At 42.6% G+C, this 144,179-nt stretch overlaps 1 protein-coding gene across 2 annotated transcripts; it reads right to left on the reverse strand.

Moving 5' to 3' along the window:
- Positions 1-29,975: 29,975 nt before the first annotated feature.
- On the reverse strand, positions 29,976-118,028 carry LOC117711937 (heparan sulfate glucosamine 3-O-sulfotransferase 3A1). Of its 2 annotated transcripts, none has more exons than XM_034507887.2 (2): positions 116,627-118,028; positions 29,976-32,685 (listed from the first exon to the last, which is right to left on the reverse strand). In XM_034507887.2, exons 1-2 carry the CDS (start codon positions 117,184-117,186, stop codon positions 32,064-32,066), a joined length of 1,182 nt encoding a protein of 393 aa, XP_034363778.1. In that variant the 5' UTR covers positions 117,187-118,028; the 3' UTR covers positions 29,976-32,063. The 2 variants fall into 2 exon arrangements, with proteins under 2 accessions (XP_034363778.1, XP_076792729.1); XM_076936614.1 differs by lacking the exon at positions 116,627-118,028 and adding an exon at positions 41,750-41,839.
- Positions 118,029-144,179: the final 26,151 nt, after the last annotated feature.

The following is a 144,179-nucleotide window of genomic DNA, read 5'->3' on the forward strand; positions in this document are numbered from 1 at the left end:
TGTGACAAAGATGGGCTGTGACAAAGATGGGCAGCGCACACCTTGTATGGGACTGCTGAGTTGTGCTTATGTGCTGCCTCGGCCTGATTCTTCTCATGTTTAAGCCTAAATTGATGTTTGTAGCCTGGAGATAATCCTGGGGTCACTGGACCCCTTGAGTTGTCTGTCTTCCCAGCACTCCGATTAAATATCCTTTCTTCGTTTTTCATTTTTAACCACTGTGCGGGGGGTTCCGTGACTGACCCAAGCTTGTGGGAGCCCTGGAGTTGAGACTTTCCTCAACAGAGGCTGAAGGACTCTGTCCAGCCAGGAATCCTTCAAAGCCCTTCAGAGGGCCAGGAAACGAGAATGCGGATCTTTCAAGGAGCCTTTCATCTTCTTTTGCTGTTTTCTGAGATGCAAACTGACCTCCAGGGATAATTTTAATCACTACATGGGGTTTCTAATGGATGTTTCTAACAAAGAAATTCTGATTGCTAAGACTCAACTGTTCACTCAGGTGAAAATCACATAACACAATTCCCCATTTGAAGCAAGTGGTCCAGGGACATTGACTGCATTTACAATATCGCCCAGCTGTTGCTTCTCCTTCCTGCCAAATAACTTTCACCACTCAAAGGTTACTCCATATCCTGTACACAGTCATCCTCATGTCCTATAATTCAAGAAAATTTTATATAATTGCAACCATATGATGCTGAAACTTTTACGTCTCACATCTTTCGCTTAATACTTGTAAGGACCGCTTAGACATTGTAGTGCATAGCAATTCTTTTTTGTAGCATTTAAGGGCTGTGTAATATTCCACTGTAGGGACACATTTCATTGTGTTATGTAGGCACCCAGCTCTCAATGGCCCTTTGGGTCACTGTCACCTTTGACTCTTGTGAGCTGTGGTGCTATGAGTATTCACATGCAGAATGTACATGCATATCTGCCTTCAATTCTTTGGAGGATAAATTTAAAAGTGAAATTGGCAGATTGCATAGAGATCAGATATTCATTTTAGGAATTCCCAAGCTTCCCCATAGCAGAAAGGTTTACATTTCCAGAAGCCATGTAAATAAGTTTTACATTTCCCCACTTTTAAAGCCAAGGTATAGTTTAGTCATATTTTCTTGATTTCTTAAAAGGCATACAACTTCCCTAGTGGGAATAAATAGCCTTTATGCTTGTTTTCATATTTCTAATAACTAATGAAATGAAACACCTTTTTATGTACATGATTTATGTATATTGATAGTTTATATGCTACTATTGTAGAAATATCTTTCTAAGTCATTGGCCATTTTTATGCATGTTGGTTTCATGTGGATTGAAGAAACTCTGAGTGCTGTATATATTAGACTCTTACTTGAGGTAGAATTTGAAATATTTTAGTAATGCCGTCTGATGCATGGTCCCTAATTTTGATTAATTGTCTCTCATTTATTTTTTGTTTCCTTACTGTATGATTTGTGGCTACTATAAGAATCGTTGCTACACCCAAGGTTGTGACGATTTAAACTGGGTTTTTTCCCTATGGTTTTGTGATTTCAGCTTTTACATCTGGAGCTGTGTGCCTCTGTCAAAGGCCTTTGTCAACTGTGTGAGGTTATCTAATGGGTCAACACTGTGTATTGACTAGACTGCTCTTCCCCCCTTTGAGACTCCACTCTGCTTCTGAAAACCAGTGCAGAGACTTCACCCCCACACTTCACCCACAGCCCTTCCTTCTGGGTGTGATCTTTAGACCCACGTCATGTTGTTTTAATCCCTGTAGCTTTGAGTAAGTTTCTAAACGAGGAAACGTAAGTCTTGCCATTTTATTTTTCTCCAGGACTATCTTGACTTTTCAGATTCTTTAAAAGTCCATATGAAGCTACTGTTGTTCTGTTTTACATTTCAGGAGGAAAAGCCAATGGGATTTCTATAGGTATTGCATGGAGTCTGTAGATTCTTTGAGCTGCACTAGCATCTGAACAACAACGATGCTCACAACCTATACAAAGGGAAGTTGTGTCCAAAGTTTACATTGTCTTTTATTTCAATCTTTGGGCTTTTACTCTAATGTTAACATAGTCTTGTTTTGTTCTGATATCACAACTAGAATGGTCTTCATTACCTTCTGGACTACGCATTATCAGCGTATGGAAACAGATATGGCTTGTGCATATTCACGCTGTATCTTTACACGTCGTGATGTTCTCAGTCATTCTAACTGCCTGTTCAACTGACCACCTCTGGGTTTTCTGATTATACCATCATGCCATCTCGTGAACAGGGACAGCTTTACTTTCGCCTCCCAAAGGGCATGCCTTTATTTTCATTCCCATGCATAATTTCCCTCAATGAATTTTCAGAATCTTGAAGAGCAATGTTAAGAGTCAGCTTCCTTCTCTTGTTCCCAACTCAAAGCTTTTAGCCTCTCGTGGCTGAGTGTATGATGGGTTTTTTCTCAACATCCTTTATTAGATAGAAGTGTTCTTCCTTTCCTTTAACTGTTTTTCTTTTTCAATATGAACAGACAATAGGTTTTATTAACTGCCTTTTGGAAAACAAAATAAAACCACCTCAGTTAGGATGGCCATCTTGTTCTTTTCTACCCTCTATCCCAGTGGTAATTTACAATTGGTTGGCTTCTTAAACTGGAACATTTTGCATCTATGCGATTGATCTCAGTTGGCCATGATGTACAATAGTTTGACTATCCTGTATAATTTAAATAGTGGAATCAAGTCAGCACACAATACATCCACTAGTTAAGCTCATGGAGTCAGGGTAACAATCTGTTGAGAAAGATTTCAAGCTCTTCTAAAATCTTTAGCAATAAATAATAGAAAATAATGTTTCATTTTTGTCTCCTGTGGTGTAGGAAGGACCAATGTCAGGAAAGGAAATAAAGAGGTCATCTTTATTGCATTGAAGAAATCTCAAAAAATACTATATATTGTCTTAACTGCCAAAAAAGAAAGGATGTTTGTTGACATCCCAAGTGATGAGCCTTCAAACCTCCAGCTGAGTGACCTAGTTCACACCCTCAGGAACAGGCATCAGGAACAAGTCAGGTGCTAAAAAATCACAATTAAGCCAAATAAATTGCCAAGTGGGTCTGTGTTTATAATTCTCTGCATTATGGTGGTTAATTTGTTTTTCTAATATCTGTCACTGACTGGCCAGCTATGCAAACCCTTTGTATGTACAGCAATAAGATTACAACCTCTGACAACTCCATTGGACAGCAATCTGGAAAAGACTCATCCCAGTCAGCCATCACCTTTGGCCTCTCTCTCTCTCTCTCTCTCTCTCTCTCTCTCTCTCTCTCTCTCTCTGCCTTTCCCTCTCTCTGTGTGTTTGTGTGTATGTGTGTGTGTGCATATATGTTTGTGTGTCTCTCTCCTTCCCTATTCCCTATTCCCTCTCCCTCTCCCTTTCCTTATCTCCCCTTCGTTCTTTTATTCATTAGCACAGAAAACATCACATGGAGAAAGGAATGAGCTTCTTTTCAGAAATGTTTAACAGAGTCTTACAAGGGATTAAGTCACTGGCTCCAACCAAATCCAAATGACCCCCCACCCCCAAAAAAACAGTGTTATAAACATCATTGTTTATCAAGCAATAACCAAATGTGTTCAACATTATCCATAACTGTGTTAAACATTTATGGTTGATATTCATTTTAGAAGATTGCTTTTAGCCTCTGTATTTGATTGCTTTCAGCAAATGATACACCTGCATTGTTCTGGATGCAGGACATGGAAGAGTACATAACTTAAAATTACAGCTATGCATTACCTTAGGTTGTGAAGGTTGATTATATGGGAAACCTAAGGTGAGTGAGATTGATTGTCACATTGTTCTCTTGAAGGCAGGCTAAACAAACAGGCTGGCTACTCAGTAGGATAGCACTCTTAAGTGACCTCAGGATGTATTATTAACTCTGGCTGTGAGGTCCAGCAAATGTTCCAGTCTCTTGGAATAGAAGAGATATTTTTATCATCATACTGCCCCACCACCAAATGTCAACACCATCAATACAAATCTATAAAGCCTGTCTTCTGGAAAATAACGTTCCATTTTTGTTTATGTGAGTCTTTGGGGGGGGAACTATCAGAAGCAATCATAAAATTGAAGCCCTCTCTGTACCTGTGGCTGACACCTCTCGTCTCTTTTGCTTTTGCAGGGACTATCACTCCTGCCTGCGCAGCACAGAGCAAACAGCTGCTTAGCCCTTAGATGAACACAAAGATACAAGAGTGGTGTTCCGGCTGTGCTCAGGGATGTCTCCCTGGATAAATAAAAGGTTGCTCATTTATTTATGATGCAAAAAAAAAATCCATTGCTTGTTCTGTGGAGAGAATCATCCATTATTGATTCAGAACTCTGTGCTCCTAGCAAAGCTTTTTGTGTGCATGAGGGCATGTCTGTTCTTATTACTTTAAAACATGTAATTTTCTTTTTGATTGTTGTGGATGCTCGGTCTCAAAATGTGCAGTGTTACAGTAACCTGCACATTTGAGAAAAGATTTTACTTTATTATAGCATTTCATCCAAACTCTGTCACCCTGTGAATAAATGCCTGGGCACCATGACGGATGGATATCAGGACTTCATTCATCCCCCTCCCCCAATAAAATTATTTCACCACAAGCTCATTAATTATATTTTAAGAATAAATATCCCTGGCATCTCTGACTCATTCTGCTTCTAATGGGGGGTGTGACTGGATTGATGCCACTTCTCAAATGGTCGTCACAGCCTGTAGACTCTGATTTTTATTCTCATTAGCTCTGGCTTCATGACATCCATCACTGGGAGATCAGATATTGGTGTGCTGGTTTCTGTGGTCCATGTGGAAAACATAAGCAGTTGCAATGGTGATGTCTGTTGTGCTGGTTTCCTAGTGCTGCTTCTGGGTCCAGCACAGATTCCGTGGGCATTTGCCACAGTGCACAGATAAGTGAAGCAGTGCATTCCAGCCAGAAACTGTTCCATGAAACTGAGTGTCTTTCTTGCTAAAGAAAATGCAAAGTTCTCTCTTGTTGAAGGCTTCAAAGACTCTAACCTAGCACAGATGGAGGGATTTGAACAGCCACTAAGAAAGAACAAACTCTTTGATTCCCTTCCCAGCATCTACCTTTGGGCTCCTCCCTTGACCTTGGCAAGGCCAGCTTGTGCATGGCTCAATTTGCCTTTGGGTGAACCCAGTGAAAGCAACTGTCTAGGCATTCACCCTAAGAGTATGCTCTTTCAGGCAGCTCCTGGCTGGTGACTGGGTAGGAGGGAGAAGATCCAGGCTATGCTTACCACAGCTAAGACTCTGGGAGCAGCCATCTTCCCTCTGGAGAGAAAGATTTCTCTATGTTGCCCTGTTCTCTGAAGTTCTTTCTCCCTACACCCTGTTCTAAAATTTTGCCTTCTCTTCTTTTGTTCCATCTGTCCTTTATTACAAGGTGAACAGCACTCTCCCTCAGTGTTCCCTTGCAGGAGAACCTGGACTGGACACTTCACTTTCTTTCTTATTCTTCCTCCATTCTTGCCCCATCTTCAAGGTCTCCACCTCCCACCCAAATAGATAGTGGGAGATCTATTTTTTCCTTTTCCTCTCATGAGGCAAAGCAGAAGGGACAAAAAGCTACAGATCCCATCTGTGTGAGCCTAAACCCTGAGCAGACCTGCAGCTCCCTCTGTGCCCTAGTTCTGTTCTGCAAAATGGATGCTGGTGCTTCATCTAGAAGGTGGTTAGGCCTAGTTCCTTTTGCTCACCAGACAGGTAAACTCTCCCAGAGAAACAAAAGCTAACCTTGAGTTTACAAGAAAGCATGATTCCCTTTGATTCAGTCTTTGACTTTACATGACTATCTTCTCATTTTCACATTGCCTCACACAGAGCCACAGTGGTGTCCTCACTGGGAATAAGTATTTCATAAACTGCTCCTCTGCCATCTGTGTGCTCAACCCCCTCTGTGTCTTCCTCCTCGAACCTAGGATCTTGAAGTTTCAAACTGATAAAGGCATATACCAATAAGAGTTCTCACCACACAAACTTGGTCTTCTTTCTCCTGTAAAAGCTCTGTTAGAACATTTGTGCTAGTCTACCATGCTGGCTGCACTTGAGGTGGAAGCTCAGGACCTGAGTTTAATCCCCAGAACCCAGTTAAAGGGGGAGAGAACTGAGAGCTGGCTCAACAAAGTTAACCTTTGATACCCATAGATGCACTGTATTATGCATGCACATGTATGTGAAAATATACACAAACACACACATACACACATACACTTAGAAATGAAAACACTTGCTGAGCTGGGAACACTCCCTTAAATTGGGCCTGATAGCCCTGCTGCCGGAAATTTGGTTAAACTCATGAGATGGAAAAAGTGATTTCCATGGAAGTCAGAATGGTGCCTTAACTAGTTGTAAATTTTGGGTAAGTAGCTCTGTGGCTTCAGTATTATCTCTCGTGTTGATTGGTTTGTAACAATTGAAGGAGTTTTATTGGACTTAATTTATGTAACAATATTGATGTGTTCTGAGAAAAAAAGGCAATCTGGCACCAGCACCCTCATTTCCAACCCCTCCCCCAAGTGTGATGTCCTGAAATCCATACCATTTGGGAGAGTGGAAGGTGTTTCTAGGGTGGAAGCTGGCTCCCAGTCAGCTCCACATAGCTACATGCTGAGGAGAGCCTTTGTGGTTACTCCTGCAAAGAACGTGACTTTGTGGATGTTCTCCTGTCTTGAGAGAACATGGAAATGAAGAGCCTGTTTGCTTCCTGTTCAAACTTTTTGGCGGGATCCTGCTCTTCCAGGTTCTATTTACTATCTGAGAACAACTTCTACAAGTCAGGAGGCCTCCCCAGACAGTCAAGACCTTGTTGGAGTGATATTCTTAGGACAGTCAGCAGATGTGGAAAACTTTGTTGTCTCATCTGAACAAAAGCACCCAGTGAGCAAAATCACACTCAGAAGGACTTTCAAGTACAAGCCAAAGATTTCCTCCTCACTTTACTTTAGCCCGTTTTGATGGTTCCCTTGACCCAAGCAGTTAGAACATTCTATTCTCATATCTTAGAACAGGAAAACATTTCAATAACCATAAAGAGGAGGAGGAAGAGGAGGAGGAAGAGGAGGAGGAAGAGAAGGAGGAGGAAGAGGAGAAGGAGGAGGGAAAGAAGGAGGAGGAGAAGGAGGAGGAGGAGGAGGAAGAGGAGGAGGAGGAGGAGGAGGAGGAGGAGGAGGAGGAGGAGGAGGAGGAGGAGGAGAAGGAGGAGGAGGAAGAAGATAAATGGGTCAGCTTTGCATCAAAATTGAATTTTCTTTAAGCGAGGCCTTTCTATGTAGCCCTGACTGGCCTGGCACTCACTGTGTAGCCCTGGCTGACCTCAAACTCATGGCAGCCCGTCTTCCTCAACTTCCTGAGTGCTGGAATTACAGTATGTTCACAGCTAAGCTCACCCTTAAAAATGGGGTTTGAAGTCCCGGCTAGAACAAAGGCTTGTGGGAATAAAATTTCAAAATCATGAAGGCTTTAGACTTATAACTTTCAGGGCATATCAGGCTAAGAAAATATTTTCATAAACATGGGAATGAGAGGAAGAATAAGAGCTAGTTTCTCCTACAACACTGAATTTCAGAGTCTGAGAGGAGAAAAAGGATTACAGACAGAGAGAAGCTATAGACTCATACTGCCCATTCCCTTATCCCTGGTTCTTAGATCGGATAACATAATAGCAGCAGTTGGACAGTAATGAGCAGAAGACAAAACCCTGCTCATTGATGGTGAGCACAATGAGGAAGGGGTAGAGTACAAATGGCTACTATTCAAATTCTAAGGCCTCAGAATCAAGGGCTTATGGGTTACACAGGATGGCTGAGCCTTTACTCCATACTCTTACTCACACCAACACAAGAGGGCTAGGAGCTGTATTTGAAGAGGCCGTTGTCTGGGATAAGTAAATTGAAGCAATAAGCAAGGTGGTCAAGGAACTGAAGAAAGGATTGAAACAGGAGTTCAATTAGTGCCAGTATTAACCAACATAATCTAGGACCAGACATTCTGCCCCAGTGCACACTCATACACAAGCCCCCAGGTATACACATGTGTCAAGAAACCAAGGCACCAAGTTTAATGAACTGAGAGAAATCTAAGATTTGTATGCTCAATTATATTAGGCTGAATTCTTTTTGTCGTTATTTAGGCTTATGAGCACACAGATGTATATATGGACTTCATTTTTTTACCATCCAGGAGCTTGGCATTGCAACAGAGGAAGTAAGATCAGTCATGGGAAACAGATTCTCATTTCCTGCAGAAATGTATAGACAGCTGAGTTTAGTATTTGTTTCTGGGGAATCTAAGAGGTGTGTGTGTGTGTGTGTGTGTGTGTGTGTGTGTGTGTGTGTGTAGGGCATCCAAAAGCTCAGATGGGAGCTTGACCTTTAGCTTAGTTGTCCTTGATTCAGGGGCCATATTTGTCCAACATGATATAGAACGGGTTTCACCTCTTTTCCTGAGTGTCTACAGGTACATTTCCAGTATGTCAGTGTCAGGAGCAGAGGGAAAGCATACAGACCTTGAGGTAGTAAGACACTACAATCAGGGTTCTCAAACTGTGGGTTATGACCCTCTGGATGTCACATTAGCAGATAGCCTGCATATTAGGTATTTACATTAAAATTTGTAGTAGTAGCAAAATTACAGTTATGAAGTACCATGGAAATAATTTCATGGTTGGAGATCATCACAACACGAGGGAACGTATGAAAGGGTGGCAGCATTAGGAAGCTTGAGAACCACTATTTAGGGTCTAAGTAGAGGCAGGATCCATCAGAAAAAGACTTAGATTTTCTTTAGTCTCAGATTCTTCTCTTGTCCCTCTGCCCAGTGCCCACCCTCATGCAGTTTGTGTTGGCTCTTTCAGAGGTGGTTGTGCCAAGTGAGCTACTGGCTACCCAAGTGACTAAGCCCATAACTCCGAGGCTGATGACAAACCACCAGCTTTGTTCCGATGGAAGCCATATGTCTGTGACATGATGTCGGTGTCAGATGAGAAGAAATAGAAAAGCTTTGGCGTCTCATTCCACAGCGTTTGCCCCCAGCTCGTGAAGATCAGTTACACAACCTGCCAGGACTGCCTGTTTCTGAACTCAGTACAAATGTCCCTTTTGCTAAGACTCACAATCACTCGTGTTTCTTCTAGATGAAGAGAGAGAGAGAGCGATCATTGCAAACCTGCAGCCGTCCGTGCGTCATGCTGCCCACCCAACATTATACCTACAAGGGAACAGTTCACCTACAAGGCATGAGAATAAATCTAGGCTTTGTCCATTATAGTAGAAAATAGTAGTCATGAAACCTCAAAGTCACCCCCAGTGCCTGTGGCTGATTATAAACAAAGGGGAGGGTCTTAGCTGGACAGAGTCTGGGGCCAGGACCACCATCTCAGGCCCAAGCATAGGAGGGGTATAAAGACCCCCATTGTTTACACTGAGTCTCTTTGATGCCCCTGCAGGAAGCCCCCTTCACAAACAAAGTCGCCTCTGCCAGCCCTTGGGGATCTGGGGAATTGCTTTGCCCAGTCTCTGGTCTGTGTGTTTAGACTCATGCCACACCGAATTTCATCTGGGAGGAAAAGCTGTTTCAGATGACCATGAATAGCAGCTTTCATCAGCTGTCACTTCCCATTATAGCCAGCACGACGTGGAAATGAACTAGAAGCTGCCGAGCCCTGGGACAGGAGCAGCGCTATTTTCAATATCTATTGACTTCCTTTGTCCTTAAAAAAGAAAGTTAATCGGGCCATTGACTTTTCCACCTCTTTTCCAGACTCATCTGCTTCTTGGGGCAGAAGAAAACATGGTTCTGAAGGCCAGCAGTGAGTTTGAAGGAGATGATCATCCAGGTCCTTTTTGGGCTCTACCTGAGTGGCCTTTCCCTGAGAGCAAGCACTTAGGAGCCTCAGCTTTTTCATATGGACTCAAAGAAACAGCTACATTTTCTCTACCAGAAGAAACAGACCAATGTCATTTTGTGTGCTGTCACCAAGAGGCTGAGTCAGGATGAGCGCGGGATCAAGGCTGTAGTTCTCAACTCCCAACCTGTGCATCACAACCCCTTGGGAGGCTCAAGTATCAGATATCCTGCATGTCAAATATTTTCATTATGGTTCATAACAGTAGCTAAAATACAGTCACGAAGTAGCAACAAAAGGAAAAAAATTAGCTAACAATTCATTTCAGTGACACTTTGTAAATGCTGTTTTTTAAAACATAGAGAAATTTCCACATACATATACACACACACACACACACACACACACACACACACACACACACACACGCAAAACCAGGCTATGTGTGTACAGTGTTTGCCAATATTCAAGATGTAATTGTTCTCACTCAGGCAGCTCCTGGGCTGTTGGGTCCTCGATGGATATGACACATACAAAGCTCAGGAGACATGAAACTCTGGCCCTAACTTACCAGTGGAGAAACTCCACCACAACGCTGACACACAGGCTGCTGTGGACACTAGAAATCCGAATGGTGGGTAGTTCCAGGTATTCTTGGAGTTAGCATGAAGGTAAATAAAAGGTAATTATACAAATGGTGAGAGCAGATGGGAAGGAGGCGCATGAAAGGGCCGGTGCCTTAGTGGGAGAAAATAGCACACATCTGAGCACCAACCTAAAACCAAACAAGTAAGAAGAAACTTTCACTGGCCATAGTGCAGTCACGGAACGGAGAAAAACAGCACTGAGGAGGGGTTTGTCTGTCTGACCTCCATTAAAAATTACCGGATCTGATTGGTCTGGCTGGGCAAGAGAAGACATTCTGAAACCTTTAAAGAAAAAGATTTTTTTTTCCATATGGTGGCACTCCCAGTTTGGTTTCTGTTCTTGTGATAGAAACATTTTAACAAAAGCAACTTTGTGAGCAAGAGTTTATTTGGCTTGTAGGTTATAGTCTATCACCAAGGGAAGCCAAAGCAGGAATGCAAGGTTAAAACCCAGAGGCAGGAGCATAAGCAGGGCTCATGGAAGGCTTACCAGCTTACTGAGCTACTCATAGCACTCAGGCTATTCCTGCCGGGCTAGGAATAGCACTGTCCACAATGGCTTAGGCCATTTTACATTAATTAGCCATCAATAAAATGCCCTACAGACAAGTCCGCATGCCAATCTGATGGAGACAATTCTTCAGTTGAGGTCTCCTCTTCCAAGGTAGGTCAAGTAACAAGCTGTGGGTAACCATGATGCTGTTGTGGCTAAAGTAGATTCCTGGAAAGAAAACATACCCTCTAGCTTGCTACCAGGCAGGATTTGTATGAGAACTGTTTAATGATTGATGCTTGATTAAAATACGATTGCATAAGGCCTACAGATGATGGCTTCAGTGGCCTTTGAGATAACCTGGGACAAACATTTCCCATGAGGATAGTCTACAATAAAGAACAAACAAACAAACAAACAAACAAAAACCCAAGTGGTTCATTTTTAGGAAAACATAAGTACAAGATAGACACCAAAGAGTAGAGTCATCTGTCCTCTCTCAGCCCTCCTTGCAGTGTGAGACTCTGAGCGTGAGGAACATTCTGCACTGTGACAAGCAGGTCCCCATGTTCCTACTCTGAAGTCCTTCACCACAGAATATACGCTTGCCTCTATTTCTATGCCTTATGCTCAAACAAATTACAACTGAGGAATACATAAAACATCAAGCATGTTTGTCATAAGGACAGAGTTTGAAGTGTAAAGAAAACTCCGAGAAAGCTGTGAGAGGAAGCAGACGTAACTCGGAGTTGCGGAGCAGTGGGGTGAGGCACAATGACAGCCCTGGAAGTTGGCAATGACTACAGTATGACCAGTGGAAGAACGAGGAGGTGAGGGACACATCCCATGGAGCACACAGAACAGAACTTGGAGTCAAGGAGGCATGAGTGGGGAGTAGGAGAGAGCAGAGGAAGTCACTGAAAACAATGATCCAGATAAAGGCATAAGGAGACTTTGAAGAGAAAGACTGAGTGAATAGAACTCACTCTGCAAACAAAGGCATAATGAAAGTTCTGGGAAATCATCAAGACCTTCTGGAAGATCCTTACAGTGACAGCATGCAGCCAGTAACACAAAAGTAGGAAGATCATACCTCAGTAGCCATTGTGATAAACACTGAAATGTGATCTGCTTAGGGCACCATTTATACTAAATGATGACAACTGATACACTGCATTGATGAAAAGGACACATGAGATCTCGAGAGCCAGCCATGCAGACAGGTTACTTTTGGCTAGACATGCTGCCAGGGCTGGGAGACGAGCCCTAAGCAACTGCATTCAGCAGTATGAAAGAGTTGGGCTGACCAGAGAAAGCAAAGATAACATCTTCCACCAGGTGCAATCTGAGAAACCAGCTATCTCATATATCCTCACTAAAATGCCTTGTATCCACCTGCAAATGCCCAGCCCTTCTAGAAATCCTGCTACTTGCTTCATATGCCTTCTCTGCTAATAATTAGGATAGAAAGAAATGGAATGTCTTTATAGTGGCCATTGCAGAAGAGAACAACAAAGCCACCCTGCACTGCCTCACATGTGGTAGCTGCTCAGAAGGGCCTTGTGAATGGAGTGCACTTGGCTTTGAAAGTCTCAAATTTGAAGTGCCTTGTGACCGTGTGCCTGTCACATATCAGAAATGCTAGGGTAGACACTGAAGGCTCTGGGGCCAAAATAGGCAGGTTGAGGTCAGATCCCATCCCCCACCTCTTGGTAGCCTTATAGTAACATGTGGCTATTCTGTATCTTGATTTTCTCTTTCATAAACTGATGCTTCTAAGGAGCTGTCCACAAAAGATTATTAGGAACCTACGGAAAACAATATGTAAGCTTAGGTTAGCATCTATCCCAGAAAAGGCAGCTGGCAACGCTTGGCTAGAAATGCATTTCAATGTCTCCTTACTGAGCATTTACCTCTATCCTCATCAAATGAAAGTTCAAAGTTCTTTGACATCCAAAATGGACCAGGACTTTTGAAGTTCCTGAAACCAACCGACAGAAGTGTGTCCCCTACTGCTTGTCATGAATACAATCTTCATTACATTTCTAGTTTGTGAACTCTGGATCAGAATCATTCTGCAGCAGTTTACCGGAACTCCTAAATTATTCTAAATTTCTCCAGGTTCCCCAATTTGCCCTTTTCTTCCCCATCTCTGCCAAGGCTAAACCATCTCCTCCATGGTGTGAGGCTGGGATGCTTCTGCTCAACTCTACCTGCCCTTGGGGGTTAGAAGTGAGATGGTATCAGGAGTAGGTGGGAAATGCTGCAGCAAGCTCAGCAAGCTCCTCTGAACTCTGCTGCGAGCTCCTTTAATACCCCAACCCCTGTGCCCCATTGGTCCCAAGAAAGCATCTCTTCTAAACAGCAGTTTCAGATTGGCTGGCATTGTCAGGCAGTCTTCAATTAGGTCCTCCTGCAGGAGATGCCTGTGCAGCTGTGCAGTCCCCCACGTTTACTTAGAGGGGGCTGCTGCCTTTCCTCCTACAGGATGAGATGCATTTGACCAGGCACTTCTTAACAAGAGCACACAGAGTTCCCCCCTCCCTGGATTGGAGAGCTTCCATTCTCTTTCTTAACCCATTGGCTGCCATGGAAACGGAACCCCAGAACCACTTAGTTGTGTTACCTCCACCTTCTGATCAGGTGATATCCCAGAGCTATCAAGGGCCCAGATGGCCCAGAAAAATATTTACAGAAAAATCCTAGAACTAATTCTAGGCTTTCAAAGAGCCATTTGCAGTTGCATGATGAACTCTTATACTTCCCTGCCCACATCACCCTGAATGCGACTTATTTTCCTTTTCTAATGTATCCACACAGTGTATGCTAGCTGTCCAGAGCAGCCAAGAGGGGGCAAAATCTATATTCACAGACAATTTATTATATTTGTTAGTAAAATTTTTCTATCTTAATTGTATTTGTTTTTAATCTCTTGTGTCTAATCCATTAAGCTTTGTTATAAATGTACAGGTAAAGCAAGACACATAGTATATCTAGTGTTTGCAATGATCTGTGGTTCCAAGAATCCCTTTGGTTCCAAGAATCCCCTGAGGGTAAAATGGGACTTGTAAAATTGTAACTGGCTTGGGCTGACCCTGGAGCCTGGCCCAATGTGCCACACAATACTAGCATATTTACTTCCTCCTTCCAAACACAGTTGGGAAGCACCAGTGAAGGCACTGACATATCTGGTGCTGTCTGTTCTGAGTGACAGTCAAGTCAGAAAGAGGTAAACAGAGCTGAAGATAGTCAAGGCCCAAAATTGATTTGAATTCCCAGATTGGACTCAATTGAAAAGTAGAGAATTAGCAAAGATTTCGTGCATAGTATTTGGCATTTAATTGCCAGTCCTGATCCTTTGTTTATGCCCCTGGCTATTCATATTGAATTCGGGGATCTGAGCTCAGGGGATGAGAAGGGATCAAATTGCTTTTGCTTTCTTTAAAATCCTAAGTTGTGAGAAACTTCAAAAATTAAAAAAAAAAGAATGTATATCTTCCTTTTTATATAAAAGAGAGATAATATATGTTATCGATGTAATCAATATTTAGACAAGACAATTTTAGTGAAGGTATCTGAGATAGCTGATTTCTCCTCAGATTATGCCTCGATCCTTTCCAAACATTTTCCATGAGGAGCATAGGGATTGGCCCATCCCACTTCCCTCTTCCAGGTCTGTGGAGAGCTACAGCGCATGTCTGAAGGCATGAGGGAGAGGGACCCACAGCTGTCTGCTGAGTCCAGAGTAGGAGGCAAACAAATGTCAGCACACTTTATAAATCCAAGTCTGCCCATACTACTTGCTGGCAAATCTGCTCTCTGTCCCTGGAGTTAAAGTGGAATCCCACCGTTCTGCTGGGACTTTCCAACCAAAAGCACAAGTCACTGCATGTCAGGAAGGCCCCCGAGTGAGTCAGCTGCCCAACTCCTCTTCTCTACTTGAGCAGCTGTATGTGCTCATCCACTCCTTCCCTTGCTAGAATATAGGCCAGAGAATCACACAGGCAAAAGGGTTGTGTTGGTGGCTAGCATCGGCTCCAAATTAGTCATGCCTTAGAAAGTCACCGTCTCTGCTTCCAAACTACAGCTCAGCCCAACATTTATTGCCAAACTGCCAAAATTCTTAATGAAAAAGACCTCACCGTCTCCATCGCTCTTGGGTATAAGGGAGACAGAAAGAGAAGGAGGTTCCTAGTCTCCTCCTCAGGAGTAGCTGGATCAAGCATTGCATCCCTGGTCAGCATCACGGTCAGCTGGCAACAGGTACCTGAGTTATTGGGTAGACGGCTGTGATGAAGGACACTCATGGATGCAAGCTTCCCTGGAGGTGGAGAGTTGTGTACCCACCAGGCCAGCCCAGGGCTATGGAGCACACATATTTCCTGTCTTGCTTATATCACTCAAGTTCTGTAACCAAAGAGGTCCCTGGTGACGAATTCCTCCAACACTCTCTTAACCACAGTTCCCAGGAAAGCCTTTCTGAGGTGAAGTAAATGTTAACATGAAACACAGTGAGGGGCCAGGTCAGGTTGTGCTGGAAAAGGTTCTAACAATTCACACCACAGTGCAGCACACCCTGTAGACAGGCCGCTGCCTCTCTGCCTCCACGTGGGAAGTGTGGGGCTAAATGAGACTGCCAATTTCTTTATGCAGCATGTCCAGAGCAGAGGCAGAGGCATGTCCAGACTTCATAGGAAAGGCCACAGCGGTGGTCAGAGATAGCTCTCAAGCCTCTCCAGGAGGCTTGTCCTAAGTGGTTAATTACTAGCGATCTTTAAGATGCATCATGGCTGTCACACACCAGGTCTGATCGTGAGAGACTGGCATAGACTTTTGCTGAATCTTTTCAGTTATCTGGATAGGGTGTCCCTATTGTTTCCACTTTCCAGATGGCAATGAAATCACTTTGAAGTGACATCATTTGCTTTTTAGCCTTTGGAGAATCCAGGTGAAACCCTTGTATCTGACTGTGCATGACAGGTACCAGAAGCTGAAATACAGTGAAGATAAACTCCCAAGGTGAAAGGTACAGCTCTTGTTTGGGATCCAGAAATTGTGTCCATTTCCCTCTTCTTTTCCCTCACCCGTTTTATTCTTTTTCAGTTTCTGACCTCTGGGTGTAGTCTTGCAGGGGGAGAACAACAAAGGTCCCAGGAATAGACCAGCTTCAGTAACCTAGAGCATGGGAGAGTGGGGAACAGAGGCCTGGTGTGTCAGCACACTATGAGATGAAACATAAAGGCAGGTGAGCCTGACGCCTTGCACCCTTCAGTGACATAATTGCTTTCTGCTGGTGCCACCCAAGTTTCCAAATGGTTCTTCGTGTGAGCCAGTGCACACATGCAAATGCACGAGTCACCATTGCATCAGGGCTGGGGTTGGATGTGCACTGAGCAGAGTGAAGTAGATGGAGGGCAAGGATGAAGAGGGAAGGAACCCCGTGGTGAGAAGAAAATTCTAGGAAGTAGTCTTCCAAGCAAGGCTGAATGAAGATCCAAGCAATGCGGCCACAGCAGTTCAACGGCTTTGTCCTTACAGAAGAGGAAGTTAGCCTTAAGTCGGAGATCACAATCCACTGGCTCGGAAGCAAAGCAAACGATAAGAACTTCAGATGAGCAAGGCCAGATGAACAAAATATGTGCTAAGAAAAGCCTTGGAGGAGCAGAAGTTTCAGCCCCTTCACTCAGAGGGATGGGAGCGACTTGTGTTTTGTGTAGAATTTCCAGGTACCTTGAATTGGTTAAACAAACCTGTCTTCAACCGTCACCAAGCTCAGCAAAGGCCGCTGATGTTTTTTTGTTTGTCTGTTCTTGATAAATGTATGGGTAGAGTTAATGAATGGCTCCAAACTTGCCTTATAGAAAAGGGGCACTAAAATTCTACACTTGATTGCCTTAGATGCAGGATGCTATTAACTCAGGTGCACTTAAGCCAAAAGGGCATAGACTTCAGTCTCTCATCTCCCAAGGGATAAAAGAGCAGCCACACAAGCCCTAAAGTGATGTCATTAATCCACACCTCTTACTGTTTATTGTACAGGCCTCTGGGTAATTCCTTTCTCTGGGCAAGAGCTCAGCCTTCTTCTAGGCGACAGACTATGGCAATAGTCACAGCACATAGCATCTGAGAGTAATCTGTGTGTTATATGACTCTGCCTATCTATCGGAATTTTTCTGAAGATATTGACTTGTAACCAACAAGTGTGTTGAGGAAGTCTACTTGTTAAGGGGCTAAGGATGCAGTTTGGGGACTGCCTGAAGCCTGTGGTTGCTAAGAGCAACTTCTAACAGCTGAGCTAAACCCAAAGTGACAGCAAGAATTGTGTCCTCAATGCCAAAATTCTCAAAAAGAAGAATTCCGCATTTACCTGAATGAGCTCAAGATCAGCTTCTTCCACAGAGGAGCCTCCAGGAGAAGATGCAGCTTGGCTAACTGCAGGTTGGTAGACTCTAATCAGAAGACAGAGGAAAGCTATCCTTGGACGACTGGCCTGTAAGAGACTGTGAGGTAATAAATCTGTGGGAAGTTTATCTGCAGTAATACTTGAGACAAACACAAACTTCAAATGACAGCAATAACTATCTGTGGCCAGTCAGTGTAGCTCAGTCAATACTCCAGTACTGCTGTGGATTGAATCACATCGTCTGTGAGATGAGTCACAATCCAAATTCCAGAAATGGAAATTTCAGTTTATTTGGAAACAGGCCTTTGCAAATGAAATCAAGTTAAGATGCTATGTTGACTGACTGTATACATCCACTTGAAAGAAGCTATAATCATCTGAAGGGAAGAAACCTCAATTTCCACCATAAGAGAAAATGCCACCATAAGATGGAAGTGTAGGACATTTTTTTTTAGTTGGCGATTGTGGGCTGGGCCACTCCTGGGCTGGTGGTCCTGGAGTCTATAAAAAACCAAATTGAGCAAGCAACAGGGAGCAAGCTAGTGAGCTGCAAACATCCTCAGCTCCTGCTTCCAAGTTTTTTCTCTGCTTGAGTTCCTGCCCTGACTTCCTTTGATGATGAACAGCAAAGTAGAAGTGTAAGGAAAATAAATTCTCTCCTCTCCATCACACTTTTGGTTTTATGGTATTTCATTGCAGCAATAGAAAAACTGACTAAGACAGATAAGGTCATCCTGGGTGAGTATGGGTGGGTTCTAAATTCAGTAGCTAGAATTGCTAAGGATGGTAAGACTTGGAGGCTGAAGGAGTGGAGACCCTCAGAGGGAAGATGGTCATATGAAGGCAGAGGCAGCAGAAGAAGATCCACAGCCATAATGATTTGAGTGACCTTGGGTGCCCCTGGGGCTTCCTGATTTAAGTTTCCAGCCTTGTTCACTCTACCTCCTGAATTTCCAGGCTATGAAAGAATAAATTTCTGTTGATTAAAGTAACCCTATTTATAATGCCTTGTTAGAACAACCTTAAGAAATGTAATGTAAGCTTATGGCCTAAATACTCAAGACTTCTAAACTATGTTCATTAAGGTGATGATACTTCAGGACAGAGTTAGATATGTATTGTGCAGAAAGGTACAAGGAAGAGCAGAGAAGACAAAAATTAAGAGCCCCCTGCGCTCCTCACAGACACCACCTCACATGGTCCCTCTCTCCTTCTCCTCTGAGAGAATGGGGAGGACCCTCCCAGGGATCTAACCCACCTAGGCACCTGAAATCACTGCAGGACTAGTTACATTCTCTCCCACTGAGGCCAGGCAATACAACCCAGTTAGGGGAACAGGATCCATAGGCAACAGAGTCTGCATAAGTCCCTGCTCCAGTTGTTGGGGGACCCACATGAAAACCAAGCTGTGTATGCTACTTGGTTGGTAGTTCAGTCTCGGAAAGCCTCCAAGGGTCCAGGTTAGTGGACTCTGCTGTCTTCTTGTGGAGACCCTATGCCTTTTGGGTTCCTTAATCCTTTCCCCAACTGTTCCACAAGACTTCCAAACCTCTGTCTAATGTTTGGCTGTGGGTCTTTGCATCTGCTTGGTTTCTGTCAGCTGCTGGGTGAACCTCTGAGAGGACAGTTATGCTGGGCTCCTGTCTCTCTGCTGGGCTGCGCCACAGGCCCCAACTCTGCTGGCTATCAAACAAAGACGTGTTTAAGGAACAGAACATGTCTAGAGTGAACACCCCTCTCCTACCCCAATCAACTTTCATAAGAAGTATTCAAGAACTGGCATGAGACAGAAGAAGTCCTATCTCCACTGAGGAAGCAGCCAGGAAATTCTCTGAGGAGGGGAACATTTGGGAAACTCAGGACATTAGTATACTTGAAGTGGGTAAAAGCCACTTTTTCCATGAATTTTGTAACATATTAATGATTATCAGACAGGACCAGAGACTTGGAACTTCAGACAGAGGGCCTCTTTTCTGTAGCGCACACCCAAAATATTTCTACTTCAGTAAATAGAGAGTAAGTTGCACCAAATGAACCACCATCACATGTGAGGTCTCTCAGCTCCTGGTCTAATGTGGGAAGAAAGTTCTAAACTAAACCACACACTTGGATTGGCTGAGTCAAACTATTAGTAGAATCTGTTAATTTACTTATTTTTATGAATCTTAATCTGTTTACCAAAAGCCACAGGAATTTCAGACTTACTTTTGGGAAGTCACAACTTTTAACAGCAGCAAAGAGATTAGGAAGCTAAAACTAAAACCAATTGAACTGATATTCAAAAAGATAAAGATACAATCCATAAAGGCAGAAACATTGTAATTTTTCATTCCACAGCATGTCTTATTTTATAGCAAATATCTTCACTGTTAGGGGTTGGTCTTGTGAACCCCCAAATCTGGTGGCCCCCCCCAGATGAGTGAATTTTCATGCACATTAGCCTTTGTTGTATAAAACTTGCTCCCCAACTTAAAGCTACTGGTTAAATAAAAGTGGCTACAGCCAAATACTGGGGTGAATAGAGGTAAGCAGGGCTTTAGCTACTGGGCTGTGTGTTGCAAATAGGGAGAAAGAAAGAAGAAAGAAAGAAAAAGAGAGAGAGAGAGAGAGAGAGAGAGAGAGAGAGAGAGAGAGAGAGAAAGAAAGGCAGAGAGAAATAGAGACAGAGATAGATGGAGAACAGAGACAGGAGGCTGCCATGAAAAGAGATGGACCATGAGCATGTGGCCAAGAAAACTGCACCCTGAGGATAGGCTGATGGAGCAAAAATGCAGTCCTAAAATGCATTTTTAGGACCTAAACAGAGAGACCTAAACAGCAAGTATATTTCTATAATATAGAAAAATCGATTAGGGATACTCACCCACTAATTGTGCTAAAACTGATTAAATAAATTGATAGGACTTGGTCTTGATTATTTGGGGGGTAGATGACCAGGTCATAGTAAGAACGAACAGAATATATATATATATATATATATATATATATATATATATATATATATATATATATATATTGCATTTCACTTTGTGGCAATGCCACTAGAGGTGTTTGTGGTAAGATACGGCAGCTCTAAGTACCTACTGCTCCATGGCTTCAGGACAGACTTCTAGACAGCATCCCAGTTTGACTAACATAGTTTTTAGAGTTATTTGGATGAACTAGCATCCTGGCTAGTGTATGACTCAGCTCTCCTCAGGCTTTCATTAATTAATTGTTTGTTTATTTATTTATATGGTGGTGTTCATGAGTGTTTGCATGTGTGCTCATATATGTCCATGCACTTGTGCTCTGGGTTTGCATGCAAGATTGGCTTTAAGAATCTTCCTCAGCCACTCTTTACATTATTTATGGGGAAGGGTCTTCTCATTGGAGAGCTCACAGAAAGGGCTGGTCTAGCTATCCACTTTTCCCAGGAGTAGTCTGTCTACACCTCCACATGGCTAGAACTTCAGGCAGGACATCAACCCCACCTAGCAGCATTGCCACCACCCTCACCTAGCAACATTCATATGGGTTCTGGTTATCTAAACTCAGATCCTCACACATTTGACACTTGTGTAACAAATACTTTAACTTCCAAGCCATAGCCTCTGTCAAGGGCAGCCTTGCTTATACACTGAAGGCCTAAAATCAGCCATTAGGCCTAAGTCAGCCTGCTAACACAAAGTTTCGGGTCTCTGTGGAAAAACACTGAAACAGATAACTATAACATATTGTAAACAGGCAGCTTTAGTGGAAATTTACCAGCCTGGATAGGAACAAGCAGTCATAGGTCTTGTGGATAGTCATAGACCTTGGGTAGCCTTGGTGGATACTACCAACTTAGATAAGGACAAGTGAATCATAGGCGGAGTCATAGTGAACTGTCCCTTGAACCTTCACCCAGCTGACACTCTGTTCTGGAAGATATCTGTATGCCCCCTGAACACCTACGCTCCTGTGTCATCCCCTTCCCCATATCCTGCCTTTTTGTATATATAACCCCTGTGTGAAAAACTAAAAATTATGGTTTGATCAGCCTATAGACAAGCTGTGGTTCTTTGCGTTCACCCGTTTCTCCCCCATCCTCTTCTCTTAGGTGATCTCCCCATACCCTGTTTAATGCCTGCTGAACAGGACAAGCCTCAGCCTTCATCAAGCCTTGCAGAAGTGTATTGTGGCATAGACTATAAACCTACCAGGTCACTAGCCATATGACAGCAATCTAAGTTCTAGAATTGGCACTTATCATCAACAAGATTCACCTGGGGATTTGTTTGATGAACTTAGCATTCAGACATTTATGCATCATTACAATACTGTGTTAATCATGAATGACTCTTATCTAGAGGCTGTGATGGGAACCTTTCACACCTTTAAAGTGGGGTACTTGCACTTGAAGGTCTCTCCGCCAAGGAACCTTAGTTTGTATTGCCTGTTGGACCACTTACCATGGGAAGCTTATGCTTTGATTCTGAAAAAGAGAGGGACACAAAACCATGAAACCAGCTTCCATCACTGTGTGTTACAGAAGAAACATTTGTGCTCTGCCTTCCCTATAGTCTGTATGTTGAAGTCCTGTCACCCATGTGATATGGTGGGATGTGGGTTATTTTTGATGTGTTTTTTTGATAATAGATTGAGAGGTCTCATATATAAGACCTCACAATGCCTACTTGCCCTCTTTGGACAAAGCAAGGACAGACCTGTTATGAATCTGAACTTGACTTAACATGTTAAGTGGAAAACTCCAGAAATATTCATTCATGAGTCTGTAGTCAGTGAGTACTTGAAACATCAGAGAGCAAATCTGAGAATAAGGAGAATAAGGAGGGAGAATACCCAGTGAGGATTTCTCTTTTAAATCCTGCAAACAGAACATTAAATCAGAAGAAAATGCTTTTGCCCTAAAATGAGTACCAGATATTGAAGCCATTTTTTTATGACTAAGCCCTGTATGTACAGAAAAATGCATTGTGTATGTCAGGTATGGTGCAATCAAGTTGCAGGTGTCAATCTCTACTCTAGGAACATATCAATTACACAAGGGAGACCACTGTTATCAGAATTTGTACAAACTATGGAAGGTGGTGGGGATTCTCTGGGTATGGCTGCTCACTTAAGGACTAGGCCTTTATAGCCCATCCTGGGAAGATTGGTCTCTGACCATGAGGTGCTCCTAAATTAGGTTCTATAGCATCCTTCTCACCTTCATAGCAGCAGGCATCTAAGGATGCCTTTGTGCACAGTGATACTTGTATTCTATGGATGAAAACAATGAAGCACAGCTGCATATACTTACTTTTTTTCATGTGATCATCTCAAGTAAGTGTGGGTTCAGTGTTGAGTGTCCTTTCAGTTAAAGAGAGAATTATGAATGAATAGCAGATAAGAACTGTTTGCATGGGTGACTCGAGACATAAAAAGGGGGTGGGGCATGGAAGAATTGGTCTTCAGAACTCATAGGGTTATGGTTGAAACACAAAAGCCTAGATGGCTCATCACAGCTTTGGAGTAGGTAGGAGGGCTATTTGGGGAAAAAAGTGAGAGCCTTGTAGTCCCTCACCTCAAGGTACCTCATATCAAGGAGGGGAAGGGGCCAAATGTGGTCTCTCCAGAAAGTTGGACACAGCAGCATAGGAGTGTAGTGTGGAGGCATTATGAGAAAGGATGAGTGAGTCAGCCTCCAAGCCTTGAAAGACGGGCAAACCAGAACCCATCCAAGTGAAGCCAAGCTGTGCTTTAAGAATGTAAGATCAGCAGCATCTCAAAGCTTGGAAAGTTTGAGAGAGGGCCAAGGAGACAGCTGGAGGAGAGAACAGGAGAGGAGATGGTTCCTGCTGCTGAAGCCAAGAGTGGCTGAGACACCAAGGACAAAGAGAACCAGGCAAGCAAGAAAGGCCAGGAGAAGAAGGAGCAGGTGCCACTATAAAAGACAAAAGAGAGTTACATAAAGACAAGGATAAAAGTTGGGAAACAAAGGGACTCTTTCTCTTTACAACCTAGTAAGACATCAGCTGGCCAAAGCAAACCCAGAAGATAACCACTGATGAATGTGCAGAAGTGAACTTTCCCTGTGATCCTGGAAGGAATGCAAAACAGTGTCATCATTATAGGAAAACACTTGAAAGTTCTTTTAAAAGTTAAACAGAGTCCCCACATGGTCCAGAAAACTCCATTGCTAGGCGTGCACTCAGAAAACTGAAACCAGACTCTCTGGTAGGTAATTGTGTACCGTGTTCACAGAAGTCTTATTCACAACAGTGAGAATGGAAGCCCATGCACCATGTGCTGAGATCCATGAATACACACATGTGATATGGCATATTTCTCTCTGTGTGTTTGTTTGTGTTATGAAATGTTATTCTCCCTTAAAGAGGAAAGGAATCCTGGGACACAGTACGGTGTGAATAAAGCTTAAAATGGCTATGCTAGGGACACAAGCCAGTTCCAAAGCGAGGACTATCACAATAGTCACGCAAGAGTCTAAAGTTGCTCTTCATAGAGACATAAAATGGGATGGTGGTCACCAGGGACAGGCTGTAGAGAGAGTGGGATGTTAATGTTTAATGAGCAAGGAGAATCTGCCTGGGTAATAGGTTCAGACTGTAAATGAATGGAAATAATTGTTCTAAGACAACATTGTTGATATTCAACAATGTTAGGGCACTGAATTATACACTCAGTGGTTAGGATGGAGATTATGTACATGTATATGTATATTGATGGAGTCCAGAAGATAAATGGGAGTTAAGAAAATGCCCCCAGAATCACTGTGAATTCACTCAAGTCCAGACTGATCCAGCTTCCTACTCAGAAAGCAGCCTTCCCTGCTCTCTCCACCACCTGCTGGATGAACCCTAGAGATTCAGAAGTCACAGGGGTGCCTGATCACTGTCAGGAAGCACAGTCCTCATTCCTAAATGGTTGTAAATACTGAGTTCTCTTTAGAAAGGCCTGAAAAGGTGGCTCCTTCCTGCCCAGTTCTTCAGAAAAATTGGGAAGGGCATGAGAGGCAGAAGACTTGGAGCATGAGAATTTACAGAAAATAGCCCACTAAAGGAAAAGCAGCTGTCTGGATCAAATCAAAGAGATGGGCTCCCCAACAGTTAACAGGGGAATAAGGGAGTTTCCTTATCGTTGTATTTTACTATTCAAGGTGGGGGGCAGTCTGCAGATTAAAGGGGCAAAATGAATGGATCAGAAAAGCCTTCATTTAGAAACTTTTATTAAGAGCATCCTTGCTGAGTCATTCTTACAGAACTATTTTAGAAGCAGGGAAAGATATGACCCTAGAGCTCAGGGACAGGGTAATGTCAGGACATCCTAGAATGAGGGAAGAGATACACAGATACACAGATCATAGGCAATGGATGGTGATCCCTCTTATTCTGGCAAACGTGGTTGCTTTGAGGAGAAAAGAAGGACTCACTGGCCATGTGCCACAGATAATTTGCTGGCTTTGGGGGTAAAAGCATAGATTTATTGTTTCTCCTAAGACAGGTTCTTATTGTGTAGCCTAGGCTGGCTTTGAACTTGTGTTCTGCTCTAGTCTCCCAAGTTCCAAGGTTACAGCTGCACACTATATTGATATCCATGAATAGCAACAAACTTTGGCCATAGTTTTCAGTGTCTATAAGGAACAAAGTGATAGAATAAATAGTATAATTTCTAAAAATGAAATCAAAGTAGTCATAGCTCACAGCCCCCATTCAACAATATACCCAGGGGCTGGAGAGATGGCTCAGCTGTTGAAAGCACTGGCTGCTCTTGTAGTGGATTCTGGTTTGATTTCCAGCATCCACATGACAGTTGTATGTAACTCTCGTTCCAGGGGATCCAATGCCCTCTTTTGGCCTCCTTTGTACACTTACAATGCACATTTATGCATGTAGGCAAAACACCCACAAGCATAAGATTTTTAACAATACTTGAAAACAAACATGCAGTGTCTCCAGACTTGTGCTGTGGATGGAAAAGGCAGGCCCCAATGGGGTTGGTCATCTTTGCTGTTTTGATGCATGAATAAGAAATGGAGGCTCCACAATACTGAGTGATTCAGTTGACTTCACCATTGACAGGTAATCAAATTTATTAATAAGATTGTTCACGATCATCTTCTTATATTGAACTTTCAATTAATGGCCTCATCAAGTGGCAGGGACCAAGGGCTCTGAAAGAGACCAGGATTTATGAGTAGTTGCATAAGGGTTAGCTTTGCTTTTAGCAGACCCTGAAGAGTTGAGGCCAAAGCTGTGTGGTATTCTGCTCTTTCACATTAACAGAGGGGAGAAGAAAGCTTCTTCCACATGCAAGTTTCAAACCAACACAGTTGAATGTTAGCTGGAAGGGACTAGTTTTTCTTATGAGACCTTACCCTGGGATGGAGACTTACATTCTGAGAAAAGTAAGGAAGCCTAGGAAGAAGAAGACAAAAGTTGAACAGCCTGAATAAAAAATGAAGTATGATATTGGAGAGAAATCATTACCTGAAGTGAGGAGTAACAATTAAGCGTCCCACTGAAAAGGAAAGAGAAATACAAAACACACACACACAAACTTTGATGTAAGTTTTGACACAAGTTAAAGCATCTAAGAGAAATGGAATGAAGTCAAGATAGGAAGCTGCTGTGAGAGTGTTGTAAGTCACGTAGCTGTGGGCAGGAGTGGGTCTGTGGGAATGGAAAAGCTATGGTGGATCATAGCATTGTTTTTAAGTCTATAATGGAAAGAAATACATTTGAGTCATATGCCGAGTGTGGTGGCGCTATCTTATTCTATAAGAACCTGTATCACCATTATAGAACATATGGTTAGTCTGTTAGTACCAGAACAACTGATGTAGGATTTAGGGTAAGATCCTATAGTCAGGGATAAGAATGAGGCTTGCAACTAGGGGTATCAATAAATGTTCTTGATGAAAGACTTTGTTCCTATAGAAAAATTACAGTCAAATTGTTAGAAAGCTTTCCTGCTTCCTACGGCTCTCTGTTTGCTCAGCTGTTAAAGACTTTTTTTAAAAAAAAACCCTCAGAATTTTAGTGCTTTCTGGGGAAACAGGTGAAAGAGAAATACCAGCACCTGCAACAGACAGCCTCTCAGAGTGGAAAGCCAAGTTGCTGGCTGGATCCCCACTGGTGGAAAGAGGTAAAGTAGGGTACTGGAAAACAAATAACTGGCCTTCTAGTGAGGTCTGCATCTCCTACAGAGAGGGTGACTTTGACAATGTGCCATTTTTGTCTTTCAGGACATTTTCTCATAGTGAAGACCTATGAAGAACAAAGGCACCTGTACCTACCTAGGTGTTGACGTTGGGCATTCTCATTGCTTTTTGAGAAATGAAGCTGACAGCAGTTGCTTAAGTAGATTGTAAGGCTTTCCCCTGGAGCCTGCAACAGAATGTGAACATTGCTGAGTATGTGCATTTGGGAAGGTCAGTAGAGTCAGGGACCAAAGTTCAATCAAATCAGCAACATATGGTTTGAAAAGATACTGGACAAACATGGAAACATGCAAACATGGAAATGGGAGGTGGGAGGCCAAAGGACCCATCACATCATTTTCAACAAAGACAAGATTCCAAGGGTAATGAACACTCTAGGTGTCATATAAAGTGGCACTGAGAGATCCAGGAGCACAAGGACCAGAGGGTGCTAGCATGTGGAGTAACAAAAGCTGGCCCCAAATGAGAACTATAGCCTACTCATGTTCCATCAAGAGGAACTAACTAGGGGCCGAATCATATCACACTTGATCCCTGAAAGCACCTAGAGGACCACAGCAGGACATGGGGGGAGGAAAACAATTTAACAGGATGTGTTCCCCAGTGACTGCCACTTCTTACTTGACAGTAAAACTAGGGGAGAGTAAATCGTTGAGTCTAGGGCTATTAAAAGAATACCACCAGCCGGCAAAAACTAAACTAAAAAACTTTGAGTATACCGCAAAGCATACTATTATCACCTAATGTCTCACAATGGATCCATATATTAGAAGCTATTTCTGTTTTTAGTTTTATTTCCTCTCTAAGCTAAGCTCAACAATGTTATCACCTTATTCAGGATGCTGTGATGTCTTATACTTTCCCCAGATTCACCTTTCCTCATGTCTTAAAGGGAAGGACTGGCATCCCAGGACTCCATTATCTAACAAACAGGTCCATCATTCCTCTATTCACATTCTCTTCCCACAAGGCTGAGACAGAATACAGATGTGTCTGCATGTTGATGATGATGTTTCAAGGGCTAGGAATGTTACAGTGACACTGATGTTTCCCCAAGGGAGCCCGAGGTTCAGGATGGTGACATCTTTCTGTTCTTTGATGCTGCAGAATTTGAGTGAATTCTTACAGAGATATTTGCATGGGACTGAGTACCAATAACACTTGCCCTGTGTTTAGAGCCATGGGTGCTTTTCCCGGTTCCACAATAAGGAAAACACAATGTTTGGAGTTTGAGGCAGTAGGAATTTTGCTGCACACTTTGCTATTGTTTGGCAGCCAGAAACACTGGTAACTGTATCATATCCATCTGAATTGAGTCATTAAGGAGAAATGGGGACATTTATCCATCTTTAGCCTTCTGTTTTGTCAAATGACAAGAAATATTATCATGGCATTATGTACACACATTAAAACTACAATGTGACCAAATACAGATATGTCTACATGTTTCAAGGGCCACAGATTCTAAGCTTACACTGAAGTTTTCCAAAGGGGCCTGAGGGTGTTTATTGGCTCATTTTTCCCACCTGAAGTTTACTGATTCTGCTTCGTGGGATATAATTATCTATTTGGCAGGAGTTGTTCCTGACACTCCTTCTGGAAGGCCTCATTCTGTTCTCTTTAGTGCTTCTCTTCGCAAAGGGCATCCAATGTGACTCTCCTCACAAGTTCAAACGGAAATACTGGAATGATGACTGATAGGATATTAGCCAAGCATCAGTAGAAACGGACTGATACAAAAGGACTTCACCATCCTGAACCTCGGACCCCCTTGTGAAAACATCAGTGTTACTGAAGCTTTTCCAGCCCTTGAAACATCATCAACAAACAGACACATCTGTATTCGGTCTTAGCCTTGTGGGAGGAGAACATGAATAGGTATTTATGCCTGGTTCATAGCAACACTCTGGCCTTATGACTGGCTTACATCATTTTAAGCCATGGACCTCAGCATGATTGACATCTTGCCTGACACCATGTTTTTGTCTTGAAGGTTCATTTGGGAAGTACAGGATATTTAGTAGCATCTAAGACATCTGCCCTTGAGATATCAATAGCTCTTATCTCTGGAGACAACAAAAGCAGGATAGAAAGTAACCTTGGTTAAGGATCAGACAAACTTCCTCATCTGTAAAGCAATACTAAGGAGAGAGGGGGTTGCTGTTTACAGGAAAATGATATGGTACGTTAATTTTTTTTAAAGACTTTTTCAAATGTGTTGTGTATATGTGTATGTATGTGTTATGAGTATGTGTGTGTGTGTGTGTATGTGCGTGTGCGTGTGCATGTGCGTGTGCATGTGCATGTGTGAGTTTCCAGAGACTAGAAGTAGGCATTGGATCACCTGAACTGAACTTGCAGGTGGTTGTGGTTCTCCAGTGTGAGTACCAGGAGCTGAGCTCAGGTCCTCTGGAAGAGTAGTAATTGCTTTCAACCTCTGAAGCTGTCTCTGCTCTGTGACTGTAAAGCATTGCTATTTTATAGACACATTTGTGGATGACAGGTTTGGTACGGCTCAAATATGACTCATCTGGCATAACGGACAAGGATGTTAGAAGAGACCCATCCCTTTTTCAGCTGTAAAATTAGGGGTTCAGTATTTACTGGTGTAGCTGTGTTTTTAAATCCTATATTTGAATGCAAGATGGAGATTTGAGCCACATTTTCTTAGAGGTTTAAGGTTGAAGATTCTATCAAGAAAGAGAAAGAAGGAAGGAAGAAAGGAAGGAAGGAAGGGAGGAAGGAAGGAAGGAAGGAAGGAAGGAAAGAAAGGGAAAACTTGAAATTTGAGTGTGAGTAATTCTTGTAGAATAATAGATACCTAGGGTTCTAGAAGCTCATTAATGCCCAGATATTGTAATAAAATCCGTAGACCTCAGGTGCTGAGTAATACTCTTATATGCTACACCCATGGTTCAGAAACAAAGAGTTCAGCCTGGTTGCTGTCATGGACAATGTTCCAGTCCAAAGAAAAGCACAGGGGTGGCGGGTATGGCTTTACAGAAGACAGCTTCAAGGAGGGAGCCCCCACCCCCACCCCGTGTTCCACCTGAGATCAAAGCCTATTGTTTGGTGTAGCTAAATGGACAACTTGCATGGGAGGCCAATTCCACTCACAGCATGAGTGAGCTCTCACTGAAGGCGGGAATATTTTTTCCTTGTCCTCAGTGAAACTGAGAGAGAACCCCAGTCTTCTTCATTATACATTTCCGAGATCCAGACCTTTAGACACTTTTCGGGAATCTTACAAGTTTGAATGTTTGCCTAGAGGACTCTTTTCATTCTTTTTTTTTTTTTTCTTAAATAGGATGGACAAAAATCACCTACATGCAAGAAATTCTTTGCACTCAATTTTGTTCTTTTATTGTCTCTTCCATGGGAAAAGAGGGAGGTTGCCGAGTGCAGCTGTTAGATACAATTCTGGTTTTTGTGCAAGCCGCTTTTGCATAAAGGCAGGCAGCAGCGAGGGGAATACAAAAGATTCAGAAGCACAAACAAATCAAAAAATGAGCAGAGCTGAGAATGAGTCTCCGGTGGCTGCTGGTGATGATGCATGGCCGCTAAAAACAGACTGTGGCACTGGACACCAAGGACCTAGAAATGCAGGAGACAAAGTGGAAAGGGCAACCCGAGTTCGGGGCTTAATTCCTATTAATGGGATATCAGCAAATAAATCCAAAGATGACAAAATATTTAGAAACTTGAAATGATGTTTTCACTTCACTTTAACCACATGTTAGTCTTTCTAAGAGACATGTATACACCTGATGGAGCACCGATGACAAACAAACCCATGGCCATCTAGTATATTGTAAAACAAACTTTAGTTCCTTTTGATTGACAGCAGAGAAAACAGCACATTTTTTTAGTATATTAAAGTATCTGGCCCTTTAAATTTCAGTAGATAAAAGGAAATACTGATGGAATAGCAAACATGTTCTTCTTGGCCTTAAACCTGTGGTAAAATGTCGCTGACAGACTAATTATGGATGTTTTATATGATCAGCACATACGTGCTCCTTGCTAAACCAATTTAATTCCCATTAATGCTAATCTCATTAATACCCACTCCGAAAGCAAGGAGTACTCTTAATAAAGTATTGATTCATTGGAGCCATTTAGACAGGGGTGCGAGGTGGGAGCAGAGAAGACGTCACCATTCTATCTACCATCATGTTTCTTTTCTTAGAGTATTTTCCAAACATTAGTGAGCATTAGGTTCTAATTCATACGAGAGGAAAATGAGGAACATGGATAAAGAGAGTGAGTGACAGGCAGCAATCTGTGAGAACAGGTAGAGCTGGGGAAAAGTTGTTAACTGAGGTCAGACCTGAGCTACCACAAAGAAAAGGGGGATTTTGTTTCTAAAACAAGGAAAATGAAATTCGTATTGATAAGTTCTAATTGAATTGAGTTTTTTTTTTTTTTTTTTTTTTTTTTTTGAAAAAAAATAAAGAAGTCAAATCAACAGCCAGTGAGTGCTTCTAGTTCCGTTTGTCCATCTTCCCTCTGGGATTCAGATGACCACCCATCGGTCAGATCTCCTTGTCTTAGCATCCTTTGATCAGCCAAGAGACAAGATGGGCTCCCCAGAGGGCTTGTGTCCCCATCTCTGTGACTTCATTGAATACAGCTATGTAATGAGGCTGTGTGCCATAGGCCAGCCTGGACTCATATTGCATGCAATAACAAGTCCTCCCCGCCCCCGCCCTCTTTCCGGATCACTCCGGAGCTTCTAAAGCTCCGGGTGTATTATACGCTCCAGCGGGGTGGGGTTGGGGGGCAGTGTCATAAAATAGAGAAAAAGCGGCAAACAGAATTTTGTTCAGGACCCACCATCCAGCTTTAAGATAAGTCATTCGACCTCCCTGAGACTCAGTTTCCCTTATCTCTAAAATAGAAATTGATGATCTCTAGAATGGCACTACGTGCTTGCAGTAGTGGTTGTAAGGGTCAAAACTACAATTTAAAAAACTACCCTGTGCATACACAGTATCTTAGCTGAGAAATGACTTAGGAGAAAAAAAAAAACAAAAAACAAAACAAAACAAAACAAAACAAAAAAAAAAAAACCCTGAAAGGCCAGGTCTCAATTCTATCAGGTTTCTGTATGTAAGAAAAGAGAGGTTTACCCTGGGGGCGTGGGGGGGGGAGGTTCTTAACACAGATGAGTGGGTTACTGGTGCTTATCCTTTGTGAATGAATGCTCAGAATACCAACAAACTGAGATAGGAGATGCTTAGATACACGAAATCTCCTTTTCTGCTATGTGCATATTTGGTGCTGGTTAACCACGGGGACCGGAAGGAAAAAAAAATACTGCAACACATACTCTTAATACACAAATATTAAACTGTCTTTTCTCTACCGACTGGTAAAAAAATATATTATATTTTGATATTTTTTTCATTTTAAATTATTTCTGCTACCCATCCCAGCCGAAGTCGCGGCCGGTCATCTGGTAGAATTTGCGATTGAAAGGACGGTAAAAGTCACGCAGCTGCCGCAGCACTTCGCGCGCGATGGTGGGGTGCGCGCGGCCCTTAGTCTTGCCTAGGCAGTGAGGCTTGCCACTGCCCTCCGCCTTCTTGAGGCACGGGAAGCCCTTGGTCTGGTTGAAGTAGAAGTGCTTGTTGGTGATGATGCGCTTGAGGCCCAGGAAGTCCTGCACGCGGCGCAGCTCGCCGGCTGGATCACTGACCAGCCGCTCCCCGCTCACGAAGAGCATCTGGCCGAGCGGGAAGTGGCGCAGCCAGGGCTCCAGGTGCTTGGCATACAGACCGATCTGGATGGCGCTCCAGGACGTGTCTATGAGGCCCGCGCTGCGGTTGCGGAACGTCAGGCTCTCGAAGCTGGGGATGTCCGGCCGCTTGGACAGCGTCTGCGTGTAGTCCGAGATGGCCCTGGTCACCGGGTCGCGCACTACCACGATGAGCTTGGTGTCCTTGGACATGGCGGAGATGCGCGCGGGTGCCTCCCGGGTCACAAAGTAGCTGGGCGTCTTCTCCATGGTGATCTGTCCCTCAAGGGTTCTGGGCATCAGGTCCCTGCGGGAAATCAAGAAGACATGTTAGGATCTGGAGAGTGAGCCAAGTTCCCTTTTGGACCCCAAGAACTGGAAAAGGCCACCCAGTCTGGGTTCAGACTCCCCCTGTGGGTTGCACTTCCAGCTCCCGGACTTCTTGAATGGCTGGTGGCAGAGACTGCTTTGCTTTCCTTGAGTTCTTTTCATCTCAACAGTAGTAGCCAGATGTGAACATATATAAAAACAATAATTTTGTTGTTTTTGTATTGAGGAAAAATACAGACAAGCGTACACTGGGAAGTTTCCAAGTTCATCTATCTGGACATAATGCCTCTGTCCCACAGTTTTTGTGGCAATTGTTGACTACACCTCACGAGCTCTGAAATGCTCCCAACACAGAATAAAGGCTATGTTAGTTACTGTGAGCCAACGACAATAAGCAATGTCTATATGTTCTGAGGGTGAATCACATTGTCACAAACACGATTACAGTGCTATCAAAACACATTAAAATACCCGATGCCATCCTGTCCATGGCTGTCTCGTCTCAGAGTAGTGTTGCCTACCATACAAAAGCTAGTGATTTCTCTCAACAAGGATTTCTTCATTCACAAAGGGATCTTTTTAAAATATTTATTGTATTTGTTTAGTTATGAGATTCTCTGAGAGTTTGTACACATACATGTAGGTGCTTCTGGTGGCCAGAAGTGAGCGTTAAAGACGCTCGAGTTAAAGACGAATGTGAGCCCCCTGAGGACTCTGAAGTCTAGTGCTCTGAAGGAGCAGCACTTAGTCATCTCTCCGGCCCCTCCTCTTCAGCATAATATCAAATCATGCAACTGTCCTCCCTCCCCTAACAATGATTCATTTAGCCCTAATTTCAGTTACCTGCCTCCAACAACAGTCAAAAAAATATTACACAGAAATTCCAAGAATAAGCAATCCATAACGTTGAAATTGCAAGCCATTCCAAATAGCAGGGTGAAATCTCCCAGAGACCCCTCTGCCTATCCAGAATGTGAATTATTCCTTTGCCCAGCACACCCATGCTGTCTGCACTACTTGTCCTTTAGTCCCGTAGTGGCTACCATGGCAGTCAAGTTAGCTGCCACATTATCAACGTTCCTGTGCAATGGAGGCCCCAAAGGGAAACAGCAGGAATGGGGCACCAGAGCACTGCACACCGGAGCACACGTTAATTAACACTGCCGATGCATGAAAAGGTACAGGGTATGTACACAAAATAAAGGTAGCATGAGGGTCTGGTATTAGCCTGGATTTCAGACCCATTCCCAGCTGGGGCTCTTGGGGGACAGGGGAGGGGAGGTTGGTGGTAAGAGAAGGCCTCATGTGTGCAGAGGAAATGGCTTTTATGTCACACAAAATACTTATCTGCACAACTCCTGAGGGTTCCATCTCGTCTGTAATGGTTAGAAAAGCCCTGATTGTCATGCTCTTAACTGTCTTCGTTTCTTTTCTTTTCCTTCGGAGCTTGCTCGGAGTCACTTCCATCTAGGGCTGAGAATGTGTGTGTTGTGGGCAGGAAGGGTAGTGTGCTCCCTGGGTGCTTTCCTCGTTCCCCTGGTTGGCCACTGTGCTGCTCTAACACTGCCTTGTCTTGTGTTGATTTGGAGCGATTATCATTCTTCTTAGAAAATGATGTCGTGAGTGTTCGCAGCCACACCTCCATTCCCAGCTACATTTCCTGCATTCTTCCTTTCCTTATTCCTTGTTGGTTACGCCCCTTTTCTAATTCACTGATTTGCCTTCTAGCTTTTTAAAAATGTTCCCCCTTAAAGCCAGCCACCGTGCTTAGTTGGTCCCTTACAATGGGTTTGATTGATTTTTTTAAACTTCTGATTCATCTTCTCAAGTCATAAAGGCACTTTATTCTCCAAGACTCACTTTTCAAGTGGGACTTGATCAACTTTCTTAAATACCAGCAGTCATTCACCATCAACACCTATCGGTTACACTGAAGAGTTCTGCTTTCTCTTATGATGTAAGTATCAGCCACGGCTGTATTTATTTTTAATTTTAATGGCTATTTTGCTTGCCTAATTTCGTAGTGTCTATTTTGCATTCAGACTAAAAGGATGCACTTTTAGTACACACCCAGCACCCTGTTGGGTCTCTCTCTTTGTTGGTGTCTTAGCACCTGCCCCATCTTCACTGTTTGCTAAGTAGACATTAATTGGGAAATGTCAAACATAAAAGATAAAAAAACATGTTAAGTAAACCTCAGGCACATCCTATCTCCTCCAGGAATGCATAACAATGGCCAGTTTCATTCATGAGCTTCCCCACCTCTACCCTGCCCCATTTACTCCCTAACTATGCCAAATGGATGGCTTTAAAGCCAACTGGCAGACAGCCTCTCAATTACTTTGCAAGTATTTCTTCTCTCATGTGGGTTGTTTCTGGCACACACTCCTCAGCCTCGTGTGTCTAGTGCTAACAATGCTTTGGCTTATACAATGGTGCTTTCCTCCCACATTTGCTACTTTGGAAACGTTAACCAAGGGCCTCTACTCTTCTTGGAGGAGGGAATGTTAGTTGTATATTTGATCTATGGTACTTAACTCCTATTTTTAACTCTGAAATAAGTTTGCGATTTATTTTACAAAATGATGCACCACATTAACCATCTCTTGAATATACCTTGTGATCCAGATGTAGGTGAGCACAGCTCAAAATGGGTGCAACATCACTGAGATGCCCATTGCCCTTCCTCGACTGTACATGCCAAAGACTAAGGAATCAGCTAGACCAAGTGCTTCTGGAACTTAACATGCCCTTATACAACACAAACCAGGAAACCTGGCCAGAAATGGTTGGACTCTCCCAGTAAAAGAAATTTGATCAAATTTATGGGAAAATGTTGAGTTTTAAGCAAACACCAAATACTCAAATACTCCAGAGGGCTAAGGGGTCTGTGTTGACTTAAAAACACAAGGGCAGATTCCTGTCTCCTTGTCTGTAATCTCTAAGTTATAACTAGTTTACTTCACATTTTGCCTGGAATCTGAAAGAGAGAGAGCAGACTGCTCTTGGGAGTTCCTGGCTGGCTTGTCTCTGGGAGCAAATAGACCCCCAGGAGCCTTTTTCAGAGATTGGAGCTTCAGATTGTGCTTGGCCAAAACAAACACTACTGAACCTCAGAAAAAGAATTCATATTTTTCAAAAGCCTATCCCAAATAAGTACTTGAAAAGAGACCGCCCAAACAGGACTTCCTAAGAAAGCCATCCTTATCACCTCCTGTCACTCATGGAATGGGGAAATCCGACTGGTTACTGTGGGAGTAAAGAATTCATTATAACATGGATAACAACTCAAGATTAAGAGTTCTGGAGACTGATTGCACAACGTGTATGTAGTTAATACTCTTGAACCTAAGGACATAGAGACAGTCCACTTTATGCCAAGCACAGTTTACAGCAAGTTTTTAAAGCACTCAAGAAGGAACAAAGGCTTTGAGGGATGGATCTAGCTAGAGTGTGTCATTTGGCTTAAAGATGACTAAGCACCGGAGCTAAGTTCTCAAAGGGGCTGTGGTTTCATTTTCAACTTGCTAGACCAAAGGGAGATAAAATAATTTTTGACTATTTGTAGAACTGATCTGAAATCAGAAAATGGGGTTTGTGGCTTATACCTTCTAACTGCTGACAAGATGGGGCAGGTAGAGACAAGCTGTTACTTGCGTTACTCAGTTTTTTTTATTTCAACAGAAAAGTCAAGGCAAATGTCTCAGGAATCTAGCCTGTCAAAGGACTGCCAGAGTGACTCTGCTCCAGAGTATGTACCGAGCATTGCTCTGAAGGGAGTGGTGACCAGTGACCCGATTCCCAGTGGCAAAAGGACTCAGGAGTCCAGACAATAGAACCCCAGATAAAACCAGAGATGCCTTCTCGGCCATGGCCCTGGGGTATCCAGCACTGGCCCATGGGGTACCGACATTAAGGATGTCTTGCTTGAATATCATGAGCTCGTCACTGTCTTTGGAGAGACACAGACTGACTGGTTGTTTGGGGAGAGGTGAACATAGTCTTTAAGTGGATTCTGTTATCAGAAAGCACTGTTTGTCAAAGTTTGTGTCTGCTTCAGACATCATGCCACCATCACTTTGGAGCTGATCTGTCACTGAGTAAGTAATCTGTATGGGTCTAGGTGTTGTTCTTGTAGCTGTCTACACTATAGAAAATGTCAGAGTCAAACAAGCCAGGGCAGGCAGGCTAAGTTGATTGTTCTTTTCTTCCAAAGCCAATGGTCAAGACCATAGTTTCTGGTGGAACTGCTAGAATGACCTGGAGGGCTTTCTCTCTCCACACAGAGCAGGGTACATACCACACTTGCCGTTGTGTCGGGCATCTAGGATAGTTTAAGAATCAGAATGCCCCCTTTGGATTAGGTGGCCAGTACCTCACTGTTGTCTGTATACAGACAGCTCTGCTACTGGGAGAGTCATCCAGAAAGAGCTGCCCAGGCCACTCAGCAACTACATTTAGTATGCTACTAATCCAAATAAGAAGGTAAAAAAAGGATCTATGTATTCAGGCATTCTTACCAATATGAGCCCATTTCCCCCTGGATTCCCATTGTCCTCATGCTGCCTTCTTGATCCCTGTCTTTCCTGTGTAACTTATACCAACCATTCTCCAGAAGTAGCTTCAAATGAATGGATGGAAGGAAGGATGCGTGGAATGAATGGAAGGGCAGGTGCGTGGGGAGGTGGATGGTTGGGTGGGTAGGTGGGTGGATAGATGGATGGGTGGGTGGGTGGATGGATGAATGGATGGATGGATGGGCAGATGGGCCAAAGGATGGATGGATGGATGGATGGATGGATGGATGGATGGATGGATGGATGGATAGATGGATGGATGGATATGCCATTCCTATTTGTTTTTACTAAATTGTATTTATTCAATCTTGACCAATAACCTTTTCCTATACAGTACATGAGAACAAATCCAATATTACTTATAGATATAAGCAGGCTAAAAATTTACAAGAGTTGCCTGATGATTCTGAAAGAGGAAAAATGTTTAGAATGTATTGAAGAAACAAATTAATGAAATGATAAGTTGGAGTAAATGAAAACTAAAGATGTTCATCAAATGATACCATCAAGTGGGTAAAGAGACAAACCTCAGCGTGAAAGAAAATGTTTTACCAACTGTTAGTCTGTCAAAAGCCATATCTATGATTATATAAAGAACTCCTACAAGTCAATAAGTCAAATAAGTAAACAAACAAACAAAATGAAAGAAAAATGAACAAAAGCCTTGAATAGCCATTTCATTTTTAAAAAAACCATAGTATCCAGATGTTTAATTAATTCTTGAGAAGTTATTAGGATTGATTATTTATCAGGGAAATGGAAACTAAAACCCTGTGTCAATATCACAATCTGACTCATCCACCCATACAACTAGAATAAAAGCAACTGAGGGTTTTCCAGTGTGGGTGAGGATGTGCAACAACTGGAATATTACTGGTGGAGCACAAGCTGACACAGTGACTCCAAAGCTGGTTGGCACCATTTACAAGAGCCAAACATATGTCTCCAGCAACTAGTGACAGTGCACAGCTGTCCATCCATGGTCACATAATCATGAGGGCCCCAAATTCAAGGCACCCAAATACTCATGAAAACCAGAATACACCCAACATATACACCCAACACAGCACAATCAGAATGGATGGCTTCACATCTGCCAGTCATACCTGCTTGTGTATGAGACTCACAAAGAACGCTAGTCAACTCAGCCAGTCCTGGCACTGCATCTACTGTGTGACCGCTGTGGTAGTTTGAAAGAGATAGTCCCCCAGAGTCCCTGGCACTTGAATACTTGGTCCTCAGTTTGTGTCCCTGTTGGTGGGAGTTTAGGAGATATGTCCTTGGTGGTGGAAGTCCGTCACTGAGGTGAGGTTTGAGAGTTTAAAGGCCTGCTCATTTCCAGTTTGCTCTCTTGGTTTCCTGATGGTTTGAGATGTGAGCTCTCAGCTTTCCTGCCGCCATGTGTGCATTGTGCTTGCAGGCCTGCCTCCTCTCTGTGATGGTGAAAGACTCTTAATTATCCCTCTGGATCTGCCAGTCCAAAATAGACCTTTCTTTCTATAAATTGCTCTGGTCATGGTGTTTTATCTCAGCAACAGAAAAATGGCTAATATAGCTTCCTCCACGAAGAGTTAGTGATCAGAACTCGGAAGACCGTTAAGTGCTCACCAGGAAAGTGTGACGACCCGAGTTCAGATCACCAGAAATACATAAAATGTCAGATACAGCACTGTGTGTCTGTAACCCTGGCAGTAGGAAGGCAGAGACAAAAGCATCCTTGGGGCCCAATGGGCAGCGTGTTCATCCAATCAGTGAACTCCATGTTTGGCTGAGTTCAGAGAGAGACCTTGTCTCAAAAAAAAAAAAAAAAAAAAAAAAAAAAAAAAGAGAGGTGGAGAAAAATTTTGGAGAAGATACTGGCTTCTAGCCTCCACATTCTTGTGTGTGACTCCCCTCACGTCTGCATGTGGGCTTGCATGCGAGCTTGCACATGTGTGTGTGCACTCATGTGCATGCACTCACTCACACACATAAAGTGAACAAACAAAAAACTAAACAAATAAACAAGAAAGTCTTGTATCTAACTAGATATCAAAACAGCTGTTGTCTATGGGGAATCAGTTTGGGGAAGGAAGAACAGAAGCTGGAGACAGAGTCCACCTGTTTCGTCGCTTCTTACACAGTGTGTCCACTGTGTGTAAACCTGTGGTGGAGCTGTACACTCCAGTTTGTGTGGTTTTATGTATTTGTTATAGTTGAATAAATATTTTACTACACTTATAAAAAATAAATGGCCAGTTTCCCATAAGGCTACAAGAAAAGCATGTGTTTAATAAAGCCCAAACAAAACAAAAATCACTTTTGCCAAACTCGGCATATCTCTGAATTGTAGAAATGTAGATGACAGAAGAAAAGTAAGGGTTCACTTATTTAGGATTCCTGGATCCCACTCATGACCACTTTCCTCTTACCTCAGATAAACAGTGAGAACAAGAACTGCATAACTTCTATCCTGCACATGGATGCCTATTCCCACATCTGAAGCACAGAGATGGGCATTGCCACAGAGAGGATGCTAAAGAATCGGGCCTGTGGGAAGGGATTATCTAAAGATAGTTTTGTAAGTGGTGCTTGCAAAAATGCTTTACAAATAACATTCTCATTTTATCATTGAAAATTTGAGAGATAAAATGGGCCTATGTCTCCTTGTATATAATTAATTAATACTAATATGTATATTATATAATAATTAATATCAATATAATAAAATGTATACTAATAATAATATCACCTAGATAGTAATAAGTGGTCCTCTCTGTGCCTGGGACTTGTTTCTTCCTATTGCATCAGATAAGAAGCCAGCAGTGAAAGGGGTTTAGAAAAGGAATTCACAAACAAGGACTTAAAATAACAGCTTGGGCAACCACTTGAGAAAATGAGATCTCAAGAGAGTGATCCAGAACACCATGGAAGAATCAGAAAGCCTGGGCTCAGGACTAAAGACAATGAGATGAAGTACTTGTTTGTCTCCATGAACGGGGCAGTCATGTTCTCAACCTGTGTGTCATAAATGACTCACATTGGGGGTTGAAGCACCCTTTCACAGGGGTCACCTGAGACCAGTGGAAAACACAGATATTTACATTATGATTCATAACAGTAGTAAAATTATAGTTATGAAGTAGCAATGAAAGCAATATTATGGTTGGGGGGTCACTGCAGCAGGAAGAAAAGGGTCTCAGCATTAGGAAGGCTTTGAACCACTGGACTAGACTGACAAGATGAGAGCATAATCAATGACATGGAAATGACTGGAACCGGTGTGCAGGTGAGGTTAGGTGGGCGATTGCTTTAGAAAGCTCTTCCAATGTAATCCAAGCATGAAGACCTTAGTGTGAACATGTGAAGAACAGAGGAGGGGAAGAGTAAAAGCCAGGTTCAGAGCAAGGACATGAGGATGCTGTAGATGATTTATGTGGGGGTGATGTGGGTGTTTCCAAAGAAGACAACAAAGGCTTAAAGGCAGAAACAATGGAGACTACAAAACTAGCAAGTTGGGTGTGGTAGGGGTAATCTTTTCCCCACAAGAAAATAGTAAGACACGTGTGGTTTTCTGTTTAGTGGAGTTTGAATTGCTTATAAAAGGAGGTTGTTTCTTCCCAAGAACCTAGAGGGAGACACAGCATTTGTGATGCTCTGAAGTGTAGCTGTTTCACAGGCTCATGAAGAGTCAGTACAGCTTCACAGGAAACTCAGAATGTAGAGAAACAATAGAGATTCCAGTCACTTTCTGTCAGTAGTAGCTGTGTGACATTAGGCAAGTCAGTGTAAGTCTTCAGACCTCTATTCAGCAAAAACACAACTGATTCCATGTATGGCTCAGAACACTAATATGTCTAACTTGATGCTCTGCAGAGTGATAACAGAAAGACCAGGGAATTGAGGGCTGAGTGGATTCTTGCATTTAATAAAAGCAAGTTTGTGATGGAGGAGACCTCCATCTATCTCATGCTTCCTTGCAATCAAATGAAGTTCACATATCGGGCTGGGTTACAAGTAACAGATCCAGGTTAGTCAGGATTCAAGCTCAGGTCCTGAGCTTACAAGAAAGAAAACAATGGATACTTCTGAACCACTTACCACAGACTGAGGTGGAAGAATCATTATTCTGGTCTCACAACCACCAGAGCAGCTAAAAATGTGAATTTTAGAAAACAAAGAGGCAACATGGTTTGCCCAGGGATAGTTATAACTAACAGGATCAGAATAAAATTCTAGGTCTTTCTCATATTAGAATACATGTTCTATCAACCCTTCCAAATACCCAGGCAGCATCAGCCTGATTCCTTCTATCAGAGGCACTGGCCATCTTGGACATTGTGACTAAATGTTTAATTATTACATGTATTTCTTCCCCACCCCCATTCATCTTGGCATGTAAGCTGCCTGTTCCAATCGCTGTCTGCTACAAGGGAAGCACAGCCGCAAGGGGAAGTGCCTGGTTGCAACTCAAGGGCGATTTACCTTGAGGGATCGATAAATCTGGTCAGTTTGCATGTGCATGCTCTCAGTCTGTCTCCTGTGTCTGTTTCTGCAAGCCTCCTCCGGCAGCAAAGTACACCAGCCAGGGCTTTCTCTCTGGATGGCCAATGTCTGCAGGTAGTCCCTGGAGATCCCTAACCGTGTGTCTGGAAGGGAGGAAACCACATTCAATCGGGAGCTGTCAGCTTGCTGTCTCTGGGGCCAAGGCTTGCTCATGTTAATATTTCTTTTCCTGCTGCTATGATGTGAGATCCCTCTCAAACCGGGACTCGTGACTCTGGACAGGAAACTCCTTCTGCTGATGTTTGAGTTGGCTTCTGAGGGAGAGGGAGATGTGACGAACCAGCTCCCACAGTGAACAAACTTGTATGGACCACTCTAATAATCATAGTAAGAGAAGTTAAATGTTCAGTTGGGTGTCTGGGATCCTTCCCAATGCTGTGGACAGTCTGCGCCTTCCAAGACTCCAAATGATCACAGGACACACAGGAATGGAAGCGATTCTGACTGTCCCCAGATTCATGATTCATCAGGCACCAGAGTTTATTTTAAGAACAAAACTCCAGAGGAGTACAGAAAGTCCAGGATTCTTGACTGATCATTTGGAGAAACTTGGTAAAAGCAGAATATACATCTGTGGTCATACACACACACACACACACACACACACACACACACACACACACACACAACCACCTTGAAAGAGGAGGGCAAGAGGTATCTTGGATCCCACGTTTTAAATGCCACCATACCCGTGAACACTGAGGATCTCCCAGTCAACCTCTGTCATCATATCCATCACTGATGCTCTAAAACGGTGGTTCTCAACATGTGGGTCTCGACCCACACAGAGGTCACATATCAGATACCCTGCATGTCAGATATTTACCCTATGACTCAACAATAGCAAGATTACAATTAGGAAGTAGCAATAAAATAATTTTACAGTTGAGGGATCACCACAACATGAACTTTATTAAAGGGTCACAGATATTAGGCAGGTTGAAAACCACTGGAACTAAACCATATACCCACAATTTCACTGTCCCCTGTTGAACTTCACTTTGAACTTCACTAAAGCCTCCTTCGCAGATAAAACATAGCTTCAGATGACATTTCCACCTCTGTCTATTTTGTCACAAATGCTATTCCAAAGTGCTAGTCCTCCTCTGTCTGTCTGCAAGACCATCAATATCTAAGAGGGGTAGGGATATGTCACTTTGCCTCTCCATAAAGGGCTAAAGCCATCTCTGAGACAGAGGTTTCTTATTCTGCTCTACCTTGCCTGCAGCTCTTACTCTGAGTTGCTGCCTCCCACCCTCCCAGGGATCCATCTGGGCAAACACTAGCAAATGTGTTAGAGTTTGGGAATGTAGAAAGGGAAGTAGAAACCCAGTTAGACTACTACCACTGGGGAAGAGTGTTAAGGATGGAGCTTTAGACAACATTTAGTGTAAGTGCCCAATCATCGTAAAAGTTTAAAAGAAAAGAAAATCACTTTTATACTCAGCTAATCTTTACTTCACCTGAAGTAGAATCAAGATGATGTGGTGCTCAGAAGTACAAAGATTCAAGAGAACTTACACCCACCCCGATCCTTAGAAAGGAACTTGCATGTTCATTTTAGCCAAATGACTGAAGAAGTCAAGTCAAAAGTTCTTGAATGAGTCTGTGTATTTGTTGAATGAAGTCTGTGTATTTAAAAAGAAAAAAAGTTAGGAACATCTAAAATCAGAACAGACTACGACTCTTACAAAACCACATTTAATGTAGTTAAAATGGCGACAAGTCTCAGAAATAAACCAGCAGCATATCACATGGTCACCAGAACCGACGCTGGAAATTCACAAGCCCCAAGGGGTTTCCATGTTTATGAGCAACTTAATGACAGACAGAGAGACAATACAAACCAAGAGATTATAGATAGATAGCAGAGATCCAGATACAGGAGAAAAGCAGACAAATCGTCCAAATTCTTCACTGCTGTCTCCCAGAAAGCTCCATGGAATTATAGACTTGGGGTGGGGGACCCTGAGAAATCCCCTAAGTTCCCCAGTGACTTCCTATCACACTCGGGTCTACAGTTTCCATGACACAAAGCTGGCTGAGATCCTGCGTCTCTTAATCCTTAATCCACTCCTCTATCCGACTTCACTTTGTCTTAATTCTAAAATAGAGGTTGCACCCAGAGCATAGCCACTCTGATGTTGGTTCCTAAAGAGTAAAATCTGTCACTATGCGCCATGAGCATATGCCAAGGCAAGACAGCTGTAACTGAAACACAGCCCAACAACAGAGGGGGAAATTCCCTTAATGGCTTGGAACCAGGAAGATTTGTTAAACGTGGGTCCTTGTTAGAGGTAGATTAGATCCCGCTCTCTTCAGCTTACCTGGAGCTTTAACAACTTAAGGCGACTACTTAGAAGATGGAAGAGAAATTTTTAATGAAAGCATGGAGACCGTGAGCCAAAGCAGATGAACACTTGGGTCCTCAGTGACTGCCTCAGCAACTCCCTATCTGAGCTCATCCTGGCTCCTGACAGGAGTTTCATAAATGATGGGTTTGAGAACTCATCACTGCCGAGATGCTGTGGGCAGGGTCTTCAGCAAGCCTTCTTCATCAGCCTACGATTATCAGGCCAGTGCATGTGTGCGGCTGGAGATAAGGCAGACTGTCCGCTCATGACTTGGCAAGCAACAACGTAAAGCTTGCAGTGGGGACAAACTAGTAAGACGGGAGCAATATAAATCTGAGACCACAGGGAGTCTCTTTGCTCCGTTTTGGCAGTGGTGGGCTTTGGCTCCTTCATCCCTTCCCTCACCTCTCCCAGCCACTTTTTTTTCCTGTTTCTGAATTCTAGACACAGAGTAGCAATGGAATCTAAGGCCTTTTACATTTGGGGCAGGAGAAGATCTCAAAGCTATAATGCTGGTGGGAGCTGGGGGCCCAGAGTCACTGGATGTTCTTTCTAAAATTGATCTTCAGCATCCCGGGCAAAGCTCCAAGTTTCTTTGATTTTTAAGCAGTAGGAAACAATACTAAATGTAATGCTGAAATGGCACCAAAAATAATGCCAAACATTTGTCATAGCCTCGCTCCACAACCTGACATGGTAACGTTCCAGCATAATAGAGTTATGGCACGAGGCTGCTACCAAACTTCAGGAATGCGAGGAAGGAGTGTCCGTCAGCATGGCAAGGCCTCTTGCCACCTCGATGGGGTCAAGCCATCAATGGAAGGGAAGACAGACAGAGGGTTCTGGTGTTCATTTGCACAGTTCAGAAAGGATGTAAGTCTCTCATTCACATGCACACGCTTACCGTAGAAGCCATCACACCAGTAAGCAGTGCAGTACAGCCCATAGTCCTAAACACCGGTCTCTCAATACAACATCATCCAGGCTCCAGGGAAATGCTTCCCCAAACCTCTTTCCCTACGTTTTTGAAACAAAATCCCTGTATGCTAAGAGCATGTGTGGGATGCACTGTTGCTAACACTGGAGATGAATGAAAGCACTTCTGATTTGGGGAAGGATTTGAGTAGGACAAGAAGCCAGTCAAAGGAAAGGACAAAGGAAGGACTGAGCAGAGGTCTCCTGCTAGTTAACACGAAAGAGCCTGCAAGTGCTGTGTGTGTGTGTGTGTGTGTGTGTGTGTGTGTGTGTGTGTGTCCTTTGTCTCTCCTGATCCAGTTACTGAAGGAGCTCACACTTGTGAGTACACAGCATTTACACATGAAGACAGAAGCACTATTCTCACAGAGGCCAGGAGTGCTGCTTGCAACAAGTTGATCTGTCTCAGGGAAGCAGGTCATTCATGGCATGGGCTCTATGAGCACCTAGGAAGCATCCATAGCTGGATCTCGGGATGCAATAAACAAAAGAGGCTCGAGAAAACTAAACTACAGAATGTGGAAAAAATTAGAGAGTCCATTTTAAACCAGTTGCATTTCAAAGTTTTACAGATGAACACAATTCGTATTTTAGACTGTACTGTATTGTCAACTGACACATGACCAACTGAAGTCCTCTGGTGGCTTTCATTCTCTAACAGACAACTTTTAGACTAAGACACAAGAAAATGACTTGGTTTCTTACATTTTACATTCCACTTTAATTTACATTTTTATCAGAGTATATTATAATTTTCACATTTCAAAAATTCTTTATATCTATGATTGCCAAACTAAACTCCATAACCCAGACCAACGTATTTTCTTTAACTTTCTGATTCTATCTGTGTAAAACACAAATAACAAGCATCCCACAGTGCTGGAGGCTGAGAGAGGAGGGAACAGTGAGGGACTGCCTAACAGGTATGGGGTTTCCTTCTGAGGTCATGAAAATGTCTGAAAGCAGGTAATGCTGATAATTACCTACTTTTTTTTTTAAATTCTCAAACTTTTGTGGAAGCAGCCATACCTATTTTCTTTTTTCATTTATGTTTTTCCCTTTTCTTTAATTGTTTTTGAGAGGCTCCAATGTAATGCGTAGCCCCGGATGACCTTGAACATCTGACCCTCCTGTCTTTCGCACAGTCTATTCAGCTTTTGAGTTGCAAGAGGTAAGGGGAAGGGACAGAAAACATGTGGCACGCAGCTCTAAAATACTTACTATCTGGAACTTTTCAGAAAGCGTTTCTCAGTCTGTGATTGAGACCATTACTGTCAATAGAATAAAATTAATATGAGGAATATTGATTGCAACATAATTAGTATTTACTGAAGTTAAGGGTTGAAAAATAAATCTTAGTGTGTGAGTGTCATAGGTCATGATTTGTGTATATCTTTATTTTATGGCTCATCCAAACGCTGCTGGCTCATCCACAGCAAATCCCAAATGAGCGATAATAATTAAATTGAGTCATCTTTGGTGCTTTGCCAACTTTTAGACATAGGAAAACAATAGGTTTACGCTTATTTTTCTGTTTTATTGTTACCAAGGAATATTTGTCAAAGTAAGGGAAAAAGAACATTTCATCTGACAGTGTATTAGCTTGATTTATAACTTTTTAAATGTTTAGACATGTGGTGTGCGAGCCTTCAGTGGTACCCCCGTCCAGGGACTTGGAGATGTGAAGGGTGGACCTGAAGAGCATGCAGAGGACCCTGGGAAGTCATTAGGAAGAAAAATGAGGCAGGGCAGGCAGACCCTCGGTGCCAAATAAACCTGAGGGCTGTCAGAAACAGACTCTGCAAGCAGAGTGGTTCACATGTGCTATGTTCTGCTATCATCGCAGAGATGTCCCAAATGCCTCGCATCTGTGCACTGGACCCAAACCCTTCCTTCAGCACAGGGACAAAGCCTTTTAGGCACTGTGCTGAGACTGAGAGAACACAACTGCTTTCTAAGGGGCCCTTCAAAAATATCTTCTCAATTATGTTGATTTTTAGATAATTGTATACATGCATGCAATGTGTTATGAATATATTTGTCTCCTCCACCCCCCCACACACACACACCTTTCCCACTTCTGAAGATCCCTGTTTCCTCCCAACTAGACCACCTCCTACTTTCATGTCTTTTTTAAAATTTACATCTAAGGTTGTTTTATCTGCATGTATATGTGTACATGTATATGTGTACATGTATATGTATATGTATATGTATATGTATATGTATATGTATATGTATATGTATATGTATAGAGCTGGTGCCTGCAAAGGCCGGAAGAGGATGCCAGACACCCCTGGGACTATAGTTATAGATAGTTGTGAACCACCATGAAGATGCTGGGAACAAACCTGCATCCTCTGGAAGAGAAGACAGTGATCTAAAAATCTGATCCCATATCTCTACCTCATATCCCCCCATCTGAGTGTTTGTGTGTGTGTGTGTGTGTGTGTGTGTGTGTGTGTGTGTGTGTGTGTAGGTAGGTAGGTAGCCACTGCTGGTGTGTGTTCTCAATTACACAGGCAGGACGTGTCACATCTGAAAGGGTTTCACAGCAGTCTTCCACATCTCTTCCAGTCATTCCATACCTCATTCCAGGCTTGAGTTGGGATTTAAAGTCTTCTTTTGAAATTGTTGTAACTAAACAGGCAGCTATAACTGTATCCAGTACCAATGTGCCACCAGTGCTGTATACTGCATTTCTCTCTAACCCTTTCTGTCCATCGGGCTTCTTCCATCTTGTGTTTACTCTGTTCTCTGCAGAGACCTCCACAGTCTCAAACCTACACATGAAGTTTTCTCCCTACCTTACTCTTGCATGTACTTTTTTGAGTCTGGTTTCCTCCATACAGGCTGAAGAATTAGGAAAATATTTATATAAAGTCCCGTCCCTTCTGCCTGTACATTGAAACAAGGATTTCATAAAATGCAGTGCTTGGTTTAGAGAGCAATGCCATTCTCTGCACCTGCTGTCTATCAGTCTAGGGAAATGAATCGACTTTTGTCCACACTGATTTGTCTTTATGTTCCCTAGCAATGTTTTGTTTTATACTTAAACTAATGTAGAAGAACACACACTTGAGGGGTTCCACTCTGTAAGAGTGCTGTATGATAGGTTTGCATAACTATCCATGATCAGAACATAAAACTGTCTCATCACTTGGCTATGGTGAATGCCTTTGTCATCCTGCTCTTCCCCCACCCTGTAGCTATCCATCTAGATCTGGTCTCTGTCACTGTAGCCTGTCCTTCTGAGAATGGTATCCAACTGGAATCATATGTTCTACAACTTTCTGCGATGGGCTTCATTTCAGAGTGCCTCCATGTGTTGAGATCCAGTTCAAGCTGGTGCACACATCAGTAGAGCAGTCCTTTTGTGCTGCAATTTCTCTATTCCCCTGTCAGAGGACATTTAATTAGGCTCCGGTTCACAGTATTTAATTTTGTCCAAGTTTTCAGCAATTATAAAAATAACTGCCACAAACTTTTGTTTTGGGGTTAATATGAGTCTTTTTGCCGTGCTAGACAGCAAGGAGAAAGATCACCAGTTCAATTCTATATTTAACTTTATGGAATAGGTATGGAATGGGTGGAGACTTGTGCAGTGTGTTGGACCACCTTGCTTTCCCCAGTGCAGAACATGACTGTACCATTTGCCTCTCATGTGAGCACTTGCATTTACTAGAGTCTTTTCAGTCTTATGGCTGGCTGGGAGCTGTGGTTCAGGCCTCATGTACAGCCTCATTGAAATGCTTTGTGAATGAACATCTCCAGACCAGGAAGAATACCAAAACTCCGTAATTGAAATATGTTTTTGTAACTGAAAAATTATTTCTTTAAAAGCATCCTAAAGCCCAAATCTCTTGTGTAGGAGCATTGTAAGTTGGGGAATATATATGTAATTCACTGTACACAACTAACAACTACATGCCATGTGGAATAACTCAGTTGATCAGTTTGTATTATTACTGTATGCACAAGAACAGGTTTGTTCTCAACGAAGATTTTAATTTAGCAAACATCATTATGGATCTGCTTGGGCCAAATATCCTATTAGAAATTACAGCTGTTTGGATTACAGCGTTCCTGCTTTCAAGAAACGTGCCCCCTTAGAGGGGTAGACATTGTGATAAACGCATTTCAGTAGCAGAGTGACCACACTGAACATGGTTTTATATCCAGAGAGCGTTGGTTCCGCCTAAGGAATTTAGAGGAGGTTGATCAAGCATGGCTGTAAGAGCAGAGAGTGGGCTGCCAATGACAATAGCACCACGAGTGGCCTTCAAACCCTCTGCAGGGACTACATAATGGAGGCACTGCAGGTATGAGCAAGGGGCCATCTCCCCCACATTACATACAATTTGTTTTATCAGGAGCTTTTCACGGTGTTTCATCAGGGTCAACTGAGAAACAGAATACTTTGAAGAAAGTGTTTGAAAACATGGAGGTGGGAGGGACTGAAGTATTCCCTGCTGAGGGCGAAATAATTTAAAGAAATACAAGTTCAAGTACACCCATCCTCCTCATGTAGAAGACATCCAATGTAACATTGGTAATGCAATTCCCAACACAGGAAACATACTAATTATTATTCACTGAGACTACAATTAGGGGATTGTTTTAAAAAGAAAACTATATCAACACATTGTGGTAAAAGCCCTAGGACAGAGCATTTCCGGGGATTAAAAGATTGAGCTACATCTGCTTGCAATGACTTAGACAGACCTGCAAAATAATGCCAGGCTACTTTTGGGGTGTTTAGTTAGTGTAGTTCTTTGTACATTCTGGATATTAGCTTCCTGACAGAGATTTTCCCCTCATTCTGTTTGCTCTTCTGATACTTTCTCTGCTGTACAGAAAGCTTTGGGGTTTTGATACAGTCCAGTTGGAGTTCTGTTCCAAAAGTCCTTGCCTATATGTGCATCTTAATGTGTATCCCCTAAGTTGGTCTCCAGAAGTTTCAGTGTTTTAGGATCTAAGTTGGGGTCTTTGATCCACTTGGAGTTAATTTTTGTTCAGGGTGAGAGATAAGCATCTAATTTCATCTCTCTGTGGTTGGTACCTTGATTTGCCAGCAGCATTTGTTAAATAGGCTGTCTTTTGTCCACTACATGTTTTTGACAGCTTGACTAGGAACTAGGTAGTCACAGCTATGTGGGTTTACTTCATTTCTAAGTGTTCTATTCTCTTCTACTGGTCTGCAATCCTCTTTATATGCGAGTACCACACTGTCCTTTGTCACTATAGCTCTGCAGTATAATTTGAGGTCAGCTCTTGTGAAATCTCCAAGTACTGATTTTTTTCTCTTTAGGACTGCTTAGACTTTTAATGGTCTTTTGTTTTCTGTTTGGATCTTGGAATGCTTTTTCTAGTTCTGTGAGAAATGATATGCTGGTTTTCAAGTTGACATTAACTAGAGTCATCTAGGAAGAGAGGCCTCACTTGAGGAATTGCCTCCATAAGGTTGGTCTGTGGGCATTTTCTTAATTCATGATTGAGGTAAGAGGTCTCAGCCCACTATGGAACAGAGCCACCTCTTAGACAGGAGGTCCTCCTTTCTATAAAAAGCAGGCTGAGCAACCAAGAGAACAGAATTCTTTAGCTATGGTTTCTACTTTAGTTCTTGCCTTGAATACCTGCCCTGGCCTCTCCTGATGATGAACTATAACTTATAAACTAATTAAACCTTCTCTTTATTGGGTTACTTTTTGGCCATATTATTTGTCATATCAAGAGAAAAAGCAAACCTGGACAAATGTATTTGAGATTGTCCTAGGGGATGTCTTGAATCTGTAGGTTACTTCTGGCAACAGAGATACTGCCACAATAAACAGAACTGCCCATCAACACGTGGGCTAATGAAATGATGAACCACAAATGACCAATAATCATCTAGTCATTAGTGATATGGAAATTAAAATCAGAGATGCCACCTTACTCCAGTCAAAGAGGCTATCATCTCATCAAGGACTCTGACAACAAACATTGGATAGGTTTTAAAGAAAAAAAAAACACTTACTCACTGCTAATGGGAGTATAAATTAATACAATTATGGAAATAACTTTGGATGTTCCTTAAAAGTTAAAAACAAGATTACCATATGACATAGCTATACCACTCCTGGGTATACACCCGACTAGTGACTAGTAAGGCTCGGTATTCTACTATAGAGATAATCACAGATACATGTTTATTCCTATTGTTTTCACAGGAGTGAGGAAATACAATCAATCTAGTTGCATACAAAGGAAATAATGGAATACTTTTCAGCTCCTTCCCATTTTGCTTCAAATTCCAGTGCTCTGTCGTCACTATTAGGCTATGCCTAGACTAGCTTCTAGAGAATGAAAGATGAAGTGCAGTTGAGTCACCTCTGCTGCAACAGCTAGCAGTCTCTTTAGGTTAGCCTTCAGCAACTCACCCCCCTAATACATATGAGTTCAGCCAAAATCATCAAGCCATCTGGTTGATCCACCGGTGGCCACATGAGCCAGACTAGCTGAGATTCTAAGGGTAGCATGCATCAGCTAAATGCCACAGATCTGCTTAATGAGTAGCTGTTGCCTGTCTGAGGTTTATAGTGATGTCAGGAAGCATTGTTTGAGCCATAGGTAATCGGCATACTGAGGTTTTATTACTATAAGCTTAATAAAATACCGGCAGAGGTACCCTGCATTACTAACAATGGGTGCCTCTAAAGAATGCAACTGCTGGCCAACATAGGACTTTCAAAGAATATAAGCACTAAGGGACAGAATTGCTACTACCTCTGGCTTGATACATTTCTTTCCCTTAACTGTTTTTAAAATCCCAAACTCTATAAGATAAGATAAGAAAGTAAGTCCTAATCCTGGTGGCTACCCTGGCTTTAAAATAGTCTGAAGGAACACAGTACTGACATTGTATGTCAAAAAGCTTTAGAGATTTCACTCATGTCTCAACACTGATGAGCTAACTATTCATGAATGAGCTACTTAATCACTATTTTTTTCCCATCCCCTTTGCAGAGATACAAGTGGCTCCAGCTGGGAGTGGGGTCATTTAGCTCATGACTATGCCTATTACCAATTGGAAAGGCCATGGTAATACTCATCTTGTCCGAATGTAAGTTAAAGGTGTTTCAGATACTGATAGTGACGGTGATGGTGGTACTAGCAGTGGTGCTGAAGATGAAGACATCGAATCTCAGTCATAGTAATAGCAGGGTGTCATACTATCTATAAACTCCTTGGTGCTGGTGTTATGGCTTTTTAGATGACTTAGCTGATGTATGGAACAAACAACCAAATACCAATATGTGTAGCTATTTCGGTCACACCAACTGTCTGAGAGAAGATATGGCTATTGTTTAACTCTTGCCAAGAGCAGAAGTATAATGAAAATTATTTGTTGACTTGATTTGGACAATTGCCCTACTTTAAATTTCAACAAACACTTTTAACCATCTGGAAGGCAGTTAAAATGATGGTACACATATAAAGTATCTGATGGCCATATCCTACAACACAGGATGCTTTAGGAAGAGTAGGATATGGACACCAAATGCAATCAGGTCAAAACCAGACAAGCTTCACTGTGAGCAGCTTCAGCATCCCCAGTCTTCTTAAATCTGTAACATGTTTTGGGGGAAACAAATCTAGGGCTCCTAGCAGTCCTACCATACACTCACATCTTAGAAGTTCAGAGCCAGGCAATGTAAAGTAACTGACTTGCTGTGCTGGGTAGTTTTATATCAAGTTGACACAAGCTAAAGTCATCAGAGGAGGGAACCTCAGTTAGGAAAATGCCTTCATAAGACCAGGTTTATGGAAGGTCTGTAAGGCATTTTCTTAATTAGTGATTGATGGGGAGGACCCAGTTTATTGTAGTGGTGCTATCCCTGGCCTGGTAGTCCTGAGTTTTGTAAGAAAGCAGGCTGAACAAGCCTTGGAAAGCAAGCCAGTAAGCAACCTCCATGACCTCTGCATTGGCTCCTGCATCCAATCCAGCCCTACTTAAGTTCCTGTTCTTAATTCCTTCAGTGATGAACAGTGATGCTGAAGAATAAGCCAAATAAGTCCTTTCCTCCATTACTTGCTTTTAGTCATGGTGTTTCTGTGGAGCAATAGAAACCCTACCCAAGACACCTGCTGTCTATCAACTGAATAGGATCACAAACCTCTGACCCTACCCTCTAGGCTTCATTTGGACGTCCAACCAGTGCACGTCTGAAGAACCAATCTATAGTAACTATTGCCAACAACACAGAAGAATATACAGATCTGTCCACCAAGCTTAAAAAGAACTCTCTTGCTCATGATAAAACCATACCATCATTTCTACATGCTATTGTGATGGTTTCAAACCTTTTGTCCCAAAACAGATCCATCCATTTCAAGTTCTTTGTCATTTTGGAAAGTTCTGTAGGTGTTCTGTGACCCACTCTTGGCCTTTCTTTCCTCACAATGGCAGCTATCTACCATGGCATGTCCCCAACTCCTGCCTCTCCACATTACTCAGAACCTGCCCCTTGGCTGGGCTGACCTACAGATGGCATTAGAAGTCCTTCTATTTTGTGTTCTGCTTTCAGATTCTTTCTAAAAGCCAATTTCTTTTGAGGCATACAAAAGCAGCCTGCTCTTCTCTGCCCCAGTGAGCAGGATGTCCTGTGCTTTCTGATGCCCCCGCCTTTCCCAATATAGACCTCATCTTGGGAAAAGAAGTAATTAGCCTGATGGGAACTAAACAGCCATTTCAGCAGTTTTCTCACTGCTGGGTTTTGAAGCAACAGAGGCCCAGGCAGGTCAGAAAGAAGTTGAGTATGTTGCAGTCTCAATGCCCCACTAAGCTCAAATACCAGCTACTGGCACCCGAAGCTCATTAGTTCTGACCAACACAGCTAATCATCCGAGTGATGAATCGGCTTTCATGAGCACTCAAAGAAGCAGTCACTAATGTTTTAACCTCAAAGTACCCTGGATGGCCTGGAAGACCCAAGTCTTTTGCAGTGCTCTAAACTTGAAAAACAGTCCTTCAAGTGCGATGATACAGAAAACTAGGTTCACTTGGTAAGGTCCTTATAAGGGCTAACACTGCACTTGGAAGAAATGTTCATTGCCTACATGCCATTGTAGGCAAGGTTCCATGCTCCTTGGCAATCAAGAGAAGTCTTTTATCATGTTTCTCAACTTCACTGCAGCTTCCAGTACCTACACAGATGAGTTGTTGATGTAATAATGTGGGGTGCATTGTGGGGCTTGAGTACTTCCCTATATCTACCCTATGGGTGTTAGGTGGGGCTCTCCCTTTCCTAGGCCACCTCCAAGATGTGGTAGATCCAGAAATGTCTCCAGACATAGCCAAAGGTCATCAAAAGCCCAAACTGTCTCTTGGCTGTTAACAGCTGCCATAAAACCCTGCAATGCTAGACATGCTGGGCATGGTGGTGCACACATTTATCCCTGTAACTCATGAGTAGGTAGATGGATCTCTGAGAGTAAAACTCTGTCACCCACCAAAAAGTCAAGACTGTAACAAAATACAAGGTATGAAATAGACACTACCATGCAAGATAAGAGAAAACATTATTCATAACCACTTTTTTTCTATTTACTAGTTCTTTTTTTTTAATTTTTATATAAATAATGCTGATAAGAGCATCGAATCTCTAAAAAGTCTGATTGATGATCTACATTACTGTGAAGATGTTGACTTTGTTCCCCAGTTTTTCGTTGCCCTCTGTTAGTGTACTGTATACTATTCTGGGTTTGCTTTAATACAATTCAGTTTTCCTTCAAAATACTGGTTAAGTGAATTATTTACTTATTTATTATTTATTCATTTATGCATTTATTTCTTCATTATCTCATTAAGGCAAGCCTGGCATTTAACTTCTACCTTACACAACATAAGTTTGTCAAGACAGAACACCACGGGCCATCCAGGAGATCAATAAGTCTGGACAAAAAGTAGAAAGGAAAGAAGAAAGCAAAACTCCATCTCTGGTCTTAGTACCTATCAGAAGACACACTCTATTGAACAATGTCTACTTAAGTTTCACATATTTATACTATAGACATGAAGAGAGGATGCAAGGCTAGTTGACGGATTCGTGCCCTTGGTCTGTTTTTACTGCCAACTTGATACAACTTAAGAGTCATCTGAAAAAGAGACACCTTGGTAGAATTGTCTTGATTGGCTTGACTTGTGTTCATGTCTGTGAGAGATTTTTTAAATGTGTTAATTGATTCATTAATTAGTTAGTTTATTAGTGTGGGAAGGCCCAGACCACAGTGGGCCAGCATCAGTGCCAGACAGGTGAGCCTGGGCAGTGTAAGAAAATTAGCTGAGGAAACCAGAGAGGGATGTAGTCAGTAGTGCTCCTCCATGGTTCTACCTCGGTTCTTACTTGAGCTCCTACCCTAACTTCCCTCAGTGATGGACTGTAATGACCTAGATATGAATCCATGTTAACCCATTCCTCCACTATGTTACTTTTATTCACAGCAACAGAAAAGGAGGTAGAACGTTGGGACTATGATCCCATGGGAAATGGCATCTGTTTTCAGCTGAGGACATGTGGCATAAGCACATGGAAAACTTGAGCAAGTATGCATTGGTAAATAAAGTATGTTAGTTAGCATTCAAACAAAGCAATAAAATGCCTGAGGCTATGAACTTATAAGAAAGAAAACTTTATGGTTACAGAAGATTCAGTTGACCCAATGTTTGGGGGCCTGTGGTGGGGTGCCGTGGGCAAAGTCTGGAAGAAACCCAATCACTTCATTATAACTGAGAAGTAAAATCGGTGAGAAATATAACAGAAATGACCACAGTAAGAACCAGAGGCAGACTCCAGTCAGAAGTCTCACCAAGAGAATGGACAATAAATGCTGGTGAGGATGTGGAGAGAGCAACCCTATCCATTGCCAGTGGGACTGTGAACTATCAATATTTATGCAAATCAGTGTCAAAGATCCTCAAGAAAAATAAAATGATGTTTCCATACAACCCAGCTATAGCACTTCCGAGCATATGCCCAAAGGACTCTGTGCTCTCTCACAAACACACCTGCTCATCCATATTCACTGTAGTCAGGAAGAGGAACCAGTCTAGATGTTCATCAGCAGAAGGATGGGTAATGAAAATGTGCCATATATACACAAAGAAATTCCATTCAGGCATAGAAGTATCAAATTTACAGAAATATATATATATATATATATATATATATATATATATATATATATATATATATATGTAAAGCATTACATTATGTGAAGGTGACCCAGAAAGACAGGTATAGCCTGTTCTCTCTCATGTCCATAGTCAAGCATCATGTCTAACTATATGTATATCAGTGGGGGTGATGGCAGCTGTGGGCTATGAGACTAGGAAGGAGACAACAGAAGGGAAAGAAATGTGCTGGGAGAGGTGGAGTAGGCGGTGTACATACCATGAAGGGGAAAGGAGGATGAAAGTGTGAAGTGGAAGGGGATGTGAAGTGTGAAGTGATCAGAGGAGAATGGGGAGACGAGAGAGGAAGAGCAACAAAAATAAATTTTGAGAAACATCTTAATGAAACTTAGTGCTGTATTCACTAACTAAATATTTGGGGTTTGCTGTTGTTTTTGTTTTGGGGGGTTGTTTTTTTTTTTTTTTGAGACAGGGCTTCTCTGTGTAGCCCTGGCTGTCCTAGAACTCACTCTGTAGACCACACTGCCCTCAAATGTATGGAAATCTGCCTGCCTCTGCATCCTGAGTGCTGGGATTAAAGATGTGTGCCACCACACCCAGCAAAATGTTTTTAGGTTTAAGATGAAAGAATATGAGGCAGGAGGATTAGTCAAATAAAAGCAGTCATACCAACTAAGATGTTCACAAATAATAGAAGAACATAGAGCCTGAGTCCAAGACTCAGGAGTCTTTCAAAGGGCCAAATGATGCTCTGTCCATTTTCTTCCTACATATTTTTTTTTCTATAAATAAAATGACCTAACCATCTGTCCCCGTGGTTCTGTGGACCATGGGGAAATAAGTAAGGAAGACATAAAGGGATAGAGTTTGTGTCGTTCATTTCTCAAGAAGGACACAGGATCAGTTAACTAAGATGTGACAATGTAAGGACAAGGGCTGCGCATGCATTGGGCTTAAGAACTAAAAAACACTGAAGAATGATAGGGGGCACACAAATAACAAACCAAACAAGCACAGGGAATCACTGTAAGAGCTGTCAACAATGGGCAGTGTTAAATCAAACATCTAATTCTGCAAAGACAGAAGTAAAGATACTGAGTCATCAGAAGACATGATCACTGGCATGCAAAAAGCACGTTTCTAAAAATCTATGTCCATCCACAGAAGATGAGGATTCCTCCTTATTGGAATGCCTTAGCTGTCTTTACCATGATCATTTGAGACACCACACATGTATGCATGTACATGCAGAAACCAGAGGTTCATGTTGGGTGTCTTCCTCTACCATTGTGCTTTCCACCTTATGTTTTGAGATAGAGTCTCTCACTGAACCTGTAGCTCCTATATTTGTCTAGACTGTCTGCCAACAAGCACAAGAATGCCTCTTTCTCCCCATCACATGGTGCTGGGGTTACAGGGATACACTATTCTCCCTGGCTTTTACATGAGTGATGAGATCTGGACACAGGTCCTCATGCTTACCCCAGCAAGCACTTCACCCACTGAGCTGTCTCCCCAGTGCTGGTGATGATGGTTAAAAAAATCCCTAAGTCACAAGCATGTTTTCCTTCAGACTATGTGCTGAGGCCAGTGCTTTCTCAAGTATTATTTGGGTTAAGCATGCAATGCCAACTTTCTGTTTCTTCTTTGAGGCAACCTGTTTGCTCTCTAGTTCCTTGTAAGGGTTGGTTTTGATTTTTTGGGTTTTTTTTTTGTTTGGTTTGTTTGTTTGTTTTGGTTTTTGCTTATTTTTCTTTATGTCTTTTGATTAGATATATTCTTTTAGAATCAGGAGACTTGCAGGTCATTTTTATTATTCCTGATCATCTTTTAAATTGATGGTTGAACTCTACAGAAAACAAATTGGATATTTTCTCACTCATTTTATGCTTTAACTGTGCATTATAGAAGGATACAAAAGAAGGACATTCTCACTCTGATCCTACAATTGAGCCTGTCCTTTTAATGACACAGCCTTATGTCTGATCAGGTTTCTCCCTCCTGACCTCTAAGGCCACTAGAGGTGAATCTATAGTGGCCTATATTTAGACCTAAAACAGATTCTTCTTTGCTCCACCCCCACATTGGGTTCTTGCAAAATCTGTCCAGAGTTGAGGAGAAAAGAAATATTACTTTCTTTTCTATGATTTCCTTTGTCAAGCTGAAAGTCAAATAAATATCCCGTGGGAAGGAAGTAGGGAGTGGGTGCAGGAACTAGTATGCCAAGAAGGAAGTTGAGCAGCATGGAGAGGTTGGCTGTCCCTTGTGTGACCTCCTGGAAGGGTCTGAGGTCAGCCCCTTGGACCCTGTGGACCCTGAGATTGTCATCTGCAGGCCTGAATGCCACTGACTTACCCTGGCCCTTCTGTCTCCACTGAGTGGTCTCAGATCTGACCTGGTCACTGCACTGAAGTCTTCTTTCCCTTGGGCCCTGGTATGTGAGCCCCTGGCTGCTTCCCACTATCCTTCCTAGGAGAAACATTCCATTCTTGGCTCCTGGTTTAATTGTAGTTCCTCAGTACAGCCATCTCTGAATGCTGAGAGAAGTCTTTGACATGTGGACAATGACAGTCCTTGCTTCATGGCAGACAGTACATTTTCTTTCTTGATAACTATTGGTTCAGTTTTTAATCCTGTGATCTCCGAGAAGAGCAGATGCAAAAACTATAAAGTTTAAATCACTATACTGAGCTGGGAGACATTACCAATTTTCATTGTTTTCATATTTGGGGTTGGATAAAGCTATGGATTGGAAGCTTTTATCCCCAGGTATTCACAATTGGCAGCTTGCTCCCCAGTGTGGTGGCTTCTTTAGGAGGAGGTACCTAAGGAATGGTTAAGGAGCCCCAATCTCATGACTGCACCAGTGTTGACCCAACAGATCTTACAGGGATGAGAGTTCTTCCTAGAGGAGTTGTTGTAAAGCCAGGTCACCAGCATGGTTGGCTCCTTCTGCACATGGCAGTTTTCTCTACCACGTTGTGAAACAACCTATAAAGCCCTTATCAGAATGCCAGCCTTGCTGATTGGACCTGGGGCCACCAGAACCACTACCCACTCTTCCTTTATAAACTCTTTCTTTATAACCCCAGATTCTGCTTATTTTGTGATGGCAACAAAAACTAGGCTAAGATAGTCATTCCTTTAAGATATAAATAATTTAAAAAAAATAGACTCTCTCCAGCACAAATAAATTCAGGGAAGTAGGTAGGAAGGCCTCATACATCTTTGTTCTATGGTCTCCCTTCAGGAAGTCACACATTGTATCTGGCACCATTCTAAAGACAGGACCCTATGCCAGGGACCTCTCCACTGACTGAGTGCAGATGTCAGCCCCATATACACTCAGCATCTCCCCTTCTGTACCCCATGAACCAAGGCTGTTTGTCTGTGTGTCAGAAACAGTGTATCAAGAACAGAAAACAGATGGTCCAAGTCTGTCCTTACCTTCTATCCCTTACCTTTGTGCTTGTAAATGGATTTTTTTCCCGTCCCACTGGGGTTTAAAGATTCAGAACAGAGGGCTGCTGGATTCCCAAAATGATGCTTTAAAAAAAAGATTGGGGAGGGCATGAAACATGTGGAAGAAAGAGACGGGATGCTCCAGGGACACAGAGTTGATTCTGCCTAATTATACTTTTTAAATTGACCTAATTGCTCTGTTTAATTATTGATGTGTGGAAAGTGTTTCCTTGTAGAGGGGGAGTTGAATAGTCAGGAACCCTGAGGACCCACAGCCAGACATCACCTGCTCTGGGGTTGGTAATTAAGGCATTACCAGTCACCACTCAAGTGGCCCAGGCCCCTGTGAGGCAGCTCCCTCCCCCAAGAGCAGGAAGATGGTTTCAGCACAAGGCACACACAGGGACTTTGGAAATGCCCTGAAGAGCATAAAGGTAGACAAACGCTTAGGTTTATTCCTAATCTGCTCACTGATGTTCTTTCTTTTACTAAAACATCTTCACAGACCACCTTGAGTTCACCCCTTACTGCAGATGAGCTGGTTTGTGGGTCCCAGGTCCCCTTCACTAGCTGTAACTGTGCTGGATTTCAAGTAACAAAATTCAACTATTTCATGGCAATAAACACTGTTTTTAGTATCTAATAGGAGCTCAATGACCTAGTTCAGGCTTTAATGGGTTTTCTCATCATCTTACCCAGTATCTATGCCCCTTGGTGACCAGGGAAGAAGCAGTGCCTTTGGGTGGCTAGAAAAGTGGACACTGATGTGTGCTTTTGGTAATAGAGTACCAAAGGGGATGTTTGAGTTGGCTGCTAGGATTTGATTTGAGCTTCAGTTCAGTGTGGATCAGATCTTACAAAGTAAGGAGCTTGAGTCCCAGCACGAAGTCTCTGTTTCCACATCTGCAAAACAACAGTGCAACCAAATCCTTTCATCGTCTAACAGTCTAAACCTATGGGCCACAAAAGAAACGAGGTAAATCTAGTGATGAACCCATCCAGCTCATCCTTTGAGAAAGGACTTGGCTATATTCCTGGGTGAAATATGGTCAGCCGATAGGCACCTGCCATTGGAGCCCTCGGGGTCATCTCAGCATATGCTCGACTCCAGGTGGGTGTGTCAATCAGTGACAGAATAAGGTAAGAGCATCCAGGACTAGCACAATGCCAGATATCTGTGATGAGGCATCTTTACTGCAAAGCATAGCACATGGGGCTGGGAACTGTCTGATTAGCAGTCTGAGCAGTCATTCTTACTGCCCTTCTCCTTTACAGACACCTCTCTCTGAGCCACATTTTGTACTTGCAGGATTTTTTTTTCAGAGAAACAGAAGATTAACAGACAAGGAGCCGAGGGGTGAGACTGAATCCAATTGAGAAAGCAGAAATCAAAATCATGATAGAAGTGGTCGTGGAGTTTGGCTTTGAAGAATGGATGAGAGTTTGAGGGTAAAAAACAAGAAAACAGATGTGTCAAGCACAAAGTCATACAAAGAAGAATGGAAATGAGAGGACCACAATGTGGATCATGGTAGAGGGTTGACACTGGACTTCAAAGTGATATTGGCCTAGGGAGGGAAGCTAAAATGTACAGGATCTAGTATAAATAGCCACAGCCATTGTAGGTGCCCCACCTACACATGCCTATTGGTTTGCACAGTCCAATAAAGGAAAATGGCAATCCTAAGAGAATAATGAGCTACCCAGAGCAATAAAGTATGTAGAATTCCAGAACACAGAACTTTTGACAGCCCCCACTAAAAGATATTTTACTTCTATGTAGGTGGTTTCCTTGTGCAAGTAGCACATGCTATTTGTTAGGCAGAGAATGAATTGCTTGTCCCATGGTACGGAGAAATCAATCATATCATAATGCCAATCTATCATGTAAAATCCACTCTCTCTGTTCTCGTTTTTAGGAGAAAAATTGGCAGCCTACCCATTCAGGATAGAAAAGGGCTTCCTCATGGGGTCTTACAATAATTTTCTTAAGACCACATTCCAACAATGAGGACCACCCATCCTAAAGAAGACCTCATTTATAGACACTGATTCTTATTCATTAAACAAACAATAGCAAAAATCCATCTTTACCTAGACTTCAAGCCTATGTATGAATACTGTCCTGTGACTTTTCTTGATAAATGCTCTCCAGTTAGTACAGTGTGGGAAATGTTGCAGGTCACAAGGCCAGCTTGGCTTTGCACAATGCTCTCTAGAAACACAGCCCTTAAAAAGACCACTACAAAATTCTGTTTATGTTATGTGAATTCATTTCCCATTGAAATTCCCTTGAACTCATTTGTATTTGATCACCAAAAAACAAACAAACAAACAAACAAAAAACAAAAGCCAACCTTGCTTTCCCACTCCTATGAACACTGTGGAAAAAAACACTCCAAGGAATATATTTTGTGGGCCAACTTTCAGAAGCCTTTGCACCAAATTTTGATAGTAAGAAAGGAAATAATCACCTTCTAGTTTCATTTTCTTTCTCTTGAATGTGACGTGTCTTTCCTCCGACATGGAGTTAAAGATGGGGTTTGATCCCAATACAGCACATAACAGCCTTAGCAGATTTGGAATGTGGTAGAGATCTCCAGATAACAGTGGGAGCTGAGAGCGCTCAGTCTGCTATTTGGGAAGGATAAACTCACAGCTGGAAACACATGTTTTTACCATATAAATAGGATGTTCAAGGTTTATGGTTTACCAGATTGCCAAACAGTCATACATGGAGTTGAGGGAGATAGTGTAGCAGATTCTTAATTTGTGGGGCCACAATTCAATATTCTATTCTTACTGCTTGTGATATTAATATGTTATTCTTTTGTGAAGTTTTCCAAAGAAGACTGAAATTGTAAGAAAACAGTAACTCAAACTCATCCGACATAGCTAGATAAAAATGTAATCCAATGACATCTGCATTCAAATGAGGCTGAGCTAAGCTGTAGTGGTTTCTTAGAGCTATTTGAGAGCCACACATGAGGTAAGAGGGTGTCTAAGCAAGTGGGTGTTAAAGCCAACCTCATCTTGTTTACACAGATTGCCTATTATACTGAGTTTATAACAGGAATGTTTTTGAGAAGGCACTCCAGTGGTACAGATATTTAAATTTACTCCTGCCATCTACCTATCCATCAGTCATCTCCACATGTGCACCAAGGGAAGAAAATTGCCTATCAGGACAGAGGGTAGGACCAGGAGCTCATTCTCAAAGAAGACATACCTACCTTCATGTCACTCTGAATAGATACAACACAAAGCCCCCCCAAAGACTCTCATGCTCAGACCTACACAGTCCCAGCTGAAATCTTATTCTGACCTTTAGGTTTGGATAAAGTTGACAAGTAAATACCGGGCTCATTGTATCTAGCCATGTCTTTGGGCAAAGTATGTCTGAAGATATCAAGACCAAAGTAGGTGGCTTCATGAAGTCATGGCTTGAAGACAAACATCTCAAAAACAATGTAGTTCAGTTACACCATCTCTAACTGTGACAAAAGTCAAACAAGGAGGGTATGGCTGTCTCTACTTTCCAGACAACAAAAAAGCCACCTGTACAAAGTCACCTTGACAGTAAGGAAGAGTGATAGAACTTGAACTCAAGATAGATTTCCAAGGCAATACTGTTAAAGTCAATGGGCCACAGTAGTTTTTATAACCCTATTCAGACAATCTGTTGAGATGAAACAGATTGTCCTCCATGCTTTTCATGATAGCTTCTATTCTAAATATTAGAGGGACTTGCCATTATACAAAAATTTAATTTAAACTATAGTCCTGAATCATGGACTTTCTCAGCTTACTCCCCCTCTCCCAGATAGAGTCAGTAAAATATGCAGCCAGAACAACAAGTGTAAGCCACCCAATCCTTGTATTGTGTGTACGTGGCTTTCACTTCAGGAGTAACAATCAGTACAAGGCAGGCATTTTAACTCTACAAGTTGGTGATTTTATACAATCAATTCAACTCCCCTTCTACTCAAGCCCTGAGACTTTATTTTTGCCGGCAACTGAGAGTCCTGATTGTTCTTCTCTTTCTGTGAATGAACATAGTGGATTTCATATTCTGATTAGCAAAGTCAAGATGCGTTTGCTACTTGTTTCCGACTGGCCAGCTGAGATGACCATCCTCAAGGCCATCTTAAAATCGTCCAGGATACAAGGGAATGTGTCTTGGACAAGAGCCTGACTTCTTGATTAATTCAGTCCAATGCTTAGAGAGTAAAACACAAAGTGACTTCAATGTCAGCCATGGATTGAATTTGTTCCAACAGTCACTGACTCTTTAGACAAACCCATGGGTAAAGAGCTCACTCATCAACATCCAGAACTTGGGGTGAGACTGTGCACACTTTTTCTTGCAGAGCAGTGCCTGGGTGACGGGCCATCCATCCTGGCATATCACATTCCCTGTCATCAAAATGGGCCTTAAAACTTGGCTGTTTTGTTGTGGGAGGTGTGAGGGATGGTGATTCTAGCTACATTCCAATATCTGGGGAAAGAAAACAATCTGTTTGTCCCTTTTAAGAGTCCTGCAGTCAGGAAGGACCTCCTTGAATGTTAGGAACTTGAATAGAGAAAAATGTCCATTGCTCTTCCCCACCCCCACTCCCTGTTCCCAGCATCTTTGTTTGAACCGAGTCTCAAAAAACATGTAAATCTTGAACCAGACTAAGCAAATCACCTTAAAAAGGAAGGTTAGAGAACTGTTTATTATTTGAAATGTCTCTCCCCAGACCTTGTTTTTGATGAATTGGCTTCAGCTTCATTACTTCATGATATATCTCCCTTGACATTTAATTATACTTACTCTAAACACATTAAGCGAATCAGTCCGAACAGCTTCTTATTAATATGCAAATTTCTCCTTTGAAAACCCATGAATCTGTGAAAAATCTCTTTAGGCTTCCATTAAACCCACTCAGGAAGTTGTATACCTCACACAGACACTTGCCCCATTCACTGACTCAATGATTCAGTATTTACTAATTGTCCAAGTTAACTATTCTGGCCACATCAAGGGGAGGAGGTGAGGAAGCGAAGGAGGACAGGGAACCAAATGGGATTCAGAAGCTGAGCACTTAAAAGATGAATGATCAGAAGACCAGGCTTGAATTAGAGGCTGGTAATTAGAGTTGAAAATCAAGCCACATTGGAAGCCCCGTCAGCCAGATGAGCTGAAGCAGCCTGCTAGCAGGGTGAGAGCCGATGCCTCTCACCACTGACTTCTCTGGCTGTTGGTGTTTAAAGCTGCAGAGGAAGCTACACAAAAGGATGTGGGGTCCCCTGCACATGGAGAGATGGCCTGTGTCCTCCAGAGTGCTGCCTGCTCACGGGCTTCTTTCTGCTTGCATTTACAAATGATCTGATTGCTATCTGCAGGCGTGGGAACATAGATAGAGGCACTCTAGCTAGCTCGGGCACAGGGAGATAACGGGAGAGAGCTGGGAGTTCAGATTTGTAAAGAGGGTCCTGAGGCTGCCAAAGGTCAGAGGCACGTTATAAAGAAGAAAGGAGAGTTCCAGAAGACGGCAACGGAGCTCAGCACCTCAGGCAGCAGTGAGCTGAGTGTTTGGCAACAAGGCTGTCGAGGCAATAGGGTGAGAAAACTGATTTTCCAAGAGAACCCAAGGGCTGAAAGAAAGGAACATGGTGGACAGCAACATAGAAAAGGAATCTGGGCATTAGGGATTTGGGAGAAAAGCAGTCCTGTAATCTCTTAGATAGGACACTGAAGGTAGAGTGGGGGACAATCATTCCCCACAGGCCAGCAGAGGGAAGTTTGAGATTTGGGACTTCTGGGCAGTAGGAGAGATGTATCCAAGGACAGCATACAGTGGTCAGAACATGCTGAGGTTTTAGTACGTCTGTTGGATAGTTCCAGTAAGTACATGAAACCAGTAGTCAGTATGGTACTTTATAAGTACTTACATATATATGTATATGTGTGTGTATACACACACACACTACAGTATAAACATATGAATGTCACTTCAACACTGAAAATTATCCAATAAACTTTTTTTGGTCAAAGCATAATATGCTTTCTTTATATACCACACATAAAGCCTGTGTGCTTTGTGTTATAGCATATATATGTTTTACATATAGCATGCCACTTTATATTACATCATATCTGTATAAACAAACACACCACACACACACACACATACACACGCACACCTAATTTCAAGAGAATCCATCCAGTGCATGTAACAAATCTTTTTTTTGTTTTGTTTTATAGTTCTGAGGCTCAAATCCAGGGTTTCACACATGTTAGACAAATCTTTCCCTAAGCTTGTTCCTGGCCCCAAAGAGCAGCCTGAGCTGACCTCAAATTCACAATGCTCCTGCTTTGTCCTGGATGACTGGTGTGGACCACCATAGCCTGCTTGATTTCTTGAGTAATTACTGAGTGATTATGCCCTCTCTAGACCCATTCTCATCATTTCATCTAACAAGGCTTGATAGCATGTGCTCGGTACTTTTCAGTAGGCCTGATGCTGAACATGACAGTGACCTTAAGGAAGGGGCTCTGCAAACAACAAGGAATTCCACACATGTGTGACACCTGAGCAAGCATTTTTTTGTTCACACGCCAATTGACAGCTGCCCTCAAGCACCACAAGGAAATGAAGCTCCCAAGTGATGCTCACGTCAACGACTTGCTTCAATCCAGATATTGTGTAAGGTGATTCTGTACGATCTCATTCTCCGAGTACCCAGAAGGAACACAGGGTCAAGATATTATTGCCTCAGTCCTGTCTGGAAGAAAACCGTCTGGGACACAGATCCTGCTTTAGAAAGATCCCTAGACTTTTGAAGGGAAGACAAGAACATCAGCACGCACAAGGAGTTGTCATGGTGTGCTTATGTTTACATTAACCTTGTGTGTGCCTGGCATTTAAGAGAGGCAGCATCCTTGGCCAAGAGTGCAGATGAGAATAACGAAAGCTTAGAGAAATCTGAATGAGCCAGGATAGAACATGTGACTTCTATGGTCATCCCTTTGGCAACCACCTCCTCAAGCTTTGGGCAGGGTCTGCAGATTGATCAAACGGGGAAGCGAGAGCCAAAAGGGAGGAAACAAAACAAAACAGAACAAAAGGGTCATTTACTATGGCTCGGGATTGTAACCTCCAGTTCATTTAAGGTCTGTCCTCTCCTTTTCACATCCTTGAAGCAAGCACAGTCATTTACTTTAGATATATTAACACACACAAGTTTCTCCCTTGCCACTATAGACAGAAGAACACGACAGGACCATGGTGATGCAGAATCCATGGCGATGCAGATAACAGTTCAAATTCTGACTGTACCATTGGGCATCTGGGCTGACCAGATTCTTTGTTTCTACTGGTGGATTTCATAATGAACTTCAGTGTTGTTGAGAAAATTAGAGAAGACACAGTTAGACGATGCTTGGGGCAACTGCAAGAGCAGTTCCTGCTGTTAAACATATTCCCTGTGGACAGGTTGCACGCATCAAAACTTGGCTCTTCAGTGCATGGAACCTGCAGCGCCACGGAGCCCACAGTCAGGGCCACAGAGCCCACAGTCAGTACTTCTTGTTACAAAAGGCTCATTCTGTAAAGCCACTGGAAAAAACCCGAGTTATTGAATATAGCCATTGCTCCGAGGGTAAATACAGGGAGTTTCTGATCTCTACATTAGGACTGTCCAATTCCCAACCTTGTTGGTTCAGCAACATTGAACAGGAGCCAGTGGCACTGTAACACAGGCCTGCAGGATGCTTAGATGGCATGCACATTTTCTCCAGGAGACACTAGACACTGGATAGCACTTCAGCAGCGTGTCACTTTTAATAATGAGATCCCCAAGAAAGATTGTGAACATGTGAAAAGCGAGCCCTACACAGATATCTTAGAATGATCTGCCATGTGCAATCTGAAGCAGGAGGCTCAGGTCACTTTGTTCACCCACAGTTGTGATGTTTAGGGACTCAAAGTGTCAGCCGGTGTGTGCATGTACATATAGAACATGGTTCAGGTTTTATCCTAGAGTTGCAGGCGTATTTTAGTGAGTGGTGCAAATCTGTAAGTGAGAGAATAGAGCGTACTTCGTGGGTGAATGGATTGAAAAGGTGAGATTTAAAACCTATAAAATTGGGTAGCTAAACTGTGGTGTGCTCCCCTACTGCTGTGTGTGTGTCTCTGCATGTGTGTGTGTGTGTGTGTGCGTGCGCGCACGCGTGTGCGCATGCATATGTGTGTGTTCAAAGCTTGCCCAGCTCAGTGAAGAGTGAAAAGTTGGTATCAATCTTCTTCTACTATTCTAACTTATACCTTCTAGATTTTCCTGACCAGGAAAAGTGAACCCACAGAATTATTCTAGATTTTCTTATAGGTACAGAAATAAAATGGGTACCAGATCAGCACATTTTTCTGATGACTTCCGGGTCTTTTCAAAATGGCTTAGAAACTCCTCAAGAATGGAAGGCTGTTTCTCCAGTGTTCACGAGTCTAAGTAGTGGGCTTGGGTTCGAGGATACTGGCATCATTCAAGGAGAACTTACTGTTAGTCTCATTCCAATTCATTCTCCCAGATGTTCAGCTTCAGACCCAAACCTGAAAGGTGCTTAGGTTTCAAATAAATGCTTAGGTTTAAAAATACCTGTGAACCATCACACCCGTTGAAGGCTAATTTTTAATTCACTAAGTAGACTTGATTTTTTTTTTTTTTTTTTTTTTTTGCAAATAGGATGGGATACATTCTTGTTAAAAGAAATATTTCTTAAAATCTTAAAATAAATCACCACCATCACTCTCCTCCTTACTTTTTGAGTACCAGAGAAGGTACTCAGCCTTCTCATATCTCAGATGCATGAGGAGATAGCATTTAAAGGGAGAAGATTTTGGGAATTAAGACTTACAATCTGTAAACTAAAATCCACCTTTATGAATAGCATTGCTATCTGGACCCACTCACCCCCTTAGAGTGGGCCCACATCCAAGAAGCAAATTTAACACAGGGGGAAGATCTCGTCCTACAGTCATAAAGTCAGGATGTGCTAAAAGGATGTTCACCCTCTTCATCATATGAAGCCCACACAGACAAGGACCCAGGCTGAGGAGGGCTCTGTTGTGGTTGGAATGCTTTAGAGCTGCAGTCTTAAGTCTCCCAATCGCAGTGAGTGCACCTCTGTGTGTGTGTATGTATGCCTGTGTGTTGCATATATGTGCATATGTGAGTGCCTACGGAGACCAGAAGACAACCTTAGGTATCAATCCTCTAGTATCATTAACTGGATTTTGTTTGTTTGTGTGTGTGTTTGTTTGTTTGTTTGTTTGTTTTGTTTTGAGACAGTGTCTCTCCCTGGCTTGGAACTCACCAACTAGGCTAGGCTGGCTGGCCAGCTTTCCCCAGGAATCTGCTTGTTTCTCGTTGCCCACTGGTGGGATGACAAACATGTGGCACCATGACTAGTTTTCTTATGTGAGTTTTAGAAATCAAACTCAGTTCTTCCTGTTTGTGAGGCAAGTAGTTTACCATCTGAGCCATCTCCTAGCTCTTGTTACAATCATATCTACCTCCCAGCCTTCTCAATCATTTTAACCAGAACTCCAATATTCCCCTTACCCTGGCCTTACAACGGGCCTCCTAACTCTATGATAGTGACTATAAAGATTTGTGGTCCATAGCTTTTCCACCTGTCACTGGTTTGGCTTTTGATCTGCAAGGGACAGGAGCTTCTCTGGAACTAAGACTGCTCACATATGCAGATCTCCACATGGCCTCATCATCCTGCCTCTGCACCTCGATGTCTGCCCAGGTGGGCCATGAGCCAATCTCTCTCTCATTACCAGAACCTAGCACACAGGGGCCACAGCAGCAGTTCCCCTCTTCATGGGCTCAGTTAACCTTTATTGATAGAATGAGCTAGCTAAAACGCAGGTGATAAATGTAGTCCTTTCCTGCATGACATGGGGCTCTTCATTCACCCTGGCTGCAAAGTGTCACATGTTTTATGCATGTGCATCTTTATACAGCAGCTAGAGACACAGAAATGTCTTATATCACCTAAGGCCAACCGTCTGGCTGGAGTCTGGCTGGCTGCCCTGCAATCCATCCTTCCACAGCTCCTTCATCTTTCCCCACTCCCCGCTCCTGGGGCAGTCTTCCGCCTGCCCCCATTACATAGCACAAAGGTGAATAAATCAACATGAATATCTTATTATCTTATTTTGTCTCTGTTCCCTCCTACCTTGTCCTCCCAATCCTGAATGGGTTGAGAGAAATTAATGCCTGTGTCTCCGGCAAATGTATTGCACCTATAATTCAGTTTTAAAACAAGCCAACTAGCTGTGGCTAAACCTTGGGTAGAAGATTCATTTTTCACACATGTAATTGAATCTCTCCATTCAATTTTCTCCCAGGTATTAAAGACAACTGATGCCTCACTGAGAACCCTTATAAAATATCTCCCAGACACTTGTCAGTGGAGAGTAGTGCTGCCTCTGGAAACCAATGGAGACAGGGCAGGATGTGAGAGGGGCGGTGGTCGAGTGTTTGCCTAGACAGGTCAAAGGTCACCATGAAGTTCTGAAAGTTGTAAGAATTCTGTATTTCCTCAGTGCCTACTTGATGCCATCACCATTTGTGCAAAGTTGAAATCTCAGCTTAGGTATCTTTATCGGGGAACTTAACTGACTTTTGGAACTAATGCATATTAGTTCAAGCTTAGTATTTGAAATGACCTATCTTTTACACACTATGTTTCAATCCAACAGAAGTGGCTTTAATCCAGCGACTGCCCAGGGATGATGTTCACAATCACAGTGGTCATGGGTGGATAAAGATACTTCTGGTGTTTACAAATCATCATTTTTTTTCCAGATAAATTTATTTTGTATTTGACTTAAATCATTCCATTCCAATCTGGCTTTCAGCCACTTGAATCTGACACAAGTCACCAGTAAGTCACTAAAATCACTTTCTGCTGGGTTTTTTTTTTTTTTCTGGTTGTACTTTCTCTCCCAAAGTCCACTCAGTTTACCCTGTTTTTTGTTGTTGTTGTTGTTGTTGTTGTTTTTTGTTTTTTGTTTTTTGTTTTTTCATCAGTGTCTCATTCCTGATTTCTGGTCCTCATCCCTAATCCTCCTGTGTTTTGAAATTCTTCTTTTTGTAAATATTTATCTATATTATATATGGGTGTGTGTGTCATGACACATAGGTAAAAGTCTAGAAGGACACTTTCAGAAAACAGCTCACCCCCATGGGACCTGAGGAAATATGTCAGGGTGTCAAGATTGGTAGTGATTCCCTTTACCCACTGAGCCATCTCTTTGGCCATTCAAATGCTCTAAATAGTAATTCTGTGTCAGCCATTCCCTTACAATGGGATTTGGAAACCATGTACCAGTGAAACCGTGTGGAATGTGAGTCATCGACGGTGCTGGATGCCTTTAATACCAGTGCTGGGAAAGTAGACAGAGATGAGCCTCAGTGAGTTTGAGGACAACCTGGTTTATATAGAAAATTCCAGGCCAGCCAGGGATACTTATTGACTGACATCTCAACAATGTGTGTGTGGGTGGGTGGGGAGTTATGTGTGGGTATGTGTTGGGGTGTGTGTGTGTGTGTGTGTGTGTGTGTGTGTGTGTGTGTGTTTAAAATTCTTGACACTATGATTTGCATTGGTAACCACTGCTGCAAAGCCAAGAGCCATGTCAAGGGACTCTGGACAATACCTTCCAACTCAAACATCTGTCTAAGCAACACAGAAACACAGGCAGGGTCCACCCTTTGGAAAGTCCTTGAGGTTTTATTGGGAGTTTTATTTGTGTTTTCACTAAGTGTCTCTGTAACATCAGAACATGGCAAAACAGAAGTACCTCCATGCAGGAAGGAAACAGCCCAGGGAGGGGGCACAGAACAAACGTGTCAAGCTTCTCTTGGTAGATGTTGGTTATATCTTGCTGTACAAAAAAAAAAAGCATCACAGAAGATAGGGTTCAAAATAATTCAGAAAGGATTAGTTACTTGATTCTGACTCTGAAATGTTGGGAAGACGCAGCAGAGCATTTGAAGTTCAACCAATCATTTACTTTAATTTGGCTGAGAGCTGAGCTGGAACTAGCATGGCAGACACCTGGCTTCTTAGCTGTGATGGCTGAAGAACTGAGGACAGGTGAGGCCTCTCTCTGTGGCAGATCTGTGTTCATATTTGGTGGTTTGTTGCTCCAAGTAAGACAGAGAAGAGAAGCTTCCTGGTCCCTGACCAGCATTACTTCCACCAAATGTTAATGCAATCATCAGGCTAGTTCAATTCAACAGAAGATGAAGTCCTTAGATTCCAGGTCCTGATAGGATAGCTGGAATGCACATATGTCGTAGGGGGGAACTGTTGGTAGATCTTGGAGACAGTCAACCACACTAACCCTTGGTGTTCTTCTTCACTCAGAGTCTAGCAAGTATAAGGACATTAAAGGTCACATGGGTGCTAAAGACCCCTGGCAGTTAGTATCCTCTCCCAAATGTTTACCTCACAGGTTGGGCACTGCAAGGAACACCCTTTGCTTTTAATGTTTCCCTCCATTCTTATTTCAAACTTGTTGGAGTCTGAAGCCCACTAGTTGATCTGAGGCTGACACAGTAAACTTGCATAGGAGTTTGAGCCCGTGAAACTTCTTAACAAAGTCATTCACTCCAACTTGGAATAGAGAACCTGTGTTATTTATGCTGCTTCCTCAAATCAGAAGAGACCTTAGATTCTAGTATCTCAGGAAAACAAACATGCCAGCCACATTTTCATTTATAGACAATGGAGTAATTTCTCATTGAGCTTCTAGAAGTCTGAAGGACTCTGGGGAATTTTGATGTACAACTTTACTGTCCATTTGATGTTAAGATCACCACCAACTATTTAAGATTAGATTACTTTGCAAGGTTTCAAATATGACATTGTGGGACTATAAGGAGATTGTGTTCTCCAGTTTGAACTTACTAAATAAATCTAAATCCTCTCCATTCAACATAGTTGAGACTTAAAGACCAGATTGAGAGTGATAGCATTTGTGTCAAGAAAAGCTAGTTCCTAGGAATCTGCCCTAAGTATAAATCAAATATGCCTTTTCATAAGAAAATGTAAGGTATTTCTTTTTATTTTTAATTGACTTTACTGTCATGACTTACCACAATGTCCTTGGGTGGCAATCTTTAATGTTCTAATGCTTTGTATCCCTATGTGTTTAACACTCTGCAGGATAATTTTCCCTTCCTGAACTCCCATTGGGAATTCAAGGTTGAACAGGAAAAGAGAATTAAATAGAGTCTAGTTGACAGAGGGAGTTGGTTATCAAGGCTAAGAACAGTTATTTTTTTTGCAAAACATTTGCCATCAGATAATCCAATTATCTCTTTGGGGTTCAGTTCCCAAAAACTTGCATTTTTTTAAATATCATCATATATAACATGAAAAATCCATGCCTAGTTGATAAAATATATTTATTTCTTCAGCAACTCTCTTTCACCAGTCAGTTTAAATTTTCCTGCAGTGAGGGAAACCCGCCTCCTCCATCTCTGTCTTTTTTTTTTTTTTTCAGGAAAATCATGTATCATTTTTAAAATATTTTTCAAGTTTAAGGAGAGATGTGACTTCCTGCTTAAGGTAAATTTTCATTCATGATTTCTGTGGTTCATTAACAACATTTCCCTGTAGAAGATCACACTCCCATAGACCAAGCCTTCAGTCCATCCTCTAGGACAATCTTGGTGGTCATCGCCCAAGGGCTGCTGAGAAGACAGAAATAGGAAGAAAATGTCCCAGGCCCTTGTACTGAGACAGAGAAGTCCACTTTTATCACTTTTGTTCATTTTCATTTCAGTTTAAAATCCCACTTGAACAAAGAGTTCTCAGGTCATCAACTGTTTGAAAGCAACTGAGTAAGGGAACACATGTGGTTTGTAAATCCTGCTAAATCTATTTATACATTGCGATATAATTCTCCCTACTGCTGCTATGAAAGACTTTTTTTTAAACTGAAAGCTATGATGTAAGCGCTTCAGATTGACCTGTCTATCCCCACAGGCCTCCTTGAAAGTTCTGCCCTGTGCTTTGAATGAGTTTTGAGTGGATGCCAAAGATTTCCAGTCTCCTCAGCTCAAGGGGCTAAGAAGCCAGGCCAGGGGGGAAATCCCAGCTGTAAAGTTTGAAAAAAAAATCTCACATGTTAATTCTGACCCATGTGCCAACATGCTTCCCTGGCGAGTAAAGTCAAGCAATCTTGCTCTAGACTTCTTCTTAATCCGTGTTCTACTAATGGAATTTTATCCATATCTCCAAAGGTTACAAATTAAAGACCCCATTTTCACCTCTTTTCATTAAATTATTCTAACCTCACCCTGGGTAATTCATCACTGTCTCTCTGGCTCTTGGTAGAACATGTTGGAAATGGAAGGACCAGTTTACATATAGTCTCCACCTTCCACACACGTCCCAGGAGCAAAGGCTTTGAGTCTAGCCTCTCAGATGGGAATGGGGTTCCCTGGTTCAATATGTTCTGCAGTAGTCAATTACAAGAGTCCCGTGACCCACCAGAATTCATGTTTTAACGGCATCATACCCCTTGTTTTTTTTTTTTTTTCTTTTTTTTTTGACAGTTTCCCATGTCATTTGAGGTTGCACCTTTGAACATCTTGGCTAGAGGATCATGTGTTGGCTGTTTACATAGCGTTCATTCTGTGCACACAAATCCTGACTGGCCACTTGGAGAAAGGAAATGAGGGTCAGGAAGTTCACATGGCCCTAAGCACTCTGCACCTGTGAATAGTATTGACTTCACTGGTTTCTGTGCATTTAATAAAGTCTGTTTATGAAATGAGGGCCTTGAATTCATTGCTACTTGCCATGGTCTCAGTTGTGTCAAAAAAAAAAAAAAAAAAAAAAAAAAAAAAAAAGCATAGAAACCCTAACTCCCAATGCGACTATAAATGAGAGTTACAGATCAAATGAAAACCTAAGTGCAAGGCCCAGGTCCAGTAGAATTCATGTCTTTGTGTAGGGAGGGGTACCAGGATCGCACAGGGTAAAGGAATACAGGGCCATGTGTACACATACCATGTGGAGGACTCAGGAGAGACTGACCCTGGCAATACTTTGATGTAAACTTCCTGCCTTCAGAATTGTATCAGTACAAAGTGATATTGTGTAGAGCAAGAAGGGGGCTTAACAGTAAAAAATAGGTATTGCTCAAGCTCAGTGCCATAAGTTTTTTTGACTCCCATAACCTGTGGTAAAAGAAAAAACAGAGTCCCCAAATTTGTCCTCTGACCTCCACATGTACAATGTGGCAACACACATACATACACACACACACACCACCACCACCACCACCATGAACAACAACAATGCTAATAATAACAACAATAATACTAGCCACTTAGCCTATAATAATTTGTTTTTGAAATACATTTTACCTTCCTCTTGAAATATTCACAAGATGGGTAATGGCTGATAATCTAAGACAGGCATTGGCTACCAGAGCAATGAGTCCTGTGATCCTACAATTAGAATTTTCATTCTCCTCCCTGCACATGGCCCATTAGCAAACTGAGATGGGACAAAGATCCAGTGGCTCACAAACAAGCAAAATGGAAATAAATCACACCTATATATAAAGAAGCATCTATAAACCTCCAAAAGGATCAGTTCAGAGCGTTCCTAGAGAACTGAGCACACAGAGATGCCCAGGAGTGCCGTTGGAGACAGTGTCTTCCCATATGCCTTGACCTTGTGCATCTTGATCCTCCTCTTACAATGCATTTTTTGTAACAACCTTCCCCGCAATGGGTAAATATACTCAAAGATTTGTCTGCGTTCCATGAACAAATAATTAAATCCCAAAGTGGGTGGGAGCTCTTTGACAGGTAAGTGGCAGCCTACCACTTAAGTATAACACCTAAAGAAAGTGGCCATAGAATAGGACTGAGCCTCTAACCTGTGGGATCCCTCACTATCTCTAGGTCCATAGTGTGGGAACTGAAGTTCACATTCAGCTGACATCTGTTGGAGAATCCATTGCCAGGGGGTCCTGAGTGCTGTATGAAATAGGATATTTGGAGGAGAATGATATAACTATGATATAAGGACAATCCGAAATCATGACTATCATCATCATCATTGTGTGCACCCCATCATCATCAACACTAACTCCACCTGTCAGCAGCAACAGAAGCATCACCAACACCAACACCAATCATCACCCTCATCATCCTCACCAGCATCACTATTGCCATCATCAACAACACCATCATAATGGCTATTTGTGGAATAAAATGAAAATACTTCAAAGAGATAACATATGTACATATTCAAAATGTGAGGCATCATATACACATAGAATGAAAATACACAAGAAATATTTTCATTTCAAATTAATCAAAAACATAAACGTTAATGTGTGTCCGCTGGAAAGACAACTAAGTAGAGCTAAGTAGAGCTAATTATGGATCCCAATACGTGAAATGTGTGTTACATAAAAAGAACAACAGCACAAAGTTAAAGTGGAAGATGGGCAATGTGTTCCCCATTCCCAAACAGAGAACACGCATGAGGACAAGCTATGGGAACAGAGAAGCACAAACTAAACCCGTCTTCAGTTGTCAGAGTCTGAGGTGACCCTTCTAATTAAAGCAAAACCACCTTTTCTGCAAGTCACCAGTTGAAGGCTCTCTATTTGGAACAATGACTGAAGATCCCTATTCTTTAGACCAGACCAGCCTGTTTGTGTGTTCATTGACCATCACTGCTATGGAGAAGTGTTATCAGGAGGCTGTGACTCAAGTGAGCAATAAGGGCCAGATGGTAACAACACAAACACAGCAACTCCCACACCCTGGTCCTTACAACAAGCATAATTATTATAAATGGGACAATGATGGCATGAACATGGATCTAAGGTTTCCAGGGGGACCCGCACAGTAGCATCTTCTACGCGGGGACGCAGCCAAGACTCGGATAACACAAAAGCACCCAGATTGATTATTGTTTATGAACACGACACTCTCTCCATGGGCCATTGTCCTATTCTGATTAATGAAATGATGATGCTAACAGCGGTGTTCAGCTTGCCGCATCCTGTGGCCGACTCACGTTGTGCAAAGTACCCCCGGACCATCAATTCTCGGTGCCCTTGTCAAATAATCGCTTATGAAAAGACGGATGCGTGTGGCAATCTTGAGTGAAGGAGGCTGATGTATGTGTTGTTAAGGATTGAAATAATCAGCCTGGCAATAAATGGCCTGTGTGTTTGTCAAATGACAAGCTGGGAAGCATTAGCATTCCTCAGGCACTGTGCCTGCCTCTCCAAGCTGGTGTCTAATGACTACCAAAGATCGCCCATGAATAAACGCCAAGCCTTACCCAGACGTAATTACTCAGCCAATGCAGACATACCCCAAACAAAATTGATATCTTAATGATACCAGTTTGTGTAGAGTAATACAAGCCTGGTGAGAGACCTGGAGAGTGAGTGGAGCCATAGACATTATTCTGCAAGGATGTACTTTCCTGCAGTGTGTAGCAGCATTTGCTTATGACCATGGGAAAGCCTTGATCTCTGGCCTTTTCTCTTCTGTTGGGTTCCACTGGCCACCTGGAAATCCCACCCCTTCTCTGGCATTACCTGGCAGCTAAACATCTTTATGCATAGAAAAGCGTTTGGATTTGCTGTCATGTTTTCTCACACTCTACAAACCTGTAGTCACATGACCTCTGAAGTAAGGCAGCTGAGTAAGACTGGGAGAGAGTGGCAGTAGCCTTTGGAAGTGAGACAAAATCATCTCTTCCAAAGAAGCCATGGAAGAAACCTCTGTTGCTCATGCCCACATCATCCAGAGCATCCTGCACAATGCTCAAAAACTCACATGTGAATCTACGTCCAGCTCCTTGCTGGCTGCAGGTGTTGCTTGAATACGGAGCACATGTGCACATTTCTCTGCCACATTTCCAGCAAACATCCTGCTCCAACCTCATAAAATCCTGGGCGGCCTCTCTGCTCCCCACTAGGATATGTGCAAGTTCAACTTGTCCTTTATAGATAGGCTCCCATAAAAAAAAAAAAAATAGCACCATCTCGCCAACTCCATTACTACCTGCTCCAGCTCAATCCTCTAGTCTCCTCATCCTCTGGTGGTTTTAAGCCCTGCCCGCCCAATAAAACCCACATCCCCTTCTGAGCCTCTTTTCAACTTCCTTTCTTCACTGAATCTCAGTGATTCATAACCTTAATCTCCTCACCTAGTTAGGGAAGAGGGGTGACATCATTTTCAAAACTTGCCCCCTACCACACTAACGTTCCCCTTCCTCCTACAGCTCTATATATTAGGTGTCCAATAAATATTTGTTCAATGAATGAAATATCTGGAGCATGAAAGATGGATTCTGAAGACAGATAAGTTTGGGGAGAGTTGAGATTAAGTGTGTTTAGTCTTTAGTCTAAGACCCCTCAGATCTCTTAATGCGCTAAGAAGCTGGGTGAAGCTCCAAGATCATATGGAATGTGACATTGAGCAGACTTATTTCACATGGAATTCGTGTTTTTCAGGTTGCCTAGGAACCTCTCATAGAATTACATTAGACTTAATGATTACCAAATTTCCTTCTGGTTATTCTGTTTGACGCCAGGTCTCTCTCACAGAGACCTGCCCCTTACTCCTATCCATCTCAGGGGGGAAAGGGAGTCTTCAACTTTATCTGCCCAAACATTCAACACTGTGTCTTACCCTTAAAACTCCAGTCACCACACACACACACACACACACACACACACAGAGAGAGAGAGAGAGAGAGAGAGAGAGAGAGAGAGAGAGAGAGAGAGAGAGAGATGGTCTTTGTCTCTCTGCCATACCCTTGGAATCCCTGGAAAAATAGATTAGTGTCTTTTATAGGATGACAAAATGGCCAGTGGCTGGGGATCCTGCAGCTTCAGAATTGAGACTCTTGCCAAAAAGTCCAAGACAGGCTTTGAGGGCTGAAACCTGTGGTTCCAATCCATCAACTTCTGAGGAGGGCAAACCAGCTAGAGATTAAGTTAAACATCAAGGGCCAATGATTCATTCAATCTCACTTGTACAATAAGTGTCCATAGAAACCTCAAGCCAGAGTCAGAGTTCTTCTGGGCTGGTGAGCATGGGAAGGGTTCTGGGAATGTGAGGTAGCCCAAGGAAGCGAAGGTGCCTCTATCTCCATCTGCCTTGCCTCATTTAAATATTTCTCTCATCTAGCCCAGTCCCAGTAAATAAAATGTTTGCCAGACTCTGAAAGTTGTTCGTGCCTATTACTTAACCTGAGAAGGGGTTCATAGGAGGCCTAATTTATATTCCAGAACAAGAGGTCAGAACTCATGAAGTGGGGAAGTAGCTGAAATAGGAACACTCTCATGAGACTGAGCTCAGAACCTGATTCTAACCCTGGGCAATAGAGCTTTGGAGGATCATATTGGTGAGGTGATAACAAATACACTTGCAGCAGATGTGATGTGTGTAGGTATAAATACTTAAGTCTCCATGTTTGAAAACAGTCCTAATCCACACCGCACTTTAACTCCACTCTTTATAATAGCCACACCACTAGCTTCCTTCTCTATATCTTAGTATTATATAGTTGTTTGGGTTTAGATTGCTGTAGCAAAATACCATAGATGGTGAGAGTTAGACAACATTGTGTTCCTCATAATTATAGGGTCTAGAAGGTCCAGGACCAAGGTGTGGCCAAATGTGTTGTCATTTGGTTTGCAAATGTCTGTGGGCTAATAGTACTCTCATGTGGCAGAGGTAGAGAGGACTCTGGCCTCCTCCTGGGTTAATGCAAACACTAATCTCACCAGGAGAGTTCCAGCCTGATGCCCTCACCTAATCTTGATGTCTTTCCAAAGGCCACACCCCTGCTCCTGATCGAAATGAAGACTAGGGTGCCAACATTGAAATTTTGTAAACACAGATTTATTCTCTAATATACATCTATATTTTTATTTATTTATTCTTTCTCTCTCCCTTCCTTCCTTTTTCTTCTTTCTCCTCCTGCTCTTCCTTCTCCTCCTCCTCCTATTTTACTCCCCCCATCTAAAACAAGGGTTCATGTAGCCTAGGCTAGCCATGAATTTTCTATAAAGCCAAGGATGACCTTATACCACAGAGTCAAGGGGAAGAAGGAATCCTGGGGCTTCCTGGTTCATTTGCATATCCCCATAGCCATTTGACTACCGGGAATTATTTTTTCCCCTAAAGTTGCATAACTAGGCTGTGTAGCTGAAAGGGAAGAGTTTCTGCAATTCTACCAAGCCCGCAGCAAAGATCAAGGTCAAAGTCTAGTTGCATGAACAGTTCAGAGCCATGCACACATTCCAGAGAGGAAGCAGGAAAATTCACAGTGCTTGGGAGGTAATTGCTAGTTACTGCTCTACTGGTCCCAATTTTAGTAGCAAATGAGCAATGTATAATGGATTAAGTTTATTAAAAATAAAAACCAAAAGTGCCCACAAGGGGAAGGAAAAAGTCATAGAGTTTACCAAGATCCAGTCCTCAACAGAGCTGATGTTTGATGGCCCCAAGCCCTGCACAGTGTCAGGGGGTGCTGTATCTCTCTGGTTCTGTTGGGAGCTCATAGCCTCCGAGCTCTATGTTACCCCCACAATGATGATCAGCAGGTTACCCTCCACCATCCAGGAAGGCATCCATGACAAGGCAATTAGATGCTCAAACTTTCTTCTTGAAAGGGGCATAAGGCAAGGGATTGGTTTTCAAGCAGGAAAGTTTGGCAAACCTGCTTGGGAGGAATAAGAACCGTGCCTGTGCTTCTAACAGAGACATCTCCATCACCTCCCTCAGCCTGCTCTACCATCCCCCCCCCACCTGCAACCCTCTATACCTTATTATCTCAGACTAGCAAGGGTCTCACACACCATTACCCACTGGACTCCACCTTGTATCCTGATGTGCCCAATTCAACCCTAGACACCCAAGCGTGGCATTCCTGAAATTTTATTCAGAGGCATCCAACTGACTGGCAAAGAATTCACCAGCATTTACACCTGGAAAACCCTGTTGTCCCCACCCCCCACCCATTCACACAGCCTTCTTCTGCCCCTGTCTCTGGACTTCTCTGGGGTATCACATCCCACTTTATAACCTCTATGTCTGCTAATACAAAGCATATGTGTCTCCCTGTGCACATACTGAACTTATTATGTCTCTCAGGTAGGCAGTTACCTGCCTGGTACAGCCTCTATCTCATTCCAGAAAGTCTTTCCAAAATGTTTGCTGGGCTAACCTGCTACAGGGTTCACACAGTGGGAACAAGATAAGAGGAAGGGAAGCTGACGCCAGCCTTGTTTAAAGGGGCTGTGTCAACGTTGCCCATTTCATTCACAGGAATCTTGTTTGTCAAGTAAGAGGAACACCACCGTGTAGAAATGTGAGCTAGCTAACCAGAAGAACTTAGCTCTCCAGAGTTTCAGCAGGATTATTAAGTTAAGGAAAACTCAAAGAACTCAGGTAAGTCACGCTGCAGCAATTCAGGCAATCACCACAGACCCCTCTGAACAGGAAAAGTCTCTCTGAAAGAGCAGGTCACAGCATAGGGTGTAAGGCAGGAACGCTAAAACCCCCAAAGAGAAGGTATAGCTCATCCGAAAGGGAACACACACAAGGAGCCTCCAGTCAGACAGGAGCACTCCTGGAAGAAGTCTCGGGCAGCAGACCTGCAGCTGTGAATAGAGGTCCTGGAATGCCACCCGGGTTCCCTCTCCGGTGTGTGAATGTGGAGAGAGGTTCCCGGCAGCTCGGAATCATTCAATTAGAATGGATTTTTCATTAGCTGGATCTCCCGTTGTGTGGGGCAGATCTTGTACTCTTCCTTTGGAGCGAATTAGAAGCCAGAATATACCCTTGAGCAGGAGTCACCAGATAAAGCCCCACAAACAGCCAGAAGAGGAGTGGCCACAAGAGTGAGGGGAGCCCTCGGAGCCTGAACTGGAAGAGGAAATGTAGCAGACAGAACCCAACAAGAGGCCTCAGTGAAGCTGCCTAAGCTTTTACAGAAACAAACGTGCTTCTTCCAGAAACAGAGATGAACTGGGCTGAACAAAGGTGGACAGGAAGATAGCAGTGTGAAAGGGAGGCAAAAGTGGAACGGGTGCCATCAGGAACAGGAAAGTTTAAAAAAAAAAAAAAAAAAACACCTAAATATTAAGTATCACAGAGGAAGCTTTGAAGACAGAATGCAGGAAGAACGAGAGGCAGATGAACCAGGGGGTGTTGTAGACAGCCCCATGAGGCAAGTAGCTGTGTTAAGATCTCAAGACCTAGGATCACAGACTGAAAACATCCACCAAGCCCAGAGTTACTTGAGAAGGAACGAGCACATGGTCAATATTTGGTAGTTTAGAAAGAGAGACTCCTACTACAACTTGTCAAGAAAGAAAGGAAGAAAGGAAAGAAGGAAGGAAGGAAACAAAAAAGAAAGAGATAGATAAAGAAAACAGAACTCACAAATGACTGAAGTCTTCACTACACACCACGAAATACCTTAAGCGCAGATGTGAGGGAAAATGAATACTCGAAAATTGTATGTTCTATGGGAATTTAACTTGTTAAAAAAAATTTTTTTTTGAAAAAACAATCAGACATGCAAATCTTAATTAAATGCTAAAAACATGCCTTGTTTAAACTACAAAGAATACAAACAGAAATCAAAATTAACACTTCAAATTCAGCATTTTAAAGCCAAAGACCAATAGTTAATAAAACTCAAAGCATAAAAATGAATGACTGACAGTTCTAAGAAGAGTCATCACAAGATCATGGCAAAGAGCTTCCCTGTGATCAGACCAGTTTATTCCTTTAAACACTGTGTCTGCAGCTTCCTGAAGACAATAAGTTCCACCTCAAGTAGTGAGAAGTTATCTATAAAGTTCATATATTTCATATATTCTTTCAAGTACTCAAGAATGCAGAGATCTGAGAATAAAAAATTTGACCATTCAAAACCTAAATATACGTCTAAATAATTGCTCTTAAAACTGCTTAAAAAAATGTCAGTGTCAAATAATAGCCCTTGGGGAAAAAAGTATGTATTGTTGAAAAGTTAATAATAAAGTGCCCATTGATATAATACAATGGTTTAAGACTTGAACTTGGTGTGGTAGTTTGAATGAAAATGATCCCCATAGGCTCATAGTGATTGGCACAATTAGGAAGTATGGCCTTATTGGAGTAGGTGTGGCCTTAATTATGTAGGTGTGGCCTTCTTGGAGTGGGTGTGGCTTTGTTGGAGGAAGTGTTTCACTGGGGGTGGGTTTTGAGGTTTCAGATGCTCAAGACAGGCCCAGGCTCTCTCTCTCTCCCCATCTCCCTCTTCCTCCTCCCCCTCCTGTCCCCCCTCTCTCTCTGTCTCTCTCCCTGTCTCTCTCTCTTCCTACTGCCTGCCAATCCAGATGTAGAATTCTTGGCTACTTCTCCAGCACCATGTCTGCCTGTGTGTTGCCATGCTTCCCACTGTGATGGTAATAGGACTAAAACTCTGAACCTGTAAGCAGCTCCAATGCTTTCCCTTATAAGAGTTACCGTGATCTTTCTTCACAGCAATAGAAACCCTAAGTAACCTGATACATAATACTAGACACTTGATAATAATACTGGTCTAGGTCCAGATCCGACTGTAGATCTCAGGGCTGTTTGAACACAGTAAGTGTTACAATGCCTCTTGTAGTCACCTTACTCTTTCTGTACAAGGGCTCATATGGGGCACTTATCACAACTACCTAAATCAATGAATAAAAACCACTGATTTATTTTACAGTTGGTGAATAGATACATTCTCTCCATACAATAGACATGAAAGGATGATCTTTTTAACTTGAAAATTAAAGACAAAATTAGAGGGATTACTATTATAAAAATGTTGTTCTGAGTTAATGAAAATCATACTCCTTTTAGAAAAGGAAAAGGGTTAACAGTAAATAATAACAGCAGAGTCGGGAAATGTCGTCTGAGTGACCATGCTCCTGACAACAGCCAGTGCACAGATGAAGGAAGGTGGTGGAGCCCAGCAAAGCACATGCGCATGTCAAGCAATCGAGTGGTGCTGAATGGAAGAGACAGGCTGCAGCAGGCTTAGGTCCTTAAAGGTGAAATGGCAGAAAGGGTGACAGGCAATCAAAAGCTAGCAAAGTAGAATTCAAGAGTCACACCAAAAGCGAGCCAACCAAGCAAATTCAGGTCAAATGAGCATCGGCACTTCTTAGTCCTGCTGAGTCTATTTCTTCTCTCGGTGAGCACCTATTCAAAGGACAGAAAGATTCTGTTCCCAAAACAGTCTCAAAAGGCAAATCTGAGTCAGAGCACCTTTTATTACAGGATGGTATTTCCCCCCAAGTCACCAAGGAAGTTACACATGTAAGTGTCTAAACAGCACATTATATGTATACAAACTATATGTGTGTGTATGTGTGTGTGTTACTATAAGTGACATTCAAAAATCACATTAAGTATATTATATAGTTTTGCAATATGTATATTATATGTGAAATTTATAATCTATGATTTTATAAGTTGTGTAAGTTTTAACATATAACTATTTTATTGTACATTTAATTATTTTAGCCTTTCAGCAACATTATTGTTTTGAAGCTAACTCTTCACTTTGTAAGTTCAAGCAGTGAACTCACTGGCCTCGGGTCAATGTTGCTGATAGCAGCGGGCAGGTTCCTCTTGCCAGTCTGTGGTGGAAGGACATACTAGGTTTAAGTCACTGAAGAGGCTGAAAGGCAAGAGGCAAATAGAAGCTTTGATGGGTTCTTGTTTTAAATTTAGGCTGCACAACTACTATTTTATTTTTTTCAAATAATTCAAATATATTCAAAAAATAGTTTTATTTTTTCAAATAATTCATTTAATTTAGGGTTCTTTGTTTATCTGTTTTTAAAAGATTTATTTTCATTTTAAAATTTATGTATGTCTGCCTGTCTGTCAGACTGTACATGTAAGTGTGTGTACCTTAAGAGTCCAAAAGAGGGCATTGGTCCCCTTGGTGGAGTTATAGGCAGCTAGGAACTTCCTGGCTGGCTGCTGGGAACAGAATCCAGTTCCTCTGGAACTCTCAACTGGGGCTCTTAACTGCCAAGCCTTTTCTCCATCTCCTATTGCTCGGCTTTCATATGTTGGCCATCAACATTTTTGTTTATACTTCTTTGCATGCATATATTTCTTTCTTTTGAAAATTTCCAAATTGTAGAAAAACCACATTAATAGAAGCACACTGTTCACAGTTATATCACCTGAGTGTGAAGATGAACATGTCCTCTTGCTGACCCAAGAGCAACACAAGGACATAACACAGGGACATGTTAAGAATTCACCACTGAATATTTCCACACGCATTTCTAAGAACAATATTCTCCTGGGTGTCACGATGTCATCTTCACTCTTGGCAAAGTGAGCACAGACGCCAAGTGTGTCTGTCAGAGCGTGCATCCAGACTTAGGGTCACAATGCAGTCCTTCCATTTGTTCAGGTAGCTCACTGGTTATGACCTCATGAAGTGATCTGATTTCCTTACAGTTAAAGCAGTTTTAAGAAATGTGATGAATAAGAACCATCTATATTACTCCTAATTACTAGATATTACAGTGCTCTTTTACTTGACATACACATGCAACAGGTATTTTAGCCTTTTGTGGCAACCTTTCAAAGTATTTTTTTAAAAAAGAGAAACCAAAATGTGGGAAATTGAAGTGAAATTTTCTCAAGTTGATACACATGAAGCTTAGTGAAATTCAGACTTCAAATGGTGTACATCTGTAATCCCAGCAGAGGGAGGAGATAGGAGCAAGGGGCTCACCTTAAGTTTGAGGTTGCCTAGAGCTACATAGAGAGATCTTGTCTTGAAAAATAAATCCAAAGGGAAAAAAAATTCAAACTCCAGTTCCAGTACAGTGAAATGCATACAAAACTCTCAAGTGCCTAATGCCTGGGGGATGTGAGCATGAAACCCACAGGGGAGACCAGACCTGGACCATTCCTCAGTGCTTTGGCTGTAGGTTATTGGGCATCCCACAAGGCTGGAAACACAAGGGAATTCCAGTGGGAGACTTTATAAAAAAAGAGAGAGAGAGAGGGGACAAGATTGTGCATTTTTCCAGTGCCAACATTCCAGATGTGGGTTTTGGAGAGGATGTGTGCATGGCAGTATGAGGTTATGGTTTGTCTGGAGTGGGTGGCACTGAAGGTAGATGTGCCTGTTAGGCCGAGGAGCTTGGCCCCTGGTTAGGGTCATGCCGCAAATGTCTTTTCCAGACAGCAAAGCTCCAAGCAAGGATTGATGTTCAGACCCTTTCAAATCCCTAAACTGAAGAAATAACAGATTGGATTCCACCATTTCTTTCTCCCATCCCATCACGATCTCCACCCCGTGTTTGGAGGAATGTTTGGGCAGTAACTTCAGCTCTGTCTCTAGTCAAAAGCAGCTTGGGCAGTCTGGGAAGAGTTTCTTAAGCTAATGCCTCATGCCAAGAGATGAGTCAGACACAGACACAGCAGTGGCCAGGACAAGCCAAGAGGGGCAGGGACAAACGTGTCTCCTGCAGACAGACACCCCAATCCATTCTGCAAACATTTCACATCCTGTCACCAACATGGCTGCCAGGGCACACAGGAGGGACAGAGAGCAGAGGGGATGTAATGCTAGCCAATTCCTGACACTGCAGCCCCCTCCCTCCTGGCTCTGATCACCATTACATCCTGGGTTTTGAATGACTCTATAAAAATGTCCAGAGTGAAAGACAGATTCAAAAACTGAGGAAACATTATCCTGATGGCAGTCCTTTAACATCCTCCACGGTCTGTCTTCGGCCCTTCCCCCAGGCCCTACTTCCCCCATCCCATCCCCAATCCCCATGTCTGGCCAGGCAGAGAATTTATGACCTGTAGGTTGTGTTTTTCTACATTGATGGAAATCACTGGCAAGTGTTTCCACTGGGCAAAACCCCATCCAAAGAGTCAAATATCTAGGCACCCAGCTGAGCTCCAGAGGTCTGCAGTTATGAAGCTGATCGATGTGCCCTGCGGCCATAAACCATGCTCTATTTACCTATGACAGCACAGTATTTGAGTTCATAAAAGGATGATTTTTTCCCCTAACTTCCTACACCTGGAAGGCCACAGCTTCTCTTTACTAGAGGCTCATGTATCAGGTGCACACAGTGTTTAAATGAATAAAGCCAGTTGCAGGCTTCTATCACTGTTGAGGTGAAGGAATTTAAGGGGACCTAACGGGACCCTGATCAAGATTGCACAGATTCCCAGGGGTGCCATGCCTAGTGGAAAAATATATGTCTACTGTCCTGCATAATACAGATGGTACCTGAAGCAACTATTGGTTTCTTCACGGATTCACAGACACCTCCTTCCCCATGAGGCAGGAGGAAGTGAGTTTCCTCAACATTACCAAAACCCCAGGAAAGGGTGGACAATTATCTTTCAAGTTGGCAGTGGTACTAAAGGACACTGAGGTTTGAGTGTAAAAGAAGTAGAGGAATTAGAACAGCAACTGGAGTCTTCAATGGGAGGCGTGGGTTGGTACCAACTTTATCCCACTGAAAACATCTCACATTTACATCCTTGTTAGCTGGGATTAAGGGAGGCAGAATCAGGTCTCTGTAGATAAACTGGGGTTAGGAATACAAACAAACTGGAAAAATGCCGGCAGTATCCAGACACTGCACCACTGTGCATTGATGACCCAGGCACGCATCTAGCTGCTTTCTTCTCCACCACAGTTCAGTGGAAATCTGGCCAGTTCTTTCATTCTGACACTCACTGGTTCTGAGAATCACTAAATCAATAGAATTCAGAGGACAGAAAAACCCAGCAAAGCACTAAAGCCTGCCCTAAGGTCACAGAGCCCCAGGATTGGACTGAAGGCTAGCCCCTCCTCCTTCCTACTGATGGATATGTGCCCTAAGGAACATGGTTGTTCTTTTTCTTATTTTTCTCACTCTGTCTCTCTGTCTCTCTCTTCCCTTTCTCTCCCCACCCCTCACTGTAACTCTTTCACTTTGTTACTGTGTTGACCTCCAGAGACCCTCCTGGCACAGCCTCCTACACACTACATTTATATTATCAAGCAATAGTAAGCATGTGTCTTGAATATCACAGAACAGCACCTATGAGTATTGGTGCCAGGTACATCATCTTTATTATTGATTATGGTTCAATGCAAGGACCAAATTAGTGTTCTACAATAAAACACTTGGATGCATGCCCTGCACCGAAAATCTGAAGAGCTTTTCCTGAAGAAGAGTCTGAGTAACTTTTAGCACCTTGCGGTTCCCACACTTCATTGATCCTCCAGAGCAGCGCCTCATGCTGTGGCTAATGTCAACTTTATATATGCAGATCCCGCCTACCCCTTCATAGGTACATACACTTCACAAGTACCTTAGACTGTGGGCCACAGCCTCAAATGGGGTCTCATAAATGGCTATGGGGGTTCACAAAACTTTCAGTACAGTAATGTTTGACACAGAAGATTCAAGACGACTGTTCATTTTGAATTGTGGTTGTTTTTAACTACACCAGAAGGTTTCTGATATTACAAAAATATAACAAATTAATCATAGAAAGTTTAACAGTTTCCTACCATTAAGCTTTAGCACGTAGGTATCAAATTAGTATACTATTGGGATGTTTCATGTAAAAGTGTTTGATTTCGAAAACTACAGTCTGAGTTGCTGTCTTGAACTTCATACAAAAAAAATTATATGAACAGAATTTCAACAATTTCTGAAGGCAGTAAGTGTACTTCTGGTGCCTTTTATATACATTTATATGAAGCAGCTTTCTCTCAGCCCTGGCTGTCACAATGTAAGAATATTGATTAACTATGCAAACTGTTGAAGATGCTGTACACTTTGCAGCAACAAGCATTCAGTCAAGACGAAGCTCTTTATCTAAAACAAGCACACATCCACCTCATTAGAAGGCAACTTTGCTTTCATCTTTAATCAATGGTAAACTCATATGTTCATCAAAGGAGACTTGCTTAAAACACAGTTCTTTATTATTTATTATCAGTAATCATTTCATCTGTATACCAGTTTAATAGATGCAAGATTATGTAACAATTGTTCAGGCTCAATGGATCAGCAGCATAAAAAGTTTATGAAAGGGCTAGAGAGAGGGGCCCAGAGGTTACAAATACAGCTGCTTTTCTGGAGGACTGGAGTTTGGTTCTCAGAACCTACATGGTGCCTCACAACCTGCTGTAGCTCCAGTTCTGGGGGACCTGATGTGTTCTTCTGGCCTCTTCGGGCACCTGTATGCTTTTGACATATATACTCATACAAATACATAAGTAAAAACAATCAGAAAAAAAATAGTTATAAGAAGCCCGTTACAGAAGATACCAGAATGGAAGTGTCTAGAAGATATTGGAAGGCAGGTTCTCAAAATCTTCAGGATCTTTTGGGCAAGAGCTTAGCTTTCAGAAATGGTTATCCAAGCTGGGAAATCTTCACCATTTGATCTGAATGTATTTGTTGTTTTGATTACTTACAATGTGGAGCATGGCTTATTAATATTTTATTTAATGCTTTCTACCCACAGCATTTGCCTCTTTGCTTCCTCTACTAGCGTGATCAACATTTCCAGCTTGTGTTATCCCCTCCCATTTAGATTTTTTTTCTTTTGGTCCTTATATAAAACTTCTTTTGCATAGTAATAAACTTAAGATCTCATGTTTATGTCACAGTCTCCCGGTCAATGACGATTCAAGGTTTCAACACTGAACACTACTTTGCCTTTTCTTGTTTTAATTTTACCACTAATAAAATTGTCGTTGATTAAAATGGTGGACTGGGTATTAGGACTCTCTTGTACCTCACTGGTACAAATTGGCATAATTATGCTGTAATTGTATTTTGAGAGAAAAGTTTTATTTTAACAGGAAGGGTGATATGTAGGAGGAGCTAAGGTGGGAGGAGTACTGAGAGGAAGAGAAGGAGTAGGTGAGGAGAAGAAGGAGAGGAGAAGCTAGGTGATGAGAGAGAGAAAGAGAGGGGGGACATGGAGGCAGATGTTCACGTGTCTCCACCAGTCAAAGATAGTTGATATATCTAGGTTGGGTATTTTGTTACACTTCTGATTGAGCATTACCAAACTTATAAAGCCTTTGATTAACATTCTAAAAGAAAAAAAATTGTTGTTGATTGACGAAATGTTTTACTTTTTTATGAGTCTTGTAGTCTCTGCCTATTTACAACCTCCGGGCTCCTTGTTTGTTGTCTCACCTTGTCCAAGTGCACTCTTCCTTACACAGCATGGCAAGGGGTAGCTGCTTAGCAGAGGTCTGTTTACCAAATGGTCTTCATATTCCATCCACTGGAGACTTATTAAATATACCTTGGGCCTAGGTGTGTGCATGTGGGTGCTCACGGAGGCCAGAGAGCCTGATAGATCCCCTGAAGCTGGAAATGTGGGTTGTTGTAAGAGGCCCAATGTAGGTGCTGGGAAACAAAGACAGGTCTTTTATAAGACCAGTATGTGATCTTAACCACTGAGGGATCTCTCCATCCCCTGTCCTATAACTTTTACTTCACATTTGATTTGGTTCTTTTCCAATCTTTTCTAATTTTTTTTTGTTTGCATTATGATCAGGCATTTTATTTGTCCAATGGTGTGAAGTCGGCATGGGTATATTTTTGCAAGTTTTCTGTGGTTTCTGCAATCTGCTCAGACCTGCTGGGTCCACGGGTTTCCTTCACGATGAGTCTGTTTCCTTACATGACTGAACTTGGTTTCTTATTGTACAGTAATCTTCTTTGTCCTAGATCATGGTGGGCCAGCATGGCAAGTGTCCTGAGAATCAAGTTGTGAAAATCACCCAGAGCAGGTTGGGTTTTTCTTCTACCAAACACACCAAGGCTATCAGTGGCCCTGAGATAAGTTCTCAGGTTGCTCTCTTAACTTGTGGTTTCCACACATCCCGAGTATCATGCACCCAGGCTGCATGGAAGCACAGCAGCCCAGTCCTGCAGTTTTAACTCAGACTTCATTTGTTTTGTTTTGCCTAAAAGTTTAGAGAAAAAGCAAGCTTTCTTGAAACTTTGTTCTCAGCCCCTGAAGTATGGTGTTCCCTACTCTATGAAGTTAGGCATGGAGCTTGTCAGGGCATTTGGCTTTTATAGGAGCCAAGTTCATTCTCCTTCTGTCTCCACTCCCCATCCCCAGAAATGCAGGCTCCTGTGAATTGGAGAACCCCAGGCTCTTCCCTGAAACCTTTCTGTGGCTCGCCCTCCCTCATCTCCTACAGCATCACCCCAACTACTCTTCGGGCAGATTTCCTTCTGGAACTTTGGCTGCAGGGATTTGTTTTTGTTTGGGGCAGCTGTGCTATTTTACACAACATTTTCATGTTTATCCTTAATGGGAGCAGGGAAAAGATCGCTCCTCCCCCGAGTTTAGTCCATCTCGTGCTGGAAACATCGTCAAGGTAAACAAGGTGCTTCTAAAATAAATGCCAATGCGATGTCCTCTTCAGAGTTGGAGTATCCAACAGGATGCCACCTTACTGTTGCCACATTCTGACTCATCTCCATCTCAAATGAGTCTCTGGCCATTCCTGCCTCCACCCACCTTCCTGTTCCCAGGAGCTGTGTCCTAGCTGTGTAGGCTGGAAGCTCTATTCTGAGAGACATTCTTAATCCCTCCTGGAGATCAGTGCCACTCAGAAGACGGGAGTTAGCAGGTCATCAGTCATTCCACCTTCCTAAGATCCCCTGTGGGTCTAAAGTGACAGTAAATTGAAGAACTGACATTCAAATGTTCTCACTACCCTTGAGAAATACAGCCATAGCCAGGGATGCACAGTAATAGAACAAGCGTGGGCTCTAGAAGGGGTACAACCAGCAGGGCTGGGCTACTTGACATCTTCCCACTGTGTACTCCAGTGTCTGACCTGAGTGGCTGGCTGTGTTCTGCTCAGGCCAATAACTCTGAAACTCACTTCTTGCTTTTTTGTGTGTGCTAAAACGAGAGAATGTCAAAACTATTGCTTCTGATACATCTGGATATCATTTAGGGACATTTCTTTAATGATGCCTAAGGTTTAAGTCAAGTGTCTTTTTTAGAGGCCAAAACAAAGTCCTATGAAAGAAGACAACTTGTTCCAATTGAGTCAACAAATGACAGGTTCAGTGGCAGAAGTCCTGAATCCCTCAGCAGATGCTCAGCTCTCTCATGCTCTCTCTTGCTATCTCTTTCTCTCTGTCTCTCTCTGTCTCTCTGTCTCTCTCTCTCTCTCTCTCTCTCTCTCTCTCTTCCCCTCTCCCTCCCTTACTCCCTCTTTCCTTCCCTCTCTCCCCCTTTCTCTCCCTCTCTCTTCCTCTTTCTCTCCCTTTTTCTCTCCCTCTCTTCCTCCCTCCCCTCCCCTTTTTCTCCCCCTCCATCTTCCTTTCCCTCCCCTCCTTCTTCCTTCTGCCTGCCTTCCTTCCCTCTCCTTCTTCCCCACCTCTTCTCTCTGTGTGGGAGAGTGAAAAACTTAGGATGCTGACAACATCCAATGGTTACCAGAGGGCTATGAGAAATGCTACAGGGGTTCGAACCTGAGGTTGAAGTAGAGAGTTCATGATAGAATTGGCTATTGAGCATTCTGGCTTCTGTTCGTAGAAATAGGCTTCCTGGAGGAAGGGTCTTGGATATGTTCAATTTGCTAACATCATTTTGTCTGCCCAACCTTCAGACCCAAGTTCTTATTGTACAGCATTAAAGAGACTGGGATTAAACAACTAACTTTTAGGTTTCTCCCAGGTAAGTACGCTGTGCCAAAAACCACATAATTTTTTTTTTAATGAGCAAAAGTTCGACTCAAAGAGTTAAGCACCCTATTAGGGATGTGGAATGTGAACAGGGTTAGTTAACAGTTGCCTGTGTTGAAGAAAACATTCAATCTTTGAGTACCATGTGATTGTGAGTTTAACAGTCTAACCCCAAAGGGCAGACAGGGATTTTTCTCTTATACATAATCTTGGAGTTCCAGGGGATGTGAGAAACTATTACAGTCAAATCCAGTGAAGTTTAACTCTCAAATACTGGTCATCCATGAAATTTATCACCTTGCCATCCCAGCTGCTAAACCCATTTAATCTTTAGTGTTCTTGGTTCCCGGCACCTCCTTCTTGCCCACAGCCCTCTGCTTGGAGGAATGTCCCTCTCATACTTCCATCCAACATGGACCCTATCAATATGGGTTTAATGTCCTAATTTCTCTAAATTTCCTGAGTGAAAATTCTAATCTCAAGTGGGATGGGGTTGGCCTTCCTGGGGTATCGGATATAAATGAGGCCATGGGGCACAATGGAGTCAATTGCTTCTAAAGACTATGAGCGCTTGGTTCAATTTCTCTGTCCTCTCTGTTATGGGAAAATTCATCAAGTATACAAACAAGGAGGGTATCCCTTTTAGATCTCATATCTAGTGCTATGCTGACCTGGGGCTCCCAGCACAGACAGTGGGAAACAGCAACAGCTTGTTCTTTAAGTCACTCAGTTTATAGTGATTTTGTTCTCACAACTCAAATGGACTGGCGGGCCTCCTGCTGGAGTTTAATTCCCAGTGTTCTCCACACTCACATCCAGTATCCCCTGCATTGATTTAGCCCAAACCTATGCAACATCCACTTCCCTAAGCATTTAAATGTCTGGGTAGTGACCCTGCTCAAAAACATTGCTATTGCCACTGGAAAAAAAAAATTGCGTACATTTTTAAAACAAGGTTCTATTGTTTCATTCTGGTTTTAACTTGAAATTCTCCTCATAGACAAAATATCCATTCCGGTCACATCAATCCTCCCTAGGCCTCCTCCTCCATTTGCAGTTATCTCAACTGGAGTTTCTTTGTGATGTCTCACTGGTGATGGAATTCTTACCACTTTTTAAAGTACTGGCTCATTCTGAAGACTTTCTCCCAAATACTGTTGCATTCAGGAGACTTTTCCCCAATACTGTCTCATTCAGGAGACTGTCCCCCAATACTGTCTCATTCAGGAGACTGTCCCCCAATACTGTCTCATTCAGGAGACTTTCCCCCAATACTGTCTCATTCAGGAGACTTTCGTCAGGCGCCATCTCGTGTCAATCAACGGGTTCCTCTCTCCTTTGGAAACTCACTGACACAGATCTGTAGTTTGCTTCTCTTTACGCTTGCTAATCGCTTAGGGTCCTTATGATTCCTCTCTAAACTGCACTCCTACTAAGAAAGAATAAAACTTGCCTTTAAAAAGCTTTTTTTTTGTTTGCTTGTTTGTTTCATAAGGATGTTCAAAGTAATATAAATATAAATAAATAAATAAATAAATAAATAAATAAATAATAAAGCAATGATTTTTTTCCAAGCCTCTATTTTGATTTCCTAATTTTCCAAATTGATAGGCCTTTTGTTGGTGAGATGCACCAGCCAGATAAGAGCAGGGCCATTTTGAAGAAAGGAGAAAAGGTCCCTGGACCCATGAGTCTGCATCTTTTTCATCCCTTATTCCAATTAAGAAAATCTTGTTTCTTCTTCCATCCCTTACAGTTGTGACTTGTGTCCAAGGGGGTGACAGGGAACAGAATGGAGCAACCACTTTGGCGTACATTCTTACATAATACAACATTCTAAAAGTTTAGCTTCTTTGACAGTCTCAGAGATTTCCAAACAGCATGAGCCCAAGCACAGAGTTGGCAATATGTTGTAAGAGAGGAAAATGGTACTAGAAAGAAATGGATGAAAAATAGGAGGGACTTGACTAGAGAGCAAGAGCCCTGCAGGTTTTAAAGCCTGGAAAGTAGTCCCTGTCCTCTTCAGTGAAGGGGGAGGTGGGGTGGGAAAGTCTCCCCCTTCTGTGAGTGGCACACTTTCAGCAATGTCCAATAACAGATAAGGCTCTTAGCACATGGCCTGGTCCCCAATTATAGTGTCAGCATCACTTGAGGTCATAGTAGGGATGTCAATTCTCAGGCTTTTCCATAGGCCTCCTGACTCACTAGAGTCATCCCTGGGCCTCAGATCCAGAACCTTGTGTTCTAAGGAGTTCCTGAGAACCTGCTAGGGTTGAGACACTGCCTCAGCAAATGTTGGATATATTAACTCTGGATATTAATTATCTTAAAATCACAAGCATTAATTATGTGTCCCGTGTGGAGAGTCCAGAACCTCAGAGCAGCGTGAATGGATGGTTCTGGCTTGGCATATCTCTTGAGAGTCTAGCCACTCACAGTCACATGGGGGTTTGGCTTTACCAATGGATCCATTGCTAGCCCATGCACATGGCCTTTTGGAAGAGGCTTCAGCTCCTTGGCATGCTGGCTTCTCCATAGAGCTGCTTACAAAATCAGGTGGCCAATTTCTGCACTTTCTGACAGCTAAGCCAATGTAAGACCTGCAGCCCAGTCTTTGAAAGCCACCCCTAAGAGGAAGTCAGCCATCACTGCTGAGTATTGTTTGTTGTCAGTGAGTCAGTAGGAATAGACCACAGTTAAGAAAGCTTCTGAAGAAGGAAGGAGTATCAAGGAATTTACAGAGGTTTCTTTAAGACCTCCACACTGGCGCTGGAAATGACCCCAAAATCCCTTCAAAATTACATGGAATCTAGAGCATTCCATTTTAATTTGTACTGCTCTCACAGAAGATCAAGAGATATCTTAAGATTTATTTCATTGGTCCAAAAGAAAATAACCTTCTGCTAAGTGCTTTTGTTTTATTTTGTTTTGCCAATAAATTGTGTGGTATCGTTTGTTACGATTTTCATGTTTGGTGGTGACAGTTGGCCTAGCAGGTATTTGTTTGATAAGATGCCCTACCTAGCACGCTATTGATGGACGGAGCTGAAGTTTCCATCAGTGTTCATTCTGAATGTCCTGGGCTACATTCCCAGGTCTCTAAAGTGCTTTCCCCTCCCAGTGCCCAGTGTACCCAGGAGTTCCTTCCTAACAGCCTGGCTTGAGAACTACCTTCCCAGTGGCTTCTGTACTACACAGACTTTAGGTCTAGAGGGAAAAAAAAAACACCAAAGCTAAAGACCCTGGCCTGAGTTTTCTTCTGTCATTGTGATGACAGAAAGTTGATGACAGTTCTGTTTGTGGAAGTCAAATACCAGAATCATGCTAAACACTGAACAGTAGGATGGCTGGCTCAGATGACTTACAGAAACCCAGAGAGCAAAATCTATGAAACTTAATTTCATTTTAATAAGTCTTTAAAGTCCATTTATAAGCCAGGCCTTCCACGGTGGAATTTGATTTACTTCTTCAACCCTTTCTGAAGCCTGGGGCCCCTTTGTCTCTGTTCCTGACTCTATGTGTATCACAGTACTCAGTGAAGAAAGGGGATTTGATTCTAGCTAATGAGAGAAAGTAAAGGACTGTCATTCACCCTCTTAGTGTGACGCTGGATGGACCCTCTTTTTCTAATATTTATTTCTATTTCATGTGTTCAGGTGACAGTTTTCCCTATGTGTATTTCTGTGCACCACTTATGTGTTATGTTAGAGGAAATCAAAATTCCCTAGAACTGGAGTTAAAGTTGTTAGCTGCCACATATGTGCTAGGAATCAAACCTGGGTCATCTGGAAGAGCAGCCAGTGCTCTTAAATGCTGAGTCATATTTCCAGCCTAAGATGAGTCTGCTGAACTGAGTAAGAGCAAATCCAAAGCCACGTCAATAGAAAAAGTATTTGTAAGTGTGGCAGTTGCTTGAATTTTTTCATGAATCAAAAATAGATGTTGGCTGTCCATTATCAGTGGTACTCATTCAATCTGTAATAATTCACCATCTAAACACCAAGGAAAACATCACACTGTCAGACAAGCTGGCACTTTTAACCCTATCACACAATTGCAGTGTCTCAACTATCCAAGTGTCTAGCACTGTATCTTTTTTGAAACAAAATCAAACATTCATGCAATTGGATACCTTTTTCCATTAACATGAAAATTTACATCGTTTTTTTACTCTGCATCATAGGGGCTGAGTTCTACCTGCAAGAGCCTGCTCAGGGTGTTAGAAATTACTTTAGTCCTACGTTTCGAATGTGCTTTGACTTTGACACCTCTCTCTCTCTCTCTCTCTCTCTCTCTCTCTCTCTGGAAATAGAACTCCTATTGGACATTGGAAACAGCATGACAAATGATGATCCCAGCCAGTGCTCTTAAATGCTAAGTCATATTTCCACCAAGTGGACCATTTCTAAGGGCCTCAAGCTTGAAAGCACCTTGGAGGCAAAGCCAATAAACTATGATATACTCTTAAAGGGGGATTTCAGTGTCACAGCAAGTTTTATAAAATACTTAACAATATAGTTAGAGAATATGTATGTGTGCTTGCTCACAAGTGATTGTGGCAGCATAGGAAACACCCATGTGAACACCAGTGACACATAGGCAATGCCTGACAAGACAAACATCAAGCTGTTTGCAAGGACTGTCCAGGCTTGCTTGCTTGTTTCTAGGTCTGCTGTATGGAGGAGCAAAGGCGATCAGTTCTGCGGTTGTGTGAAAATGTCAATCACATAAAATTGCACAGACTAAGAAGAAAATCAGCAACAATGGTAGCAATGTTTTCTGAGGGATAAATGGTCAGTTCTTCTGAAATACTACAACCAGCACAAAAATTCACCTGTCAAAGTCTCTAAGGTGTTCTCCAGGAAGCAGGCGTTGGCAGGACTGCAGCTTGTGTGTTACTGTGGAGTGTTGATATGAGATTGCTCTAAGTGGGCCCAGCCATGCAGCCGACCTGGGCAGCTGTGTTTGAAACAGTCACTGTGGGGGCGTTGTTCCTGTTGGCTGCACTCAGTGGGGGACAGTTTTCTGTATTCTTCCATGGATGGATTCATGCATAAAAAATTATAAAATTCCCATGATGCTCCAATGGATTAAAAAATGTATTAAGCTCACTGGAAGGAAGTCAAATGATATAGAATAAATGACACTGCGCTCCTGATAAATAAACACACTTGAATATGAGCTAACTAAGCAACACTCCTACACTTGTTTACAGGCACCACGCTATATCACAACTACCAGTCACAGGAACAACAATCTGGTCCATGAAGAGGTGAAGTGAACTATGCAATAATAACGGAGTTTACCGTCCAAACAAGTTAGGCTATGTCAGTGTATGAGGATGTATCTTAGAATAGTCTCTGGAGGGAGCAGCAGGTAAGAGTGCTTACTGGTCTTCAGAGCACCTGGGTTTAGTTCCCAGCACCCACAGGGCAGCTCACAGCTCCAGGCCCAGGAGATCCAGCACCCTCTTCTGGCTTCTGTGGATGGTGCACGCTTGTGATGAACATGCAGGCAAAACGCTCACACACATGAAATAAATAAATAATTTTTTTAAATGTGTTGTCCAGAGACTAATAGCACCAGAAATGGTTTGTTTGTTTTTTTTAAAGCTAATCAGATAAGAGCTGGGAAAAAACCTGAGGTCATTTCTAATCCCAATAATGGGGTTTAGCAATAGTGTGCTTTTTTCCTTAATAATAAGGCTTTTAAAATATGAATTAATAAGCTTCATTCCCAGAGGGCTGAGCTTTAGTGCAAACTCCATCATTTTCCAATAGGAATTGAGTATTATAAAAATATATTCAGTCACACATTCTGTGTAGATATGTTTCTAATTTACAGCAAAAATTTTAATGCACTTTACATTTCACTGTAGATATAGCTCAAAAATCTGCAGGGACATGAAATGTCCCCCTTTCTACCAATTCTTTCTTTCTCTCTCTCTCTCTCTCTCTCTCTCTCTCTCTCTCTCTCCCTCTCCCTCTCCCTCTCCCCCTCCCCCTCCCCCTCCCCCTCCCCCTCCCCCTCCCCCTCTCCCTCTCCCTCTCCCTCCCTTCCCCTACCCCTCCCCCCTACCCCTCCTCTCTCTCTCTCTCTCTCTCTCTCTCTCTCTCTCTCTCTCTCTCTCTCTCTCTCTCTCTCCCTGAGCATATACAATTTAAATTCCTTGCTTTGGGCTAGGGACACCTATTTTCTTGACTTGCCATCTCAGCATTCCTCTGCCAATAAAACACAGCCCACAGACTCATCCATTTCCCCCCTGTTACCTGAGAACAGCCAGAAGCCTTCCTCTCATTTGAAAACTACCTTGACTTAAACAAACAAATATAAAAGGCCTTCCCCTTCCCGGGGAAAGAGTTTGTCTGACTAACCACTTCCTTTTCTCCCTGGTGGAGATTAGAGAAGAGATGGCACCTCATCATTCACATCCGGGTTCAACAGTTCAGGCTTCCCCTGTGCTAAGCAAATGGCTTCACCTGAGTTTTCAGCATGGAGCCAGTCTGTCCCCTGGAACGCTGGCAGTTCTATGGAAAAGTCAGATGTTCACATCAGTGCACTGGAGTTGCTTAGATATCCAACTGTTGATTTATGTTTTTGAATTTCCTACTTTGAAGAGCAATGATTTGGCCAAAGCTTTGAAACGTGGCTCATGTAAGTGCATACTGGAGAGAGTCTAAGCAAACTTGGGAAAGTGCTTCTGTGAACTCGGGTTTCTTTGCTATTTAAAAAAAAATTTAATTGCATTGTGAGTGGGGTGGAAGGAGGCAAACCTTGGTACGCATATGGAGGTCAGAGGACAATCAGTGGGACTCAGTTCTTTCCTTCCACCACGTGGAGCCTGAGGACCGAACTTGGATTGGCCTAGTCAGCAAGTGCTTTCGCTTCCCACAGACCCTCTTTGCTGTTTTATAACTGTCCTTATAATATTAGAGGCAAAACACAACCTATTCGCTGATGCAGTTTGATAAACAATTAAGCCGTTTAAGTAGGAAATGCATTTCTCATCCAGTGGTGTCTAAGCATGTCACAGCATCACCTTCTCATGGCTACAGAGCACTGTTCTTTCGTTCTTCAAAGTATTTTATTAATGATCCCCATGTTGTATTTCCTCTAATGGACAGATCAGTCATGAGGAAAGTGCAGCTACAGTGCTGCTACAGCTTTCCAACACTGTCACAGAGTGTGACCCTCAGTACACAGAGAGAGACTGATTGGCTGTAGATAGTGTGTAAGGAGCTGCACAGTCCATGAGGTCCAGCCAGTTGCTTGTGGTGGTAGGTGGCTGGACCTTCTGGGAAAACAACACTGCTATCCATCCCTTAAACAGCTTCCTTGTGAAAAAAATCCGAGGGAACAAAATTATGTGTAAGCTGAAAAGATGGTCAGTGGAGGGCACAAGAAATCACTAAAACCCTCAGGCCCAAAGAGGAACAAGGCTAGAAGCTATGGAGAGCAGGTGCGTGCATTCTCCATCTGGAAACTTGAAGACTCATCCATCTTTTGGAGAAGATCCAGAAAATACCAATGTTGACAACCAAAAGAATCTGTAATTGCTTCCTGTTTCCTCTCTCTCTCTCTCTCTCTCTCTCTCTCTCTCTCTCTCTCTCTCTCTCTCTCTGTGTGTGTGTGTGTCTGTGTGTGTGTGTGTGTGTGTGTGTGTTACACATGCGTGCTCTCACGTGTATGGATGTGCATGTGTGCAGGCTGTGCATGCCTGTGTGTGCATGGTGGTCTGAGGTTGACACCAGGAGTCTTCCTTGATTTATTCACTGAGTCAGAGACTCTCAGTTCAACGCTGAGCTCACATGATGCAGCAGTCTACCTGGCCAACTTGCTATGGGAATCCTTTCTCTCTGACTCCAAAGGCTGTAATTGGAGGTGGAACAACATGATCCTTTCATATTTATATAGGTTCTGGGGATCCGAACTCCAGTCAGCATACTTTTTGCTCTCATAGCAAATACCTCAATGGCTGTGCTGTCTCTCTAGCCTCCAAAACTGCTTTTAAGTCACACTTTTCTTCCTGCTGGCCATTTTTGGCTGCCAGAGCAAATTCAGTGCCGGTCCTGAATGTACACCTACAGTGTCCTCTCCCCTCTGCTGTCTGTCTTCTCCTCTAACCAGAGTTCTGTGGGGTCTGTGCTCACATGGTGAGACAACTACAATGTTGTTACTGCTAAGCTGCAGGGAGAGTTACACAAAGCCTGACTGAGAGCAGGGATGACTTGGGGAACTCCTTTCATTTTGAACCAAGAGGATTCTGCTTCTTCCTTCAACTCACTAGATCTTCCAGACTTGCCCCTTAGTCCACCTCCCTCTCTCCCTCTAAAAACTCGCCATCACGAGTCACTTGATATGTAGTAACTTGTGAGTAGATCAGAAAGACAGTCATGATAAAAAAAAAACAAAAAAACTATTTGTGATATTCTAATGTTGAAGGTAAATAGCCATCACAGGAATAATTGCTAAACTACCCACAATTATGCTTGTTCTAAATCAGGCACACCTGGAAATATCCTCCGGGTTCCTTCTCTGTGAAAGTCTATGAGTTAGAGAAATAAAATTATCAGCAATTAAATGAGCAATCTAACACTGTAACGGTGTATTTTGGGGCCACAAGCAGCAAATTTGTGACTCAGATGACTAGGAATAAGCTGGCTTGATTTTCTCATGTTCGAGCATTTTTTTATTTTATTTCATTTTTAGTGCTTGCTCATCAACACCAAACATCCAGAGAAGAGAATAAAGTACCAGGGTCATGTCTGAGAGTGTGACTGTCACCTGTGGTTTGGTGTTTACGGTTAGGAATTGGGAGCCCACAAGAATACATTATAAGCAATGGCTGAAACCTTTTAAATGTCCTATAAATTTCTTCTTTGGTTCATGGGACTTTCAGGCAAGTGTTCAAGGTCAGCTTTGCTTTTCACACATGTGGAATTTAGAGCAGGCTAATATGACCTTTGTGACCACTCTGGCTAGTCATCCACAGACACAAATCTTCCTGACTTGTTTCTTTCAGGAGCAGGCACCACCCTGTGACCAAAATGTTCAAGAAAACAGAATGAACACGTGGAATGACATGCATGTTCTACAATTAGAACATGCCATTTCCATCCTTGCAAAGAACACAAACACTGATGACTCCTCAGCTAAGATTCCTGGTTGCTCAACCAGAAGGCCCACATTCAGTTCCCAGTACCTATGGCTTATAGCTACCTGTAACTCTAGCTCTGGGGGATCCAATACTTTCTTCTGACCTCCACAGGCATATTTGTGTGTGCACGCATACATACATACATACATACATACATACACACACACACACACACACACACACACATACACAAACACACACACAAAATTTGGTAAAAACCAAATTCTAGGTTTTAGCTAGAATTCTTTAACAAAGAAACTATTAATAAAATCACCACCATAAGTAACCATATAAATGTGCAAACCAGGATAAAACAAAACAACAACAACCCCTCCCCCCCCCAAAAAAAAACCCAACAACACAATTGAAACCCCTCTTCATTTCTGAAAGACTTGTATCTTCAGATGACTAGCCAGAGTGCTCACAAAGCAATCATGAAGAGTCACTGGTCAATTCAAGTCCAGGACTGTTCGGGAGGTATGGAAGGTCAGATGCACACGGGATACAGTCCTTGGAATCTTACCTTTCTCATGAGTTCCCATTCACCTATCAATTCATTGCTGTCTTCTGGCTTCTGTACACCACACAGCCCACAGTCTCAAAGTCACGAAAGATTCTTTCATTGACAAGGCAAATATTCCCAGCCTTCTACAAAACTTTTCACTGCATTGAACTTGAGACCCTCCCTTACTCTACACCAACACTTGAGATAAATTTTAAAGACAGCAGGTTCAAGAGAATTTTACAATAAATACCCATATACCAAGGGACTCAGTTCTAAATATACATTCTGATATTTTATTGACACATTTAACTATTCTTCTATCCAGCTTTTAAAGAAACCCATCTATGAACTCAATTATTTAAATGTTATTTAAAATTAAAATCATAGATACCTAAAGGGTTCCTTCTAAGTATGTTTGTGTGCTCAACATGGACTGAAGAATCTCTTCCCATGAGATCAAGCTGTGAACCCTTTCTATCTACTGCTGAGTTCTGTTCCACACTTAGTGGAATCATGGTTAGAATGACCTAGGAAGACAATGGTGCATGGTGACCTCTTTGGGGTTGAATAACCATTTCCTTCACAGGGGTCAAATATCAGATATCCTCCATATCATATATTTACATTATGATTCATAACAGTACCAAAAATATAGTTACAATGAAAGTAATATCATGGTTGGAGGCCATCACAACGTGAGGAGCTGTCTTAAAGGGTCACAGAATTAAGGAGGGTTACTAAGGCCACACCCAGCGTATGCTAGCCTACTCTGATATTCTTTCATGCACTCTGCCAGGCAGCAGCACTTTCTGTTCCCATGTCTAAACACAGCTCACTCTTTTAGATATGTGTTCTTCCTCCTTCTGTATTCGCTGCCACCCACTGTTGTCATTACTACTAACAACAATATACTCAAGATAATATGCTCAAATAGTCTCCAGTTTCTGCCCATGCCTTTATCGCTGATAGCATTCTCCCACAAGTTTATAAGCCCTGCAAACAAAGTATCTTCACCATCCTCCAGATCCCTTAACATCCACCTGAGTGACTACAAATCCACATGCCACATATGTGGACTGGGGTTCCAAAGTCAAGCCCAAGGCAGCATGCAAAGCCACACCTCCATCAGCCAGCCAGTTCCTTCTCACAGGGCCCTACTCCAGGAGCTGCACGGAACCATGATGGCGGCCAGTGTCCTGGGATCATAGACTTTTTAAAGGAAAGCCAAGAAGAACTGAGATCCATGTCAGTGAGAAATGCATGCAAGCTAGCTTATTAGTCTGTTTTCTTATGATTACATATGGTGTTATATTGTACACATATCATTTTAAATTATAATATTGTTAACATTCTTTTCACCATTTTATCCATGCCATTTAAATGTGTGCACTAGACAGAATGTTTAACTTGCAGAGATAGTTTCCATTACATTGCTTTAAAAATTATTTTAACGATGTGGCAATTGTGCCTATTTATAAAATATAATGTGATGATCCAATACATTATACAACTTATGCTAACCAAATAGTATAATTAGCATTTCCCTAAGGGTTCCATTCTTTTGTGTTACGGATGTTTGGATTACATGTCTACTTTTCTGTTAGACAGGGGTGGCCCAAAATAAAGCCCTAACTCTTTGAATACATCACCTACTGAACCTGAACCTCAAAAAAATCTCTACCCAGCCTTCATTTTCAACTTGACACCTCTTCCCCTCCACAAACACAATGGCGAACCCGTCTACACTTGGAGCCTGTTGCTGGAAGTGTAGGCCTGGTGGCAATGGGCCAGACTCCCTTCATTGTGTTCTCATTACTGATGCCCGGGTATCCAAAAGAGCAAAGGGAGGAAGGGGGCATGGCCAGTGAAGAGCCGTAAACCAAACACACTCAAATTCAAAGTCTAGGAAACATCAAAATGGATAATCGAGCTTTAAAAATAAAGAAACAAGTGACAGCTACTTTGGTGTTTGTGTGTCCCTTCCAAGACAGAATGTTTGTAGCTGGGCCAATAACTGCATTTCTATGAAGTGGCCTCATCTGGAGCCATTCTGCACATTTTTGTGTTCCCCTGGGCTACTGGCATTCTGTTCCAAGGCAGAGGATGCTAAACCAACCGTCACCACAACAGGCATGCAGTGGCTTCTGATTGGGACAGGGATGGAACTTACTGGCCTACATTTTCCCGTCACGTGTTCCCTAAGTGTCCCTGGCCCGTGCTCAGCTGAGGAAGACAAAAGGTAAAGGAAAAGGAAACGTCATGGCTATGTAAAGACTTTACCTGAAGTCTGAAGTCTGCAAGCTACAGGCAGTGTCCGCTTGTTTGTGGCTGCAGAAGTGCTAACAGCAGGGCTGGGCACCCAGGGGTGACACTGCAAGGTCCATATGGCCTGAAGTGTGAGTTGTTTGGACATTCCCATTTTTAAAAAATACTTTTGAGTCTTGACCTGGTGGGGTGTGTCATTGGATGATGATGGTGGTGGTGGTGGTGATGGTAAATAGTGTACAGGTTTCTAGGCCCCAAGCACTCTTACCTGTCTCTCTTCAACCACACTTCCCTTTATACCAGCTGGTGTTTTCCAATGATTTTTAAGCCACCACGCACTGTAATAAACATATTTTACATCCAAAGCTTTTAGCACATGACAAAAAAATGAGGTTTGTCCCAGCAAGAAGGCTCTTCCTGGCATGCGGGAGCCACTCTAATGTTCTCTTCTACACTCTGCCATAGCTGCACAGCATCTCCACTTTTTAAAGGGTGGGTTTTATTCCACACTACTGTCCTAAAAGACACGTGTCCTGTCACCCACCACCTTTCCTTTATCTAACTAACTCCCGGCCTCAGCGAAGATCTGTTCATGAGGCAGCCATCAGCCTCCCCAGACTGGGTGGCTGCACTGCACACTGACTTGTTTCCGTTTGCCTGTGGATTTCCAGCAAACACATGCCAGCTCAGCATCCTCAGGCATGAGTATTCCTATGTTCTTCTGACGTGTCAAAGGACATGGAAATGACGAGCCCTCTTTTCTACACACCAAAGTCAGCAGAAACCGAGAAATAATTTCTCCCACACTCGCTCTCTTATTGCTCTCCTCGTCGCCACGGGGCAAGCACACCTGAAAATCCCAAGAATTTTCATCACAAAGCATTAGGTCCCCTTGACCTCCCCCCACCATACAAATATAAAACAGATCCAATTTGTTTTCTTTCCATCATTAAACCCTCGCAGGGCATACTAACCCACCCTCTGGCTTCAGGAAAAGCCTTTTAAACAGATACTGTTGCAATCCCAAGGCCTCCTACACCAAGAAGAAAGAGCAAGGCCCCATTAGGAAGAAAAACAAACCAATTTCATTTCTTAAAGGGGGGGAAAAAGAAAGAAGAAAAAGAAAAGTAAACCCACATTTGATGATGAAAGACACTATAAAAATAATTAGAGTCCGTCATGAATATTTTTTGAAATGAAAGAAACAATAAACATGAGTTTATGTTGACTTAAAATCATTGTTTGTGACGTGAAGTCACTACAGTCTGGGACCATTTCCCTCCCTTCCCTTGTCCAGAACTTTCAACATGAAGTCAGGGCAAACATGGCTTCAGTTAAGCAAGGTAGCGCTGGGAGCCGTCTCTCTGTGAACTAGGCACACTTTAATCCAATTTCTTTCTTAAATACCTGAACTTAACTGAGAGTCTAAAAGGATTCATGACAGTAACAAGCACGTCATTTTTTACTTTGCTGTTCAACCCACCTGACAACTTTGATATTTCCTAGTGAGAAAAGAAATCCTTAATCCACGTAAGAACGCTGAAAATGGCAAAGGAATTTTATTCCCATAATTTGATTGATTGCTTCCTATTTTGAACACTCAGGAAAACAGAAAAAAGAAGGAGGAGTAGGAGGAGGAAGAGGAGGAGGAAAAGAAGAAAAGACGCCTGTCCTGTCTGGACTCCGGCTTCTCCTGCTAATCTTTTACAAGCAGGCAACACCATAAAACACAAATTAGTTACAAGGATCTAAGGGGAAGGCAGGCTAGAGGGGTCCTCAAACCAACACGCATCAAAATGCTGAAGAAAGAGTCTAAAACCAGACAGATGAGGAGAGACCAGATTCAACTAGAGTCAGAGCTTTAATTAATCGATTCTGGGCAACTAAAGGTTATCCCGAAACTGGCCCCAGCTCTGAAGAGTTTCTGTCATCATTGTGCATAAACCCAAGCTAAATAAAGGTTACTTAGGGGGCACTCTTGTCAATGAGTAAAGCATATGTGGGTGTGACCTGGGTACTGTAGACCAGCTCTGTGTTCACAATGAACAGGAATACAATAATGAAATGGAAGGATGCTGGCTTAGCAGTGGGCTGTGTTCTGACTTGGGGTATTAACACACCTTAATAAGAAAAAGAAAAATGTCACTCCAAAGGTGAGTGGGACACTTTGGTAGAACTTACAGCATACAGGAAGAAGGCCTGCTGGGGTTCCTTACACACAAATGAGATCTCAGGGCCACCCTGAGACTCCAGACACTGGGCACCGCTACCACCCCACCTTGGCCCTTGCCAGAGTTTGAACACTCTTCCTTCTGATCATAGTCCTGGAAGTGCATTGGCTTCTGTGTGCAGCAGCTTAGAAGCTCCTCACTTGGCTCACTCAAGAGGTTGGTTAGTGATTGTTGCTTTTCTTTAATGCATATGGAGAGAGCCCATTGACTGGTAGAGTATTATTAATATACACAATAGGATTAGTGCAATGCCCAGCCTGAGATGGTTTTTTATTCCAATAAGCTAACGATATTAATTCAGACTTGCTTTTTCAGCTGAAGTCTGATGTGTTGCCCAATCTTATGATTAGTGGCCCCTTCATCAGAATCAGATAGTTCCAAGTCACTCTACTCCATGGGCTGCTCTCAGTAGCCATCATCTTCAGGACCAAGACTAGATAGCTGGGCAAGAACAACATACGGACCTTTCTGTCAAACTATCCAAGAATGCCCAGGAGGTGAAGCACACTGGAGGGCTAGATGTGGGTCAACCTGGAGTCACGCCATTCTATCATTGTGGGTAAGGTACTTTCCTTTTCCAAACCTGTGTTGTCTTTTATCTAGCATGCAGGAAATATTAAGACCTTCTTCAACTATTGACCCTCCTAAGATCATTCTGACTATCTATCTACCTTTCGTCTCATTCAGCACACAGTGGGGGCTCAATCCAATTGGTTTCGGCTACTTTACACCTAACGTGGTGGGCTTTGTCAAATACCTGTTACAAAGTTCACATGTTTTGTTTGCTGTTTTGGCAAAACAAACAAACAAAGAAAAAACAAACAAACCTTTTAGACACATTTTTACCCATTAAAATGGGAAAAGAATACCAAAAGAAGAGAATAATATTAATTCACAGAATTAATCTTATTTGTACAGGCATCCACATCCATCCCTTGCACAAGGATGCCTAAAACAGATTCACCAAAGACTGGCCAATCAGCCTTTGAAAGGAAAAGCTACTGGCTTCCTAGGGGCTCTGGAAGGAGCTGCTGTTGATTTGCTTTTAAGCCAAAAAAAAAAAAAAAAAAAAAAAAAATGTAATGTGGGTAAAGCTATTTTTACAGTTGTTATAAATATCAGGGGGGAGGTGTTCGAAGGAAGATTTGTCATCACTCTGTTAAATGAGAAGCCCAGATAACACAACTGTGCGGTTAAAAACGGAAGTGCAAAAATGACAGCATACTACCTAGGCAGGGGTTTCAAGTCTGATAATGCTCCAGTACAGACAGTGGCTCCAGCAAGGAAGCCGCTGAGCTATAGATACTCCATAGTGGATCTCCTGCATTCCGCAATGGGTCTCTCCAGTTCTTCCAACCTGTAACAATAGCTTCAGCTTGTTCTGGGAGTGTCTACACCATAGCAGAGACGTTGAGTCCAGTTAGTGGGTGATTTACGTAGACTGGCCAGGACAGTCCAATCCAGGACAGTTCAAGCCATGCTGTCATCCCTTGATAATGTCTATACCCCATAACCAGCTCCCCCAGCTATGATACCCACTCTTCCTAAACTTGTGGTTAGAAATGAAAAAAAAAAAAAAAATGGGGCTCTGGAGAGATGGCTCAGCAGTTAAGAGTACTTGTTGCTCTTGCAGAGAAATTGGGTTTGGTTCTCAGCACACACATGGTAACCTGCAACCATCTATAACTCCAGTTCCAGAGGATCTAATACAGTCTTCTGACTTCTGCAGGCTATGTACATGGTGCACAGACACACATGCAGGCAAAACACCTGCATAGATAGATAGATAGATAGATAGATAGATAGATAGATAGATAGATAGATAGACAGATCTTTTTTTTAAAAAAAGTTTAAACCCATATGTCTTATTTGTCTGACTTCTATTTTGGCTCTTTCTCTTCCTCAAGTCCTGTCATTCATACTAAGGCTCCCTGTCCCCCTGGACCAGCTGAGGGGAGGCTCATCCTGCCTGGAAGCAAAAGGTACTGCAAGAAGGGAAGCAGCCAGCCCACACTGGCCCCCAAGGTAAAGGAGCCTGAGACACACAGACTTGTGTGTAGGGCACCTAAACACAGCTGTCTTTCCTGTTCCCTAAGCTCTTCTTGGCTTCTTTGATGTCTTCTTTGGGGATTTAGGATAATTTTAGCTATTTAAATTACACAAAATAGCACAAAGAAATTCTCAGTATATAAACTATCCCTGTCCCCTCCCCCCCCCCCCCAAGCATCCTTATACAGGCACAGGTCAAGTACAAACACACTGCTGAAAATCAAGGTATCCATCTCAGTTAACTAGACTGAGTGCCATAGCTCATGCCTATAATCCCAGCACTTGGGAGGCTGAGACAGCCAGTCTGGGCTACATGCAGAGATGCCATCTCCAAACAAGAAACAACACATACAAATATGAGAACGTACCTCTCCCTCTATTCACCTTGGAGTTCTTCCAAGAACCCCAGAGAGTGCCTGACATAACATAGCACTAAGTGCAAACCACTTATGTACACTTGCACACAAATGTAATGGCTTTTACCTCACCACTAAACATTTCCACGCTGTGGCCTCAGCTTCTGCACTTTGAGGCATACAAGAAAAACTAGTACAGGTTTATCTTTTTTTCCTTCTGAATTCTGCAGACAGAAGACTTATCTCACCACAGACCTCATCAACCGAGCATTCGATAGAAATCTCAGCTTTGAACCTTTTTACTTAAGGGAAGCATTTTGTACCTCTTCTTCACGTTTAACTCACCAGCATACCAACTCCTGGGCTTTGTCTCATATTAAGTAAAATAAAGATTGGTTACGCAGAAGCACGGGGACACTAGGAGAGTGGAGTTGAGAAGGGGAATGCTGTTAAGTACACCAGACACAGGGGTGACTCTCGCTCTGTAGAACATAGTGCCACATCCTGCTAGCTAGAAAGGCTCAAAATTTAAGACTTGTGATTTGTTTGTTTCTGGAATGCCCCATTAAAATATTCTCAGACTGTGATTGAGCACGGGTAAGTGAAACCTCGGATATACAGAGGCTGCCACATTCACTCAACTATCCACACCATTCACATGTGCCTAATTTGTCCCCACAAATTTGTTCTAGGCTTCAATCAAGAGAACACCTCCCAAAATGTATGTGCTTCTTAGTAATGAGTCACTGTTGTCTTCTCCCACGTGGAGGAGATTATGTGTCTTACCAGGTTTTAGGGCATCTTGACGTTTTTCAAGAGTCACACTGCACCAGTATGTTGCAAAGCTCAATTTGGGATCTTGGGACTGTCTCATATACACGGATTCTGGACATGGGGCTGGGGGAAAAGGTGACTACCCCACACACGAAAGAGTGTTATGCTCAATGAATAATATCAGGACAACCCAGAAGACGTCAGCCACTGGGTTACCTGATTAGGGTCACTTCTGCCAGCCTTCCAGGCATGTTCCTTCACCTCCTTCTTTTCCTACTGTTTTAACTTGACCCCACCTATCCTCAGGCCCAGAAATGCATCACTAACCGATATCACCACCCTCCCAAGAGTTGTCTTGCATTGGGTAGGCACACGGGACAAGTGTTGTAAGGGTTAAGCTGGCTTCTGTATGCCTCCTGTTCTATTAAGACCCTCCTCCAGAGCTGCACCACACAGGGGAAGAAATAAGCCTGCAATAAAGTCATCTGGAAGCGTTTTCATCTGAAGCCAGCTTTCAGAAACAGAGGCAAAACGCACTAACAAAAGTAATCTGGGGCATATGGCATTCCTTCCTCGTGCACATTTCTAATATAAATCCTCTAATCATTTGTATCTTGCTTTTTGAGTTTATTGTCAAGTCTTTTATTTCTCTCCAACGAATAAACTGCCTGCTATTAAAAAAAAAAAAAAAAAAAAAAAAAAAAAAAAAAAACTACCTCTACCTAAAACTCCTACCTAAAAGAGGCAAAGTAAATCAGCTGGGCCAGGAGAACTGTACCTGCTATCTAAGTTCATTATTGTTTCTTTTTTTCTTTCTCTCTTCTTTTATCTTCTGTTTAAGAAGACTACAAACACAATCGGATCATGAGTCTGGGAGTTCTGGCAGGGAAATTTACTGACTATTTTACCACTAGGTGGCGCTACACAACACAGTCAAAGTAGACGGCTCTCAAGAAGAAGGAATTTTGTTTATATCCTTTCAAAGACTCTCTCTTGCATTCCTAATGGCAAGTACTTAACTGCATTATTAATAAACACTCCCCCTTTCCTGCCAGACATCTGCCATCGTCTGACAACTCCTGAGACTGGCTAAAACTGTACTTTGCAGTGCCGAACTCAAGTGACCCATGGACAATTGTGCGTGTTCAGGTGCCTGGACTGAATTCAAGGGTTGTATCGGTTATATCATTGGAAGCAGGAATTAGGAGAGAACTGAGCACTGAGTTCACATGTGTTTGCTTATCAGTTGTTTCCGTGTGTCCCACAGAAATCAAAGCAACACACACTCTCAAGTGTTAAGCCTCTGATCAAGGTGAAGGCTACAGCGCAGAAGTGTTGCTTCTGAGAAGTGTCTGTCCCTTGTGCGCACATAAAAGGCACATGTCTGGTAAGGAACTCGCACAATTTTAACTCATTGTTTGAGGATAACCAAATTCCCAGATGCTCAGGATTTAATATTGCTGGGAAATAGAGACCACAAAACTACACTAGATTGCTTTGTTTTATATTTTGGTTTTCGGGTGGTGTTGCTTTTGATGTAGTTCCTCATTAGGGAGCCAACCTCGATTCAAACTTGAGGTCTTCCTTATTCCGCCTCCATGGTTCTGGGGCTAGAAGGTGAGTCACTGTGCCTGGCAAAACCAGTTCTCTTCATCTGTCGCATCTGTATTAGGCGGAGGTAAAAGATCTTTCCCTCTCGCCCAGGAAAAGAGCTAAGTATACAGGGTTCCTGCCTGGACCCAGAAATGGAACTAATGGTGGCTACAATTTATATTTGTTCAAATGTGTCCCATAGAGAGATGACCACTTCTCATGGTTGTTTACATCAAGGACGCTTGTTTGCTTTGTGACCAACACTCTTCATGATGTGAACATCTGGTCTATGTAAGGTTAGCCCCTGGTGTCATTAATTGCACAGGCTGACTTTATTCCCATGACCCCTCTGAAATACAGACTTGGCGCTTATTCTTCCCTGGCCAATCAACCAGTTTATTTATATGAGACAAATATTTGGGCCAGCGTGTTTTCTGTTGGGGGTTGGGGGGCAGGGAGCAGGAGATCACAATGCTGTGGGGGATTTCCACCCAGATTGTCTTCACATTCATACACAAAGTATATCTGCATGTTCTACCCCTCAGATCATAAGGAAGTGAAGACTTGAGGTATTACAAGAGGTATTGCAATTCTGCTCTGCCCAGAGTGTTAGATATTCCCCAACCATTTAATGAAGTTCCTCACGCAAATGCCATCCCTCCCCCTTCTACGAGCCTATAAATGTACAACACACACACACACACACACACACACACACAGCTGATTAAGTTGCCAGTGATATCTATGGGGGGAAAGTCCAGAATTCCAGACAATGAGAGCAGGTGGGAAGTGTCTAGTCACTCAGAGCTTCTGGGAACTACATTCATTGAGGAAATGCCTCCCTTTTTCTCTCCACACGTGGACTCCCTGGGCTCAGAGTCCTCCTTGGCCCCTGTTCTTTGCTCACTCAAGGACACAGTCTCTGGATTCCACTCCATATGACCTTGCATGGGTGGCCAGGATCTGCACCTCCTTTGGCTTAAATTTCAAACTCTTCGTGAAAGAAGGGGATGGTGACCCAGAGGGTGGGAATGGTTCTTGGAGGTGCTCCACAGCTGTTCCCAGCTGCTACGAAATGCAGAGTTCTCCCAGAACCCAGAAGTGTCTTTGTTCAAGTCATCTCTCTCCAGTAGCCTTGTAAAGTAAGGCCATGATCCATGATCATGTAAAGTCAACATTTTTCAAATTTTGATGAAATTAGGAGCACACTAACTCCAAGTCTTCAGGCTAAGTACTCTTTGGTTGTTTCTGTATGCTATAAAGTGATATTCTTGTCTAGTCTTGCTAATGAAGGGAATTAAAATGTGGGACATGCTAGTACTAAAGACAACATAATGAATGCTCCCTATCATGGGCCAAATAAAGACATAGAGTATTAAAGGAGACACTTATGCGCATGTGTGCTTGTGTGCATGTGTGGGTATATAAATAGATAGAAAACAGACAGATGCACAGCATGCCCTCTGTATCTATAGGTTGTACACCCAGAGGCTCAGGCAACTGTATGAAACATACAGTAAAAAATTACATCTGTGCTGAACATGTCCTGACTTTTTTTTCTGCTATTATTCCCTACACAATAATGTAGACACTCTTTATATAGCATTTACATTGTATCACAGATTATAAATAATGTACACATGATTTAAAGTGCAGAGGAGGATGCTTTAAGTTATGTGCGAATATTGTACTATTTTATGAGAGACTTGAGCACCTGCAAAGCTTGATACATGCAGGTGGATGGGGCCAATAGCCCCAAAGATAGCAAAAGGAGTGAGTGAGTGTGTGTGTGTGTGTGTGTGTGTGTGAGAGAGAGAGAGAGAGAGAGAGAGAGAGAGAGAACATATGCTTGTTCATATGCAGTTTATTTAAGTACTTTTCAAATGATTGTCCTTTGCCTCTGTAAGGAAAGTGGAATACCTTTTAGTTGGTACTGGTGTAATGGACAAACAGGGAGAGGACCCTTCTCATTCAATTCAAAGCTTACCTGCCCTGGAACTACAGTAGAGGCAACTGGTCTTGACTTCCAGTAAAGATCTCTACATTTTGAAGAAAGGAAAAGGATTTATACTGTCCTTTATAATCATACCACTCACTCAACATTAATGGATATTGTTCACTTGGAATAATTGCTATCCCATGACACACAAGCAATAGACATTTGTTGTACAGATACCTTATCTAGTACATTAAGTCTTGAGGGATGATTTTCAAACCCAACCAGGTGGAGTTTTATACCAAGAAACTTCCACTGGAGTGTCCTGAATTATTATATATAGGTCCACACACAGAAACATATCTAAAAGGTTTGGTAGGGGCATCAAAACACTTTAAATCAGTAAGGATAATATCCTGTCTACAGATTTTGAGCAACAAACTCATTTCCATTTTACTATAATTTTTTTCAAAGACAGATTTATATTCTACTCTGGAAGCACGGCTTATATTTTTATTTTCATCTCAATGGTGGAAATACAGAGAAACACCTCAGCAACAGAGGTTTCTAACTATCAAACTCCCACTCCAAGAGATTTCTTCAAACTTCCTTAAAGCAACAGCTTTCTCCTGTTGTGAGGACAGTAGGGGGCGCTGCCACAGCAAACTATTAGGACAAATAGTGACTGAGAAAGAAGAAAGAAAGAAAGAAAGAAAGAAAGAAAGAAAGAAAGAAAGAAAGAAGCCAAGACTAGACATACTTTGACTTCCCATGTCAATAAGTATCAAAAGTATGACCTATATTTTTCTCTTCTCCAACTTTCTTCACAGTGCAAATAAAAAAATTTTTTTCCTGCCCTTGTCCCGTGTGTGTGTGTGTGTGTGTGTGTGTGTGTGTGTGTGTGTGTGGTCCAAAGTGTGTGTCAAAATTCTATATTGCAAATTTGGGACAACTTAGGAAAGTCTAACCAGACCCTTGTTCTGAATATTAGGTAACTATAAATAGCCAAAATGAACAGTAGCTTCAAGGCAATCTGTGTGGGGTTTCCTCATACTGAGACTTCACTCTTCAGTCTTTCTCACAAACATCAAACTCCAAGTTCAGAGTCAAGATGAAAAGAAACTGTGGGGAAATTTTCATTAAATAATCCCATAATCCAGGCTCCACAGGTTGAGTCCTTTTAAATAAGAGTTTTTCATATAATTCAGTGAGCTTAAATTTATGCATTCAATAAAAAAAAAAAACTCACTGTGAATGTTAAAACAAAGACATTGTTCCGACACTTGGAAAATTAAATTCACCAAACCATGAAGTCTACTGTGCAGTTATTTTTCTAACCACCATAAATTGCTTTATAGAACTCTTCTACTGGGTAAACAACCCAAGGAGATTTCCTTCATAGTAAAGGACAGGGCAGCCTTTAAAGTTTATGACTTTTTCTTTTTCTTTTTTTCCATGCTTTTTTTTTCCCCAAGTAGTTGTGTTTCTAGTTACTTTGAAACCTTCTTGCTTTTACATGATTTCAGAAAGTTCCGCAGAAAATCAGAGCCAGGCCTGTAGATATACTGTGCCCTCAAACAGACGTTACTGGAGTAAGAAGAAACAATCCTACCTTGTGGGAATAAAGTTTAGTAGGGCAAAGCGAAAAATAAGGGGGTTAGTACCAAATATTTCACTATATTTAATAGTACCTCAGAGCCCAGGGCCAGCCTGGATGTTTCAGCCTGATGGCTGGAAATGTGTCTCTCCCTGCACTGTATGAGGCCCAATTCAATGTGAGCGGCTCTAGATAAGAGTTTTAGGGGTCTTTAATCACTTCATTCTTGTGTCCTTGAGGAATAGCACAGAACCGCCTTTGTGTTCAGAAGAAGGACCTGTTGTCCAGATTCAACAGGTCATTTCATCAGGGTTTCCCAGAGGGTAGAACATAAGTGACAGAAACATGGGGGAGGGAGTATATTTAAGTGGCTGATGATTTTAAATGATATATATGCTATATCAGGGGAAGGCTGATTGTTTTTCTTTCCAATGAATGGAAAGTTACTGTTTTTAGAAGTGTTTAATGTTTGAATTTGATTTTTTTAGGACTAAGCTATAAATTCAGCTCCTGTAATCAATCCGAACATGTTCTTGACTCTATAAGTGAATAAACTCGTCACATCGTGTCTGTCTGTGTTTTATGAATGGTTCCTTCCGTGTATCTCAACTGTGTCGTAACTTTTCTAATATTGTTTCAGTTATAATGAGAATGAATATTTTATGAACAGGCTGAACTTTATAAAATGGGAAAATTCTAACCATATGAATTTTGTCCTTGAACTTGGAGGAGAAAGGGGGGAAATCAGTATTTTTTTTTACCACAAACCAAATCCAGGCCACACTAGAATTTATTAGAGTTTGGCTAACTCTGATATTATAGGTGTTCTGATTTTGACACTGGAAAATAAGCTTACCCTGCAAATGAGATTTACTTCCTAAGTTGTATCCACCACACTTCCCCCATGATTTTTCCCCCTTTAAAATTAACTGTCTTATTTGTAAAGATAATTGTTAGGAGATCTTTAGAAAAATTTCTGTCGGGCTGAAAGTATTACCAACAAAGTGTTCTTTAAAGCTCAGTAGTTGCTGGCACTTGCTGAGACATAGATTATCCAAACTACATGGCCTCTTGACACTTTTACTAAGTCTCTATATGACTTACCACCTTGGACAACTATCTGGCAAACGGTCAAGGCAAATAAATACCGGAGCAAAGACCGTGTTAACCACAGGGAATTACCCCAAAGATAAAGGAATAGATGCGGGCTTCCTTTGGTAAGATAACCCAGTAATGAGGAAGTTTTCTAACTTAAAAGGAAACTCTCACTCTCTCATCTTTCCTTTGCTTTTCCTTTATCTAATTATTAGGACGATTTCAAGGAGTAGGATGTTTGGGGAGAGAGAGAGTCCTGAGAATTAAAATCAAGACACCCCCCCCCCCTTTCTCAATCTACCCCACCCCAAGGAAGAAAGAACAAATGGAAGTCCAAGTTGGGGACAGCTACTGCTTCCCCTTTGCCATCCCTTCCAATCTCCTCCTCTGCACAGCCAGCGCTCAGAACTATCCATGGGGGTCCCCGCGCTCACCGGTACCAGGCGAGGCCCTTGTGGTAGCTGCGGTCGAAAAAGTGGGGCTCGGCGCCCACGGCGCGCACGTCGGGGTGCACGCGCAGGAACTCCAGCAGCGCCCGCGTGCCGCCCTTCTTCACGCCGATGATGATAGCCTGCGGCAGCTGCTTGCTGCCCTCGTCCAGGAGTAAGGCCAGGGTCCCCGGCTGGGCCTCGGCCACGCTGCTTCCCGCCCCGGAGCCGCCTGGAGCGGCGGCCAGCCCAGGGTTCTGCTCATCCTGGTCGCTGCTGTCTCCTGGCCCCAGCCGCCCGCGCCTCCTCCGCTGCCGCAGCTGCAAAAGGCGCTTTCTTGGCGCCCCCGCGGGCCACATCGCCAGTGCCCTGGGTCCTGAAGGGACGCCTCTCCCCGGGACCCCCGCGATGGGGCCCGAGCCGGGCGGACAGCGCTCGGCCAGGCAGTAGAAGACGTAGAGGGAAGTGAGTAGCGAGCAGAGCATCAGCAAGAACTTCCTGAAGATGCTGCGCGACAGTGGCTCCGCCGGGCTGGGCTGGGCGGCTGCGGGACCCGAGGGGGCCATCCTAGCCGGAGGGGACGTCGGACGAGAAGCTGGCCATGCTAGGCCAGGACTGCGCCGGGAGCCCCGCCATCCCCGGGGCCGACCAGCGTGCTGCCCCGCGGCCACATCGCCCGAGCGCCCCTGCGTACCCGAGAGCTGTCCCGCGGGACGGAGGCAGGAGCTGGAGATGGGGAACGAGCACCGCGAGCCCTTCTGGGGTCCCGGGTTCCAGAGGACAGGGCAGGAAGGGGTGCGGGGCCGTGCTTAAGAAACCATGGTCTCGGGTCTGGGGTCTGAGCCTAGCTGCGCAGAGCTCGGCGCCCTGGGTCCCCGAGAGTCACCGGACAAGGGAGTCTCTGCGGCGGCAGTGGCGAAGGTGCTCGGCTCAGCAGGGTCCTGAGCAGCCACGGGTGCGGAGCTCGGCTCAGCGATCGCGCATCCTTGGCTCTGTCCCTGTGGAGGGAGGGGACGCAGGGCTCCCCGGCCAAAGAACTGTGTGACCCTTTTCCCTGCCGCTGGCGTTCTCCTCTCCAGGCCCTCCTAAGAGCGTGCCCTGAGTCCTGGCTCAGATCGTCTCAGCAACGGAGCAAGAAAGGTTCCCCTTATTCCCTCTGTCCGAGTGGGACTCCTTCTGGCCTCTTGAGCGCTCCGGAAGTCTACCCATTCCTCTGGGAGCCCGTTGGGAACAGCCTGGAGTGGCCCCGCTGAGCGAGACCTGTCAGCCACCTCTGCCACTGTGCTCCTAGGCTCTCCCCGCAGCCTCCTTGGCCATTACCTCCACACGTGGGACGCGAAGGACAGCAAACTTGGTGGTGACGTCAACGGCCCAGTCCAGACCAACCCGGGAATCCACGCCGGGTGCAAAGCAGAGGCGCAGGGGCCGGGCTAGAGAGCCAGAAGGGGTGGGACTGAAAAAAAAAATAAAAAGGGTGATGAGGCACCGCCCAATACACTGGAGAGGGTGAGGACGACAGAGGCGACGCCCCTTCCCCACAGTCCCTCTCTCCTTTCCTCCCTCCCCACCCCCCCACCCCCAGGTCTCTGGGCCTCTGTCAGACTGCCAGTGTCTGTAATGCCCAGCCAGTCCGCCCCTTGCAGGATTAGGGGTTCTCCTGACCTCTCCAGCTCAGCTTAGCCCTTCTCAGCCTTAACACCCCAGATCCCCACACCCTGCTTCCTTCTGGCCCTGCTTCTGCATCCCTACCCTTCTCCAGCCTACCCATCCCATCCCCTCTCATCCCAAAGACTTCTCAAGTTTTGTTTCCAAGAGTTCCTGGCAGGCCACGCCTCCATTTGTCTGGGCTAAGAGAAGGCTGCAGCACCAATTTGCTTTCTTCTTCACTGTCCACTGAGGGCCCTTGACAAGCCTTCTTTTTGGTTTTTTGTTTTGTTTTTTCCTTGGATTTATTTAAAACAATTAAGAGTCTCATAAGACCTAGAAAGACATCGCTTCGGAAATAGATCAATAAATACACCAAAAGCAGAAATTAAGTTTTTAAAAAATAATAAGTACAATTCCAAGTTTGTGTACCCAGTTGTTGATAAAGTTTAATACTTTGCACATGTGCATCATCCACACGTGTGAATGTATTCTCACTCTTTGAGGATTAAGAGTCCTTCCCTAAACAGGTTCCTTTTTCTCGTATTTCCGCTGACCCCTAGGTCCCCTTTCTGGACCCCCAGAGCAAGTCACAAAGGGGTGACAAATCTGCCCATTGCTGGCTCCTGGGGAGGTGGTCAGTAGAATCTGCAGGAGATGTTGGAGGTTTGATTGTTTTCTTTGGTTATTACTTTGTGGTGATTTTGTTTTCAATTTCTTTTCATTTATTTTTATTTTATGTGAATGGCTGTTTTGCCTGCATGTATGTCTGTGCACCACGTGGATGCCCGGTGCCAGCTGGAGAGCTCAGAATCTCTTTGACCTCAAGTTACTGACAGTTGTGAGGCTAGATGTGGGTGCTGGGAATCCAACCAGGCCCTCTAGAAGAGCAGCCGGGGCTCTTTACCTACCGGGCCATCTCTTCAGCCACCAGATATTTTATTTTTGTTCTAATCATATGGCTTCCTTATTCCTGGCTGTCTCCAGCAAGATATCTGGCAATGTGGGCATGATTGGGTCACTTTAGCCAGATCCCTGTGCACTGTGGACATTCTCCTGCCACTCCTCATAACACCTCCTATGCTAATAAGAGTCCGGCAGTCAGGAGAGTTGGAAACTCACTAGGAAGCCTGGCTGCCCAGATTTTTCCTGCTCATACCCCATTTGACCAAGGAAGTGTAAGTTAGAGGGTTGCCTTTCAGCCTCTACAGGGGCCCTACTGATTCTAAGTTTGCCCGGATAGAATTGGATCATGTGTGACCTGCTGGGTAAGAAGAGTGCTGTGTTCATAAACTGCCAGTCAATGAAGATCTCTTTAAACTCTGAGGCCAGAAAGCACTAGCCTTTGCCCAGGATGAGCAACATGCCTTGCCAAGTTCCCATGTCCTATTGTGTCTAAAAATTGGATATTGGCAAACTACTTGAAAGCTTAATACTGACTTAAGGTTTAACGTATTTTGAAACTTTCCTCTTTGTATTTCAGTCTGGGTTGTAGGAGGAAGACAACAAAAACAGAGGCCATTTAAAAGTTGTCCTGAGAGCATGTCATTGTGCAGACGGTCACCAGAATATATGTTTTCTCATCTGGAAAGCACTGGGCTCCCAGTTCACCTGTAGTTCATCATGAGACGATATTGTACATAGTATGTATGAAGTGCATGGTAATGATGTGACCCAAAGCCTCCAGACTTCCTAGCATCCAGAAACATAAGCTGAATAAATGTCTATTATACATATTGACCCAGTCTGTGGCACTCTGTGTGAAGAGCAGAAATAAGAATAGAACACCTTTCTTTCTTTCTTTCTTTCTTTCTTTCTTTCTTTCTTTCTTTCTTTCTTCCTTCCTTCCTTCCTTCCTTCCTTTCTTTCTTTCTTTCTTTCTTTCTCTCTCTCCCTCCCTCCCTCCCTCCCTCCCTCCCTTCCTTCCTTCCTTCCTTCTTTATTTCTTTCTTTCTCATCCAAGCCTTTGGATACCAGTGTGTATTTTCCTCTTCTTGCATACCTTCATTGAAGCCACATTTCAGATGCTCAGTACCCATATGTAGCTTGTCACTACTGAAGTGAGAGCCTAGACGACAATGCTGTTTTCCGGGGGGGGGGGGGGGGGGGGGGGAGGCTCATGGAAACTTTATCAACAAAAGACTTTTACAGAGTAGTAGTGGAGACAGTGCCCGAGTTTATCACAGGACTCCTGGGCTAGTTGCCTCAAAGCAACTAGGATTACATCTACAGAGGTGAGATGGATTCTAAGCAGAGGGGGAATCATAGCTAGAGAAAAACAGTTGCAAAGGAAAGGACTTTGCCTTGGTGATTAGACAAAGCTGGACTAAATTGACTTACCGGGAAAAGAATCTGAAGGGGTGTGTGTGTGTGTGTGTGTGTGTGTGTGTGTGTAAATAAACAGATGATAAGGAATACATATAGCATCATTGCAGACTTTGTTTCTTAATCTCTCCTTCCCCAGGAAGCAAGCATATGTAAGAAACAATCCTTATGGCCTTTCTCTGCCCCTTGCTTGTCCCCATCTGTATCCCTGCCTTCATCTGGAACATCTGGAGTCAGTGCTCCCTGCTGGAGTAACCAACATAGAAGCCAGAAAGCACAGGAGCTGACTGGTATCAAGTATTCAGGTCATACCCCTGCAGCATGAACAAGAGACTGTCCCACCTGTGGGGAAGCATGAGCTTGATGAGACACATTCTCTACCCATGCTCAACAGAGGACAGCATTATACTCAACAAACTACATACGTTCCACGTTCAGTCTCAGATGGTCTTCTTCTTGTTCTCTCAGGGAATATGGTGTGCATGTCTAATCTATCCTGAAGATTCCAACTCAAAATTCATCTACAAGAATGCCTTCTTTGTCCATCTCCTATTTTTGCTTTGATGAAAGATCCTGGTTCAGAACCTCAGAAAGGACCTAGTTACGCAGAGGACTGGCCACTTTCACCTCCCCCTTAGGCTATACGTACATCTAAGTATCACAATCTCTGCTCACTGGTCCACCTTGGAGATCAAACATATTACCTGATGCAGAGATATGTCCTGAAGAGATGTGCTGAATGAGCCAATGAATCAAGGGAAGAGCTACAGGATTGGGGAGGTGTACTGGCTGGTTTTGTGTGTCAGCTTGACACAAGCTGGAGTTATCACAGAGAAAGGAGCCTCCCTTGAAGATGTGCCTCCATGAGATCCAGCTGTAAGGCATTTTTCTCAATTAGTGATCAAGGGTGGGAGGGCCCATTGTGGGTGGTGCTATCCATGGCCTTGTAGTCCTGGGTTCTATAAGAAAGCAAGCTGAGCAAGCCAGGGAAAGCAAGCTAGTAAGTGACATCCCTCCATGGCATTTGCATCAGCTCCGGCTTCCTGACCTGCTTGAGTTCCAGTCCTGACTTTCTTTGGTGATCAACAGCCGTGTGGAAGTGTAAGCTGAATAAACCTTTTCCTCCCCAACTTGTTTTTTGGTCATGATGTTTGCGCAGGAATAGAAACCCTGACTAAGACAGGAGGGGCGTTTCAATGAGAAAGAAAAAGGCTAAGAGACAGGAGGGCAGTGCTGTGCTGTAAACTGCACATGCTTCAGTTGGACTGAACTATGTGATTGGCCTGGGGAAGATGTTAATGAGAGCTAGAGACCACAGGGAATAAGGGGAGAATATAAGGCAGAAGCCAGATCTTGAATAGCTTGTATGATTTTTATGAGAGTCCCCATTGTGGTAGGATGTCTGTGAACATAGACATGGCTACCTTTGCCTTTGTAATGGAGTGTTTTCTTTTCTGAGTCAGGACAGGAGAGTATGCCAATGGAGTGATCATCCTTATTACAGACAACAAAAATGACATTCAGTTATTTACTGGAAATGGAGGGTCAGTGGAGGAGGTCATCGATTTCAAAATGATGGTTGGAAGAATGGGGTGTGGCTACTGTATTTTGAGTAGTATCAGTAAACATAGAGACCCTACGAGGCGGCCAATAAATGTCTGTTAGAGTACTATAAAATATACATTCTCCATAAGCAGAATCTTATTTTTGTTTTATTTTGTGGGGTTTTCTTGGTTTTTGTTTTGTTGTTATTTGTTTCTTTTTTGATGCTGTTTGTGGTTTGTTTGTCTGTTTTGTTGTTGTAAGACAGTGTTTCTATTTCCTTTTAACTTCAAGAAGTTTCTCAGCCTTCTACTTCATCCTCTAGTCTCTCTCTCTCTCTCTCTCTCTCTCTCTCTCTCTCTCTCTCTCTCTCCCCTCTCTCCCTCTCTCCCTCTCTCCCTCTCTCCCTCTCTAGTTTATACCTCACTATGAAGCATACAGTGATGAAGCCATATACTGGTTTTTTTCTGGTTACTTTCACCCAATCTTTCTGCTCCTGTCCTTTTCTTATTTTAGGACTAGCTTTGGGACTTTATTTCCAGAAACTATCTTTTAGAACAAAGAGAAACACCATGGTCAAGAAATTACTGAGGATCTTACAAAATTTCTCTACTCTTCTGCAGTATGTGAAGCAAGAGACAAACAAACATTAAGCATTGTTAGTTCCTATGAGTTGTGAACAAATTCATATTCATTTATTCATGAGGATTGTTTATTTTCTGTTGCTATAACTAAATAGCTGTGTGTGGGTAGTTTGTAAGGAAAAAAAAAAATTCCCCTGAAGTCCCAGAGGCTTTGGGAGGAAGCCCAAGGGAGGGCTCCTTTAATGAAAGCCTTATTAGGCTAAAGAGTCTCTGTCCAATACCAAGGCTTGGCTGGACAATGTGATTCTATGGTGAGAGGTTCATGAGAAATTGCCAAATTGTCTTTTATAACATACCCACTCTTATGATAACCAACATACTCCGATGATAGCCATTCAGTCAGTATGCTCATGACTTAGTCACCTACCAAACATTCTACCTTGAAGTGTTATTAGTACATGACTTTGGGCGGGGGGAGTGTTTTTCAAACCCATTAATTCTGGGGTTGAAAAAACTTCAGATCATAGCAGAACTTGCTGAGGATTTTTGCATGGTGATGAGAGTTTTCTTTCGGTCAGAGGAGAGTGCTTTGTGCAGCAGATCTTTGCCTAGTGTGTACCGTTAGGTTAAGCCAGTTCACATGGGTGCTAGTACTTTCCCAGACAAGTTTTGCCTTGAGGCTTGTGAGACCCACAAGATGATATTTTCTGCACAGAGAGGCAGCTATGAAGCTTCTGGTACGCCTCTGCTTTCTCTTCTTCTGATATCAGCATGCAAACTTTCTTTTGGGCAAACTCTTCTTCCAAACCCCAGATAAAGCCGGCCTCATTCCTTGGCTTTAGACATGATAGTCCATTTTCCTATCCAGGGGGTTTGGTGTAAATGAGCAAGCCAAGAAAGGGCATGCTGGAATCACTGGTAAGGAATTCCTGTCATTTCCCAAGTCATTCCAGATTAGGAAGATACAGCCTGAGCCGCTCGCTGAAGCCCAACTTTCCTTTATGATGAAAGCAGAGATGAGCAAGTTCTTCAAAAGCTTGTTGGGAGGAGCCAGCTTCATCATTGCCTGGGAGCGTAACTACACATGCTGTTGAGCTCTGCCTCAATGGTGGTGTTTTCAACATTCTCCGAGCCTTCAGAGCTGCATGGCTCCCTTAATTGCACTAAGCTATCCCTGCGGTGAGCTGACCCATGACCCCAGCTGGGGCTGCTAATGTTCACAGTTGAGACCAACTAGGACACACTGACTCTTACCTGTCTGTCTGGGTGTACTCTCCTGCTCCTAGGCTGGTAGCCTAATGAACAGTAGCCATGTAACCTAACTCTAGAGAGCCTACAAGAAACAGAAGGAGCAAGTTCACCACTAAGCTACCAGATTGTCTTCTATGTGAGGGTGTAACACACTGGTTTGGTGTGTGTGTGTGTGTGTGTGTGTGTGTGTGTGTGTGTGTGTGCTTTGTTTAGTTTGTTTAGTTTGGGGTTTTGCTATAAAATAGGGTCTTTGCTTTTGAAATTCAGTTGATTTTTTTTTTTCATTCAGCAAGTCCACCTGTGTTAACTTGTACAAGCACATCTTCCCAGTACAGGTTCTAAAAGGTCTGTTATTCATGAATGAAAATTATTTCGCTCTGAACTTATTTTAGTACCAACATTATTAGGAGATTAGAAGTCTGATCCAGTCCTTCTTGGATCCTAAGGTTACTTGGTCTCAAAATATCAGATATATTTATAGTTAAAACAAATGAGAACAAGAGTGCAGAAAGTTCACATCTGAGATCTTCAGACCTCAAACTCAAGTGCCTGGTTTCTCATTCTCAGAGTCAGAACTAATAAAGAAAAACTGTACAAGTAATTATTCTGAGAAATGTGTGCTGATAAATTGAAAAGGCTAAAAGTCAACTGCACACTTTGAAGCTTTCCTTTGGAGCCAGACATGAAGTCATGTAATGAAAGCATTCACAAAGAGGAGAAGAGAAAGATGAAAGTCTAAACTGGGTTACAAATAAGAGTGAGTAACATTTTATGATGGAGGAGATACAGCCAATGAGGGGAGAAAGAAGACCAAAGCTTGCCCACATGGAACTGAGCAGTTTACCTGGTATGTTTGAAAGTCTGCTTTAGCGTGTCCCCTGCCTGAGAGACATACTAAGAGGACTAATTGGGCAGCAGGCATTGGTTGAGAAAGTGTCTGAGTCAAGACACTATCAGACTTGAGCTGGAGCTGTAAGTTATTTCTCAGCCAGGGAAGAGGAACCTGAAACACCATTTCACTCTCCTACCACTGTATAAGAAACACACAGTTCTTCCTAATCTCATGTTGTAGACAAAATCATTTTCAGTATCAGGATGAGGTCATGACTAAAAATAGATTTGATGTTAAGCTCTAAGTTATGGTGAGTGGGTCCCAGAGAAATGTAGATCACTGGGAATCTGGGAAAGACCTGTAGACCTAAGACATTCGTAATGGAAGTGAGAAGATAGTTGCTCCAGATTTGAAAATCAAAACAAATAAAACATTAATTTAGAGTGTAATTATCAGAAGTGTTCTTGGTGAACAAATTGTCTTGGAACAGAAAGAAAGAAAAGGGTGAGAGACAAAGAGCCAGTGGTCAGAAGGCTGCCACTATGCTGAGCACCAGAGCTGGCTGCCAGCACGTCTCTCTTTTTGGAGGCTCAGTTCTTTTCTTGTTGTTTGCAATATTAGAAGAGACCAATAAGTCCCCAAATGTGACTGTGATCCTGGGAAACCTTCCATAAAACAATCCATCAATCTTTGATGGAAATGCATCTGGGAAATGCTATGCTTTCTGGAATATTTGTGATACACATTAGCATACCATCAACTCTGAGATGACTTTGCAGTCATGAACCCGCTAAATGTTGTTTACTGCTACTGTATTCCAAGCCTTTTGGATCACAGTCTACCTTTACCTATTCATAACCTGGTAATATCCACTGTTCTGAAGAACACGCATCAAGACATCTAAGTCTGTGCTTTACAGAGCTAGTGGCCATCAGGAAGCTGGAAGGATGGATGTTTTCTGAACATATTGGGGCCTCAGCTGCATGGAGTCCGGGCTTGGTTTAGCTTGAGACCAGGTGGAAGATATTTCACCAAGTATCTGGGATTTTCTTTGTTCTGTCATTTCTCTTGGGGACCACATTCCTCAAGGGATGGGTTTTAACTAAGGTCTTGACAAATGGTAATTTTCATGAATTATTGATTTGGCCAAAAATAATTGGAAAGGTTGATAATTACATAGACAGTGCACACTCCTTGCTTTTGTTCCTAGTCTATTCTTTCCTGCTCTGTGACATATGAAAGAAATGGGTGCAGGTTTTGAAAGATGCCTTATCAAGCATGCATTAAAGACTGCAATGACCTCAGGGAGACTTTTTTTTTTTTTTTTTTTTTTTTTTTTTTTGAGTAGACATTTCCAGGTTTCCAAAATCGGCTGAAATAAAAATTAAGCATCAAAAGAAACAGAACTCTGAGTTGGAAAACTTTTAAATTTGTCTTTTAAATGCTATTGTATTCCAAACCTTTTGGATCATTGACTCCGTTTGCCTATTCCTTACCTGGTTATATCCACTGTTCTGAAGAACATGCATCAAGAAATCTAAGTCTGTACTTTATAGGGCTAGTGGCCACAAAGGATGGATGCTTTCTGAACATACTGGGGCCTCAGCTGCATGGAGTTGAGGCTTGGCTTAGCTTGAGACCACGTTTAAATCTGTCACATAGTGTTGAAAGGTGGTTCGACAGTGTGGTTACTCTGTGTTCTCGGTTACTTTCCAAAAACAAAGGACACAGGTCTGTGGTTGCCTTTATTTTAGTATTAATATTTGTACATTTATTTTTAAAGATGTCATGTGTTTTCATAGTAAAATTAATTTTAAATTTAAAATTTTAAAATTATATTAAAATTTTTACTTAAAAAATTAAAATCATCTTTCGATGGCTATTTGACAAATGAGGGATATAAAAAGCAGAGCCGAGTAGTAGAGAGTCTGTAGGAGTAAGTGCCATGGTTTCTCACCTCTGCAGGATGGTTGGAAACAGGCCCAGTATTGTAGGCAAGGAAGGCAGGTGAGAGAAGAGAGAAGGTGGTTGAGGGGTGGGGGCACAGGGAACAGGTACTGCCACAGTCTAGCAGAGACAAGGGAATCTGACAGCAGTGGAGACATGGGGCATAGGCCTCCAGGAAGGACCCAGCAGGAAAGCCTCAAAGAGGCCTCCAGCACAGAGCAGCTAGAGAGGAGAAAGTCTGTAATGCTCTTCATCAGGAGGGCCATCTCTAAAAGCCCCTCCTCAAAACCCCAAAAGGATGGAAGAGGGGCTCAGACAATACTGAGAGGTATGGGAGATCTGGAGAAGCCAGGTCAACAGAAAATAGTCCAGGAGAGATGTGACCCAAAACCAGGCAGTGCCAAGCATCTTACCTTAGGTCATGATGGCTCACTCCCCTGGGGCTTCTTAGCAGCCTCTAAAACCACTCAGAAGATCTGAGAGACAGCAAAGGGGGGCTTGTGAAATGAGATGAGGGATTCTGAAATGTCACACAGTGATTTAAGAAACACTGAGATTTGACTGTGGCTTGTTATCACTAAAACTCACATTGAGGCTTCATTCTCCAGGATGAGGATATGGAGGTGGTGGGGTCCTTAAAGGGGATGATTGGGTCTTTAAGGGAGACCTAAGCTTTTCTCACAGTGACTGCATTAGGAGTGGGAGACACTGGTCTCCAAGTGAATGTGTTGTTCTAGGTGGTGCTCTATGGCTCTCTCTATCTCTATCTGTTTCTGCCTCCATCATGGCTATGTCGGCAATCCCCCCGAACCCCCGTCACCCAGAGACTGTGCCAAGGATATTGTTACACACAACTTTTAACCCTGGACCATAACCTGAGCTAATAGAAACCCCGTTCATTATAAACAATCTACTCTTTGGTGTTGTGTTCTGAGTAACAGAAGATGAATTAATATGGCTCTCAAAATAATACAAAATAATGCACCTGTCAGAGAGCCTAGTGAAGGTCTTTGCGCAGTGCCTGCAGGCTGAGTGAGGTTTTGTGTATGCAGCACACACTGAAGTAGCTTAGCTTCTCTGTGTGTTAGATAAGGAGAATTACCTCAGGTACAAGAACCTAAAACACCCTCCTACCTACTTTACTTCTTAACAAACATGTTAAACCTTTTTTAGTTGTAAATATGTTTCTGCATAACAACATAGATTTTTTTTCCCAACATTAAACACTAAAAATAAAGGACTCCCAGTGGCTGAATTTTTATACACACTGCCTTGGATACAATTAAATACAGTTTTAAATTTGGATAGTATAATCTCCTTTGATCTAAATAGCTCTTATTTGATTTCAGTGCTTTAAAGAACTGTGGTACTGGGGCTGGAACTGATGGCTTGGAGCTCAAGAGCTAATGTGGATGCTGTAGAGGGCTCAAGGCTGGTTTCCAGAACCCACCCAGCTCCATGGCTATTAAACACCTCCTCTGGTCTCTGTGGGCACCTAAACTTATAACACACACACACACACACACACACACGTGGTTTGAAAAAGTAAAACAAAACCTTTAAAACTTGAGATATTTCAAATGATATATTGCTTCTATTTCTTTAGCCAAAAGTGTCTTCTTGCTGTTGTTGTTCTCTGGAGTGCAGGGAGGTATCCTGATAAGGATCCAGACATACATAAACAAATCATTTCATATTTGCTGCAAGAGATTTCCATTGGTTGTCCTCTTAGGACTCTTCTTATTTCCCCTTCTTATGATTGATTTAAAAATAATGAATGTAGCTGAGCGTGACTATTAACTGGAAGTAGAATACTCATTGCATACGTTCTCAGTGGCTTTACTTCAGAGAATGGAGTCAACTTTCCATCACTGTGACAAAAGACCTGGGACAAATTAACTTAAAAAGGAGGAAAGGTTTGGTTTTGGTCTATGATTCTGGTTCATAGCTACTTGATCTTGTTGCTTTCAGCCTGTAGTGCCACAATATGCCCAGGTAGGAACTAATGATGGACAACTCCTGTTTTCCTCATGACACAGGAATACACACACACACACACACACAGAGAGAGAGAGAGAGAGAGAGAGAGAGAGAGAGAGAGAGAGAGAGAGAGAGAGAGAAACTGGGGTACAGTATTTTTTTCCAGAACATGTCCCTAATGACTGAGCCTTCTCCTTCTCCTACTAGGTTGCACTTCTTAGAGCTTCTAGCACCTCCCTACAGTGTCTTAAGTATGGTAACCACACCTTGAAAATATGAGCCTTTTTGGAACATTCAAGATTTATATCTTGAATGTTTATACTGAGTAAGCTATAACATGTCCGTGTATTTATACAAACAGGTATAATCTAAAATTTCAAAGGATACGAAGAGAAGATAACATCAGGTGATGGTGAGGTGAGGAAGGATGATATGTAGGAAATATGATGTATGAGTCACAAAAGGAGACAGGAAACTAACTTTTTCTAATAAAAAATTCGAAAGGACATTGCACAATTTTACGTAGCTATTGGATGTTTGTGCCTTCCTTGGAGAAAGGTGTATTCAAATCTGCTTTGACTTGGGTGTCTGTTACTATTTAGCTGTGTATTCTTTACGAGCCCTGAACGTTAATCTCCTACCAGATGTGTGATTTGCAAGTATTTCCTCCTGCTTCATGAATTGCCTTCTCTCTGCGAGTCTCGGAATGTATCCCAACAATGGAGCAGAACTTTCTGTGTGAAGAGGTATTCCTTTCAGGTTCCTCAACCCTATGTGAAGTATTCTTATGTCATAAGACATAATGCTTTTATTATCATTTAAAATAAAATGCAATTGATTTTTTTAAACAGTTGAACTATAACAAACCATCAGCAAGTTCTCAAAGCATGTCAGGCAAATGGAAACCATACCTGTTGTTTGAACCCTTACAATCTACTATCTTGGCCATTTTTTTTTTTTTTTTTTTTTTTTTTTTTTGGTTTTTCGAGACAGGGTTTCTCTGTGTAGCCCTGGCTGTCCTGGAACTCACTCTGTAGACCAGGCTGGCCTCCAAATCAGAAATCCGCCTGCCTCTGCCTCCCAAGTGCTGGGATTAAAGGCGTGCACCACCACTGCCCGGCAAGTAGGTCGTTTCTTAATGGTGTATTTTTCAAATGCCCGGCTGCTGAAGCTGTCTCTTCTTTGCTCCCTGGTATGCTGAAAGGTCCGGGACTCCCCAAAAAGGGGTCCACTTAAGTCTCAGGATAACACGCACCCAAAGGACACACGAGAGACCGTCTTGCTGTAAAATACATGAGGTGGTTTATTATATCAGAGCTCTGGGCCAGCCCATATCCCCATATCTCACATAGGGGATAGAGGGACTGACCTCGTGGCTCAGGGGCATAGCACTTATATATGGGCGGGGTAGGGAAAAATCGAACTTTCGCGCGGGTGCACAGGATTGGTTGTTTTACCTTTTTTGAACACTAGTAGGCCGTACCATGGGGCAGGGTGTAGTTCTTCCCTTGGCCAGTCAGTTTCTGGGATGTTCTTAACAGGCCTTTGTACTGTAACTCCCCCCTCCTCTGTAACTAATTAGATGGACCCAAACCTGCTGGCAGGTGCTTTTCTGCCCAAGGTCTAAGGCGAAAAATTTATACATATTTGATAAGATGGCCTTTATAATTTTTCACTCTACATCGCCACCATGGGTTCCTGCTGTCAAGTACTCTGCCCCACCTTCCCAGTCATGAGACCCTGAGTTCCTCGGAGACTGTGAGCCAAAATGAATTCTCCACAGCAAAATCAGAAGTAACTAAAAACACGGCACTACTGAAGAAGATGGTATGGGTAGGCACTGAGGGCTAGCACTTGAGCAGGCCTTTGGAGCATCCAGAAGGGCTCGTGTGTCTTAACTTTTACTGTATGTAGACCTGTGATCAGTGCCTGGCATCGTTTGAGTCAATTCTCATAGGGCCCACTGAGAGTGCACTCCACTTGACAGATGGAGAAACTGGGAATCAAACACGAAGGTAAACGCAGGCCCGAGCTGACTAGCTAGCAAATGTAAGGCCAGGCTTGCAGGCCCTGCTCTCTGACTGGAAAGGAGGTGACCTCCACCATGAGCCTGGGTGTCTCCCTAGCTAAACAGCTGCCTCTTTAAGGAACCTACAGCTTCTCTGACTACAGTAAACACACTATCCCAGCCTTCAGCTCCTGCTGGTCTGGTTCACATTTGGGAGGCTAATAAGAATTGCCCAGTTTCAAAGCCCTGACGATGTCCTTTCTGAGGGATTTTATCATTTGTAGTTTTATCAGTATTTATACTCCAAGGTGCTTTTTTTTTTTTTTTTTTTTTTTTTTTTTCAGATTCTCCCCACTTTCTAAAGTTCAAGAGGAGAAGTGAGGAGACAAGGGGTGAGAGAGAGGAGAGGCAGGAAGGGGAGAGATGGAGGGAGAGAGGGAGGGAGAGAGAGACCTGGTTTCAGTTCTCTGAAGATGTATTTGATTTCCAGCTCTAAAACAGGATCACTTCACACTTTACCCATCTGACTGACCTGGCGGCCACCACTCTCCGTAGCCCCTGACTCTTTAACTGTTGGAATAATATTAGCTGAACCTGCAAAGATAATACTAAACTTGGCTAATTAAACACTAAAGGTTCAAGTTCGCCTTTGAGCTTTTTATAAGGGTGACCTCTCACACAGGGCTCCTTCTTTTTAAGGACTGAGAATAACTCAAACCTTCAACTATGTCAACCACATGAGTGTGTGACTTTTTAAGACCCATGTCACTGAAAATGTACGACTTTTAGAGCAAGGCTACGTTGTGATTGTTTAAGTCTTTACATGGATTGCATATGGTTGAGTCTTTTTACTCAGATGGAAGATCACAGAAGCTTCTATGATGAATATCCTAAGAAAGAGCAGAAAATGAGGGTGTAACACTAGAGAATTGATTGCAAGTAGGGCTATTCTTGTGTCTCTTATTCTGCTTTTGGTAACTATAACAAAACACCGGAGGCTGGGTAATTTGTAAAAGAAAATGGTTTCTTTTGGCCCACTGTCCACAGACACAGTACCACACCCATCCAGTTTCTAGCCAGGGCTTCATATTGCACCAACTCCTGGCAGTAAACAAAAGGGCAAAGAGCACAAGCAGGAAGTTGTTAAAGAAAGTGGGGGCAGGGTTCGTCATCTCTCTACAACCTGAGAATGCAGCAAGGTTTCTGAGAATAAAGGAGAGGAACTGTCCTCATCAACCCCAACACAGGCTGCAACCTAACCTTGAACTCCAGGCTCTAGAAGCATGAGGAATAAACACTTACTGATGAAGCCCACACTAAGGCACCACCATGAGAAGATGGACTGATCAATTCTGTGTATTTAGTTTTCCCCAAAATTGAGTCTTTCTTTTCATTTATTAATGGCATGGTTCATGTGTTTATGATGTAACCTTGCCTAAGAATACCTTATGGCCTCAGTTTTTTTTTCCTCAAGAAACCCATTTCATCATACAAAAAAATTTTTCTGTCTTTATAAAAATCTCTGTATCACTCATTCTACATATGCCTGAATGGTTTAGATGTTTGTTTACTGAGCCAATCTCTACCCCACAGGATTTTTAACCATTGTTGTGTGATGAGTATGTGAGGTCCTAACCTTTGCATAGGAGTCTTCAGTATCAGGCATCTGTGTAGGGCGCCTCTGTTAGTCACATTTCTTTTCAGTAGTCATGTGCTCTGCAGATAATTAAGTGGAAAATCCTCTCTCCAAACGACACATTGTTCATTGCTTTGGCTGTGTTGTATTGAATAGAACAGTGAGGACAATGAACGGTCCAAGGATGGCAACGCTGTAGATGTTCTGTTAGTGTTATTGATGAGAATGCTTCTGCACACTGTCATTCAGTACGTTGTTGGCTCTCTTCTCCAACAGAATAGCAAACCTTATTAAGGAATCCTCTACATTCTTTCTGGTATTCAAAGTACACACTCTAAGTGGGAGTAACTCTCTAGCACCTTTTACAAATACTGAAATAATTTTCTTTTCCTTTGCCCGTTCTGCGAACCAGTGACTCTTCATATCACATCAACTTTTCTGAATTTTTAAGTATCTTCATTCATCTGTCTGGTATTATTATTTATTTTATATTTTATATAAGTTTTACTAAGATTTTTATCTGGGAGCTTGTTACTGTGGTCATGGGAGAGGGCAGGCTTTATTAAAATACTTTTTAAAATATTATAATAGAATTACATCGTTTCAAGTCTTTTGTCAGATTCAAGATTAAGTTTTGACAATACAAAATAAATAAAACTTAAAAAAAAACAGTTTCCTTGTTCATTTTGCCATATCCACTGTTGTTCATATTTCCATGTTCAAGTCATGAAAATTGTTCCCATTTTCATTATATTCTGATTTTCCATATTTCTTGACTCTAAGTTTTTCATTAAGCCACCAATAGGAAATAATGCCATGCTCACACAGATTCTTCCCCACTCAAAATGGACCAATGGAATTAAGGCTAGAAAGGGAAAATAGGATGATGTAAACTGGACAGGATGCATAATGTGTGGATGCAAAATGGGGTGGTGGTAGGGAGATGCAATCAACCTAGACTTGACAGACATCCTAATTCATTCAATTTTGCTGCCTTGGAGTACTGCCCAGAAGGGCTGTCTGTTTCACTACTTAACACTTCTCTGTTGATGGATATTTAGGACGGCACTAGTTTTGCTATTACAAGGACATGGAAATCAGATGTAGCCGAGCATATGGTTTTGGCACAAGTGCAAGTTTTCCTTCAGCCTTGAGTATACTGGAGAAAAGCATTTGGGAGCCGAGAGTGACCCTGGGTGGCTCCAAGGCCAGAGGCAGCAGGTGGACAGTGGTGAATGGACAGAACAGGAAGTGCCATGCGGCTCTTTCCCCTCATCCCACCTCACTGCTTGCTTCATAGCCTATTGGCGGAAGTTCTCAGAGGTCATTGTCTACAGAGCTCTGGCAGGCAGCTCCTGCCTTTGCCACAGTAACCAAAACCCGTGGAAAAAGCAAGGCAAGGCTATAAGGATTCTTGACAGATTAGCCAAATATTAGGCAGATTCTAATATGAGCCTACTGTGTTTGGCATTTACAAAACAAACATCAGGTGTGACATTTGGTTATGCCTAGTTTGAACCACTAGGAAAAGACAGAATTTAAGGTAAAGGAGCAGAAAAAGTTAAGAGCAGAAAGAGTCCTGGGAGGTAAGATGGCTGTCACATAAACAACAGCAGAGTCACTTTCCATGAGCAAAATTAGGACCAGTGAGCATCAAGGGAATGTTGTTTTCATAAAAAAGACAAAGTCAAGCTGATAGGTTGCTTCACAGACAAAGGCTCTTGCTTTCACCCAGCCTGAGGATGCAAGTTAAATCCCCAGAACCCACATTTCAAAAGGTAAGAACTGACTTCTGTAAGTTGTCCTGTAATCTCCATATGCACACACACACACCCTAAATTAGTGTAATACAAAGATTTAAAGAAAAAGTTTGACTTCTGTCATATGACTGTAACTTCTTCACAAAAAACATCCTTCCCAATATGACAAAATAGGAAAACTTATAAAACAATTTATTTCATTCCCATTATAAAATCTATTGGCTTATTACAATAAATAAAAGATAATTTAATTCAGCTGGAGCAGAGTGGAAGAATAAAGCTTAATTCTGCGTCAATACCTTATTTACTCACCCAAAGTTACTCTGGGAATTTATAAGAACTGTACCAATATCTCTGAGTAGACAGAGGAGAAAACTGGGGAAGTGACTTTGGTTTTGCTCTTGTGGAAAATAAGTAGTAGAATTTCCTGCTGGGGAACCTCAAAATATGTGAGTGAATTCCCAGGTGGTCCCCAAAACCATGGACTAAAAACGCTGGAGACAGAAAACATTTCCAAGAACAAAATGAAAATAGAAAATCTAAGAGTTATGGGGAAAGTATTGACTGGTAGAAAGGCAAGTTTCCACCCTCAATCAATAAAGAAACAATCGCCCCTCTGGGGATTTATGCTAAAGAAATGCTTGCACCTGTGTCTGAGACTGCGTCCACTGACATGCTGGATTGGTGACATCTGTGAATAAAGTAGCTAAATAGTTAAAAGACGGCCTCTCTGGGGAATGCACTGGGGCTGCAAAATTGGGTGAGTTTGACACCTATGCCTCTACCAGGCTTATCATCAATTCCTTTGCTGCACGATAAAGTAAATTCCAAAGCAATGTGGACATGACATATTATATGTCCTCAAGCAGTGAGAAGACATAGATATGTACAACTATAAATGCACTAGCAGGAAATACAAAGGCATATATATATATATATGTGTGTGTGTGTGTGTGTGTGTGTGTGTGTGTGTGTGTGTGTGTGTCTGGTATTAAACTCAGGGTTTTATGCTTACAAGGCTAATATTTTTGCCATTGACCTATGTTCCATACCCAAACACCAGCTCTTGTCAAGTATAAGGGAAGGATATGGAAAAGGGAGCTGTCCATGTAATTTAGTTCTTCTACATCCTTCTACAATAACACAATTATTGAAATGTAATAACGGCTGGGCATTATAGGCATGCAAAAAACATTGTATCGGTCAAGTCACGAATAAAGTGCAAAGCTTGTCAGTTGTGGTGTTATTTTTTTAAATCCTGAGAAATATAACTACCGTCCATAGTTTCCAATTTATTGCTTACTTTTTTACCTGCAGCATTATTTCCTTTTGTCTTTGTTCAGTTGTGTTTGTTGTATAACTCTAGAATCTTGAGCAAGAACAGATGGTATATTTTTTATTGGTTTTTTTTTTTCTTACTCACCTGAAGTGGAATTTTCTGATTTCTTTGGAGACTCAGTGGTGTCATGGGATGTTTTTTCTGGAAACTGTCTTATAAGAGGTACAAATGGTCTCTTGAGAGGTTCCCCTGGTTCTTGCAAGCCATGGGTCCAAACTAATCAGAGTAGCAAGTAAACAGATGAGCTAGAAACAGCTATGCTTTAGCCACAGTGCTTAGTATAAAACCAAGCAAGTGACCCACATTCAGGTGACTTGTGGATACTGCCTGAGAGTGAAGAAAACTACAAGGGTACTTACTGAGGATTATGGGCATAATGAGATAAGTCCTACAGTTACCATCAGAGCATTCAAAGCTGGATACAAAGGCAAAATCTTCTAGCTTCATTAGCTCCCTTTAGTTTATGCAGGTTGCAATAGTTCCCTACCACTTGAAACCCAGTTCTTAAAGAGTTAATTTCTCAAAATCTCTTAACTTTTAATTGGTGAATCCAAAATGTATTCATAGGAAACCAACACTAACATGTATAACCATTAAGAATTCCTGCTTTAACCAACAGATTGGGAAAAGATCTTTACCAATCCTACATCTGATAGAGAGCTAATATTCAATACATACAAAAAACTCAAGAAATTAGACTCCAGACAATCAAATAACCCGATTAAACAAAGAATTCTCAATTGGGGAAACTTGAATAGCTGAGAAGCACCTAAAGAAATGTTCAACATCCTTAATCATCAGGGAAATGCAAATCAAAATGACCCTGAGATTCCACCTCATACCAGTCAGAGTGGCTAAGATCAGAAACTCAGATGAGAGCAGATGCTGGTGAGGATGTGGAGAAAGAGGAACAGTCCTCCATTGTTGGGGGGATTGCAAGCTATTACAACCACTCTGGAAATCAGTCTGGCAGTTCCTCAGAAAATTGGACATAGTATTTCATGAGGACCCAGCTATACCACTCCTGGGCATATACCCAAAAGAAGCTCCAACATATAACAAGGACACATGCTCCACTATGTTCATAGCAAGCTTTATTTATAATAGCCAGAAGCTGGAAAGAACCCAGATGTCCTTTAACAGAGGAATGGATACAGAAAATGTGGTACATTTATGTAATGGAGTACTACTCAGCTATTAAAAACAATGAATTCATGAAATTCTTAGGCAAATGGATGGAACTGGAAAATATCATCCTGAGTGAGGTAACCCAATCACCAAAGAACACATATGGTATGCACTCACTGATAAGTGTATGTTAGCCCAAAAGCTCACAATACCTAAGATACAACTCACAGACCACATGAAGTTCATGAAGAAGGAAGACCAAAGTATGGGTGCTTCAGTCCTTCTTAGAAGGAGTAACAAAATACTCACAGGAGCAAATACAGAGACAAAGTGTGGAGCAGAGACTGGAGGAGGGGCCATCCAGAAACTGCCATGCCTAAGGATCCATCTCATGTGCAGTCACCAAACAGACACTGTTGTGGATGCCAGGAAGTGCATGCTGACAGGAGCCTGATACAGCTGTCTCTTGAGAGGCTCTGCCAGAGCCTGACATATACAGAGGCTGATGCTCACAGCTAACCATTAAACTGATCACAGGGCTCCTAATGGAGGAGAAGACTGAAGGAGCTGAAAAGGTTTGCAGTCCCAGGGGAAGAGCGACAATATCAACCAACCAGAGCTCCCAGGGTCTAAAGAGACAGCCTATGAACACTCATGGCTCCAGATGTATATGTAGTGGAGGATGACCTTGTTGGGCATCAGTGGAAGAGGAGGTCCTTGATCCCGTGAATGCTGGATGTCCCGGTGTGGGGGAATTAGAGGGCAGGGAGGTGGGAGTGGATGGGTGGGTGGGGGTAGAAGCAGGAGGAGAGGGGATTGGATAGGAGATTTCGGGGGGGATAACATCTGAAATGTAATTAAATAAAAATAAATTAAAAAGTATTTAAAAAAAGAAAATTGGTTAATAGTTTCTGAGATCATTGCTGTCAACACAATGATCAGAATACCAAATGTGTCTGGACATCTTCTCTCAAGGGCAATATTGATAAGATGACTTGACTTATGCGTGATGACACCAAATATTTTTAGATAACTGCTTGCTTATTTTAATGTATCTTAGAAAAGTGTGTTTCATAATACAAGGATACTGTGGCTTAGAGTGAGATAATACTTATGATTGCCATTAGCCATTGAACCCACATTGAACAAGACATTATGCCCTAACATAGCATAAATCTCTCAAATCTTTAATAACAAAGCTTCTTTATTGTTTGGAAGCAGTATTGATACTGATGTTCTATATTTCCAGCATGAATCCTCGAATTTCATGTGGTATATTACTGATCTCTTCTTCAGTATGTATACCATTCATTCTATCAGATAAAGCAATTACCCATCTTTAGTCTTTTTGACCATGTATACATGTGACCATGTGATCAAGACTATCAACTTTAATTAGCACAAAAGTAAACAAAAATTTTTAATTTAATTTAATTTCTTTCCTTGGAGAGCTCATTTTTCAGATATGTGTTTTATAAATGAGTAAAATGCAAAAAAGAATTCCTGCTATATTCATTATTACTCACTTACTCTTTCATTGAATGCACATGACATTGGAGACATAGGCTACAATTTAGGAAATGAGGACAGAGATATTTTAGTTATGCTGGTAAGACATGGAGAATTTAAAGCAAGAGCAACAGGGTGTGATCTACTGTTTAAAGGATTATTCTAGTGTTGCATGGAGAATAAACTTGGTGGACACAGCAGAAGGCCAGCAGCTTTAGTGAAGGCACTGATGCAACACTCCATGTCTTGAGCTACGTTTTGTGTGATGATGGTTCTGTTAAGAGGAGACATACATGACATGTACTTTTTAGCAAGATCTATTAGTGGGTTGATGTGATGAATGAATGAGGAAGGTAAGAGAGGGTGAGAAGTAGAGGGTGGGCAAGGGCGAGAAATGGAGGGTGAGAAAGGGTGAGAAGTGAGAGGGTGGGCAAGAATAAGAAAGGAGAGTCATAGACAAGGGTGAAAATGGGTGCAAGCAAGGGTGAGAAGTTGAGGGCAGGTGGTAGGCAAGGGTGGTTTCACTGGTTTTGATCTAAGCAACTCTGAGAATGATTGTGTAATTATACAAATATGAAAGAACTAGATGGCTCTCTGTGACTAATGAATGAATGAGTTAGAACAGAATACCTCAAAGAGGGAATCAAGGAAGAATTTTGATCATTCTGAGTTTGAGGCGATTAGCAGACGTGCACATAGAGATGTCAAGTAGATAGAAACGTTTGTTGATCCGAGGGTAACTTGGGATTAGATGTAAATGTGGAGCCCCAGCTTGTTGGAAAAATTCAAAGCTATGAAAGTGAGCAAGATCTCATCGCAGAGTAGATAGAAGTATGAAAAAAGACCAGGCTTTGAGACAGTTTTATACTAAGATTAGAAATATGGGGAATACCACCATCTGTTTCTGCTGCATAACAATAAATATTGGCGTCTAGATAATTTTTTATTAATCATTTTATTTGTTTACATTTCAAATGATTTCTCCCTTCCCGGTTTCCCCTCCACAACCCCCCCATCCCATCCTTCTTCTCCTTTGTCTCTATGAGGGTGCTCCTTTACCCACTCACCCACTTCTGTCTCACCGCTGTAGCATCCTCCTATGCTGGGGCATCAAGCCTCCACAGGACCAAGCACCTTCTCATTGATGCCAGATTAGGCTATCCTCTGCTACATATGTAGCTGGAGCCATGGGTCCCTCCATGTGTATTCTTTGGTTGGTGGTTTAGTCCCTGGGAGCTCTGGGTGGTCCAGTTAGTTGATATTGTTCTTCCTGTGTCATTGCAATCATCTTCAGCTCCTTCAGTCCTTCCCCTAGCTCTTCCATTGGGGTCCCTGGATTCAGTCTGATGGTTGGCTTTGAATATTTGCATATGTACTGGTTAGGTGCTGGTAGAGCCTCACAGGGGACAGCCATACCAGGCTCCTGTCAGCAAGTGCTTCTTGGCATCAGCAATACTGTTGGGGTTTGGTGTCTGCAGATGGAATGGAAGCCTAGATGGGGTGGTCTCTGGATGGCCTTTCCTTCAGTCTGTGTTCCATTTGTTTGTCTCTGTCTTTCCTTTGGACAGGAAGAATTCTGGGTTAAAAATGTTGAGATGGGTGGAGTCTAGATAATTTATGAAGAACAGAAATTTATCTCTTCTCAGTTATGAAGACAAGAAGGTGTAAGTGGGGAACAGGGAAAGAGCTGAACTGAACCACTCTTTGGGGGGAAAAGAAAGGTTTATTTGAGGTCACTCAACACTCTTGGATATCTCTGGGGACTGAGAGAATAGCAGACAAGAGGTGGGGAGTCTTCCCAGTTTTGAAGACATGAGTGTTACAGCAGAGAGACAGCCTGGAAGTTAGAGCAGCTGTAGGGAGGTTTGTAGGCCAGAAGAGCCTGGGACAAGTGCATGGGAGACTTTGATATGTGTTCCAGGTATGTGTTAGTAGAGGACTAGATGGCCCATTTGCTACAGGTCATAGCTATAGGAGCAGATAGGGAGGGAGTAACTTTACCCAACAGACAGAAAACTGCTTCACAACTGTCTGAGGAATGCTGATTTTAGGCTTTTGATTATGTGCCTCCTTTTTCAGCCTGTCAGAGGGTGGCCTGAACTGAGCCTAGACTGCAATTTATGGCATTATTGGCATTGCCATTTTGAGGGACTCACTTTGGATGGTAGGGTGGGTCTAAAGGCAGTGGTCTAGTTCTCTGTTTCCAGAATACTGTCTTGCATGCTGCATGCTTTAGGGGGTAGGCGTGCTGACCACTCATCTGACAGAAGGGGAAAGGGGGAAAAAGCTGGATAAACTCTCTCTTATAAGGACCTTAGCCTCACTCATGAGGAAGGAGCCTCCATGGGCTAGTCAGCTCTTAGTACGATCACACTGGCAGCATCAAGGCTTTGGAGTGGGACACGGAAACAACAGGAAGGGACTGGAAAGGAAAAATCAGAAGCAACCGTCAGTCAGTAGACAGAAAATGAGTAGAGTACAATGAGATAAAGAAGGACTTGTTTCTAGAAGCATCAACTATGTCACTCAAGTGCTGTCTGCCAAGTAGAATCAGGAGTGAGAACTCAGGGGGGATGGAAGGCATCATCTATTCCTGAGCTCGGGATGGATGGTTTCATCAACTTAGGAAGGCCTAGGAAGGAGTTCATATTCTCCAGATTAGAAATGTTGTCCACAGGAGTCTATTTGTTTTTAATGAATATATCACAACAGAGGAGATAATTACAGATGACTGCAGAGAAGTGGGCTGGGAACTGGAGAGGAAGGTGGAGAAGACTTGGGATGATACATTATATTGTATGTTGATGGGAAGGACTTGGTCCAGAGGGGAAAGAGGAGACTATAGAAATTGAGTCCTTAGGTAGACAAGAAGCAGGGATGGAGGTGGTACCGAGGTGTAAAAAAGCCAGAAGCAAACTTTCAGACTAAGCACCTGAGCATAGATACACAGTAGTACAACTTTTGGAACAAGAGGATGAGAAATTGGCTTTTTTCCCCCAAGCATCTCATACACTAACCACTGACCACTGACCACACACACAGGTAATTCTGTCTCATTCCACTGCCTCTTCAAGGACTCCAGTAAGCTTTACATTACCTATTTTAAACTAACAGTTTCTGCTTTCTCAAGCCAGAGGAAAGTCATTGGTGGAGGAGGCTTGAGATAGGAAGCAGATGTGTGAGATTTTGTTCTCTAATAGTGGGAGTATGGATTTGTCAGGGGAAACAGCATAAAGAATTCACAAAGCTTTAAAAACTTTTAAATCAACATAGGGTACTTTCTTGTGTGTTGCCTAGACGTCCAAGCAGACCTAAGTCAGTGGTGGGATTCTTATTACAAATACTATGAAGGAAGGAAGAAAGAAAGGAGAATTTTAGAGGGTGCAATGGAAGAGAGTGTGTGGAGTGTGTGACTTTTTAGAAAAGATGTCAGTGAGAGTGTAAAAATCAATGAGTATAAGACAGTGATCGGATATTACCGGGCTCTGGAAACAGCATAGTTAGGTCCATAAGGACGTCTAAGGCGCCATCTTTAAGACCAGGTGAGCTCAGCCTATAGATAAAAGATTTGAGCCTTGTATACATACCTACACACGGAGCTGACAACCTTCACAAGCTTCTAATTATGTTGATCCTTATGACCAAGATGCACTAAGATGATACCAGAAACACTGTGGTCCTTTCTGGCTAATTCTATCACAAGTCATAGGCTGTGATCAGCTCAGTTCAATTCCTGAGTGTCACTAACATAGTTTCTTTTCCATTGTTGTGACTAACACCATGACCGGAAGCAACATGGGGAGGAGAGGGTTTATTTTTCCTGCAGGCATAGTCTTCCAGGAAGGAAAGTCGAGGTAAGAACCTGGAGGCAGGAACTAAAACAGAGGTCATGGTGGAAGATTGCTTCCTGGTTTGCTCCCTGTGGCTTTCTCATATAGCTCAGGACAACATGCCCAGAGATTGGCACTGCCCAAGTGGACCAGGTTCTCCCTCATAAATCATTAATCAAGAAAATGTCCCACAGACTTGCTAATGGGCCAAAGTGATAGGGGCATTTTCTCAACTGAGATTCCCCTTCCATGATGAACCTAGCTTGTGTCATGTTGATAGAAAACTACCTGGCACAGTCAGTCACTCTGCCTTTGAAGCACATAAACTAGGGACCATTGATCTCCTGCCCATAGGACTTCTACCTGACCGAGGCTAAGGTGTAGCAGGTTGTATTCTAACTGCAGTTTACTAGGTTTGATGCTTGAGGACCAGTTTGAGGACCTCTGTGAGAGCAACTATACCTGTGGGCTCACCTGAGTTCAAACCCCAACCCAACTATCTAGCAGCCATGGGACCCTGACCACACCACTCGAATCCTCATCTTAATTTTTTTTAAAGATTTATTTATTTTTGTGGAGTGTTTTACCTTCATGTGTGTCTGTACACCGTGTGCATGTCTGGTGCCCATTGAGGCCAGAAGAGGGCATTGGGTCGCTTGGGACTGGAGTTATGGATGGTTTGTGAGCCACTATGTGGATGTTGTGAATCGAAGCCAGGTCTTCTAGAAGAGCAAACAGTGTCATTGGTAATGGTTGTATGATGGATGCTTTCTTTACACTAATCCTAAATCTTATACTACTCAGATGGGATACTGGATTAGTGAACCAGGTACAGAATACTTAAAAGGTACAAGTGATGTGAACATGGACCTGACTGGCGGGCTCTTTCTACTCTTCTGTACTTGAGGTTGCTTAATGGCTACAGGTACACTGACAACTCTACAGAGGATGGTGTATGTGCCTGTGAGTGTTGCTCTTAGGAGGTGGGGCAGCAGTATTGAGAATCTGAGGCCACATTGTGTGGTCAGACAAACCAAAAAGACTTTGGTAAATGGTCTTTGCTAGTATGGCCAATATGAATGACTTCACAAGGCAATACGCATTTGTCTATAGCCCACAGTTTCCACAGAGTAGCTGACTTTGCCACATGCCCTACTAGAATGCTTAGGCCAGTATCAATCACAGCTGAAGTGCAATGCCATTTTGAGCTGATGGAGTTTAATGGCATTAAATTTATATCACCAAACTGACATAATGAAGGATTACCGGCAGAAGGAAAATAGGTGTAAATTATAATTTCATGTGCACTTGAATCATGGTTCAGTCATAATCTAATATATAATCACTAAGTGATGACTCTCTCAATTCAATACATTTACTATTTAATACTTGTTTGGAAATGTAGGCACAGATGAGATTCTGACCGGAAATTTGGTGGTACAGATGCTCCTTGGATGATCAGAGGTACATCCACACAAGCCTATCAGAAACTGAATATACTCTGAATTGAAATTCATGTAATAAGCCCAGCCACTGGACATTCAAGCTCAGCAACTTGGTGCACCCCAAATGGACTATTCCCTGGATGACTGGGTGACTGTTGGGAGCCACTGCTGCTGATGCCCAACACTGTGCATTCCCAAGCCATGTCACCAGCCTGAGCAAAGATGAAACTTCAGATATCTGAGTTCAGTGTGTCACCTGGGTATTGCTGTGAGATGAAAAATAAAAGCAAGTGCAAGGACTTGGAGATTGAGATCTAACATGACCTCAAACATGAGATGTTGTTTTTTGTGCATGGAGAACTGGGCACTAAGAGATAGTGACACTTACACACTTGTTTCTTGATGCATTTTTCAAGGTTTTTTTTTGGCTACATTTACAACCCTAAAGAGTAATTCTCATTCCCACTTTCAGGTTGGGAAGCTGAGGCAGAGAAGATGAAATGAATCGAGAGAATTTGACCTGCACAGAAAGGTTCACACCCTGACTTATCCCCCTCCCACCCCCCCCCAGCACTCAGAGATGCCATATGTAAGCCCATGGCTGGGAATAAACTTTAATGCCAGAGAGTCTCTGGCCTGAGCGAGCTGAGCCTTTCTCTCCATTGCCCACCACTTCACCACATTTTCCTTTGCTGCTCACTCTAGAGTCCCTCCACATTCCCCTCTTCAAACAAGGAATGACAAAACGTAGGAAGAAATTGTAATGATACTAAAGTAGAAAGTTCCTTTCTAAGAATGC

Source organism: Arvicanthis niloticus, chromosome 6 (assembly GCF_011762505.2).
Source record: "Arvicanthis niloticus isolate mArvNil1 chromosome 6, mArvNil1.pat.X, whole genome shotgun sequence".
In the NCBI taxonomy this organism is placed as follows: Eukaryota; Metazoa; Chordata; class Mammalia; order Rodentia; family Muridae; genus Arvicanthis; species Arvicanthis niloticus.

Excerpts from the sequence above, each read along its gene's own strand:
- LOC117711937 (XM_034507887.2), bottom strand. The coding sequence starts at position 117,186 with ATGGCCCCCTCGGGTCCCGCAGCCGCCCAGCCCAGCCCGGCGGAGCCA. Across the intron at positions 32,686-116,626 it reads AAGGGCCTCGCCTGGTACCG|GGACCTGATGCCCAGAACCC; the intron begins GTGAGCGCGGGG and ends GATTTCCCGCAG.